This window comes from Meriones unguiculatus, chromosome 10, assembly GCF_030254825.1.
Source record: "Meriones unguiculatus strain TT.TT164.6M chromosome 10, Bangor_MerUng_6.1, whole genome shotgun sequence".
NCBI classification, from domain to species: domain Eukaryota; kingdom Metazoa; phylum Chordata; class Mammalia; order Rodentia; family Muridae; genus Meriones; species Meriones unguiculatus.
This window is the reverse complement of record NC_083358.1, coordinates 93,752,270-93,896,448: the sequence shown is the minus strand read 5'-3', so window position 1 is coordinate 93,896,448 and position 144,179 is coordinate 93,752,270.

Below are 144,179 nucleotides of genomic sequence, written 5' to 3'. Positions count from 1 at the left end.
GCCGTGTGTCTGTTACACTCTTGCCCAGCACATCTTGAAGGCAGCACTGATTTTAGGTGGAGGTTTTTTTGGCTGGGTTGGTGTCCAGGTTTCTCCTCCCATAACCCTCAGAGGTACCTTTCCATGCATAATGCCCATGTCTTTAAAAGTAGAGGAACACAGGTTTTTATATACAAGTATGTAAAAAGTATTTTTTCTAATTCGTAAAATAATGATACTTTTAACGATTAGAAAATGATTGTTTATAGTAATTATTTCAGGATTTTTGCTATGCATAAAATATGTAACATTCTACTCTTCCGATTAAAACCATGGCTTAAAAATTACTGTTGCCTTAATAATAAATTCATCTGTTCCTTATATCGGCAACTAAAACAATATCCTCAATAAATAATCTGTAATAGGCAACTTACTACATAGATTTTGGTAGATATATTTCGGACTCTAAAGTATTTCCTCAGCAATATTACATCGGAATATTAAGGTGAATGAGCCTACCTGTAGGTAAAATAATAATTATTAATGTGCTTCACATATATTTGCATAGTAAACTCATTTAGATAATAGATATGAACTGAATTCTGATAATAAATTTACATGTTTTATTGACAATTAATTTCTGCATACATGCTGTCACATTCACTAAAATTAGCAGATAGATGTAATTATCCACAATCACAAAAGCACATTGCCGAGAATTTTATGTATTGTTAATTATAGAAAAGAAAAGCTTAATTAGTCTCATCAGAATTATTGGTATGCATGTTATATTTAGGTTTTATACAAATCATAGGAAATAGGGATCTCCTAGGATCACTGGAATTATAATACAAAAATTGGATTAGTATTATTTATTTTTGAAAGTAATTTCATGACTCTTGATGGAGCCTGATTAGTAGAAGGAATTAATATTATGAAACTGCTTATTGAAGAAATCTTGATAATCTGAAATTAGACTAGTAATAGGAATTATTATTATGAAACTGCTTATTGCACAAATTTTGACAATCTGAAATTAGATATTGAGAATTGATATGGAACTACTGAAGAATGGGCAGTGCAGCCACTCACTCATATGCCAACTTCCATTTTTTTCCCTTAACAAAGCCCCTTTATGCCCCAGTAAAAGATATCTGAATGTGATTATTTGCATATGCCAACATAGTTTTCACAACTGACTTCATGTGCTACTTTTAAAGAACTTCACATTAAAAATAATATAAAATTGTTATTCATATTTTCTTTATAATATAAAATACTGCCATTGAGGAGCTAGATGTATCTTGTTGGTCGCTACACCCTTTTCTACCAAATTACAATTTGACTTCAGAATGCCTTTTAATAAATTCATTAAGTTCTTTACACAATCTGACAACAAAATACTTATTGACATTTATAGTACAAGCTGACATTTTAACATGTGTATGTCTATATTTTAGCAAGCTTGTAAATTACTAGATTTCCATATCACTTTTAAAATTCCTTTAGTGTAGCTTCTGAATTTTCTCATGTGGCTTCAACTCTATTAAAAAAGTACAGGCAACTCAGGAATGATGAGAGTAAAAGAGTATTATCTAGGAAAAAACCATCAGTTGTTTATTCAATGTCAAATGGTCAGTCCTGAAACCACTTATATACAAGTAACATTAATCGGACTGAGCAAGTTATAGTTATGTATTTAGAAATACATATATATATATGCATGTGTGTGTATCTACCGTATACATGCATATGTGTAATGTAATATATATTAAAAGTATTGAAGAAATGATATAATCTCAAAAATAAAAAATTATTTATTTAAAAATAATAAAATTTTTTATCTTAAAAATGTTTTTTTGTGTTAGTTATGACTACTATATTTCCAGATCTGCTCTACCCTGTGGATCCATTCCTATTTAGTCTTTTAATTGGTATGCTTTTCATCCATTTATAACACTATATTCTATTTCTACTTTCTTGGAAGATAGTCTCCTCCCTCTGGTATCCTCCTCACTCCAGTAACATTAACTGTGGATATTCTAAATAAAATAAACCTACCTAAAGGATTAAATGCTAATATCTACATATAAGATAAAACATGAAACATTTGTTAGTCTGTTGTTACTTTATTTACGATGATTGATTTTAGCTCCAACTATTTACCCTCAAATTTCCGAATTTCATTTTCTCTTAACACCTAATATTATTGTAACACATTTTTATTATTTATTTGTTTTTACCACTCTATTTGGTAGTCTGAACTTAAGGACGCAGGATCTAAAAATGAGGTGGACTGAAGTTTATGCAAAAGACAACTTTATTCAGGGCATTAGACTTTTTGCATTCTGAGGGTTAAGCAATCGTATGAGCAACGTTCAGTAGAGTTAAGTTGTATCCAGTCAGAAGGGCAAGGTCACATGAGTTCAGGCTGTGCATAATAAGTATGGTAACCTGTGCTTAGAAATATCATCTATATAATAATAGCAAAGTGAAGGATAATCTGAAGTAAACCCAATTCTAGTTATGCTGGAAAATGGCATGTCAGCACATTCTGAGAACAAATCTCTATGGTGGAGGAACTGAGGTTATAAGACACTTACCTTGCCTCCTAGGAATTTTCCCACCAGCTCTCAGAAATCTCCTCACACACCTTCATCCGTGGACTGTTATGACAATTCATTACTTAGAATTTTATTTTAATCACAACTCTCTCTCAAGGCTCAAGAATGTTATATGGAAAAAAAAAGGGTAGAAAAGATTCAAGGAGCCTGAGTTGGTAACCACGGAATGTAAACGTTTTCAGACTCAACAAGGCAGATACATTCACAAGGAATAGTTTGTAGGTCTAAGTGAATTAATATATTGAAGAATATCGGGAATATTTTACTGCATTTTGCTGTTTTTCAAATTGTGGAAAATTATGAGGAACAGGAGAGACACTCTCTTCCCAGTAATAAAAAATATTGACTGACAAAAACAAATTTCAACAATACCTACAAACAAATCCAGCATTACAGAAGACACTGGAAGGGAAAATACAACCCAAGAAAGCTAGCTACATTCAAGAAAACACAGGAAATAAATAACCTCACTTCAGTAAAACAAAAAGCAACCAAGCACACAACCTGATGACCACAGCCAACATCAAAATCAAGAGATCTAACAGCCACTGGTCATTAATCTCTCTCAACAGCAATGGACTCAACTCTCCAATAAAAAGACACAGATTAACAGAATGGATACGTAAACAAAACCCAGCAATCTGTTGCATACAAGAAACACACCTAAGACACAAAGATAGACATTACCTGAGGGTAAAGGGTTGGAAGACGACTTTCCAAGCAAACGGACCCAAGAAGCAAGCAGGAGTAGCCATTCTAATATCTGATAAAATAGACTTTCAACCAAAATTAATCAAAAGAGATGGGGAAGGACACTTCATACTCATCAAGGGAAAATTCCACCAGGAAGACATCACAATCCTGAACATCTATGCCCCAAATACAAGGGCACCCACATTTGTGAAAGAAACATTGATAAAATTTAAAGCACATATAGATCCACACACATTAATAGTGGGAGACTTCAACACCCCACTCTCAACAAAGGACAGGTCAACAAAACAGAAATTAAACAAAGAAACAATGTCTCTGACAGAGGTCATGAATCAAATGGACCTAACAGACATTTACAGAACTTTACACCCAAACTCAAAAGAATTTACCTTCTTCTCAGCACCTCATGGAACCTTCTCCAAAATAGACCACATAGTGGGTCACAAAGCAAGCCTCAACAGATACAAGAAGATTGAAATAATCCCATGTATCTTGCTTGATCACCATGGCATAAAGCTGGACCTCAACAATAACAGAAATAACAAAAAGCCTACACACACATGGAAACTGAACAACTTGTTACTAAATGACAGCTGGGTCAGGGAAGAAATAAAGAAAGAAATTAAAGTCTTTCTAGAAATCAATGAAAATGAAGACACAACATACCCGAACTTGTGGGACACAATGAAAACAGTGCTAAGAGGAAAGTTCATAGCACTAAGTGCCTTCAAGAAGAAATGCGAGACAGCCCATTCAAGCACCCTAATGGCTCACTTAAAAACCCTAGAAAAAGAAGAAGCAGACACACCAAGAAGGAGTAGATGGCTGGAAATAATCAAACTCAGGGCTGAAATCAATCAATTGGAAACAAATAAAACAATTCAAAGAATCAATGAAACCAAGAGCTGGTTCTTTGAGAAAATCAACAAGATCGACAAACCCTTAGCCAGGCTAACAAAAAGGCAGAGAGACACCACCCAAATCAACAAAATCAAAAATGAAAAGGGGGATATAACTACAGACACTGAGGAAATCCAAACAATCATTAGGACTTACTTCAAAAGTCTATATGCCACAAAATTTGAAAATCTAAATGAAATGGACAATTTTCTTGATCGATTTGACTTACCAAAGCTGAACCAGGACCAGGTAAATCAACTAAATAGACCTATATCCCCCAAAGAAATAGAAGCGGTCATCAAAAGTCTCCCATCCAAAAAAAGCCCAGGACCAGATAGCTTCAGCGCAGAATTCTACCAGATCTTCAAAGAAGAGCTAACACCAATTCTCTTCAAACTATTCCACAAAATCGAAACAGAAGCAACATTACCAAACTCATTCTATGAAGCCACAGTCACCTTGGTACCTAAACCTCACAAAGACTCAACAAAGAAAGAGAATTTCCGGCCAATCTCCCTTATGAACATTGATGCAAAAATACTTAATAAAATACTTGCAAACCGAATCCAAGAACACATCAAAGATATTATCCACTATGACCAAGTAGGCTTCATCCCAGGTATGCAGGGGTGGTTCAATATACGGAAATCCATCAATGTGATCCACCATATTAACAAACTAAAAGAAAAAAACCACATGATAATCTCCCTAGATGCTGAAAAAGCCTTTGACAAAATCCAACATCCATTCATGTTCAAAGTATTGGAGAGATCAGGGATACAAGGCACATATCTAAACATAGTAAAGGCGATATACAGCAAGCCTATAGTCAACATCAAACTGAATGGAGAGAAACTTAAAGCAATCCCACTGAAATCAGGGACAAGACAAGGCTGCCCACTCTCTCCATATCTCTTCAACATAGTGTTGGAAGTCCTTGCTAGAGCAATAAGACAGTTGAAGGAGATCAAGGGGATACAAATTGGAAAGGAAGAAGTCAAATTATCACTATTTGCAGATGATATGATAGTATACGTGAGTGACCCCAAAAACTCTACCAGGGAACTCCTACAGCTGATAAACACCTTCAGCAAAGTGGCAGGATACAAAATTAACTCAAAAAAATCAGTAGCCCTCCTGTATACAAAAGACAAAAGGGCTGAGAAAGAAATTAAGGAAACAACACCCTTCACAATAGCCACAAATGACATAAGGTACCTCGGAGTAACCCTAACCAAGGAAGTCAAAGACTTGTATGAAAAAAATTTCAAATCTCTGAAGAAAGAATTAGAAGAAGATATGAGAAGACAGAATGATCTCCCATGCTCATGGCTTGGTAGGATTAACATAGTAAAAATGGCCATCTTACCAAAAGCAATCTACAGATTCAATGCAATGCCCATCAAATTACCAACACAATTCTTTACAGACCTGGAAAGGAAAATTCTCAACTTCATATGGAATAACAAGAAACCCAGAATTGCTAAAACAATCCTCTACAATAAAAGATCTTCTGGAGGTATCTCCATCCCTGATCTTAAGTTGTACTATAGAGCAACAGTTTTAAAAACTGCATGGTACTGGCATAGAAACAGAATGGTGGATCAATGGAACCGAACAGAGGACCCAGAAATAAACCCACACACTTATGGACACCTGATCTTTGACAAAGACGCCAAAACCATACAATGGAAAAAAGATAGCATCTTCAACAAATGGTGCTGGTCTAACTGGATGTCTACATGTAGAAAAATGAAAATAGATCCATACTTGTCACCCTGCACAAAACTGAAGTCCAAGTGGATCAAAGACCTTAACATAAAACCAGACACATTAAATCGGCTTGAAAAAAAAGTGGGAAATACCCTAGAACTCATTGGTACAGGGGAAACCTTCCTGAACAGACCAACAGCACAGGCTCTAAGAGCAAAAACCAATAAATGGGACCTCATGAAACTGAAAAGCTTCTGTAAAGCAAAGGACACCATCATCAAAACAAAGCGACCACCTACAGATTGGGAAAGAATCTTCACCAACCCTTTATCTGACAGAGGACTCATATCCAGTATATATAAAGAACTAAAGAAGCTGAAAAGCAGCAAACCTAGCAATCCACTTAAAAAATGGGGAACAGAGCTAAACAGAGAATTCTCTGTAGAGGAATACCGAATGGCAGAGAAGCACTTAAAGAAATGCTCATCCTCACTAGCCATTAGGGAAATGCAAATTGCAAATCAAAACAACCCTGAGATTTCACCTTACATCCATGAGAATGGCCAAGATCAAAAACTCAAGTGACAACACATGCTGGAGAGGTTGTGGAGAAAGGGGAACCCTTCTCCACTGCTGGTGGGAATGTAAACTTGTACAACCACTCTGGAAATCAATCTGGCGCTTTCTCAGACAACTAGGAATAGCGCTTCCTCAAGATCCAGCCATACCACTACTGGGCATATATCCAAAAGAGGCTCAAGTACACAAAAAGGACATTTGCACAACCATGTTTGTAGCACCTTTATTTGTAATAGCCAGAAGCTGGAAACAACCCAGATGCCCCTCAACTGAAGAATGGATGCAGAAATTGTGGTACATCTACACAATGGAATATTACTCAGCAATGAAAAATAAGGAAATCATGAAATTTGCAGGTAAATGGTGGGATCTGGAAAGGATCATCCTGAGTGAGTTGTCCCAGAAGCAAAAAGACACACATGGTATATACTCACTCATATAGACATACAACATAGGACAAACCCAGTAAAACCTGTGCATCTAAAGAAACTAAGCAAGAGAGAGGACCCTAACTAAAATGTCCAATCCCCATCCAGAAAGGCAAAGAGGATGGACATCAGAAGAAGAAGAAAACAGGAAACAACCTAGGAACCTACCACAGAGGGCCTCTGAAAGCCTCTGCCCTTCAGACTATCAAAGCAGATGCTGAGCCGGATGGGCAACTGTTGGGCAGGTGAACGGAATTTTAGGTAAGAACTGGGAAATAGTAAGAGCTGGAGAGGACAGGGTCTCCACAAGGAGAGCAACAGAACAAGAAAATTTGAACATAGGGAACTTCCCAGAGACTCATATTCCAACCAAGGACTATTCATGGAGATAACCTAGAACCCCTGCACAGATGTAGCCCAGGGCAGTTCAGAGTCCAATTGGGTTACATAGTAATGTGAAGAGGGACTGCCTCTGACATAATCTGATTGGCCTGCTCTTTGATCACCTCCCTCTGGGGGGGGGGGGGAGCAGCCTTACCAGGCCACAGTAGAGGACAATACAGCCACTTTTGATGTGAACTGACAGACTAAGATCAGAAAGGAGAGGAGAACCTCCCCTATTAGTGGACTTGGGGAGTGGCATGCAAGCAGAGGGAGGAGGGAGGGTGGGATTGGGAGGAGAGGAGGGAGGGGCTTATGGGGGGATGCAGAATGAATAAAGTGTAATTGATGAAAAATTTAAGAAAAAAGGGAAAAAAATAATTTAAGAACCTTAAATGACTTTCAAAAGTGGAGGAAAACATGGAGTTAGTCAATTGGCATGGAGCACGTCTCGCCCCTGGGGGCAATGGTCTCCTGAACCTACTCAGACCTCGGACACCACCACTGCTAGTTCTAGAACTGACGCAGGATGTTCCAACGCGGGGTTAAGGCTTCTCATAATATTTCCTATAAGCCCACACCTGTTTGTCTATATCCCCCATTTATATTCATTATTAGCCAAATAGAGCCAAGTAATTGTGGTAATGATACTTGCTTTTTTGCCCAATACTGGAATGCTAGTAAATTTAGGTATGCCCTGGTTACTCGCATGCCTCACTGGGTGCCTGTGCCCATTGATGCCCCTCACGCTATGACTCTCTTCAGACAGAAAAGGGATCTTGGAACTACAGCCACCATTGTTACTACCATCTCATTGACGGCTGTTGGAGCTACCACCAGGGCATTAGCCATGAGTCATACTGGGCAGACTGCTCAGACCCTGAATAATCATTTAGCCAATGTAGCTCATGCCTTAGTTGTACATAAAGGAATTAATGCTCAACTAAAAGGAAGCTTGATGGTGTTCAATCAGAGGATTGACCTCTTGCAGGAGCAAATTGATACCCTATGGCAAATGGCTCAACCTGGCTGTCAATGAAAGTATGCTGGACTTTGTGTCACTAGCATACAACATGAGAATTTTTCCTGTGCTGCAAATCTGTCTAAACAATTGTCGAGCTATATTTTAGGTAATTGGACTGGAGAATTCGATACTACGATGGAGCAGCTGAGAGTGGCCATTGTCACAGTAAATTCTACCAGAGTGGACGCAGGACTAGCCACAGGATTATCAACATGGATTGCTGCAGCCATGAATCATCTGAAGGAATGGGCGGGCATGGGAGTGTTAGCAGGCCTCCTGGTGTTGGTCTCCTTGATTTGCCTATGGTATATATGCAAGATTAGAGTCTCACAACAGTGTGATACAGCCATGATCATTCAGGCCTTTACAGCCATTGAAGCAGGACATTCTCCCCAAGCATGGTTGGATACCATAAAAAGCTAAAATGATACGCTCAGGATGCGAGGCTAAGCACTGCACTCAGGGTCAGCCGCTTTGGACCCAGAGAAGAGCATGTCTGATTGCATGCGGGTTGATGCCCCAGGTCCCGCCTCTGAGAAAAAGGTATCAGACGGGTCTGATGCTCTTTGGGTGGATGACACCTAAATGAGCATCTGTACAAAGTCCCAATTTATTTCTAATATCAGAGATCAGACCTCTACTCTTGCCTGATGCATCTAAAACAAAAAGGGGGAACTGTAGAGAGCTGCGGAATGCTATGCCTTAAAGATGGAGCTGGTTTCCGCCTTCCACCTTCCCGATGGTGAGTGCTCTCTGTCACGAACAACTCCACATTTGGCTAAGGCCGAGGATCTGGCTTGCTTCCATGTATGTGGACCTATCTGCATTGCCCCCGTGGCACGCCTGGGTTGGCTACCCAGAGGCTATTTAAGCTGTGGGCTGGCTTTCCCCGGGGTCCGAGGATTGTTCAATGTTCCTGAATAAACTGCATTGAAAAAAAAAATTATTTTTTGACTATTGCTTTTTCCTCTAGTGCTTGTGGGAATACATTTAATTTAGTTGAATTAACCTAAAATAACCACAAAATAGAAAGCAGTCAAAATATTCTATGAAAAAAAGCTAGAAGTTAAGGATAAACTGTTTCACAGAGCTTATTAAATAGTATAATTAAGAATCCTGCTGAATAAGCATGATAATTTTAGTTTTCTGATGTGCAAAGTTACTATGATGCATAATATTCCGCCAAAGAGGCTTGGCAATCCTCAATAGCTATTGGGTCCAATATCATTCTACCTCTGTCTGTGAAGATGTCTGGGAAGGAGATACAAAATTAATACAGAATAATTTGAGTATAGCTAATTACCTTTCATTACGTGGATGGTCATGACCCAATCAGGCGGAACTTTCCTCAGAGCAGAGACAGAACACACTCAACCAAGCAGCGCTTCCTCTGGCAAACTGCACCTGCAGGTCTTCTCTGTCTCTCCAGTCTCTGCAATTATGAACATAAGTGACTTAAAATAACGAATGCTCTGCCTCTAGATCCGTGCTGAGGACTAAGCCCCGAAGACATTTTTTCTCCCCATAGGCAAGTAATCTACCAATAAGATAAATCCTCATTCCCCTGAAGAAATTTTTACTGACATAATGCTTGTTGCTTATGATTTATTTTCTTATCAAAAAGGAAATAAGTGGAATAGCAAGAACTCAACTGAAGCAGTATGTAAATATGAAATGAAAGTCAAATATGCATAGGGTAATGACAAATCACAAATAAATAAAAAGTAAATACCCTGGCCTTTGTATCTTTAAATACTTTTCAGGGTTAAAACTAAAAGTCAAGAAAGCAGTTTCCACTTCAAATTTTTTTCACTAGAGACTTTACTCCTCAGTTTTTTATGATATTATAGTATCTATTGGATGTAAGCATTACTACCAATAAGAAGAATGCCTTGTGGTAAATGTGTAGTTATGACATGGTAATAGATGAGGGTCTTTGTCCAAATGCATCTGTGAAATGAGCAGGGTCATGCAATTTGCCTGACTGGAACATGGATGATTAAACAAAATTCTTTCCACTTTTTTTTTTTTTTTTTGATCCTTCACCTGTACCTTGCTGAGCACTTCCAGAGTCTAAAATGTTAATGGAGCACAGATTGCAGTTACCAGGGTTTCTAGCTTCATCCAACTATTTCTAATTGGAGCCTTAGGCCTGGATGGCTCACACACATACACTCAGCCCAGCACTGCTCTGGTAGATAAATAAGTAGAAAAATGGAAACAAGAAAGATAGAGTAGCATTTATGGGGACAGGCTGAGTGAGTACATGACATAGCCTCGAGCTTCTTAGTGTGACGGTGGCTGTGAAAAGGTGATAGTGCACCTTGTTCTTTTAGACAGATTTAGACACTTCCTAAAGGCCAGAAGGTAGTTTTAAAATTAAATGACAAGCAGTTACTACCAGTAGGAAAGGAATGTTCGCTGTAGGTCTCTGCATAGAGCGTTGATAATGTGAGCACGAGTAATCCAGTGCTCTGAAGACCACTGATATGAAGAGAGAAAATTGACTGTCAACAGCCAGGCAAGTTCAAGGAAGAGGTGTTATTGACACCCGGAGAAGGAACAGGTAGGTTAAAAAGCTGATAAAGACTTCTACTAGGAAATCTAGGCCATACCAGAAGTAGGACTCAGAATCAGAGGGCCTCTGAAAACAGTTCGTGACATCATTGTTTGTAGTTTGTTTAACACTTGTATAAATATAGCCTGATTTGTTCTCAGCTGATTTTAAGGCTTCAACCCTTTTCCAAAATCTCTCTACCATCATTTTACTACAAGAAAATTTGAATTTCTGTGAAAAAAAAATCACAGAATTTGTCGCTCTTGCTCTCAGTTTTAGGTATTGGAGGGTATCAGGTATTATCATCATAATATAAAATTAACCCCTATAAAAATGTCAGCTCTCAAAATGCTGATGTCCAAAGTATGTGTACTAGAAACACATGAATAAATTTAAGAAAAAAAATATAACAACAAGCTGTTATTTGGTCATTTTCTGGTTATTAGTCTAAATGAAAGGATGAACATGGTATTGTTTTTCCATTTTTGAAGAGGCACAATACTCCATCCAGACTGGTAATAGAGTCCAAATAATCAAATGTTATCTCTATGTTCTATAAGAGAATCAGGGCATCTAGCCTCTGTGTTAGAAGAGGCCCACAAACCACTTATAACCAATACAAGACAGAAAGAAAATAACCAGGATGGGAATATTCAAACCCTAAAGCCAGACCCCCTTACAGTCAGCAGTTTTACCAGCTCCATGCTGAGTGGGGGAACTTCTGTTCTTTTTTCCTTATGGCATTTTTTAAAAAAACTTTTATTAATTACACTTTGTTCATTTTGTATACCCCCATAAACCTCTCCCTCCGCCCCTCCCCATCCCACCCTCCCTCTCCATTATTCACACATGCTCTTCCCCAAGTCCACTGATAGAGGAGGTCCTCCTCTCCTTTCTTCTGATCTTAGTCTATCAGATCTCATCAGGAGTGGCTGCATTGCCATCTTTTGTGGCCTGGTAAGGCTGCTCCCCCTCCCTCAGGGGGAGGTCCTCAAAGAGCAGGCCAATCAGTTTATGTCAGAGGCATTCCCTGTTCCCATTACTATGGAACCCACTTGGACACTGAACTGCCATGGGCTACATCTTACAGGGGTTCTAGGTTATCTCCATGCATGGTACTTGGTTGGAGTATAAGTCTCTGGAAAGACACCTGTGTTCAAATTTTCTGGTTCTGTTGCTCTCCTTGTGGAGTTCCTATCCTCTCCAGATCTTACTATTTCCCACTTCTTTCATGGGATTCCATGCACTCTGCCCAACAGTTGGCCATAAGTCTCAGCATCTGCTTTGATAGTCTGCAGGGCAGAGCCTTTCAGAGGCTCTCTGTGGTAGGCTTCTAACTTGTTTCTTGTTTTCTTCTTCTGATATCCATCCTCTTTCTTTCAGGATAGAGATTGAACATTTTCGTCAGGGTCCTTCCTCTTGATTAGTTTCTTTAGATGTACAGATTTTAGTAGGTTTATCTTATGTTATATGGCTATATGAGTGAGTACATACCCTGTATGCCTTTCTGCTTCTGGGACAGCTCACTCAGAATGATCTTTTCCAGTTCCCACCATTCACCTGCAATTTTCCTGATTTCCTAGATAAACACTTAAAGAAATGCTCAACTTCATTAGCCATCAGGGAAATGCAAATCAAAACGATCCTGATGAGACCTAATTGACTAGGATCAGAAGGAAGGAAAAGAAGTCCTCCCCTATCAGTGGACTTGGGGAGGGGCATGCAGGCAAAAGGTGGAGGAAGGGAGGGCTTGGGATGGTAGGAGGGAGGGAACCACGGGGGGATACAAAGTGCATAAAGTGTAATTGATAAAGAAACAATAACACAACAACAAAAAACAAAACAAAACAAAACAACAACAACAACAACAAAAAACATCCTGAGATTTCACCTTACACCCATCAAAATGGCCAAGATCAAAACCTAAAGTGACAACACATGCTGGAGATGTTGTGGAGAAAGGGGAACCCTCCTCCACTGCTGATGAGAATGTAAACTTGTACAACCACTCTGGAAATCAATCTGGCACTTCCTCAGACAACTAGGAATAGCGCTTCCTCAAAATCCAGCCATACTACTCCTGGGCATATATCCAAAACAGGCTCAAGTACACAATAAGGACATTTGCTCAACCATGTTGTAGCAGCTTTATTTGTAATAGCCAGAAGCTAGAAACAACCCAGATGCCCCTCAACTGAAGAGTAGATAGAGAAACTGTGGTACATCTACACAATGGAACTTCTATTCTTAAGAGGTTTGCAATACTTGCCAACACACATCTCACATCTTTTGAAACTGTTTTTAATTTTTTAATATTAATTATAATTAATTTACTTTGTAACCCAGCTTTAGTCCCCTCCCTCATCCCTCCTAATCCAACTCTCCCTCCCTCATGTCCCATGCCCCTCTTCAAGTCCACTGACAGAAGAGGTCCTCCTCCCCTTCCATCTGACCATAGCCTATCAGGTCTTATCAGGACTGGCTGCAATGTACCCCCTCAAGGGAAGGTGATCAAAGAACCAGCCATTGAGTTCATATCAGAGACAGTCCTTGCTTCCCTTACTAGGGAAACTTAGATACTGAGCTGCATGGGTTACATCTACACAGGGGTTCTAGGTTATATCAATGAATGGACCTTGGTTAGAATATTAGTTTCAGAAAACACATGTGGGCCATGTTTCTTGGTTTTGTGGCTTCCTTGTGAGGCTGCTGTCCCCTACAGGTCTTTTTATTTCTCCTTTCTTTCATAAAATTCCCTACACTCTGCTCAAAGTTTGGCTATGAGTCCTAATATATTGGCTTTGATTCCCTGCTGGGTGGAGTCTTTCAGAGGCCCTCTTTGGTAAGCTCCTGTCCTGTTCCTTGCTGTCTCCCTCTTCCAATGTCCATCCTGTTTGCCTTTCTGTGTGAGCACTGATCACCTTACCAAGGGTCCTCCTTCTTCCTTAGCTTCTTTAGGTGTACAGATTTTAGTATGTTTATCCTATATTATTTGTCTAATATCACATATAAGTGAGTATATTCCATGTGTGCCTTTCTGCTTCTGGAATACCTCATTCGGGATGATCTTTTCTAATTCCCACCACTTGACTGCAAATTTCATGATTTCCTTCTTTTTAATTGCTGAGTAATATTCCATTGTGTAAATGTACCACAATTTCTATATCCATTCTCCAACTGAGGGACAGCTGGGCTGTTTCCAGATTCTGACTATTACAAATAAAGCTGCTACATACATGGTTGAGCAAACGTCCTTATGGTATACTTGAGCATAATTTGGTTATATGCCTACTGGTATAGCTGGATCTTGAGGAAGAACTATTCCTAATTGTCTGAGAAAGCACCAAATTTATTTCCAAAGTGCTTGTACAAGTTTAAGTTCCCACCAGCAATGGAGGAGGGTTCCCTTTTCTCCACAACCTTTCCAGCATGTGCTGTCACTTGAGTTTTTGATCTTAGAGTTTCTGTGGTGTGTCAAAGGTGAAATCTCAGGGTCGTTTTGATTTGCATTTCACTGATAGCTAAGGATGTTGAGCATTTCTTTAAGTGTTTGTCTGACATTGGATGTTCCTCTGTTGAGAATTCTCTGTTAACTCTGTACCCCATTTTTTTTAATGGGATTACTTGATTTGTAGCTGTTTAACTTCTTGAGTTCTTTGTATATTCTAGATATTAGCCCTCTGTCAGATATAAGGTTGAGGAAGAACTTTTCCCAATCTGTAGGCTCTCATTTTGTTCTGACGACTGTGTCTTTTGCTTTACAGAAGCTTTTCAGTTTCATGAGATCCCATTTATTAATTGTTGTTCTTAAAGCCTGTGCTGTTGGTGTTCTGTTCAGAAAGTTGTCTCCTGTGCCAAATGAGTTCAAGGTTCTTTCCGAATTTTTCTTCTAACATCCTCTAGCTCCAGGTTTTTCTCTGTGTTTTCCTTGTTGATTCTAATTCTGTTTAATTCTGTTTTCATGCCTTGCACCATTCCCTTCATCTGTTTGAATGTGGATTCCTGTCTTTCCTTGATGTCTTCTTTTTTTTTGTTGTTGTTGTTTCTTTGTTTGTTTCCCCTACTTGGCCACTACCTATGCCTTTATTTGTTTGGCTGTAATTGCCTGTATTTCTTTCAGAGCTTTGTTCATTTCCTCTTTATATGCCTCTAAAAACTGTTTAAGCATAGCTTCAAAATCATTTTCCTGTGTTTCCGATGAATTAAAATATTCATTGATTTTGGAGGTTGTTGGTGAAGCCATCATGTCCTGATTTTTGTTTGAAGTGTTATTATGCCAACTTGTAGCCATCTGCTTATCTGTAACCTTTGCTGTTTGTTCCTGGAGTCTGTACTTCAGACTGGGTCTGTCTTTCTCTAGTGTTTGAAGTATTCTTCAGGAAGATAAGAAAAGTCCACAAGTTTGAGAGTGGATGTTGGTGTTTTAGCTGTAGCTAAGGGAGAAAGATTGCCGGCACATATGAGGAGACATTGGCAGGTGTGTGGTAGTGTGCCTTGAGGGAGAGGGTGCTAGAGCACATAGATGCCTGGAAGGGTGGAGCTTAAGTGCGGAATGGGTGTGGGAGCTAGTGCTATTCCTGTGTGCAATGCCCATGCGCAGGTTCTCTGAATGCCTCAGCGACCCACAGGCGTGTTGTCCTGTCCTCCCAGCCACATGTTCCTCTCTAGGATAGTCCATGACAAGTCTTCCTCCTCTCTCTTCTCTTGTACATGTCTCTCTACTTCCCTTGATCCTTCTGTCCTCCAAACCTGCAAACCTTGGCTGTGCCTGCCTCACTTCTGCCCTGCCCAGATGTAGGCATTTACTCCGCCAATCAGCAATAATTTGGAGGCAAGGTTACACAGTACTATTTCAGTTAAGTGATAGTCTGATGGTAAAAGACCACAAGCAGACCTCAGGGAGCAAAATAATTAACAATCAAATACAAAACACCAGACCATGCTGTAACAACAATTACTGAATTCTGAGAAAGAAAAAAGAGAATATTGACCAATCATCAGAAATCCAGGATCGTCTCATGTTACCCCCGCTGACATTCATAATAAACAAAAGCAATGCGTGGGCTTCTGAGATCAGTTAGATGTAAGAGGAGTCAGGAGCAGAATGAGAACCTTGTGACAATGGTAGGAAATATAAAATTGTAAAAGCCAACTTAGGAAACAGAGGGGTGAATTTGTAGTTATAAGTTAACCAGACCCTTAAAAGTATTCAGCTAGAACACAGGCTATGCTAAATGTTCGAAATATATTCCGTATTTATTAGTGTCTTACAGTGGTAAAGAGGATGGGAACTGCCATGAATGTACAAAGACCATTAAACTGTATGGTTTGTATAGAAATAGTTTTCTCTTTTTAAAAAATTACTTAAAATTAATTTTATTTATTTAAATTTATTCACTTTGTATCCTCACTGCAGGCCCCTTCCCATGTCTCCTCCCAATCCCACCCCCTCCTTTTTCACCCCCTATGCCCTTTCCCTAGTCCCCTGATAGGGGAGGACCTCCTCCCCTTCTATTTGACCCTAGCTTACCAGGTCTCATCTTCTCAAAATTATTTTTTATTACATTTCATTTGTGCTTTAAGTGGAGATGTGCTCTAACATAGGTGCATGTGTGTGCTTCAAGACAAACGTGTGAAGATCAAAGAAACAATTTCACAAATAGTTTTTCTCCTTCTATTGCATGTGTCCGTGGGGTTGATTTCGCTTAGTAAGGCAACAGGTGCCTTTACTCGATCAGCCATCTCAACAACATTATTTTATTTTTAGTATTGAATAACTGAGTTACACGTATTAATTTGTTATTTTAAAATCTAGCATATCTATAGCCTTTTCACACATTGTTGCAGAATTACTCATTACTTTTCTCATAAGTTATCTATTAAAATAACTCAATGGAAAATTGAATTTTAATAATTACAGACAAATCATCATTAAGCATTACTCATCCATATGTTTGATTATTTTTGGAAATATTTGTTTTGAACATTTAAATGATACTTCCAAAAATTTGGCAGTATTCTATTGTGTAAATTAATTTAGCAATTACTAAATTTTGTGCTTCTGTCTAGATTAATTTCCTGTAAATATCTGTTTCTAAGAGGGCTACACAGTGTTAACAGCGATTCTGATAAAATTGAGCACATAAGTAAAATCAGCTGTGACATATAAGTTGTTATTATAAGTATTGCATATTTAATAATTTCTTAGTTTGAGCAAATAGCCCTATATTCACGTGGGGGAAGCAGCATTATCAGGCCACAGAAGAAGACAATGCAGCCACTCCTGATGAGACCTAACTGACTAGGATCAGAAGGAAGGAAAAGAAGACCTCCCCTATCAGTGGACTTGGGGAGGGGCATGCATTCAGAGGGTAGAGGAAGGGAGGGATTGGGACAGGAGCTGGGAGAGAACCCAGGGGGGATACAAAGTGAATAAAGTGTAATTAATAAAGAATTTTTAAAATTTTATAAAATTAACAACAAATAAAAAATATTTATTGCTAATGTACATTGACTTTACACTATTTGCGGGTTTCAAAAATGCAAAATTAGTGACTCATTTTTATGAGGGTAAAGTCTTATTTTCCATGGACTATAATTTTTTTGATAGCAGGGAAATAATAGTGTGTAAAAATACATTTGCCTGCATTTTGACTGCTGCACATACATGTGTGGAGGTGTGTGTGGAGCCGTGTGGAAGTAAATATTCTTATGGTCAAGATAAGTGTGTTTTCAGTTTTCTTGTCCCCATGTAGGCAGGCCTTCCTTCTATTCTTTCTTTTATATTATTATTTTTAAAATATATTAAACAGTTTGATTTTTCTTTCTGGATTTTTCATTTCAGATTATCAATGAATATTGGGATGAAATGGTATTAACTGTGGAAGCACAATGAATACCCAACCTACACTTTCTTTATATAAATTGTTTTAGAAAAAAATTGTGAGAAAACTGAAGACACAGGAAGATTACACTCTGATCTTCTTCCTCACAAACTTAAGACTCTCTTTCTGAGAAGATTTATACCCAAATCCCAGAAAATCTGAATCTCTTGACTTCACAAAATTACACAGTTTATCTTTAGAGGATGCTGTGATTGTGTTTTGCTGATGAAAAACTAAAACAAACAAAGGAACAAACAACAAATGAAGGTTTCAATAGGTGGTTGGGTCTTTATGTCTGAAGGCTACCATGAAAAACAGAATTACTATTGGATAAATGTTGTATTTTTCTGTTATTAATATTTCTTTCTTGGAAGGTTATCACCTCTGAACTTCACAATATATGAGGAAAAGATTAAATTTTCTACTCTGCCGAGACCTCTCATTACTGCATAACCTTGGGTTTGTTAACAACTTTTTATGATCCTGAAATTTTTATATGTAAATGGTCATTAACACTATTCTTAAAAGGTGATTCATATATTATCTAATGTAATATGAAAATAGGTAACCTAATGAGAATATAGTATAATTTAATACTGTTGTTTGCTGAATAAAAGCTGTCACTAATTTACATTATTTTTTCACAATTCAATTTATTTTAAAATTTTATTTATTTATTTTTATTTTTTATTATTTTTATTTTTATTAAATACAGTTTATTCATCCTGTACCTCCCTCCCTCCTCCCTTCCCAATCATACCCTCCCTCTTCCCCAGCATTCCTCTCCCAATCCACTGAAATGGGAGGTCCTCCTCCCCTTCCCTCTGACCCTAGTCTATCAGGTCTCATCAGGAGTGGCTGCATTGTCTTCTTCTGTGGCATGGGAAGGCTGCTCCCCCATCAGGGGGAGGTGATCAAAGGGCAGGCCAATTAGTTCATGTCAGAGACAGTCCCTGTCCCCATTACTATGGAGGCCACTTGGATATTGAACTGCCATAGTCTACCTCTGTGCTCGGGTTCCAGGCCACCTTTGTGAGTGGTCCTTGGCTGGAGTATCAGTTTCAGAAAAAAACCCTGTGCCTAGACTTTTAGGATCTGTCCCTGTCCTTATGGAACTCCTGTCCTCTTCAGGTCTTACTATCTCCCACTTCTTTCATTATATTTCCTGTACTCTGCCCAAAGTTTGGCTATGAGTGTCAACATCTGCCTGGATACCCTGCAGGGTAGAGCCTTTCAGAGTCACTCTGTGGTAGGCTGCTGTCCTGTTCCCTGTTTTCTCCCTCCTTGGAGATCCATCCTCTTGGCCTTTCTGAATAGGGATTGAGCATTTTAGCCAGAGTTCTCCTTCCTGATTAGCTTTCTTAGATGTACAGATTTTAGTATGTTTATCCTATATTATATGTCTAGTATCCACTTATTTCTTTATTATTTGTATGTATGTTTGAGTACTTATAAGTGTCTATGTGTATTATACACATGTCCGGGGCCTGACTACTAGAGGGCTTCATCCCTGTTACTGGAGTCATTGGCTGATATGATCCCGGAAAAAGAATCTCTCTTCTCTGTGAGAGCAGCAAATTTAACTGCTGAGCAACTTCTGTAGCCCCACACGTTTTACTTTTGTCCTATACATTTTTCTGAAAATATAATTTGGGTTCCAAATAAGAAAGATTCTGTAATTCTGCCCATTTTATTGACTTGAAATCTGCATGAAAGTTTCTTTAAATAGAATGCATTTATATTCCATCTTTTCTGCTAGCTTTTCTTTCCCACAATACGTTATTATTTCACTCTTTCAGGGAAGTACATTTTCAAAACTTGTAATTTTAATATGCTAAACTTCTTCCTTAGAGAGAAGCCACATGTACAATGTTGATAAACATAAAATCTGTAAGTTTAATTTCCAAGATATAATATGAAATGAATAAATTCAATAAGTTTCCAAAGCAGAAATCCCTCACCAAGTTGCTACTACTGAAGGGTCGCATTGCTAGCATCATGCTTCTCTGTGGTGACAACCTGCTATAGGTTCCATTCTTTTCATAGTAATCTTCCTTCCCACACTAGCATCATTAATGCACACTAGCTCCAATTATATAGATTTCAAAGGGTGGTGTTCACTTTCTGAAGCTCCATCTCAATCCTAGAACTAGACATGTCATATGTAGGCACATTAAATAGTGCATTGTGTTTGATTTAAACAGGGAAACTTAGTTATAAGGAGGGGCAATGAATATAAAGCCATTTAATCTATTACTGTGAGTGCTTCCTTAGTTCATTTATTTTAAATTGGAAGCAAAGTTAGTACCAATGTATCATGCCATCACTACCATTTCTTTTCTGCCCTTCCTGTATTTATGTGCTGTCAAAATAGCTTGATGAAGGAGTGAGTGAACTTGATAACACTCCTGTAGCCAGGGTCTTTTGGTTACTTCTTGCTAGTGAGAGACCAAAAAGATTAAAAATTAGCAGATTAAGGCCTAAACTATTTGGGTGGAGAAGTCTAGTAATGCCCTGAGGGGAAGGATGGCCTTACTGCATTCTTTCCCCACCTACTAAAGATAACAGTTGCTAGGAAACTGGCCCATCCCCCTAGGGAGGGACACCAGGTCATTATGGTCTGGGGACCTTCCTATAGACAATCAATTCAAAATGTAGCATTTTGACCAATAGATGCTTGCCAGGCAGGAATCGCCCCTGCCTTGGGCATGCTGGGAGGAACTAAAATCTATATATCACCCAACTAACCTTGGTGCGGTGCGCTCAGCTCCCACCACTTCAGTGGTGGGGCTGTGTAGCCCAAGCTGCAGCTTGTAATTTTCAATAAAAAGACCCTCATGTGTTTTGCAATGGAGTCAATTCCTGGAGATCTTTTGGGGGCTCTCGAACTGGGTATAACACTAGTAGATTATCAACATGAAAGTAAGATAGTATGCCAACAAGCACAATTGCCTTTGATGATATAATGGTGATCAGAGTAATTACTCTACATCATTGCCAAGTTGGAATGAACCAAAAGGTAAGAACACCGAGTAGTAACAACAAATAAAAGTTGGAAACCCCACATATTGGCAAGGCAATGAGTTATATGTGTATTGCCTGGATTAGCAGACTACTGTCAAATGTGAGGAAAATTAGGTAACAATGGTAAATAATGAATCATCACTCTCAAACAAAGTAACGCAGTGACAAATGAATAAATCCCATCCTCAGTCTAGAATGCCAGCTAATTGTTTGATTTTGTTCTGTCTTCATTTTTGTATGGTTTTATTTTCTCTCATAGCTGTTTGTGATGTTATAGATACTGGAGCTGTGACTCAGCGGCCTGCTTTGATATTTAAATCTCGGCAGATGGCTTTTAGGAGGCCTTTACTAATGGCAGAGGAGAACTTGCAAGTCCATCTCCTTTTGTTTGTGACAACAGGTGGGATAGCTTGTGAGGGTTACACCTCTTCCTCAGGCTCCTTGTGAAAATTAACCTATTGTTCTGACATGTTTTACTGGCTAAAAGTAACTCCTCAACAAATAAAGTGGTCAAAAGGCTGGAGGCAGAGTTGGAGGCAGAGATGGGAGACTTGCTGCTGGCACTGCTTGCTGCAGCAGTTTGCCTTTTGCTGTGGCTGTCGAGTCTGGACCTTTAGAAAGTTTCCTGTGTGCTGTGTGTTTATTTTATTAATTTTAATCCTCACTCCCAACTCAAGAACTGTTCGACTCTGCCCGGCTGGCTCCGGCAACTGGTTGCGGTTTTTCTACAATGTGCAGTTTAAAAACACATGGAAATGAAACCATATAAGAGCACCATGTGTTTGCCAGGAATTGAATTCAGTCTCTCAGGAATTGAAGAACAGACAGTGCTCTTAATCTCTGAGCCATCTCCAGACACCCCCCACACACTCAGAGGAAGTCCCTAGTAAGAGGACCATGGGCTGTCTCTGACAAGAACTCAATGGCAGGCTCTTTGACTACTTCCCCCTGGGGGGGTGCAGCCTTGCCAGGCTAAAGAGGAAAATGATGCAGCCAGTCCTGATGAGACCTGATAGGCTAGAGTCAGATAGAAGGGGAGGAGGACCTCCCCTATCAGGGGACTAGAGAAAAGGCGTAGGAGGAGAAGAGGGAGGGTGGGTGGGACTAGGAGGAGATGAGGGAGGGACCACAGTGGTCATACAAAGTGAATAAATTGAGATAGATAGATAGATAGATAGATAGATAGATAGATAGATAGATAGATAGATAGATAGAAAGATAGATAGATGGAAAGAAAGTGCCATGTTAGTCAAATTTGATTCACTGTGCCAGTATAACTGAGATAATTTCCTTAGAAGGAACAATGATTGGGTTTAGCTCAGTGGTTCCGAATCTCAATTCTTGGTCTCTTGACTCATTCCCTGCCTTCCACACAATTAATTTTGGTCTTGTGGAACAGTCATAACAGTGTATGATAAAGGCATCTGCTTAACTTTATCTTCTCAAAAAAGTCAGATTTGAAATAGCTGTCTCATAGTAAAAAAATGACAGAGTGTACCACAATTTCTGTATCCATTCTTCAATTGAGGGACACCTAGGTTATTTCCAGATTCCTGCTATTATGAGTAAAGCTGCTATGAACATAGTTGAGCAAATGTCCTTGTTGTGTGGTTGAGCATCTTTCAGATACATGTCTGGGAGTGGTATAGCTGGATCTTGAGGAGGCACTGTTCCTAATTTTCAGAGGAACATTGAATGGCAGAGAAACACTTACAGAAATGTTCAACATCCTTAGTAATCTGTGCAATGCAAATCAAAACAACCCTGAGATTCCATCTTGCCCCCCATCAGAATGGCTAAGATCAGAAATTCCAGGGATAACACATACTGGTGAAGTTGTGGAGAATGAGGAACCCTCTTCCATTGCTGGCAGCAATGTAAACTTGTACAATCATTTTAGAAATCGAGCTCCACAAGGAGACCAACAGAGCCAAAATGTCTGGTCTCATGGGGTCCTGCAGAGACTGATGAATCAAGCAGCCATTGAGTTCCTGTCAGAAATAGTCCTTGTTCCCCTTACTATGGAAAATTAATTGGTTACTGAGCTACTACGGGCTACCTCCGAGCAGAGGTTCTAGGTTATATCCATACATGGTTCTTGGTTGAATGTCAGTCTCATAAAAGACCCTGTGCCCAGATATATTTGGTCCTAGTGGGGCTCCTATCCTTTCCCCATGTAGAGGACCTAGAACCCCCTCTCAGATGTAGCCCATGGGCAGTTCAGTCTCCATGTGGGTGCCCTAGTCAGGGGAGCAAGGGCAGTCTCTGACATGGACTTAGTGGCAGGCTCTTTGGGCACTTCCCCTTGGTGAGGTGATTTAACTAGGCCACAGAGAAAGAGGAACCAGACATTCCTGATGAAACCTGATTTACTAGGGTGCAATTCTAGGGGAGGAGGACACCCCCCATCAGTGAATTAGGGGAGAGACATAGAAGGGGAAGAAGGAGGGAGAGTAGCACTGGGTGGAAATGAGGGAGGGACTATAGCCTGGATACAAAGTGAATAAGGTGTAATAATTTTTTTAAATGACAGAATGCATGCAAAAACAGAAAGCATCAACAGTCAGAGAAGGAAGTTTCTTCAGGGTACAAGGTTTATATGAATCTGGGATATGAAAAAAACAAGGGATTTTGGAGAGCTAGAAAATTATGAAAGCTTAGTTAAGAGATTTGGATGGGTGAAAGAGAGGCTTTACTTTGCACTATGAGGATGTGAAAAATCTATAGGATATACACAGGTATCAAGAAAAGGAACCTTGGATGTATTCAGTGTGTAAGCACAAGATATGTATACCTTAATCTTTTGCTGTCTGATGTCTTTAAGTGTCTAGTTTCCTGTCATTCTCTCTGTATCCAGACACTTAAGAGTTTGCCAAAAAATTAGAAAGGCTGTTAACCCTTATTATAGCATCAGCAAGACCAAAATCAGCTATGAAAACTGCATTCCTGAGGTAGAGAAAAAGAGAGGAGTGGGGAGAATCCAGAGAGCATTAGAGATTTACAGACACATTTGGATGCAGTGCCTCCTAATAGCTGTAAAACTGAAGTGGAAAGTTATCTGTGTACCTAGCTCAAATCTAACACGACAGAGCGCAATTCTGGCAGTTTTGTCTATTTTATCTTAGCTTACTTTGCAGGTATAAAAATACACTGTAATATAAATTATCAATAAATGCTGATTTGAATAGATGGAAGAAGGGACTAAATACTCAGGGAGTTGGCGACGACACTTGCACTGCACTCCTGTTAGTGATGCACTTACTGTCTTGCTCCAGCTTGCTCTTCCTATTTCAAGAAAAGCTGGAGATGGGAACGTTTACAGGTTTATTCAGAGCATTTGCAAATGCTTCATGGTCCAAGAAAATAATTCCCTCGAGTTACATCCAGCACTGACTACCAATTCAACATAACTAAGTGGAATTACTGGCTCTCAAATCTCTTGTGCACACAGTGCTTTGAAGTGCATTTAAAAATATGTTAAAAGTTTGACTTTTAGTTTTCCACAGCAAACCTCTCAATTAAAATCTTGGGGAGTATGTTAAATTAATGTATGTATTTATTGGCTCTTTTGTTTTTTTTTTGGTGGTTCAAGACAGGGTTTCTCTGTGCAGCCCTACCTATCCTGGAACTCACTTTGTAGACCAGGCTGGCCTTGAATTCAGAGTTAAACCTGCCTCTGCCTTCCAGTGCTTGACTAAAGGTGTGCACCACCTAGCAATGTATACTTTGTAATGTGCTTATTCCCAGCTTAGACTTAATTGGTGGGAAGTACTGAGACTTTACTGAATTACATGAAAGTTTTTTTAATTGCTTTTTATACTATAAAATTCACTATACAATCAGACTAAATTACAATGCAATTTTAGAATCTCCAAATCAAAAGACCATTTTGTTGATTTTCTGATACTTTATCTTTCCTTTTATCAATCTGTTATATTACCTCAGTTCACCCTTGTTTGTTTGGATTTACCATATCCTTTTATTTGACAATAATCTGCATTTAGTATTGATTAGTCAGTCATCTGAGAATTAATGTCTACAGAAGCCATCCAATCACAGCCTGATGTATATAACAATTGACAACATTATGGGTGGTTCTTCCTGCCTTTATATTCATGCTTTATAATGTTATATCAGTTCACCGTGAATTTAATATTGGAAAGAGTATTTAACATCTGGTTATTTTTATATTCAGTAGTGAACTCTGCCTAAAACATATCAGTCATTAATGTAGATAATGGATATATAACAAAAACTTCCCTTCCTTATTCAAAAATTAAAATTCTATGAGAAGAAAGACACAATGAGCAAGTACGTGTGCATGAATTTGTGTGCTCTTGTGTGTGTGTGTGTGTTGAACATTGGAGTTAACTGAGCTAAGGAAAATAAGAGAAGCATGTGTGACTGACAGGACAAGCCAGTATTCTCTTGGATAGCATGACCAGGGATGTAACTTTTGAGTCCAAACCTCAAAGAGAAGCACAATATCTATAAATTATGAAAGGATAGAATACTTCAGAAAAAAAAAGTGAACACGAATTGTGCCAAGTTAGGGAGAACATATAAGTAGATTAAAGAAAAAGCAACGAGACAAACAATAGAGTCAGATATATCAAATGGTATGAAAGCAGACTGAAAACAGAAATGGAGGGCTAAACATAAGAGGACATACCATTTTAATGTTTTTTTTTTCTCTTGCTAATATTAGACATTAACCTTAGACATTAACGTGTAGAATGCTAGGTTAAAACTGGGAGATTAATTAATTAACTGGGAGTGACAGAACAATAGTTACAAAAAGAAAGACATAGGTTTGACTACCACAGTATCTTTGAAAGTAGTGAATCAACCTAAGATTCTGGTTGTGTTCCAAATAAGTTTGTTTGTTAAATTACCAATGTGTGATAACAGGACTATTTGGAGAAAAATCTCACTATTTTTTTTTTAAGATTTACTTCTGTGTTATATTAAAGAGCTGAAATGAAATGATTTAGCATTAAGTGTGTTCATAAATACAATGTTGTACATCATAGAATAGTTGCAAGATGGTCCTATAAAAGATGAACAATAGCACTGTTCAGTCTGCAAAGAAAGATGACACAACTCCATCATGTGGTTCATCAAATAAAGTGGTCACAAGAGTATTGTTGCTCTTCAAGATGAGAAGGAGAGCATTAGACAACAACAACGTATGAAAATCTGAACATTTCTTTTAAAAATTTTTTTTCATATTTTTCCTTTTCAAAATTTTATTTATTTTTTATCCACTTTACAACCTGCTCAAATCCCCCTCTTCTCCTCCCAGTCCCACGCTGATGCTTTCTCAAGCATTCCCCCATCACATTGACCTCAGTGAAATCAATCTAGTGAATTCTCAGAATATTCGGCATAGGTCTAACTCAAGACCCAGTTATACCACTTCTGAGCGTACACCCAAACGATGCTCCACCATACCACAAAAAACCTTGCCCAACTACATTCATAACACTTTATTTGTAAATGCCAGAAACTGGAAATGACCTAAATATCCTCAACTGAAGAATGGATTATTAAAATGTGTTACATTCACACAATGGACTATTACTCAGCTATTATAATCAAGGAAATTGTGATTTTTTTTTTTTCAGGGAAATGAATGGAACTAGAAACTATAATCCTGAGTGAGGTAACCCAGACCCAGAAAGCACATACATGGTATGTACTCACTTATAAGTAGATATTAGGCATAAAGTACAGGATAAACAGGCTACAATCCACAGACCCAAAGATGACAAGTAACAAAGAGGCCCAAGAAAGGATGTTTGACTCTCACTCAGAAGGGGAAATAAAACAGATATCTGAAGTAGATGGAGGAAGGGAACTGAATGAGCAAGGCATAAAGAGGAAGAGTAGGGCTAAGAATCAGGAATGGAGAAGGGAAGGATTGGAGAAAAACAAAAATCACTGGAGGAGGTATGTCCCAGAAACAGGGGATGCCTCTGGGAGTCTGTGGGGGTAACCATAGATAAGAGTTCTACCAGTGGGGAAAATGGAGCCTGAAGAGACCACCTCCTGTAGCCAGGCAGGACACCCACAAACCCTTCTACTTCAAATTTGCCTGTCTACAAATATTGCAGGGATAAAGATGGAGCAGAGATCAAGGGAATGTAGAACCAATAACTGGCTCAAATTGGCACCTACTCCATAAGAGAGACCCAACGCTTGACACTATTAATGTTACCCTGCTTTGTTTGGAGACAGGAGCCTAGCAAAATTGTCTTCTGAAAGGTTTCATCCAGCAGCTGTTGGAAACAGATGCAGAGACCCACAGCCAAGCAATAGGCTGGTCTCTGGGAGTATTGTGGAAGAATGGGGGAAGGATTGAGGTATCCAGAAGGATCAAGGACACTTCAAGAAGACCTATAGAGTAAACCAACCTGGGCCTGTGGTGGCTCACAAAGATGGCACCATGAACCAAAGAGAAAGCATAAGGCTGGACCTTATATAGCAAATGTGTAGTTTGCTCTTCATGTTGCCCTAAACAATTAGACTGGGAACTGCCTCTGACACTGTGGCCTGACTTTGGATTCCTTTCCCCAAGCTGGGATGCCTTGTCTGGCTTCAGTGGGAGAGTATTGATGGCTTGATGTACCAGGGTGGCTTGGTACCCATGAGGTCTTCTCTTCTTTGATGATAAGCTCATATATATATATTTTTAGGTATATTAGACACCATTTATTATACTGTTTTATTTTAATTAGTTTTATTTTTAATTACACTTTATTTACTTTGTATCCCCCCTCTAGTTCCCTCCCTGCTCCCATCCCAATCTCTCCTTTCCTCCCCTTTCTCCACGCATGCTCTTCCCCAAGTCCACTGGTAGGGGAGGGTTTCTTTTTTTTCCTTCTGATCCTTGTCTGTTAGGTCTCATCAGGATTGGCTGCATTGTCTTCCTCTGTGGCCTGGTAAGGGTGCTTCACCATCAGGGGGAGATGATCAAAGAGTAGGCCAATCAGTTCATATCAGAAGCAGTCCCTGTTCCCATTACTATGAAATCCACTTGGACACTGAACTGCCATGGTCTACATCTGTGCAGGGGTTCTAGGTTATCTCCATGCATGGTACTTGGTTGGAGTATAAGTCTCAAGAAAAACACCTGTGCTCAGATTTTTTGGTTCTGTTGCTCTCCTTGTGGACTTCCTGTCCTCTCCAGATCTTACTATTTCCCACTTCTTTCATAAGATTCCCTGCATTCTGCCCAAAGTTTGGCCATAAGTCTCAACATATGCTTTGATAGTCTGCAGGGCAACAAAAAACAAGGAAATCATGAAATATGCAGGTGAATGGTGGGAACTGGATAGGATCATCCTGAGTGAGCTATCCCAGAAGCAGAAAGACACACACGGTGTATACTCATTCATATAGACATATAATATAGGATAAGCCTACTAAAATCTGTACACCTAAAGAAACTAATCTAGAGGGAGGACTCTGGCTAAAATGCTCAATCCCCATCCCAAAAGGCAAAGAGGATGGACATCAGAAGAAGAAGAAAACAGGAAACAAGTTAGGAGCCTCCCACAGAGGGCCTCTGAAAGGCTCTACCCTGCAAGCTCATTTGTTTTAATTAAAGTTTTTATTTATATAAGTAAAAGTTAAGTTTTAATTCTGTATGTATGTATATAATTGTATTTATAGTATCATATGTACAAATATTAACTGTGGTCAAATCACCTAAAACAGGAAATAGATATTGTATGCACTTATCAATAATTAATAATATTATTCAACATTATTATTAGGAATAATTAATAATAAAAATAATGCTGATTATTATTAATACTGTTAATAACAATTGTGATGATAATAATATTCAATAATGTTCAATAATATTATTGAAACATTGCATCATTTAGTACAAAACTGGTTCATTATTAAGTATGTATATTGTAATTGATATTCATATTAAATTAGCTTAAACATTTTCAAATAATTATTTTATTACCATTTAGCTATGTTTGTAGACTTATAGTTTTTGGTCAGTAATTTTTTATCCAGAAACTTTGAAACTTTTAAGGCATTCTAAGATGTATTATTGGACCCTCCTAGAAAAAATAAAAATATATTTCATAAGTATGCAAGGTGTATACTTTGATCCTTTATACAGAAGATTTCTTCAGTAATACAGAATTTTTTTCTGTAAGTCATTAATTTCTTCTGAAATACAGACTAGAAAAGAATGAATTTTCTCCTACTATTTTATCTAGAACATCATGTCATCAAAATTCTAGCTGCATTTAGTCTTTAGATTAGTAGGTGTAACAGAAAAGATTTGTTTCTTTTTTTTTTTTGTACACACTTTGATTAACTTTACAATATATATATTTTAAATTATACTTTATTGACTTTGTATCCCCCTTCTAGTTCCCTCCCTCCTCCCCTCCCAATCCCTCCTTTTCTCCCCCTTCTCCACACACTCCCCTCCCCAAGTCCACTGGTAGGGGAGGGTTTCTTTTTCTTCCTTCTGATCTTAGTCTATCAAATCTCATCAGGAGTGGCTGCATTGTCTTCTTCTATGGCCTGGTAAGGGTGCTCCAATTCAGGGGTAGGTGATCAAAGAGCAGGCCAATCAGATTATGTCAGAAGCAGTCGCTGTTCCCATTACTATGGAACCCACTTGGACACTGAACTGCCCTGGGCTACATCTGTGCATGGGTTCTAGGTTATCTCCATGCATGGAACTTGGTTGGAGTATGAGTCTCAGGGAAGACCCCTGTGCTCAGATTTTTTGGTTCTGTTGCTCTCCTTGTGGCCCTCCTGTCCTCTCCAGATCTAACTATTATTTCCCACTTCTTTCATAAGATTCCCTGCATTCTGCCCAAAGTTTGTCCATAAGTCTCAACATCTGCTTTGATAGTGTGCAGGGTAGAACGTTTCAGAGGTCCTCTGTGGGAGGCTCCTAACTTGTTTCCTGTTTTCTTCTTCTGGTGTTCATCCTCTTTGCCTTTCATAGTGGGTATTGAGCATTTTAGCCAGAGTCCTCCCTCTTTATTAGTTTCTGTATGTGTACAGATTTTAGTAGCTTTATCCTATATTGTATGTCTATATGAGTGAGTATATACCTTGTTTGTCTTTCTGCTTCTGGGATAGCTCACTCAGGTTTATCCTTTCCAGATCCCATCATTTACCTGCAAATTTCATGATTTCTTTGTTTTTCATTGCTGAGTAATATTCCATTGTGAAGATGTACCACAATTTCTGTATCCATTATTCAGTTGAGTGGCATCTGGGTTGTTTCCATCTTCTGGCTATTACAAATAAGGCTGCTACAAACATGGTTATGCTAATGTCCTTATTGTTTACTTGAGCCTCTTTTGTATATATGCCTAGGAGTGGTACAGCTGGATGTTGAGGAAGTGTTATTCCTTGTTGTCTGAGAAAGCGCCAGATTGCTTTCGAGAGTGGTTGTACCAGTTTACATTCCCACCAGCAGTGGAGGAGGGTTCCCCTTTCTCCACAACCTCTCCAGCATGTTTACAATATATTTAATGCAAATTTAATCAATGAATGAAACCTCATATAATTTTCAGTTATATTTCAATATCTCAAATAATAAATAACATGTTCTACAAATAGTTTTCATATTCACTTACTATAAAACAAGTTTTACAATAGCAAAATTAAAACATAGGAAATTACCGTATTGAAAATATTTGCACTTAAGGTAACCATGGGACAAAAACAGCACAGATTATCAGATGTTATTTTTAAATTGTGTTGCCACTTTAAAATTTTTTATTAAACTTCCTTAAATAAAAATCATTTTTTCCTGTGTCTCACAATGAGGATAATCTAACAATATATTATATGCTTTAAAATTATTATTACAAGCAAGCTTGGTGATGCATACCCTTGTGAGTCAGAGGCACATAGATCTCTGTGAGTTGGAGGACAGCCTGGTGTACAAAGCAAGTCAAGGAGAGCCAAGGCTACACAGAGAAACACTGGCTTGAAAAACCAAATAAATAAATAGACAAAAGATAGGTAACTAGATAGATAGGTAGCTAGATAGATGATAAATAGAATTATTATTATTACATACTCAAAGAAATATAAAAATCTTAAATATGTTTGTTTTGTTACATTGATGTTCTGTTACTCCAGTTTACCTGGTCTGGTTATAAACAATTATCAGTATGAAACATTCATTTAATTTGTACATAGAGATAAATTTTGGTTTGTCACAATACAATTTCAAGAACACAAATACAAATAAGATTTAGGATTCATGCCCAATTTTATTATGAAACTCTAAAGGAAGAGAGTTATGAATCCAATAATTACACATAAAATGAATGAATTGTAATTATATTTATTATGAGGTAATATCCAGTGTTCCAAGTGTCTGTATGTTGCTTAATAATGATGTATAGTTTGAGAAAGCATAGAAGAGTTATGTGAAAGACTGCTGAGCATAAACCTGAATTATCTAGTTTGAAACAGTAGGAAAAGTAATTATATATTTAAGCATGTAAACAATGACATTAACCCTGATGTAATGATAGCAGAATTTTAATTCTTATTATTTCAATAAAATATATATATATATATCTAAGTCTTCTACCTTGATTTATAAAATTTTATTTGATTAGATTTTTGAAATTTATTCAATTTGTATATTAATTATAGCCCCCTTCCACATTTTCTCCCTGTCCTACCCTCTGTCCCTCTTCCTCTCCTATCCCCTTCCCCTAGTCCACTGAAAAAGAGGAAGGTCATCCTTCCCTACTATCCTACCCTAGCCTATCAGGTCCCATCAGGATGGCCTGGATCCTCTTTCTGTATGGTCTGGTGAGGCCATCCTACCAGGGGGAAGTGATCAAAGAGCAGATAAGTAAGTTCATATCAGAGACCGTTTCTGCTCCCTTTACAAGAGAACCCACTTGGAGACTGATCTGCCCATGGGCTATAACTGAACAGGGAGAGAAGGTCTAGGTCTTTCTATGCAAAAACTTTTTATTTTTTTAAGATCACTTTTTCATGACTATTAATTAGTAAGAAGAAAAAGTAGATGTTGAATGACAATTTGTTATAAAAAAGAACAATAGAAAATATCTAAGATAAAGTTAGATAGTTGATGAATGTAGAAATTGGTAATTAGGAACTGGGGCTTATCTCTATGGTAGAGAAGTGTATATTATGATAGGCCCAATTTTGTGCCTACTTACATCATCCTACCCCTACTCAGCAACAAAATATGAAGAAAAACAAAGAATATTTACAGATGGATTAGGATTTTTATGTAACATAAGACATTATCAGACTAATCTATTTTGATTCTCAGTAATTCAAATTGGGACATCTCCTTGGAGCAATTTTTAAAAACAGAGTTTATGCTTCCTAAATAAAAATGTACAAAATAGGCTCTGTGAGGTAGGTCAGAAAGCAGCTTGGCTCCAAACTGGATGAACTGAGTTCAATTTCAAGGACACTGTGGAAGATTAAAGCAGATTTTTCCTCTGACTACATGCTTACCTGTCTCTCAATCTCTCTCTCTCTCTCATACACACACACACACACACTGAGTCAATTAAAGTTAATGAAATCAGTACCTTTTTTGCTCTTATTGGTGATTTTTCAGATGTTATTCTTCATTAGCCCATGACTGAAATTTCATACTTTTTTGTTGTTGTTGTTGTTGTTACTGAGGTCACAATATATGCTGCTGAGTTTGGAAAAGGGTGGTGTAATTTTTTTTTTTTTTTTCAGATGAGGGGATGAGATCAGAGCCATTCCCAAGACTTTCTAGGTCTTTCTAAATTCTTGATAGCTGATTCAATTCAGCTGTTCTGGCTTAAACTTCTCTCCAAGTTGACTGATTTGAATTCACTTCTCTGGGCTTCTAACTGAACTGCTTTGCCTGGCTTCAGACTAATTCTGAAGATGTTTTAGTCTTCTGGCACCTTCTCATTCTCTGGTTCATTCTGTCTTCACCTATGTCTACCTTTTGTTTGTTTGTTTTGTTTTTCTCTGCAACATGTCTCTGTAAAACTGTATGGGTAATCAACTCTGTAAAAAACCTGTCTTTGAGATGAACTCATAGGCTGGCTCTTTGATCACCTACCCCTGAGTGAGGAGCAGCCTTACCAGGCCACAGAGCAAGGCAATGCAGCCAGTCCTGATGAGACCTGATAGAAGAGGTTCAGATGGAAGGGGAGGAAGATCTCCCTTATCACTGGACTCGGGAGGGACTTGGAGAGAAGTGGGAGGAAAGGAGGTTTGGGATGGGACTAAAGAGAGGGCTACATCTGGGATACAAAGTTAATAAACTGTAATTAAAAAAATAAAAATAAAACAACTCTCCCTGTCCTTTCTCTCCTGTCCTTATCTCCTGAGAGTTGGGCATATCCTACCTCTGACTCCTGTCAAATCTCTGATTCTTTACTTTGTCTGCCTCTCAATCCTTTGAAGAATACTTCAAAGATACTTCATTCTACAAACTAACCTTTCCTTCATTGTTTGGGATTAAAGGTGTTTGCTAAGGATGTGTTTGTATTCCAGCCAAACCACACTGTAATTCAGGGCCTGTCTACATTTCACATGGATCACATAGACCAAGATCTTTGGATGTGATCCCTTGCCAGAGCAGCATGTTTCAGGATTAAAATCCTTCTACAGAGCAGGCATTGTCAAACCTTTGATTTTTCTTTTATGTGATACAAGGTCTCACCTTGGCCCTGAATTGTCTGGATCTTACTACTTAGACTAAAGTGGCCTGTAATTTACAACAATTTGAATGACTCTTAATTAAGACTTCTGGAGGAAAGGAGTCTGCTACTATTGCTTGCAAGGTTCAAAAACTTAGAGTTCATTCATGGCGCTGGGGAAAAATCACCAGACTACATTCCTTCCTGGACCTATCACATTCCTTTCTGGACCTAGGAGATACCATTATTTAGCAACCGGACCAGAGGTCCAGCAATGGTCTCACACCCAGATAAACTTCAGAGTGTGACTATAGTCAGGTAGTATAGCCCCTAAGAAAACCCACAGGATGTGCTTGTGCTAAATCCCACTTCCCCCCAGCCCTGCTATAGCCTAATCTGCACTTAATGGGGAATTAGTCTAGTTCAGCTGTCCCCCAGGCAGCTACGACTGACCACTTGTGACCTTGGTGCCTAAACAGACCAGTCATTTTAAAGGTCAGCTTCCCTAGAGACCCTCTTACCTAATCCTGTAACACCAAGGCTTGTACTTCCCTTCTTGTGTTTTTTTCCCTTTAAAAACCTTGTTCTCCCAATGTGTGTGTGGGTGTTGCTACTTGCCTCTTTGTCTTTGTGACTGGTTTGCGAGCCAGGCTCAATCTTGTAGTAAAAATCCCTCTTGTGTTTTGCAATGGAGTTGATTCTTGGTGGTCTTTTGGGGGCTTGAAAACTGGGTATGCCACTGCTGTCTTTCAAAGCTTTTAGTTTTATGATAAGTTCTTTAGATTGGATTTGTAGCATGAAAAGGGAAGGAATGCATAATAAATAAACAAATAAATGTAAGGTGACAAAGTTTAAAAGAAATACATTGTTTCTGTTCTCAATGTGTTGTTGTTGAGAGCCCTGAGACAACCAAAATGGGCTTGGGTTGATATATTGTTGGGTATACTGTTCTCTGACTGGAAGTAGATATCTGGAAAGTGCATATTTAATATCTAGAGATATGTACATTGTAAGATGACTGGGAAGATTCTTTAAATAAATTCGGTATTTTCCTCCTTACTACCAAATTCAAGCATTGAAGCTTAGTACACAAAGTAAGAATATCTGAGTAAGTCTTTTGTGTGGTGCTTAATTTACAAGGGTAGAATTCTCATGAATTGGATTAGTCCTCTGTTTTAGAAAGCATCACTAAACTCTTTTCCTGTTCTGCAGTGTAAGGTCACTATGAAAAGATCATGTGTGATTCAATAACAAGGAATTCGACAGATGCTGCAGCCATTGTGTCCTAGTCTAGGATTCTTCAGGCACAGCAGTATGAAAAATGAAGGAAAAATGAAAATTTGCTATGACCATATAGTTGGCAGTAATGTAGTTAGAACAACACAAATAAAAGAAGATAAATGCATGTTATTAAAATATAAGAAAAGAAAAATAAATGATGAGAAAATAAAAGCCACTCTCAAAATCATGAAAAACTAAAATAGATAGTTTTAAAAGGAAAACAAGTATTGAATATCAATACCACACAGTCTGGTACAAAACCTAAAAATAAAAGTTAAAAATACTATGTTGCTTTAAAAATCCAGAGGACAGGCCTCTAACCCTAGCAATGTGAAAGGCAGAGGCAGTAGGATCTCTATGAGTTCAAGGACAGCCTGGTCTACAAAGTGAGTTGAGGACAGCCAAGGCTAAACAGAAAAACCTTGGCTCAAAGAAAACAAAAATGAAATAAACAATCAAAAAATTTAGAGGACTGTGGTTGATAAATGGAAAAGTTAGCTGGCTACAATTACAGAAATCAGTAAAAAATGGAAATGTTATAAATGCACGGACTTATCGTCTGAGATCACGGTGAATGAATTTTTACCTTCCACCCTTCACATTCCCCATAGATACACTGCATGTCAATGGAGGCCTCCTTCATTCATCCAGTCTTTAAGTTAAAGGCCAGACCATGCTACCACATTAAACAGAAGCATCAAAATGGACAGGCATTGCTCCTCTGCATGTTTCCTGGTCATTTCAGTAAATCAGCAGTTTAATGGTTTCACATTTTCTGCTTGTCCTCTCTTTTATAATTTTTAGTTGAAGCTCACAGTAACTTCATCATTAGAAAATTTCAAATTGATCATCTCGGTTCAATAGGTTAATGGAGAATACTTCCATACATTAAACTGAAGACAAGTGCATACAGCTCTGATATTAAATTAATGTAAAACTGTCCTAATTCTTATAAAATATATCTTCCTGTTCAATATGTTGGTGTCAAAACATTTCTTTTTTATTAATGAGACATTAAGAGTCATTCAAGGAGAGCAACAGAACCAAAAAATCTGAGCACAGGGGTCTTTCCTGAGACTGATACTCCAACCAAGGAGCATGCATGGAGATAACCTAAGACCCCTGTAAAGATGTAGCCCATGGCAGTTCAGTATACAAGTGGGTTCCATTGTAGTAGGAACAGGGACTGTCTCTGACATGAACTGATTGGCTTGCTCTTTAATTATCTCCCCCTGAAGGGGAAGCAACATTACCAGGCCACAGAAGAAGACAATGTAGCCACTCCTGATGAGACCTAATTGACTAGGATCAGAAGGAAGGAAAGAAGACCTCCCCTATCAGTGGACTTGGGGAGGGGCATGCATGCAGAGGGTGGAGGAAGGGAGAAATTGGGACAGGAAGAGAGAGGGAACCACAGGGGGATACAAAGGGAATAAAGTGTAACTAATAAAGAATTTTAAAAAAATATATGTTTGTACCACATCCACATGGATGCTGCCCGTTAGGCTGAGTTCCACTGGGGCCGGAGGGAAGAGTCATTTTATTCTGGCTAAATCTTAAAATCCTGTTAATCATCTCCCTATAATTCCTATTGCTGGAATCATTACTGAGTAAGTTATATAAACTGCTTTTGCCAAAAACAGATTCAGTCATACGTTTGAGGAAATGCATGTAATTTTTTTGTTTTTCTCCCACATTTACACATGAAAAGTAATATATCCTATCAATGACTAGTAATACCCTATAAAAAAAAAGAAATAGGTGAATAAGCTACCTTTTAATGTTCTGAAATTATTTGTTTTGTGTTTGCTTACATGAGCCTGCATAAGTTTCCATGTACCATATATGTGCAGGAATCCAGAGCGGGGAAAGGAGGGTCCTTGATCCCGGTTAGTGAGCCAAGAAGGGTGTGCTGAGAACTGACCCATTCTTTTGCAAGATCAGTACACTGATGAGCCATCTCTCCAGCCCCAATTTCACATTTTAATTGTTTTTAACTCTGACAATATTTTCATTATGTATCTTTTTCTATAAGTGAATATTAATTTATAAACTCTTGTTTAAGCTGTCCACTGTTTGCCTTGTTGATAAAATGAAAGTAGGACCTGTTCTCAGAGATCAGATGAAAACTTTTATAGATAAAATATACAATTTCTAGGTCAAAATTAAAAAAAATGTGCAAGGAAGCCATTTGGAAGACTGCTAAAAAGGCTTGTTTCCTTTGTGGCCATATGTTTTTACTTACTAAGGACTCATGAAATAGCAAGCAGCAATATATTAAGAAAATGTTTACTTCAGAATAACTGATTGCAATTTATTAAACTACAACTGACTATAATCATCTCCTCTTCATTCATTCAAAAACACACAGACCCACAGACAAACAGACAGAGAGACAGACAAAAAACAAAAACAAACAAGCAAATAACAGCAACAAAAACATTGGCCATTTCACCTCAAGGAATCAGCTCAGTTTGAATGGCATTGTATCCTATTACTTGTCCAAAAACACTTTTCCAGTTGTTGAAGTCTCCTACATAATAAAATATATAATTAGAAAATTGCTTATTTGGAAACAACCACATTGTCTTAAATATGAGAGTTTCAATAAGTTAGCATTTTAACTACAAATAGGAAGAACATTTCAATATTTAAAATGTTACTACTTTTTTTTTTAATTTTTATTTTTCTTATTCGTTACATTTTGTTAACTCTCTGTCCCAGCTGTATCCGACACCCTCATTCCCTCCCCAACCCCACACTATCTCCTTGGTCTCCTCCCTGCCCCTTTCCAAGTCCACTGATAGGGGAGGATCTCCTCCCCTTTCATTTGACCCTGTTTTATCAGGTATCTTCAGGGCTGGCTGCAAAGTCCTCCTCTGTGGCCTAACAGGACTACTCCTCCCCTGGGGGGTGGAGAGGTCAAAGAGCCTGCCCTTGAGATCCTGTTAGAAATAGTCCTTGTTCCCCTTACTTTGGAAAACTGCTTGGTTACTGAGCTACCACGGGCCACATCCAAGCAGTTCTAGGTTATATCCATAGATGGTCCTTGGTTGGGTGTCAGTCTCAGAAAAGACCCTGTGCCTGGATATATTTGGTCCTTGTAGAGCTCCTATCCTTTCCATATCATACTAACTCCCCTTCTTTCATAGGATCAAACACTCTGCAGAGTGCAGGGAATCATATGAAAACGTTACTACTTTAAAATTTCTTAATTTAATATATTAAAGAATCATATATATCAATATTTGCATGTTTATTATATTAAAATTAAAACTTACATACTGAAGAAAAATATTATTTGAAAAATTTTCTTGAGTGTATTTTTATCACTCATATTTCTAGAAGAGCAATAATTTTTCTATAGAGCAGACAGACTACAGTTGCAGGTTTATAAATATTGCATGTTTATATATATATATATATATATATACACACACACATATATCTAAACATTTATATTATTAAAAATAACTAAAATTTCTTTCCTAAGTTTTATATCACCAAACAATCTGTTTTTCTATGTATATTTTTCTGCTGACTGTAATTATCAGTTTGAACTGGAAATAGATGAATTAAGAATAATTTCCATTTCTTTTTGTTATCTATGCATACTTTAACAATGAATTAATTATGTCCTTCTTGAATTAACTTTGCAACTTAACTTCTCTCCCAGAAATACAATTTCAAGTTAAATGATGTCTTCCAGATCTCTCAACATTTTGAGGCAAAAATGTTTGAACTTTTTAAACTTTTTTTCTAAATCTTCTATTTAATTACCATCTTATCCAATTTTTAATATTTTTTTTCCAAACAAGAAACTTTGAATAATGTTCCTGATTGCTCAGTGTTGTGACTTTATACCTAGTCCATTTCCAACCCTGGAAACTTTGTATCATCTTTTCTTTATTGTGTTCCAGTCACCACATTCAATAGCCCTACTTTTTTTTTTCTATTCTATTGTAGTCTCTCAGCTACATAAATGAAAAACTTTTTGCCTTTTCAAACTTAACAATGTAATGGATATTCATGCTTATATATTTATTAATGAACTTGGGGTCCAATTTTTAATCTTTCATAATAGTTTCATGTTGTTCTTTTCTTTTCTGCTGTTCAACTTATTCTAAAGTACTTGCTCATTGGCACACTAATACTCAAAGTTTTACTAGCTGTAATAAAATATGTTCCTTCTTCTAGAAAGTTCTTCACTCTCAAATGCATTTTGTTGCTCTCCTTCTTTAGTCCACAACCCAGAAAAATGAATGACTTCTGAAAATCCATTATTTCTATCCATCCTCTGTTTTATGAAAACATGCAGAACCATACACACACCGGAACACCCACATGCACACCACATACAGTATTCCTCAAAATAGTCAGTTATTAAAATATTTTCTTATTTGTAACAATGCTTTCTCGAAGATAAATCCTGTCTATAATTAGGAATTATTTGTAGCTATTTAATTTGAGCAGTATCCAAGAAACTGTAGTGAAAGAGTTGGGTTTATTAGACTGGTATTGAGAAATATTTAGAAAAGTTAACACAGATAATTCATAAAATTAACACAAAAATTAAACCACAAAGTAGATTTTTGGGACTCGGAGTTAAAAATCCTCCCAGAAACTTCAGAACAGCTGTGGAGAACGTGCTCAGAAGTTTCAAGAGAAATGGAGACCTGCTGTTTGAGTAAATATCTATTCTTTTGAAAATGCCTCTCATCCACTAAAGGCTTGCTTCTGAAGATGTTGTAGGGAGGTGAGACTAGATGGAGGGACTATTTGGGAACGTTTACTCACAGTCGCTCCTCATTCGCTGGCCATGGTTTCTCGAAGGGCCATGTTCTGACCCTGTCTTCTAACCTGAGAGACTTGCAACACTGTAAATTTGTTTTTACAGTTTCATATGACCTCCTCCTTCAATGAATAATGGCCTCAACAACAAATTTCAGAGAGAAAATGTCATGAGTAATAGTGACTAATATTGCGACTTTCATGAGAACGGAATTGTAACATCAAGAAGTGAAACAAACCAGTTCTTAATTCAGTGTAGAAGAGACACTAGGAGGTGACATTACTTGGATAGATTTTTAACTCTCTCTCTCTCTCACATTCTCCGTGTGTATGTGTGCACATGCGTGTGTGTGTGTGTGTGTGTGTGTGTGTGTGTGTGTATTTTGTGTTCATATCTGTGAGTGTAGATGCATGCAGGTAATATGGGACAAGGCTAGAGAAAAACCTTTCTGGTCCACACTTGATACAAAATCTCTTTTTTTCTCCTTTGTGCAAGTTAACTAGCCAGCGAATTCTCAAGGATTTTTCTATCTCCAACTACCAAATCAATTTAGATGTGCTTGTATAATAAGTATGTGCTATTGTAACGAACAGCTTTCTAAATTCTACACTGTAGAAAATGGTTGGAAATATTTGTAGGATTTATAACTTGTCCTGTCAGTACTCTGAAAATGAAGAAAGTAAAACCAACCTGTAAAACTGAATGCTTGAAGAAAACAAAAAAATGAATTTTTCTCTTATTTTATTTTTGTAAGTGGCCAGAGTTTAGATTTCTAGATAGAAACTTTATATCCTGAAATTTTATCATGTGATATTCTTTCTATGGGCAGTTGATATTAGCTTCTGATCTAAGTCAAAACTTACATTAAGGGAGAAGAAACAATTACAGAATAATTTTTATTAATTACATTTTATTAACTCTATATCCCACCTGTATCCGGATCCCTCATTCCCTCCCAATCCCACCCTCCCTCCCTCATCTCTTCCCTGCCCCTTTCCAAGTCCACTGATAGGGGGGACCTCCTCCCCATTCATCTGATCCTGTTTTATGAAGTATCTTCATTACTGGCTGCAAAGTCCTCCTCTGTGGCCTAGCAGGACTGCTCCTCCCTTGGGGGGTGGGGAGGTCAAAGAGCCTGCCATTGAGTTCTTGTCAGAAATAGTCCCTCTTCCCCTTGCTATGGGAAACCAATTGGTTACTGAGTTACCATGGACTACCTCGGAGCAGAGGTTCTAGGATATATCCATACATAGTCCTTGGTGGAGTGTCAGTATCAGAAAAGACCCCTGTGCCAGATATATTTGGTCCTTATGGAGCTCCTATCCTTTCCACATCATACTAACTCCCCCTTCTTTCATATGATTTCCTGCACTCTGCTGAAGATTTGGTTATGAATCTTATTATCTGCTTTGATACACTGCTAGTTAGAGTCTTTCAGAGGCCCTCTGCGGTAGGCTCCTGTTCTGTTATTTGTTTTCTCCTAAGTCCAATGAACATCCCATTTGTCTTTCTAAACGAGGATTGGTCATCTTACCCCGGGTCCTCTTTTTTGTTTATCTTTTTTAGGTGTATATATTTCATTATGTTTATCTTATCTTATAGGACTATATGAGTGAGTATATACCATGTGTGTCTTTCTCTTTCTGGGATATCTGTATCCCACCTGTATCCCGCTCCCTTATTCCCTCCCAAGCTCGCCCTCCCTCCCTCATCTCCTCCCTGCCCCTTTCCAAGTCCACTGATTGGGGAGGACCTCTTCCCCTTTCAGAATGATCTTTTCTAGATCCCACCATTTGCCTGCAAATTTCATGATTTTCTCCTTTTTGATTGCTGAGTAGTGTTCCATTGTGTAAAAATACCACAATTTCTGTATCCATTCCTTCGATGAGGGATATCTGGGTTGTTTCCAGGTTCTGGCTACTACAAATAAAGCTGCTAAAAACATGTTTGAGCAAATGTCTTTGTTGTGTACTTGAGCAAATTTTGGGTATACACCTAAGAGTGGTATAGCTGGATCTTGAGGAAGCACTATTCCTAATTGTCTGAGAAAGCACCAGATTGACTTCCAAAGTGGTTGTACCAGTTTACATTCCCACCAATTGAGGAAGGTTCCCCGTTCTCCCCAATCTCTCCAGCATGTGTTGTCACTTGAGTTATTCATCTTAGTCATTCTGATAGGTGTAAGGTGAAATCTCAGGGTCATTTTGATTTGCATCTCCCTGATGGCTAAGGATGTTGAGCATCTCTTTGTTTCTATGCCATTCTATATTCCTCTACAGAGAATTTTCTGTTTAGTACCGTACCCCATTTTTAAATTAGATTACTTGATTTATTGCATTTTAACTTCTTCATTTCTTTATATATGCTGGATATCAGCCCTCTGTCAGATATAGGGTTGTGAAGATCCTTTCCTAGTCTTAGGCTATCATTTTGTTCTGTTGACAATGTCTTTTGCTTTACAGAATCTTTTCAGTTTCATGAAGTCCCATTTATTGATTGTTGGTCTTAGAGCCTGTGCTGTTGGTGTTCATTAAATAAGCGTTTTCTGGATGTTGCACCGTGAATTAGAAATAGAATCGGAGAAAGATAATGAATATAAGTATGGCCAAATTTACTTCTACTTTCTATTACAAATCCCTTCTTCAGTATTCCTGAATATCTATATAAAATAATAAGAAATCATTTCACAAAGAGAATATGTGTGTAGTCTTTTACTATTGTTATTTTGACAAACGTGTGTTTTTATTTCAATATTTCTATCTCTCCTGCTAAGGTACCATTGGTGAATGCCATTTGTTCATCATCTTGGCTATTCTGAAGCATTCACCAATCATAGACTAAGGTCTGAAATGTGATCCAACTATGCAAAATTACATATGCATATACCATGTATGTATTTATATGGGGTCAATCAGAAATTTTCCTTGGAAAAAGAGTGAAGTGAAAGTGAAATTGCCAATTGGTTCTACATCCTTTCCTATTTGCTTATGGTAAAACATTAATTATAATGCAACTATTTTATTTTCTATGGAATGGAAAATGAGCTTTCCTTTCCAAGTATAAAGTCATCGGTCCTGTTTTGTGTTTGTGATATAATTGTTCTTTGGAAATTCAGAGATGGGTATTCAGGAAAATTGTTTGGAAGAAATAAAACAGACCTTCAAGAATCATGCAGATGATCTAGGTGAGAACATCCAGAACATCTTTGTGGCTAATGTCTACTGTGAACATATTTTTAAAGTGATTATTGCTGATGGAAATTGTACATGATCTTGTCCTTTACACAGGCCCTTTACATAAAGTATCAGTCTATCAATTTTTTTTTCTTCTCATGGTGAGGACTGCAGAAAAAGGAAACTCTGAGGCGTACATCATAGAAACAAAAAGACAATAAAAATACTTTAAGGACGTTTGCTCAACCATGTTCATAGCAGCTTTATTCGTAATAGCTAGAACCTAGAAACAACCCAGATGTGCCTCAATGGAGGAATGGATACAGAAATTGTGGTACATTTACACAATAGAATACTACTCAGCAATTAAAAACGAGGAAATCATGAAATTTGCAGGTAAATCGTGGGATCTAGAAAAGATCATCCTGAGTGAGATATCCCTGAAGCAGAAAGACGCACACGGTATATACTCACTCATAAGAGGATATTAGAAACGTAATATAGGATAAACATACTAAAATCTGTACACCTAAGGAAGCTAAGCAAGAAGGAGGCCCCTTGGTAAGATGATCAATCCTTTCTCAGAAAGACAAAAGGGATGGATATTGGAAGAAGTAGAAAATTGGAAACAGGACAGGAGCCTACCACAGAGGGCCTCTGAAGGACTCTACCCAGCAGGGTATCAAAGCAGATGCTGAGACTCATAATGAAACTTTGCACAGAATGCAGGGAATGTTATGAAAGAAGGGGGAGATAGAAAGACCTGGAGAGGACAGGAGTTCTACATGAAGAGCAACAGAACCAAAAAATCTGTGTCAGTGGTCTTTTCTGAGACTGACATTCCAACCAGGGACAATTCATGGAGATAACCTAGAACCCCTGCCCACATGTTGCCCATGGCAACTCAGTATCCAAGTTAGTACTCTAGTAAGGGGAACAGGGACTATCTCTGACATGAATTGGCTCTTTGTTCACCTCCAGCTGAGGGGGGAGAAGCTTTGCCAGGCCACAGAGGAGGACAATGCAACAGGTCCTGATGAGACCTGATAGGCTAGAGTGAGGTGGAAAGGGAGGAGGACCTTGCCTATCAGTGAATGACTTGGCGAGGGGCATGGAAGAAGATGAGGAAGGGAGGGTGCCTTTGGGCAAGAATCAGGGAGGGGGCTACAGACATGCTACAAAATGAATAAACTGTAATTAACACAAAAATAAAATACCCTAATATTATCTTCCATGTCAGACCAAAAATACAAGATATTTCAATATAGTAGCATGTTACTTTTCCAACTATGTTATTATTCAAGCACCTGCCACAGAGAAGAAAAGACAGTTTGGGTGGATTAAGAAGAAATCAGCAAAAGTAACAGAAGTGCAATGAAAACACCACAGATTTCCAGGGCTGATCAAAAGTGACAACTCAAAAAAAAAAAAAAAAAATGTAATCCATTTAGGGAGGAAAGCTATTCAAAAGCAGTCTTCCATGATCTCTGTTTCAGTCCCTGACTTGAGTTACTGCCCTAACTTTCTGGGAAGATGAATTGCTGCATCAGCCTAATAACCTTTTTTTACCTTAAATTTATAATGGTTAATTTCTCATCACAGCGGAAGAAACTTTAATCAGAAGATACTTAAATAAACTATACATTAACACTATATTTCCAAATCTCCTACATTTTGATTCAAAGTTTCATTCCCGAAACCTTCTATAAGTACTAGAATTCTCTGACATTCCTAGAACATTGAATTTTGAGGTAATAGAGTTGCATAAAATGAAAAAGGGATCTGTGATCAGTGTGGTTATGCTGTTGCTGCTTCTAATTTCTAGATAATGCTGTTTAGTCTGGAGAGTGTTTATTTATTTATTTATTTATCTATCTATTTGTTTCATATACTGGTCATTTCCCCCTCCTTCCTCTCCTCCCGGTCCCACTCTCTCCCTCCAGGGATGATGCCTAAATCTCACTCAAAAAGAGAAATAGAATATATAGAGGTAGTGGTTGAAAAGAGGGAATAAATTAGGAAAGGGAGCACAGAGAGAAATATGGGTGGAAATCAGACTTGGGGAGTGCAGGGGCAGGAAGACAGAAGGCCTAAAGAAAAAAAGAGAAAGTGTGGGTAAGGCTGTCTCTAAAATAAGCTGGAGACCTAAGTCATAACAGGACTCTGGAGGACAGAGTTGGACTCCTGCTGAGACTCTTACTATCAGCAGTCATGAAAACTGAAGAGGACACCCTCTAAGTAGACAAGATGCCTAGTGGAGGGGTGACAAGACCAAGCCAACCACAGAAGCTCACCCTGCCTACAAGACCCCAAGTGGACAAAGACAGAATAGATTGAACAGTGATTCAGAGAATGTCCAACCAACACCTAGCCCAACTCAAGACCAACCCCATGGAAGAGACCCAACCCCTCACATTATTATTGATACTCTGCTATGCTTGCAAATAGGAATCTATCAGAGCTGTCCTCTGAGAGGCTCCACACAGTAAGATCCAAACAGATGCTGAGACTTATAGTCTTGACTTTTATCTAAAACCTTTTCATTATAGTGATTTTCTTGTGCTAATATTTATTTCCTCTTTTATCTTCCAGCTAACTTTCTTTCTGTATCATGACTTAATTCCTCAGTTGGTGAAACCATCATATTTTTGATCCTATCTTAACTAAAGATAGGATCTAAAAAAGTTGGTTAATTGCAAAACTAACTTCCTTTTTTTTTTTTTTTTGTCTGAAATAGACTAATTCTCAAATAGTGTTTTCTTTAGGTATGACTTGTAGACCTTTGGAAATGACCTGTGGTACTTTTTATGCTTAGGCATGGATGCTATCAATAAGATTCTCAGTTTGGGGAAAGCTTGCCCTATTAGAATGTTTGCAAGAATAAGGAGAGGTTAAAATTTCTAAACAAGGAAGCACATATTCATGCCCCATATATGCAAAATCCTGCCTAATAATCACAAAGGCCATTGAGACTTGGTGGGTTGACTTGTCATTCTTCTACTCTAAACAGAAATCCTTTGTCATTTTCTGATTTAAATATTTTCTTACCTACTAAGTCACAGTTTTTCTGAACATTTGATCATAATGTTCAGGTACAGTTAATATTACCTGAGAATTTGCATAAATATGATGAACAGAAGATTGATTTGTTTCCACAAGGGGGCAGACACAGTAGCTTGATCCCATTAAACAGGTGAAGTGCAGCTTGAAATGCAACATGCAGGCTCCTCTTTAGCTATCTGAAATCACCTACGTCTGCCATGGATATGTAATAGGATAATATAATTCTTAATTAAATGTGTTATTTGAAACTTAAGAGAAAAGGACATTCAACTATTTGGATAACTCAGGACAGAATTTACATGACTCTCATCTCACAGATGTACAAAAATCATGGTGCGCATGTGTAAGACATGAAGGAAACTGTAGGTATTTAAATCTGTTTTAAAGATTTATAAATATCAACATGAAATATTTGATACTATATACATTTTCATGGTCAAAGACTGGAGAATAAGAGGCACTGCTATGGGTTCTGTAGCCTAGTTTAACTATACCTTCAAAATACAATGTTTTTATGTCAAATTGAATTATGTATTCATACATGTAAATATATTAAAGTGTCAGAGCTTCTAAAGATTTATTTATTTAATCAATATTTTCTAGAATGCTCTCATTAGAGTTAAAATTTGTAAAATATTATGGTTTGAAATTATATATGTCTAGAGGTTGTCAGAGTTTTAGGACAACACACCATTTCCCAGAGTCCAATGACCTAATCTGCCTTTTGTGGGGCCTGAATGCCAGTGGTGTATTGACATTTCTGTGGACAAAACACTTATACACATGAAAATAAAATTAATTAAGTCTCAAAAACAAATATTTACAGCTTAATTTTAAAGGTTTGAAAGAGCAGCTAGTGGTATTTATAACAAAAATCCACATAATTGAGGATTTTATATATTCTTTTATTAAAGATCTCATTATAAGGCAGAATTGCAAGCAAACATAAACACAAAAGTAGTGAAAACACCATAATATACTTTCGCTTGATTTTATACTTTCTCCTTCACAAAGCATATTTTAACAAATATTTACAACTCACTCTCTTGTCATGCATTGTACACTACAGTACAATAAAGACTGAGTAAAAACTTGTAAAGAACAGCTGTGATTTAACCTGGAAGTATTAGACACATCACAGACATTCTGAACAAGTGTAGCTATAAAAAAATAGAAAATCCCAGAGAGAGTGACATCAGGAAGTCTCCTGAGCCTTGTGTTATTTGTGTACTTCCTAGAATGATACCTGACCAATAGGACGACCTGAGTGAAACCATACTCCATTAATAAAGGGTCAAGATATTTCCCTACTTTTTTAGTTTTGTCCATATTGTTTAATCCTATAGAGTTTTGCATCATTCATTATTGTGGTCTACTTTACACATGTGATAATTTCTTGCAGAGTTAATATCAATAAAATAATTATCTTCTGGAGGAATAAAGATGAATTTGACTACTAAAAGAGCAGTTCACTCTCACTTTCTTTTGTGAAGATATCAATTCCCATGTATAAAATTCTTGTCAACAATGTGCCTATATTCTCATTTGTCTTTTCTTTTGACTGAGTCCATGATATTTTTCTTATTCTCACATTCTTGAGATTGCCAAATAAAACATTGGGTAAGTATTCAGTTTGAATTTATCCAAGAATATTTTTTACATCTTATGGTATAGAGCAAAACATTGTCAAAATTTGCAATAAGGTTCATTAATTTGGAAAGAATCGATTAAAATAATAATTGTTAGAAGTTCAAATTTCAAGTTAGATTACTTATCAGTGTTTTTCAGCATTCCTAATGCTTAAAACCTTTAATGCAGTTACTTATATTGTGGTGTCCCACAACCACAAAATCATTTTCATTGCTCCTTCATAACTGTAATTTTGCTACTGTTATGAATCATAATGTAAATAATTTTGGATATAAGTTTGCCAAAGATGTCACAATCCACAGGTTGAGAACGATTGCTCCACAGGCTCTTTTGCTGTGGTGATTAAACTGTGTGTGATTCTGATGTCCCTTCATGACTGGCTCCACAGAACAAATCATGAATAATGTTATCTTGACTGCCATAGGAAAGGTCCACTTACCTAGGTTAACGATTTTCCCCTCTATGCATAGTTTAGTATGTTTCCTAGAAAAATTAGAATCTCCATCAGTAAACTGAATGAAGGTCAGCGTTCATCTATGTGGCTGGAATAAATCCACTCAGACCTAAAGACACACTTTTTCAAAAAAAAGTGTTTTTTAAAAATATGATTATCTCCTCTTTGAGTGTGTGATGTGTGTGTGTCTATTTGTGTGTGTGTGTGTGTGCCTTTGTCTTTCCTGCCATCTGAGCTAAAATAGTCCATTTCTAAAGCTCATGGGACTTACTAGACTTCAGAGTATTGTACTTGAGCTTGAGGCTGAAATATTCCACTGAACTCTATGATTCTGAAATCTGTAAGATTTCAACAGTGGGAATTATTAGCCTCCTTCACCGGTCTCATAATTCAACTCCTACTTATGTATAAAATGAATACTGGCTTATCTGGAAAATTATGAATAAATTCAATGGAAAGTGAAAGACATTATTAAAAGCTATTTAATGAAAGGCAGAAGAAAAAATAAAAGGCAAAAAACATGTAAGGCTTGTTTTATTTATAAATTTATTTTAAAGCTGAAATGATGACAAAATGTTATTAATATAAAATATGTAAATGTAAAACAGTGAGATAACACTCTTGAAGTTATGTGAAAAATACACTAGTTTTTCAAAATTATGCTTTATTTGACATAATTTACAAATATTTCAGAAGGATTAAGTTATTTTAGTAAATGGTACTTATACTAACATGTATTTGTAATCTATTAAACAGATATTTAAACATCATATTTTGTTTCAATTTGAAATAACCTGTTTCAGGTAATTGTTCAATAATGAAATAATTTATTATCAATAATATTAATATATTAAGACATTCTCTTTTTACACAAGTGAAATTTTAAATGATGAAAAGTAAATTAGTTCATACATTAGTTATCTTAAGCCTTCTAGACAGGCAGTACAGTAGCTGAGCAGGTGGATACTTTCTACCATTTCAAATACTATAGAATTTAATTTCACCTGCCCATTAATGTTTAATCGAATATTGTACTTTTATGTTTGTTCTTGTAATCCATAGTCTCAGAAGTGTGGTTGACAAAGATGGGCCCTAAAAGTTTTCATTATTTGAAAGATAAAGCATTGTCAGAGTAGACTACTCTATTTATTCAGTTTTTTTCATATTCCACTAAAGTTTTAATGAATTTCACTCTTTACATCAGTCCTTATGCTTAAATTGGACTTCATCCCAACCTTTCTATTTTACAATATCATAACCTTGAACAGAAATTTAATAGAGCTTGTAACATATCAGGGAATTTCTCTTCATATTGATCTTCGACTCTGCTATGAGAATTTATTAAGTGCTGAACTGAAGCAATTTGCTACATATCACCAGTGTTTTCACCTACTTTTATATAGAGCACAACTTCTGAAACTGCTGGTCATGACCTAATACAGAACGGCATAACTGAATGCGTAGTTGATAAAAAATTGGCACAGAGGAAGCCCCTGAGTGCACGAGGACCGCCCAAATGAATTCAAGAACAAATATAGGGAGTCTGAAGAGTTTCTTGGAGCAATCTCACTGTTGCCTGGGCTCTAAGGACAAAGCAAGAGCCCTGTACTACAGATGCTCACCTATCATGTGATGCCTTATGATGACATTCAGTAGTGCTGCATGCTATGAATTAACGTGCTCTGATTGTACATTAAGATACTTACTGAAATTGGAAACTCATACTATCTTACCATTAGAAGGCAAAGGTATTTAATATTTTCCTACTGTGTTGTGTGACTAAAATCTGGCTCCCATAGACGTGTAGGGAGTGGCAATCTTTGCAAATAAGGCCTTGCTGGAACAGTATGTGGCTTTCTTGGAGAAAATGTGTCACTGGGCATGGGCTTTCAGGTTTAAGATACAAAGAACTTTTTGACATCAACATGAAGATGCAGATTTTAGAGTTTTCCCAGTTAATTTTGGTATGGTCCTGTATATTTTCATTATCCTGTCTTATGGAATTGTAATGTATATCCTGTGTCATTATATTTTAAGACTTTGAAATCCCCCTTTTCTATTTTGATTTCACAGGAGATTGCTGTTAGATGATTTCATGAGTCTCAGAAGAGTATTTTACCTTGGGTCTTTTAAAGAAGTTTGATTCTGTTACAGACAATGGAGACTTTTGAAGTTAAACTAAACACAGTTTTCATTATGACATGGCTACAGGCTTATGAAGTCTAGAGAGTAGAATAGGGTGGTTTTAATAACAATGGCACTATGAGGAGTGGCACTATTAGCAAGCATGGCCTTGTTGGAGTAGATGTGGATTGAAGGGGGGGGGGATTGTGTCACTAGGGTTTGGCTTTGAGGTTTTAGAGGCTTAAGCCAGGCCCAGTTGTTTTACTGTTTCTTCCTGCTGCCTACAGATCAAGTGGTAGAACTCTCATATCCTTCTGCAGCACAGTGTCTGCTTGCACACCACCACTCTTCCTGCCATGGCAATAAGGGCATAATCTCTGAACTCTAAGCCTGTCCAAATAAATGTTTTACTTTATAAACATTTCCCTGATCATGGTGTCTCTTCACAGCAGTAAAATCCTGAGACACCAGCTGGACTCTTTCAATGAGTTGTCTTCAGCAATGGGGTCTTGCTCATATCTTGGAGAGCAACCTATTGCCTTGGCAGAAGCCTGGGTTGTTTGGAGATTTTGATGCTATACCTTTGTCCAACACTTCAATTGTTCATAACCCAGTCACAGCACACTAAGCTCTATTTGGTGACAAAATAAGGCCTTTTGAGGCTTCATCTCCCTCATTATTTGCAGACTTCATTAGGATCATCTTTATATACTTTATTTTGCTTGTATTTCTATTATAACAAGTCAGAAGTTTATTCAGTGAACAACATCATCGCAGAAACCAATAGTTAGTAGTGATGTAATTGAAATAATGTAAACAAATTATATAATGAGAGAAATTGGAAGCATTATAATAAATACATATTTTAAATTGAAGCCTTAAAAATATGAAACATACAAGTTTCTGGAACAAGACAATGACTATTAAAGGAATCCATATATAGACCTGTGTCTGGTCATTTTAATACAAATATTTATATTTTGAAGTACTAAGATATAGATAGATAGATAGATAGATAGATAGATAGATAGATATAGATATAGATATATAGTAGGTTATACTATAACTACAATTTATGGGACAGTTAATAGCTTTGATTAATGATGTCTAGAATATAGACTTCCTAATTTCTTGATTAGTAACATCTGAAGGGAACACTAGCTTATTGGATGCATTTGCTTTGTATATATAAGATAGAAAAACAAGGGTTAAAGGGATTAACAATGGACTATCAGATATCCAATAGCTATTCTTTCTTAATTTTGAGCTAGAAAAAAATATCATTGAGGAGACAGGGAGTTCCATCATTCAAAACAGCATATTTTTCAGTGTATTTGTTACTGATTCTGCTTGGAAGATTGTTTTCAGTCTTACCAAGTAAAAAATAGTATTAGTTTAGTATCTTGATAACATGCAAGTCTGAAGCCTAGCATTTTCCTCACCAAGACATTCTCGTGGTGAGCAGAGTATTGAATTAAGCCACATCCTCTCCAGCACCCATATAATTCTCAGGGTCGCTTGACTTCTTTTGTCCAGTTCCAACATTACTAAAACACATTGATTCCTTCTCACTTCATCTTTCTCTGGTTGGCCTCTCACTGTCAGTTCTAGCTTTCTGAACAATCTAGGTAGAGTTTTAATTTTTCTCTTTTTTTCATTATTTTAAATTCATTTCTTTTTATTAATTATAATTTATTCATTTTGTATCCCAGCTGTAGCCCCCTCTTCATCCCCTCACAGTCCCATTCTCCCTTCCTCTTGTCCTCTCATGCCCCTCCCCCAGTACATTGATAGGAAAGGTCCTATTCCCTGTTCTCTCTGACCCTAGCCTATTAGGTCTCATCAGAACTGGCTGCATTGTCTTCTTCTCTGGCCTGTTAAAGCTGCTGCCCCCTCAGGGGAAGGTGATCAAAGGGCCAGCCACTGAGTTCACGTCAGAGACAGCTCCTGTTTCCCTTATTAAGGTATCCTGTCCCCTCCAGGTCTTTCAATCTCTCCCTTCTTTCATTAGATTCCCTGCACTCTGCTCAAAGTTTGGCTATGAGTCTCAGCATCTGCTTTGATACCCTGTTGGATAAGGTCTTTCAGAGACCATCTGTAGTATGCTCCTATCCTGTTCCCTGTTTTCTCCCTCTTCCAATGTCCATCCCATTTAATTTCCACTGATTTTTTTTTTTTTAATTAGGTTGGAGTCACCTGTGGTATCCAAGTAAAATTTCTCATCTCAAGGACTTTAACTTTAATCACACTGGCTAAGAATCATTTCCCATATAAGGGATAGGGTAAGAAACTTACAGGTTATTTGTTGTTGTTGTTGTTATTATTATTATTATTAATTTATTAACTTTTATAACAGTTGTAGCCCCCTCCCTAAAATCCTCCTGTTCCCACGCTCCTTCCCTTTTCCTCCCTTATCCCTCTTTCCTAGTCCACTGATAGGGGAAGTCTTCCTTCCCTACTATCTCATGCTAGCCTATTAGATCCCACCAAGACTGCCTGCATCCTCTTTCTCTGTAAGCTGGCTAGTTCTCTCTACCAGGTAGAAGTGACCAAGGAATAAAGGAAACCAAGTTCATGTCAGAGATTGTCTCTCCTCTTAGTAGGGAATCCACATGGAGACTGAGTTGCCTATGGACTACATCTGAGCAGGGGTTCTAGATCCTCTCAGCGTATCATCTTTGGTTGATGCATCAGTCTCCACAGTCCCTCATAAGCTCTGCATGTCTTGGCTTTGTTGGAATAGTACTCATCTATTAAAAACAAGGAAGTCCTAAAATTTGCCAGCAAATGGATGGAACTAGAAAAGATCATCTTGAGTGAGATATCCCAGCAGTAGAGAGACATGCATGGTATATACTCACTTATAAGTGTACATTAGCAGTATTATATTGGATAAACATACTAAAATCTATGGACCTAAAAAAGCTAAATGACAAGGAAGACCCTAGGGAGATACTTAATTCTCATTCATAAGGGAAAACAGGATAGACATAGTAAGTGGTAGAGGAGAGGGAACAGAACTGGACCTGACCACAGATGTCCTCTAAAAGATTCCAACCAGCAGGGGGTCAGACAGATGCACAGACTCACAGCCAAATGTTGGAGAAAGCACAAAAAGTCTTATGCAAGAAGGGGGATATCAAAGGACCCAGACGAAACATGAGTCACAGGTTCTAGCAAAAAACAGAAAATGTATCTGTGGATCTATTATTTTGCCTCCTAAACAAAGTGTTTTTTACATATATGTACATGTATGTATGTAACTTACATATATATATGTGTATGTATACACGTGTGTATACATATATATGTATGTGACATACATATGTACACATATGTACATACATATACATATGTATATATGTATACATATATACATATATGTACATATGTATGTTACATACATATATATATAAATATGGATATACATATATATGTATGTATGTTATATATCTTAAGTTTTTAAAATGAGAAAAGCTAAATTTTCTTGGATACTTTCTTTTTTATGGACTATCCATCTTTCTAAAATGCAAACCTCTCTGGGACATTAAACAAGAGTGATGAGGATAAAGTTTATCATTCCAGTGCAGTCTGGAGACCTCAGAAGTTCTATGTAAAAGAAAATATAATATATGACATATGGATAGTATTAGATCTTATTAAATTTATTTTAGTAGATTTTGGATCATTTCTCACTAAGAATTCTCACTGAAGCAAAGCCGAGTTGGTCATTAAAACTGAGAAAAGTCTATGCTGACTATAGCATGGACATCTATTTAAGACATGAAAATGGTTCTCTATTCACCAATCTATTATCTATTCAGCAATCACATTTTCTGATAGCAGACAACATTTTCAACCTTTGCATTGATAAACAACACAGAACTAGACAGGATAAGTTATTGGGAAAGGAAATGCAGAGTTGATGTTATGTTAAAAACTTAGCTATGATTATGCCAATAGCTAACCATCAAATAAATGTCAGCATTATTAAAAATAAAGAAGATTTCACTGCTAAAATAGTACGGTAATAATTTAATTAGTATTTTCATTGCATTTTGAAACAGAAAAATTTACATGTGAAGTAGAAATATTAACATTTTAAATTTATAAACATTCATATAATATAACTTTTCAATTTAAAATTCAATATTTTCACAAAAATATTAGAAAGGTACAATATGTATGAGGCAATTAATTATTAAAGGACAGATGTAGTTCTTTTAGGTTAAAGGTATCATTAAATTTCCTCATACTATTATTCATGATATTTTATAAATTAAAAAAGCCTAAATTCTAAATGTATCTATTATGGTAGCTTGCATCATATTTAAATAAAGAATCAGAGTCATGTATTCAAAGATAAAAACAAATTATTTCCTAATATTTTATAGGAATTAAGCAATTAAATGAATGGGATAACAGAATTGAGCTTATTTTTGTATTTTTGAGAATAATTTCTTTCTGATTCAGATACATTGTCAATCCTTAGAAGTATGTATTCCATGAACTATTTCTGATAAGTGCAAAATTATTTGAGTTTCATACCTCACATTATGCTTTATTGCATTGTATTGAATATCATATGTCCTGAGATGCTTGCTTGAGTAACTCTTATTTTGGAATGCATTAGTGAATATTTAATTCATATGTCTGACTTCGTTTCTTCATTCATCCATATTCACTTGTTTAACAACTGAATTTTGTAAATATAGGACAAAATTACATATGCTAATTTCATATAACCAACTAATCACATTTTTTAAAAGTACGCACTTTTTATTTTCAATAAAAATACAATTTTAAAAAATACCTACGTTACTGTAAAACAATGATTTTGTAAGCAATCAAATGATGATGATGCATGGATTTGTTCAAATTGCTGGAACTACTGATGTTACTTCATTTGGAAAATAGATTGGAAATAGAGAAGGGAGAAATATAAAACATAAGAGAAGGCACTGGGAGTATGGAGCAGAAACTACAGTATAACTGTCGACCAAGAATTCTATGTTTTTCTATTCCTCCCATTTCAGAAACTCGGAGAGATACATAGGACATTTTTCCCCTTAGAAAGTGGACAGGATGGGGATTGGACGTTTTAGTTAGGGTCCTCTCTCTTGCTTAGTTTCTTTAGAAGCACAGGTTTTAGTGGGTTTGTCCTATGTTGTATGTCTATATGAGTGAGTATATACCATGTGTGTCTTTTTGCTTCTGGGACAACTCACTCAGGATGATCCTTTCCAGATCCCACCATTTACCTGTAAATTTCATGATTTCCTTATTTTTCATCGCTGAGTAATATTCCATTGTGTAGATGTACCACAATTTCTGCATCCATTCTTCAGTTGAGGGGCATCTGAGTTGTTTCCAGCTACTGGCTATTACAAATAAAGCTGCTACAAACATGGTTGAGCAAATGTCCTTTTTGTGTACTTGAGCCTCTTTTGGATATATGCCCAGTAGTGGTATGGCTGGATCTTGAGGAAGTGCTATTCCTAGTTGTCTGAGAAAGCGCCAGATTGATTTCCAGAGTGGTTGTACAAGTTTACATTCCCACCAGCAGTGGAGAAGGGTTCCCCTTTCTCCACAACCTCTCCAGCATGTGTTGTCACTTGAGTTTTTGATCTTGGCCATTCTCATGGGTGTAAGGTGAAATCTCAGGGTTGTTTTGATTTGCAATTTGCATTTCCCTAATGGCTAGTGAGGTTGAGCATTTCTTTAAGTGCTTCTCTGCCATTCGGTATTCCTCTACAGAGAATTCTCTGTTTAGCTCTGTTCCCCATTTTTTAAGTGGATTACTTGGTTTGCTGCTTTTCAGCTTCTTTAGTTCTTTATATATACTGGATATGAGTCCTCTGTCAGATAAAGGGTTGGTGAAGATTCTTTCCCAATCTGTAGGTGGTCGCTTTGTTTTGATGACGGTGTCCTTTGCTTTACAGAAGCTTTTCAGTTTCATGAGGTCCCATTTATTGGTTGTTGCTCTTAGAGCCTGTGCTGTTGGTGTTCTGTTCAGGAAGTTTTCCCCTGTACCAATGAGTTCTAGGGTATTTCCCACTTTTTTTCAAGCTGATTTAATGTGTCTGGTTTTATGTTGAGGTCTTTGATCCACTTGGACTTCAGTTTTGTGCAGGGTGACAAGTATGGATCTATTTTCATTTTTCTACATGTAGACATCCAGTTAGACCAGCACCATTTGTTGAAGATGCTATCTTTTTTCCATTGTATGGTTTTGGAGTCTTTGTCAAAGATCAGGTGTCCATAAGTGTGTGGGTTTATTTCTGGGTCCTCTGTTCGGTCCAATCCCCATCCAGAAAGGCAAAGAGGATGGACATCAGAAGAAGAAGAAAACAGGAAACAACCTAGGAACCTACCACAGAGGGTCTCTGAAAGCCTCTGCCCTTCAGACTATCAAAGCAGATGCTGAGCCGGATGGGCAACTGTTGGGCAGGTGAACGGAATTTTAGGTAAGAACTGGGAAATAGTAAGAGCTGGAGAGGACAGGGTCTCCACAAGGAGAGCAACAGAACAAGAAAATTTGAACATAGGGAACTTCCCAGAGACTCATACTCCAACCAAGGACTATTCATGGAGATAACCTAGAACCCCTGCACAGATGTAGCCCAGGGCAGTTCAGAGTCCAACTGGGTTACATAGTAATGTGAAGAGGGACTGCCTCTGACATAATCTGATTGGCCTGCTCTTTAATCACCTCCCTCTGGGGGGGGGGGGGGAGCAGCCTTACCAGGCCACAGTAGAGGACAATACAGCCACTTTTGATGTGAACTGACAGACTAAGGTCAGAAAGGAGAGGAGAACCTCCCCTATTAGTGGACTTGGGGAGTGGCATGCAAGCAGAGGGAGGAGGGAGGGTGGGATTGGGAGGAGAGGAGGGAGGGGCTTATGGGGGGATGCAGAATGAATAAAGTGTAATTGATGAAAAATTTAAGAAAAAAGGGAAAAAAATAATTTAAGAACCTTAAATGTCTTTCAAAATTGGAGGAAAACATGGAGTTAGTCAATTGGCATGGAGCACGTCTCGCCCCTGGGGGCAATGGTCTCCTGAACCTACTCAGACCTCGGACACCACCACTGCTAGTTCTAGAACTGACGCAGGATGTTCCAACGAGGGGTTAAGGCTTCTCATAATATTTCCTATAAGCCCACACCTGTTTGTCTATATCCCCCATTTTTATTCATTATTAGCCAGATAGAGCCAAGTAATTGTGGTAATGATACTTGCTTTTTTTGCCCAATGCTGGAATGCTAGTAAATTTAGGTATGCCCTGGTTACTCGCATGCCTCACTGGGTGCCTGTGCCCATTGATGCCCCTCACGCTATGACTCTCTTCAGACAGAAAAGGGATCTTGGATCTACAGCCACCATTGTTACTACCATCTCATTGATGGCTGTTGGAGCTACCACCAGGGCATTAGCCATGAGTCATACTGGGCAGACTGCTCAGACCCTGAATAATCATTTAGCCAATGTAGCTCATGCCTTAGTTGTACATAAAGGAATTAATGCTCAACTAAAAGGAAGCTTGATGGTGTTCAATCAGAGGATTGACCTCTTGCAGGAGCAAATTGATACCCTATGGCAAATCGCTCAACCTGGCTGTCAATGAAAGTATGCTGGACTTTGTGTCACTAGCATACAACATGAGAATTTTTCCTGTGCTGCAAATCTGTCTAAACAATTGTCGAGCTATATTTTAGGTAATTGGACTGGAGAATTCGATACTACAATGGAGCAGCTGAGAGTGGCCATTGTCACAGTAAATTCTACCAGAGTGGACGCAGGACTAGCCACAGGATTATCAACATGGATTGCTGCAGCCATGAATCAGCTGAAGGAATGGGCGGGCATGGGAGTGTTAGCAGGCCTTCTGGTGTTGGTCTCCTTGGTTTGCCAGTGGTATATATGCAAGATTAGAGTCTCACAACAGTGTGATGCAGCCATGATCATTCAGGCCTTTACAGCCATTGAAGCAGGACATTCTCCCCAAGCATGGTTGGATACCATAAAAAGCTAAAATGATACGCTCAGGATGCGAGGCTAAGCACTGCACTCAGGGTCAGCCGCTTTGGACCCAGAGAAGAGCATGTCTGATTGCATGCGGGTTGATGCCCCAGGTCCCGCCTCTGAGAAAAAGGTATCGACGGGTCTGATGCTCTTTGGGTGGATGACACCTAAATGAACATCGGTACAAAGTCCCAATTTATTTCTAATATCAGAGATCAGACCTCTACTCTTGCCTGATGCATCTAAAACAAAAAGGGGGAACTGTAGAGAGCTGCGGAATGCTATGCCTTAAAGATGGAGCTGTTTCCCCCCTTCCACCTTCCCGATGGTGAGTGCTCTCTGTCACGAACAACTCCACATTTGGCTAAGGCCGAGGATCTGGCTTGCTTCCATGTATGTGGACCTATCTGCGTTGCCCCCGTGGCACGCCTGGGTTGGCTACCCTGAGGCTATTTAAGCTGTGGGCTGGCTTTCCCCGGGGTCCGAGGATTGTTCAATGTTCCTGAATAAACTGCATTGAAAAAGAAAAAAAAAAAAAAAAGAAAGTGGACAGGATGGATTCTTATGACAGCATGTTGATCTTGAGATACGTTATCCTCAATAAAATATCTATTTTTTTGTACTACTTTAAGTCACTTTTTAGAAAATAATTTGTTTTTGTAACAAGTAGATACTAATAAAGTTATCATTTGCTCTAATTTTGTGCTGTGCTTATAGCTTTCAGTCAGTCATTTGTTTTCTCAAATCAATAATATAAAACTCACATTTGCTCCATTTGTCTGGTAGAAAGTTTTCATATAAATAGGATTGCTTTTAAACACATACACTCACACACACATATAATATGTGTATATATTTTTGTGTATATATATATATTCTCTTTTGGCCCCTTTGAACTTTCAACGATGTAAATATTTTCTGTCTACAGACAAGGATGAAAACCAGAAAAAAATAAAAAGAGCACCACTGATGTAGAAGGCTAAGAATTTAATGTAATTGGTGGGGAATGCTGAAAAACAACGTAACTGCAACTGCAACAGAAGAAAGAGCCAATAATCAGAAAATTGGGTGAAAATCCCAATCACATACCTGGTGTAATGATTCTCCTATGATCAGGATTCTCTAGAGACTTTTTTTTTCCCTTCAAATACAGGTGTGTTCCTTAATGGCGGACCTAGAATGATTCTCTGTAGGAAAATTAAAGTTATCTTTAATAGAGATTGGATGATCTTGTAGATTAGGAAGAATGAGCATTGTACTAGGGTCAGATAGAGGAGGAGGACTTCCCCTATCAGTGGACTAAGGGAAGGACATAGTGGCCAAGGAAAGAAAGAGAGTGTGGGACCAGGAGAAAATGAGGGATGGGGCTACAGGAGGGATACAAAGTGAATAAATTGTAATAATAATAATAATAAGAAGAAGAAGAAAAATAAAAATGTAGGTAAATATATAGTTGTAAAACGTTAATGTCTCAGCATGGCCTCATGGTGCATGCCTTTAATCACACTATCTGGAAGGAAGAAGCAGGCTGATCTCTGAGAGTTTGAGTCTAACCGGGTCTAATAAGCTCAGTTTCAGAATACCTCACTCAGGATGATATTTTCTAGTTTCCACGATTTGCCTGCAAATTTCAAGATTTCCTTGTTTTCAATTGCTGAGTAGTATTCCATTGTGTAAATTTACCACAATTTCTGTATCCATTCCTCCACTGAGAGACATTGAGGTTGTTTCCAGATTCTGGCTATTACAAATAAGCTTCTATGAACATGGTTGAACAAATGTCCTTATGAATGGTGGGGCATCCTTTGGGTATATGCCTAGGAGTGGTATAGCTGGATCTTGGGGTAGCACTGTTCTTAATTTTCTGAAAAAACTCTAGAATGATTTTCGAAGTGATTGTAAAAGTTTACATTCCCAAAAAGAATGGAAGAGGATTGCCCTTTCATCAGAATCTCTCCAGTATGCATCATTCCTGGAGTTTTTGATCTTAACCATTCTGATAAGTGTGAGAGGTGAAATCCCAGGGATGTTTTGTGGTGCATTTCCCAAATGACTAAGGATGTTGAGCATTTCTTTAAGTGTTTCTCTGCCATTCAATATTCTTCTGTTGAGAATTCTCTGTTAAGTTCTGCACCACATTTTTATTTGGATTACTTGGTTTGTTGGTGTTTAACTTCTTTAGTTCTTTACATATTCTGGATATTAGTCCTCTGTCAGATGTAGGGTTGGTGAAGATCCTTTCCCAGTCTGTAGGCTGTTGTTTTGTTCTAATGACAGTGTCCTTTGCCTTATAGAAGCTTTTCATTTTCATGAGTTTCCATTTATTGATTGTTGATCTTAGAGCCTATAGTGTTGATGCTCTGTTCACACACACACACACACACACACACACACACACACACAGGCTCATCTCCATCTGAAACTTCAACTTCAGAAGATTTAACAGCCTGTTCCCATGACATCAACACAAAGTTGCACATGACCTCATGCTGACACACACATACAAATAGGTAAGTAATAAAATATCTTTAAAAACAAGTTTTCAGACCTAACTGAAGAACTATGATTTTGTTTAGATCTGTAATTTTTAAGATTTTTGTACCATTTTATCTCACATAGTTTCACTGGTTATATACTTACAGAAAAAAAAAAATTAAAGTCCAGTGGACTGTAGTCAGTAAAATAAAAGATTTTGTATATTTGAAGTATATTTAAATTATAAAATTATAATTTCATAATTATGTTGAAGTTTTGTAAAGGAACACAGATTAGCACTGATTTTTTAGGGGAGGATCACTCTTTGTCTCTTTAAATTGGAAAATGACTGCTAAATTTGTCACATTATAAACAAAAAGAAAAGAAGATTGATAATAGTTGGCTATTCCCAGTGTCTTTCCTTTCCCACACAGTCAGCCCTGAAAGGTCAACTAAAGAAAATAGCAGATATATACTATTTTAATTCATATACTCAAATTATTAAATATTCATCTTATTTTTCACCTTCCCCCTCTTCCTCTTTCTCCTACTCCTAGTCTTCATGTTCTCTTTGTTCTTATTTTATTCTTACTTTCATTCTTTTATTCTTATTCTTGTTTTTATTCGCATTCATAGTGGAATTTCTCAAGAAATAGACATGACATTGCTATATATCTTCAGTTCAGAATAATACAGAACTAAGAGATTTGTTATTTAAGAAAATAATTGTTAAAAACAAAGTAAGTTATAATTCCCATGAGAATCACTTACTGCATGACTTGCTTCTTAATAGCAATAACACTTGTACTTTCTATTTTTGTTGTTGTTTGAAACAAGATCCCTACATTTCCCATGTAATTTTATTTGACCATAACTCACTATCCATCATATACTGTGCTTTCTTGATGCAGGATATCCGATTAAAATGAGGTCTGTTTATTCTCAAATGCATGGTATTGAGAACATTATGTGACTGTTTTCTGGTAAAAAAAGGCACTACTATGGAAAACTTGCTTTTTTCATGACTCTTGAAATTATATGCCTCATATCTATGAGTAAGATTATCACATAGGAATAATCCTTTTGGTGTCTAGAGCAAATATGGCATGGATTGCTAACATTTTTAAGAGTTTGCTTTGTGATGGTATTAAAGAAGAAAAACATAAAATACGTGGGATATTTAAGTGGGGATGAGATGAGAGTCGGGGAATAAAAAGGGGAAAAGACAACTAGCACTGTGGATATTTTGAAAAGCCAACCTAGACTGTACAGTGTACAGGCTTTTGTACGCGTGCACACATGTTCACACAGAAGCATGGATTTCATTAAAGCTACAATATAGAGGCATTGTGCTTTCTGAAAACCCATTGTTTGTCAAATGAAAATGTTGCTTACAGATATGGGACACCTTCCAGCAGGCTTTTCTTCACACTTGTCTTAGAGACACTCAAAACAATACATTTATGCCACTGATCTTGATCCAGAATTGGATGGTAAGACACTTGCTTAATACATCATATGCTTTAGGAAGAGTCCATGGAGAAACCAAGCCAATACTGACCTGGAAGCATTGGTATCATAAAAAAGCATATCTTTCTTGTGTTTTCAAAATTATCTCTCAACACTCCCTCACTATATTGTCCTCTATATTCTCTTATCACCCAGGTTTTTCTTCAGCATTATAAACTTTTGTAAAAACTCATATTCTCAGTATTTCTAACTCAGAGTCGGTTTATACAACTCTACCTGGGAAAACCTCTAATATTGATAGAGCATTGTGATAATTGGGACTTGCATTTTTAGTAAAAAGAAGCGTGTGTTGTCAATAAAATTTAACCTTATGAATATAATATTTAAATAGTAATTCATTCGTTGATTAAAATAAGTTGTTTTGAGAAAGTGAATCTTTGATTAAAATGATCAATCAACAAATGGGGTGCAAATATACCTTAAACTAATTGACATAAATGTTCTTCTAAAACAACTGAAAGATGAAGAATTAAGAAGAAATCAAGTACCAGAAAATATAGCAGCCACGTTTAAAGGGACACTCCTAATTTATAAACAAATATCATATTTACCATACCCATTTGCAACTGGGCTCTTAACTAAATCTCTTCACAGAGATCTTCTTTTCTCTTTTTTTTTCTTTCTTTCTTTCTTTCTTTCTTTCTTTCTTTCTTTCTTTCCTTTTTTGTCTCATAGGATGTAAAATTGAAACTTCATTTGAGAAATCAAAAGCACTAGAATACTCTGGTTACCAATGGCCATGCAAGTAAGTGTTACAGCCAATAAAATTCCACTGGAGAGCTGGAAACATTTACCTGTTTTGTCAAGGGCCTCCTGAGAGAATAGCGCATGGATCTGTGAGGGTATTAGCATCTTGTGATTTCAGTGTAGTGGCTTTAAACAAGTAAAGACTAAATCAAATGGCCATGAAAGAGCACAACATCATCTTCTGTTCTTTATCACTTACTTAAATGTGATTCAGGAATTCAAGAGTGTACAGCTTTAATAATTCCATTTCTGCTACTAAAAATATTATTTTCAGAGAGAAGAAAGGAAGCAACTGAGAGTAATAGAGGGAGGAAGAAGAGTAATCAGGATATTTTATGTGAAAAATTTGTATTTTCAATTAACTGAATATAGATCATCATTCTAGCAGATATTTATTCTAAAACATCAATTACTGGTGCTATTGCTATGACATCAGAAATGTCCCTGTACTTTAGATAAGGGATCAGGTCAGGAGATGCTTGTCTAAATAGGTATATTAGTCCTTTGCCTTAGTTAGTATTTGATATTTACCCTTAATTTGCTGCCATTAGATTACAAATAGATAAAGGGTGCCAAATGCATGTCCTTGGACTTTATGGTGTTAAATAATCTTTATTATTTTCCTTTGAAAATCAAAGAGAAGTCTGTAAATGCTAATCAGTCTCATTAAAGTTTTAGTAATGGTGTAATATATGGTTAACTTAATATTTAATATTTTAGCATTTAAGAACTATCTTCCAGCAGGTAAATGGTGGGATTTGGAAAAGATCATCCTGAGTGAGCTATCCCAGAAGCAGAAAGATGCACACAGTATATACTTATTCATATAGACATATAATATAGGATAAACCTACTAAAACCTGTACACCTAAAGAAACTAATCAAGAGGGAAGACTCTTGCTAAAATGCTCAATTCCTATCCAGAAAGGCAAAGAGGATGGACATCAGAAGAAGGAGAAAAGAGGGAACAAGACAGGAGCCTGACACAGAGGACCTATGAAAATCTCTGCCCTGCAGACTATCAATGTAGATAATGAGACTTATGGGCAACCTTTGGGCAGAGAGCAGGGAATCTTAGGAAAGAAGTGGGAAACAGTAAGATCTGGAGAGGACAGGAACTCCATAAGGAGAGCGACAGAACAAAAAAAATCTGAGCACAGGGGTCTTTCCTGAGACTGCTATTGCAACCAAGGACTATGCATGGAGATAACCTAAGACCCCTGCAAAGATGTAGTCCATGGCAGTTCAGTATCCAAGTGGGTTCCATTGTAATAGGAACAGGGACTTTCTCTGACATGAACTGATTGGCCTGCTCTTTAATTACCTCCCCCTGAGGGGGAAGCAGCATTACCAGGCCACAGAAGACAAAGCAGCCACTCCTGATGAGACCTAATTGACTAGGATCAGAAGGAAGGAAAAGAAGTCCTCCCCTATCAGTGGACTTGGGGAGGGGCATGCAGGCAGAGGGTGGAGGAATGGAGGGATTGGGAAAGGAGGCGGGAGGGAACCACTGGGGGGTGGATACAAAGTAGTAAAGTGTAATTAATAAAGAAAAATAAAATAAAAAAAGAACTATCTTCCTCACTCTTGTTGCTTTATTGCCTATTTGTCTTTGAATTCTTATATTTGCTCACAGAATTATAGGCTAAAATGAACACAAGGGTGAGTTTTTAAAGCATGACTTTTTGGTTTCTAGCAGAAAAGTATGCTGTGACCTGTTGTTCTAGAAGCCCTTTTTAAGACAGAAAGAGTTAAAATTAGCTTATAGCTGGAAGAAATATAGCCCAACATGGTGAGAAGTCAACCATAAGCATTAGGCTGCTGATTACATTTCATCCAAATGAGATGCAGAGATCAATGACTGCTTATGCTCAGATAGCTTTTACTCTCTCTCTCTCTCTCTCTCTCTCTCTCTCTTTATGGCGGTTCTTATCAACAGAACAGTACCATTTACAATAAGAGAAGTCTTTTTATCTCATTTAACTTAATAATCTCATTGCATGAGATCCTGTCTCAAAAACAAAAACAAAGACAGCAATAGCAGAACATTAGAGAATCAAGCACACTGACCCACACTTTCAGTCTCTACAGTTTTCTGGATCCAGGGAATAATATTGTGATCCATAGCAACTAAGTAGGGAGCCGAGTGTTCACATCTTTAACCACAAGGATGAAGAAACAGCAAGTAGAAATAGCTTAAGTCTTAAAATCTCAAAATCTGACATACTTCCTCTAGCAAGGCTATACTTGTAAAGCTATTCAAACATGACCAACCTCTGGAATTCAAATCCCAAGACTATGGGAAACATTTATGATTTAAACCACCAAATAAATACCTTGGGGCATCTCTTAGCATCCTCATTGCTGAAAATGTTTATTAGGTTTCATGTAGCCATGACTGATGTTCTCCTTGGCCATTGGTTAAATTATATTCTATTATTCCTCTTTTCTCTACAGATCTAAGAAATACACTATAGGATGTAGTCCTGTAATCACAGAATAATATATATTATTTTAATTTTGGTGATTAGTCCTGACCTGAAGCTACTTAAGAATCTCAACTGGAGTCAACTGGTCTGGAATAAGAAAGATAGTTTTATCCCTCAAGAAATTAAAGGTTTTGACAACTTTGTGTTAAGAACTGGAAACTGAGATTGAATATCCTATCATTCAAGGAATCAAGGATTGTATGTGTTTAATCTTGAAATGTTTGCAATAAAATAAAAATCTTTGAGGACACATATACTTTAATATAAGTCAGAAATGTATTATTGAATTTACTCTACTCTCTTGCCATTTTTTTTTTCTGTAAGTTGTGTGCTAAGTAACTAAGTGAAAACAATGATTAAATTTATTCCTTTGAATAAGAAATTCAACCATGTTTTTAAACATTAAGTGATTTGTAGAATCTGACTCCTGGATTCTTCAAAGCAAGCTTCTGAAGGCAGGAAATTGAGAGTTAACACTTAAAATTAACATCTGATAAATATTAATTTATCAGATTAATTTCTGATATTGTCACACACTTCCTGTTAGATCCCTAACACAAACCACAGTGGAATTATAAATGAGATTATTTTAAAGAAAGTGCATAACAATTATCATTGAACTATTTTTATATGCATGTGTAGTGTGTGTGTTTTATGTTGATAGTTTTCATTGAATACATACACACTGTGTGGGTACCCATGCTTCTTTACGAATATATCTGAAAACCACTGGTCAATATCGCTATTGATTGATCTGCAAGTGCCCATTTTCTTTGCTTTTTGACATAGAGTCTCTCACTGGGACCTGAAGCTTAAATTAAACTGGCTGGAAAATGTGCTTCAAAATTTGCCTATCTCTACTTTCCCAACCCTGGATATAATACATTTTGTCACAACACTGAGCTCTTAAAAAGTAGATTAGGTTTATATCCTTCCCTTGATTCCTCCCAGTTTCTCCCTTTCTCCACTCCCATCTAGATCCATTCTGTTTCTATCCTTTGTGAAAGAGGAGAGGAAAGATTGTAGTAGTCAGAAGGGACAAAGGACACCAGGAGAACATGATCAATCAAATCAACTAAGCTGGGGTCACATGGTCTCACAGAAACTGAAATAGCAATGTTGGGGCCTGCACGTGTCTGCAACATGCCCTTTTCATGTATGTTTTGGCTGTTAGCTTGATGCTTTGGTGCGACTCTAACAGTGAGAATGGGTTTATGACCCTTTTCCTTGCTCCTGGGACTCTTTCCTGCCTATTGTGTTTCCCTATTTGGACTCAATATGAGAACTTTTTTCTGGTCTTACTCTGTCTGTTTTATTTTTTGTTTTGTTTTGTTTTGTTTTTTTGTTTGTTTTTGTTTTGTTTTGCTTGTTTGGCTGTTATTTCTTGGAGGCCTGCTTTTTTTCTGAAGTTGGAAATAGATGGTGAGTGGTTCTGAGGGAAAGGGTAGGTGTGGGAAAGCTAGGAGGGATGGCAGGAGGGAAAACTCTCATAGTGGTATATTGTATGAGAGAATAATCTGTTTTCAATAAAAACAAAAATGAAATGAAAAGCACAGTATTCTAAGGGACAAAATCCAAGATAAAATGAATAAAATGTAATAAGATAAAACAAAACCCACCACATCAAAGTTTGACAAGGCAAACCAATAGAAGGATAAGAGCCTAAGAGTACGTACAAGAATCAGAGATGCCCTTGCTCATACACTCAGGTATCCCACTACACTGAACGCTGTAACAGAGGAACTGGTGCAGATCTGGGTTGTCTCTATGCTTGCTGCTTCCATCTCTCTGAGTTCATTAGAGATTTGCTCAGTTGATTCAAAGGGTCTTGTTCTCCTGGTGTCCACTATCACTATGGCTTTAACACTTTTTCTGTTTCCTTTTCTGAGGTAGTCTCTTGGGGAGGGATTTGATGGAGAAAGCACATTTAAGACTGAATCTTTCAAGCTTTCTGTCTTTCTGTTTCTCTGTCTCTCTCTTTCTGTGTGTGTGTGTGTGGCTATGGATCTCTGTATTTGTTCCCATCTCCTGCAGGAAGAACCTTCTCTAATGGTGGCTGAACACAACACTTACATTTGCTTTTATGGTCATAGTTGCCACACTAAGGATGATTTTTCTTTTCTAGTTCCATACACAGGCCTATAAACTTTAAGATGTATTCTTTTTAATATATTCATTAAAGAAATACTCCACTCTGTAGTACCATATTTTCTTACCCATGCTACTATTGAGAGACTTCTGGGATGTTTCCAATTTTGGAGGTATTGTGAGTAGAGCAGCAATGAACAAGCCTGAACAAGTGTCCCTTGTGGTAGAGTAAAGCATTATTTGGGCAAATGCCCAAGAGTAGTATAACTGGATCTTGAAATAATTCAGTTCCCATCTTTCTGAGATACCGCACTGATTTCCACAGTGGCTCTTCAAATTGATACTTCTACCAGCAGTGGATGAGTAAACTTTTTTCCATATCCTCAACTCTTTCTAAAGTTGTTCCATTCTTCTTTATGTAGCATTGCAAAATCTCTTTCTCCTGGTACAAATATTTTCCCGCAACATTTTTTAAACTGAACTGACTCATATCATTCTCACATTCCCCCCTCTCTCTCTTTCTCTCTCTTTTAGTAGTGCAATGACTGGTTCATGAACCTTGCCAAGAGTGGTTGATTTTGCCAGGTCTTTAAAAACTCAGAAAGTAGAATGGCTTTATAAGTCATTTAGTCGACAAACACCTCCCCCAGAAATTTGCTAAATCATGGATATAAAATACAATATGTGAGTAAATAGCTCAGTATAGGAAGCTTTGCTTTTTAGATTCAAGTAACCACACAGAAAAGACGACAACATCGTTTTGTCTTTTTAAAATTTTGAGATATCTCAGTAATTATGATCTCTTGCTACTTTTACAAAAATAACAGGTTTGTAGCTCAAAACTGCTTATAGCTATAGATGCAGGGCATCTGGCACCATTTTAAGAAACACACACACACAGACAGACACAGAGAGAGAGAGAGAGTCAGAGACAGAGAGAAAGAGAGAGAGAGAAAGAAAGGAGACAGAGAGAACTAAAAATTAAAAATAAAAGAAATAAATAAAAATAAAATAAGTGAGACTCATTTTATAGTCCTGTGTCAATGCTTTCCTTTGAACACTGCCTTTTTTATGACCTTATGCTCATTAATACTGACAAGAGAACCTACAATATTCTCAGTCTCTTATTTTACTACTTGATTCTGGATGAGGAATCACAGGAGAAAGCATGTTTTGAATACTTATTTGATTTTAGAGCTCTTCAGCTATATTTGCTTGCCTGAGATACACTTTACATGACTCTTTGTTGCTGCTAAACCATGACAAGAAAACGGAGGCATCCTGTGAACTCAAACAAACTATTTAAACTTCTGTTTGAGGAATCAGTGCGTTAATAATGTGTAAATCTAGAACCTGTTTTAGATTTATTTACTAAACACTTGTAAGAGTTAAATAATACCATTAAAATAAAAAAATGTGGTAATATTATTTTTAGAAATCATTATTAATATACACACATACTATTTTATGGTTCTTAAACATAAAGGCATAAAGATATATAAAGCATACTTCAGAATATATTATATGTTAATTTTTATATAACCAAGTCTTTAGAAACACTTATTAGGAATATTAGACTCAAAATTGTTATGAATTTAATTAAATATGGGTAATAACTTTAAAGATATCTCACTCTAGAATGGCAACAAGTTACATATACTATGGAGCATCTCCAGAAGTTCATATTTTGCAACATAAAGTTGATAGAACCATTGCAACAATGTCTCAACCTCTCAAATGGCAGTAAATATTAAATCAACATAGAAAATCCTTATAAAGTTACAGAGGGCAAAGTGGGAAGAACTGGAATTGTAATTAATGAAATCTGTTTCCTGTGTGAATCCATTATGTTTCTTGTGACTTCCATCCCAGATTTGGTATTAAATTCACCAGCTGTTACACACACTCAAATTTATAACACATTGTGCAGGAGGCATAAGAATAAAGCTATATTTGGAAACCTAAATTTCTGATTCGTCAGTGTCCTATTTGCAGTTTTTTTTTTTTTCAATGCAGTTTATTCAGGAACCTTGAACAATCATCTAACCCTGGGGAAAGCCAGCCCACAGCTTAAATAGCCTCTGGGTAGCCAACCCTAGCGTGCCACATGGGCAATGCAGATAGGTCCACATACATGGAAGCAAGCCAGATCCTCAGCCTTAGCCAAATGTGGAATTGTTTGTGACAGGGAGCCCTCACCATCGGGAAGGTGGAAGGCGGAAACCAGCTCCATCTTTAAGGCAAGGCATTCCGCAGCTCTCTACAGTTCTCCCTTTTTGTTTTAGACGCATCAGGCAAGAGTAGAGGTCTGATCTCTGTTATTAGAAATAAATTGGGACTTTGTACCGATGTTCATTTAGGTGTCATCCACCCAAAGAGCATCAGACCTGACCGATACCTTTTTCTCAGAGGCGGGACCTGGGGCATCAACCTGCATGCAATCAGACATGCTCTTCTCTGGGTTCAAAGCGGCTGACCCTGAGTGCAGTGCTTAGCCTCGCATCCTGAGCATAACATTTTAGCTTTTTATGGTAGCCAACCATGCTTGGGGAGACTGTCCTGCTTCAATGGCTGTAAAGGCCTGAATGGTCATGGCTGCATTACGCTGTTGTGAGACTCTAATCTTGCATATATACCACAGGCAAACCAAGGAGACCAACACCAGAAGGCCTGCTAACGCTCCCATGCCCGCCCATTCCTTCAGATGATTCATGGCTGCAGCAATCCATGATGATAATCCTGTGGCTAGTCCTGCGTCCACTCTGGTAGAATTTACTGTGACAATGGCCACTCTCAGCTGCTCCATCGTAGTATCGAACTCTCCAGTCCAATTACCTAAAATATAGCTCGACAATTGTTTAGACAGATTTGCAGCACAGGAAAAATTCTCATGTTATATGCTAGTGACTCAAAGTCCAGCATATTTTCATTGACAGCCAAGTTGAGCGATTTGCCATAGGGTATCAATTTCCTCCTGCACGAGGTCAATCCTCTGACTGAACACCATTAAGCTTCCTTTTAGTTGAGCATTAATTCCTTTTTGTACAACTAAGGCATGAGCTACATTGGCTAAATGATTATTCAGGGTCTGAGCAGTCTGCCCAGTATGACTCATGGCTAATGCCCCGGTGGTAGCTCCAACAGTCGCCAATGAGATGGCAGTAACAATGGTGGCTCTAGTTCCAAGATCCCTTTTCTGTCTGAAGAGAGTCATAGCGTGAGGGGCATCAAAGGGCACAGGCACCCAGCGAGGCATGGGAGTAACCAGGGCATACCTAAATTTACTAGCATTCCAGCATTGGGCAAAAAAGCAAGTATCATTACCACAATTACTTGGCTCTATCTGGCTAATAATGAATAAAAAATAGTAAGAGCTGGAGAGGACAGGGTCTCCACAAGGAGAGCAACAGAACAAGAAAATTTGAACACAGGGAACTTCCCAGAGACTCATACTCCAACCAAGGACTATTCATGGAGATAACCCAGAAACCCTGCACAGATGTAGCCCAGGGCAGTTCAGAGTCCAATGGGGTTACATAGTAATGTGAAGAGGGACTGCCTCTGACATAATCTGATTGGCCTGCTCTTTGATCACCTCCCCCTGGGGGGGAGCAGCCTTACCAGGCCATAGTAGAGGACAATGCAGCCACTTTTGATGTGAACTGATAGACTAAGATCAGAAAGGAGAGGAGAACCTCCCCTATCAGTGGACTTGGGGAGTGGCATGCAAGCAGAGGGAGGAGGGAGGGTGGGATTAGGAGGGGAGGAGGGAGGAGCTTATGGGGAGATGCAGAATGAATAAAGTGTAATTGATGAAAAATTTAAAAAAAAGGGAAAAAATAATTTAAGAACCTTAAATGACTTTCAAAAGTGTAGGAAAACATGGAGTTAGTCAATTGGCATGGAGCACGTCTTGCCCCTGGGGGCAATGGTCTCCTGAACCTACTCAGACCTCGGACACCACCACTGCTAGTTCTAGAACTGATGCAGGATGTTCCAACGAGGGGGTTAAGGCTTCTCATAATATTTCCTATTTGCAGTTTTGTTTAGAATTTGTCATTCTAGTGACTCAATACGTTATACACCTTCAAACTTTAAAAAATTTTAAATCTTTTTCAAATTTGTCTTTATTTTTTTATATGTGAGTGTTTTGCCTCCATGTAAAAATGTGCATCAATTGTGTACAGTGGTCACAGATGCTGAAAGAGGGTCTGAAACCTGAAAGTGGAATTACAGGAAGTCGAGAGCCACACAGAGGTGCTTAGAACTGAACCTGGGTCTGTTGTAAGAACAACATGTTTTCTTAACTACTGAGGTATCCTTGTAGCTTCCCCTTTATTATTTTTCATATAATTTAGCTCTCTAATTAAGTTGGTGTTAGTTACTAATAAAAACTGAATGATTAAACATTCATAGCAGCAGTGTTTATTCCCAATCTCATAAGTGGTTCTAAACTTAGGCAACATATTTAATATCACATTTCAATTTCTCTTTACTATAGATATACCATTTTACAGACATAATAGACTATTATAAAACACTTTAAAGTATGGTAATTCTGGACAAGAAGCTATTTTAGTGTATTTTATGTCTCATATTTTTATAAAATATTGACAGTCAAAAATAATATTTATGATCAAGATGATTTTGCTGAAGACAATACTAATTTTGGAAGTAGGATATATATAAGTGAACTTCAATGAACAAGGACAAACTGTTCTTGCTGGCTAGTTTACACAGTGCCAAAAGGTACTACATATTCTGTTGCCGAAGAAGGAGGAGGAGGTGGAAGAGGAGAAAGAAGAAGAGAATAAGAAAGAGGAAAAAAAATATATCAGTGTTGGAGCCTAGTGCTGAACTTTGCACTCTACAATGCAAAGTAACATCTGTGAGGAATCATTGATAAATCATCATCAAACAGCAAAACATCGAGAAAAAAAGAGACCAGAAGACTGGTGTACCCAAAATCCTCCTGAGATCCCTCTGACCTAGGAGACTCTTACTGGGCCTCATCTCCCAAAACTGAGCTGCTTCCTAGCTGTTTTAGAATGGAAAAAAAAAGTCTTGAATTATAGACATTGACAGGATACCAAAAATGGTGAAGCAGCGATATTTCAGAACACAGACAGCTGAAAATTAGAGAAACATAATTTGAAAGGTCCTGGTTTCAAAGCAATAAAGGAAAGATCCTGATACTAAGAAAGAAACAAATAACCGTTCCAAAGGAGGGCACATTGAAGATTAAGTGAGGCTCTGAGTATCTCTGGGGCCTCCCTGACCAATAACTCCTAAGGATGTATCACATGTCTAGAGGAGGTACTTCCTCTTATTAATCTGTATCCTCTAGGGAACAACATTGTTCTCCAATGCAGGCCAATTTTGTTCAAATTCTCTCTCACTATTTTAAAGTTTTATTCTTAAATTTGCTATGTAGTGGGTTTCATAAGGTTTTCTCCTACATCGTTAGTTTTGGTTAAACTATTCTGTTCTCTCCCCTTTCCTCCTACCCCCATCTCATGATTATTCTTTAATCTTCAATAACCTTAGATCTGCTTTCTTTTCACATGCATTACAATACCCTTTAACTTATTTTTTTCTATGTTAGACTGTGATATAAGGGTAAGCTTCCTTATGGCTCTACATACTTTTTCTCTTGTTTTAACCCTTGCATTTACTCCTTGATTTCCTCTATATTTTTACATCCTTCTCTTATTTAGACTTATGCTGTGAGTATTTCACTTCATTACTTTTGACTTTCTTATAATCTACGGCCCTATCCTACTATAAAATGGTCTCATTAAAAGAGAACTTTCTACTTTCCTGGCTTTCAGTTATGCTCCAAATAAAAAGCAAAGAATAAGATTTGACTCTAAGATTCATATATAACAGGGCATAAGCCATTTGTCTTTCTGGTCTTGAGGGTTTTTTTTTCCCTCAATATAATTTTTCAGATTTCACAACTTCATTTTATTCTTGAAAGTTGAGTAATATTCCATTGTGTACATGTGCCACATGTTTCTTATTCATTAGTCTGTTAATGGACTAATGAATAAGAATCAATTTGGTTGATTTTGTTTCAGAGCTACTCTTGATATAACACCAAGGAATATGCTTTGGAACATTTTCTATAATAGTATAGAGGCTGTTGGATCATACCCAGGAGTAGTAGAGCTAGTTCTTCTGTCAATTCTGTTTTTAGTGGATTGAGAAACCACTAGCCTTACTTCCAAAGTGTGAGCATTCATTTTCACTTCCATCAACAGTGTATAATTGTTCACATTTCTGCCCCCACACACCAGCATTTTTTGTCATTTGTATTCCTGATTATGATCATTTGGACTGGAGTGACACTGAATATTTAATTAGTTTTAATTTTCATTCATTAATTGTGTGTTGAGTACATTTTAAACTGTTTCAGAACCATTTGAATGGCTTTTTATTTTTTAGTTAATGCTTTTATTTTTATTATGATTATTATTATTAATTATTATTATTATTTTCAATTTAGTAACTTTTTTATCCCAGTTGTAACCCCTTCCCTTTTCTCTCCTCCCAGTCCACCTTCCCTTCCTCTTCTTCCCCTATCCCTCTACTCTAGTCCAAGGATAGAGGAGGTCCTTCTCTCCTACTGTCTGACCCTAGCCTATTAGGTTCCATCAGGACTGTCTGGATCCTCTTCCTCTGTGGGCTGGCTATGTTTCACCATAAGAGAGAAGTGATCAAGGGGCAGTCAACAGAATTCATGACAGAGATTGCCTCTTCTACTTTTACTAGAGGACCCACATGCAAACTGAGCTGTCTATGGACTACATTTGGGCTGGGAGTCTATGTCCTCTCTATGCATGGTCTTTGGTTGATGTATCAGTCTTTGTAGTTCCCTTTTGGCCCAGATCTTTTGGCTTTGTTGATCTCCTTGTGTGGCTCCTGTCGCCTCTGGGTCTTTCTATCTCCATCTCTTTCCATAAGACTCCTTATTTACTGCAGACCTCAAGAGGCTAAACAAGAAGTCCCTAGGGAAGCTGCTTAATTCTCATTAAGAAGGGAAAAGAGGATAGATTCCAGAAGCAGTGGAAGAAAGAGAACAGGACAGGAGCTTACCACAGATCTCTAAAAGACGACACCCAGCAGGGGATCAAAGCAGATGCAGATACAGCCAAATTTTGAATTTCTTTTGAGAATTTTATTTTTTTAAAAATATATTCTTTGTTTTCTTAATGTTTTGGGTTTGTGTGTATGTGTGTGTTTGTGTGTGTTTTGTTTTGTTTTGTTTTGGTACATCCTAATACCAAATTTCTGCCAGACGAATAGCTGACAATAATTTTGCCCTTTTCTGTGGACTGCTTATTCATTTGCTTCACAATATTCATTGCTATACAGGTATATTTTTTCTCTTTCATGAGATTACATTTGTCAATTGTTGGTCTTATTTCTTTTCTTATATTTTTTTCACTTTTTACAATTTTTTCATTTTATATCCTGACTGTAGCACTCTGCCTCATCTCCTACTACTCCCACCCTACCTCCTTCATAACCCTATCTCCTTCCCCTACTCCACAGAAAGACCTTGCCAGGCTACAAAGGAAGAGGAACCAGGCAGTCCTCATGAAATTTGATAAGATAGAGTCAGAAGGTCTTAGTTCTTGTGTTGCTGGAGTCTTACAGATTGTCCTTGTCTGTATCTACGAATGTAAATGTTTTCTCTGCTTCTTCCTCTAGCAATTTAATGATATAATGCCATACATTGAAGTTTTTCATTCATTTAGAGCTTAGTTTGTGCACACTGAGGAATAGTACTCTAGTTTAATTATTTTGCATCCTGAGTTTCAGTTCCCAGTGCAGTTTGTTGAAGATATTATTCCCTTTCCAGTGAACGTTTTTGATATATTTGTCAAAAATCAGGTGGCTGTATTTTATTAGGTTATATGTGTGCCCTCGCCTGTGCTCTATGTGTCCGAGTCTGTAAAAGCATCAAACCTTTCATATCCTTTAAAAATTGTTATTGCCATTGTTTGCACACAGCGATGCATGGTGATACCTTATTACTGGAAAAACCATGCACTTCGTTTATAGGACACAGAGAAATCAATCTCCTATTGACCAGAAAAATTCTTCCCTGTTGGACAACATTTATAGTACCACAAGTGAGTTACAGGGGATAAAAGGAATAAAAGCTTTTGACCAGTGCTGGGACCTGCACTCTGTGATAGTGACCCACCAGGCAAGACATGCCTACTCGATCATTAATGGCACAATTCTTTTAGGGTGACTAAACTTTTGATAATTAGACTTTAGGATTGAATCACAGGAGGCAATTTTATGCCAGGGACTGCTACCCTAGTAAAAAGCCATGGGCTTGAGGTCACAGTCCCTAGAACTAGCATTCGTTATTTTTCTGAAAGGTTATGTTGTCAAATAGCCCACTAAATATTTGTATTTACCAATGGACCTGGCCTACCATCAACTTTAGTCAAAGAAACGTCTTTTTGCAATGGCATCTGTAAGTGTAGAAATGTACAAGCTGTCAAAACTCTGAAAAAGGATCCTGGTTTTAGTGGGAATGCTCTAAGTTTCTCTCCATTTAACTTGACGTTGGCTGTTGACTTGCCATATATTGCCTTCAATGTGTTTAGGTATGTGTCTTATATTCCCCGTCTCTTCAAGACTTTCATGATGAAAGCGTGTTGAATTTTGTCAAAGGCCTTTTCAGCATTTAATGAAAAGATCATGTGCTACTCTTTCTTTCAGTTTGTTTATATGGTGGATTACATTTATGCATTTTCATTGCATGTTGAGCCATCCCTGCATTACTAGGAAGAACCCTTTGATCATGATGTTTGTTATTTTTGATGTGTTTCTGGGTTCAGTTTCTAAGTACTTTAGCATCAGTGTTCATAAGGGAGAATAGGCTTTTCACAGCCATTCATATTTTATCTTTAGAAAATTCTCTGCTTACATTTAAACTCATTTTTAGTTGTTTTTTTCCTTGGCATTCAGTTTTGTACAACTTTGTATAACCTAGAAAATAACTCTCTATCATATATATAACTGATCAGATTTTCCAATCCATACACTGCTGTGTCGTTCAAATCATTGTGTGCTATGCTGTACAGATTTTTTGAACTATGTGGTATTACTTATTCATTGTTGGTGTCTTATCAATGTGGATCTCTAATCAAGATTGGTTCAACTATAGCACTAATAGTCATCCAATACATTCTTTAATCTTTAATTTATAACCTGGTTTGAGAAATCCTTCTACTCACTAATTTCACCATTCATCAATTAGACATGTCACTCTGTAGTAAGAGGTGATGTTTACCCTGGATTTTTCCGTTCAGATGTTCTACTATCGTATAGCTCAGTCTTTATAGTATATCCTGCCATATAAGTCAGTACAGTAAGGCTACACATTACCTCATAGCATGTGGGAAAATGTAGTACTTGGGATTTACTTGACAGATATTCCATTCTCACATAGAGTACACTCTGTTCGTATATCCCAAACTCCTTGTGGTGCCTATCCAACCACTTCTCCCAACTCGTCATTTATTCTGTCCATTACTGTCCAGGTACAAACTGTTACATGACTTTTCCTGGTAAGTCATGAATAAACTGCTCACCACGGACCAAATAATATATTCTAATAAAGTCCAACTTTGTAAACTGAGAAGTTCACTGGAGTTATTCTCAGGACTGTTGATTAGGGGTTACTTATAAGAACATGGACATCTCAAAGGTGGTTGCATGACAAAATACCCACCCTAAATAAATAATGTCTCCTGGATGCTGCATCCTTTGAACCCTATGAATCACTTGGAGAAAGGATGAGAGGTTGGAGCATTCCCTCATCTGTGTAGCTATGACTGTTATGTAACTCCACAAGTGACACCTTGTAAATATAGTATGTTTCAAGGACTACATGTAATTTAAGTTATTTATTTTATAATTTTATACATTTTATTTTATAAAATAAACCTTTATAAGTATCCAGAAAGGAAATATTCAGTTCAGAGGCTATTGTTTGCAACATGAGGTTCTAGGGTTTTGTTATGACTAAATAGAAAGTTATTTTTTCTTGAATTAAGAAACAAAAGAAATCATCAGATTTTACAATGGATACATATTGGACATTTTTTTTAATTTTTATTTATTTATTTTTCTAACCTTTAATTTTTTTCTTTTTTTAATTTTTTATTTAACTTTTATTAACTACACTTTATTCATTTTGTATCCCCCCATAAGCCCCTCCCTCCTCCCCTCCCGGTCCCACCCTCTCCCCCTTTCTGCATGCATGCCCCTCCCCAAGTCCTCTAATAGGGGAGGTCCTCCTCTCCTTCTTTCTGATCTTAGTCTATTAGTTCTCATCAGAAGTGGCTGCATTATCAGGGTTCTAGGTTATCTTCATGAATAGTCCTTGGTTGGAGTATGAGTCTCTGGGAAGTTCCCTGTGTTCAAATTTTCTTGTTCTGTAAATGTGACATGCCTTTTTCCTATCTCATAATGATGTCAATATTCAATATAAATAGCCCAATTCTAAAAAAAAATAAAAACTTTAATACAAAGTGGGAATTTACATTATGATGCTGTAGTTTAAAACTCAGGGTCTTGACATGAATTGGGAAAGGTAAATGCCAACAAGCCGGGTGACTTGAGTTTAATTTACATACCATCATGGTCAAAGAGAAGGACTGACTTGTCCAAGTTGTCTTCTGATATTCATATTTATGCTGTGGCATGTTTATGGCAACACCCACGCAAACACATATATACACACACACACAGTTTTTTAAGTCATACAATCTGTATGTTTATCTAAATTTGTGTAATGGAGTATAGATCAAATACTAAAAATCATGAACCACTTATTTCTAAGAATAACCAAATTGTCTCTGAATAAAGGAAAAAGAAAATTGTACGTCTTATACTTATATGTGCAAATATGAGTTTGTGTTACATTTGAATGTGTAGGTGGGCATAAGCACAGGTGTGCGTCTGTGGCCTGGGCATCCCTCTATGTATCTGCATGTGAACCTGAGGGCAATAATTTACTACATAGTAACACAGTATCATTTTCTCTCTGAATCTCAGTCTACTCAGAAAATATTTCTGCTTATTTTTGTTGTTGAATGTCACCTCTTTTGATTGCTATCCTGAGTATTTCCTGCCACTAGCCCTCAGATGCTGTCTCACTCCTATAAACAAGACACTGCTCACTTTGCCTGAATCCGCTATGCCCTGCCATCACTGCACACAGCCATGCTGTGCTGAGGATGCCTTAGTGGTATCCTGGCCCTCACCTTATCCCAGTGTCTTCACACAGCGGTTTCATCCTGAGCAAGTGGCAGTCCTTCCAAAGATGTACTGAATTGGAGTTTGAAGTGTCTCATATCTTAAAGTTACTATCAGTCAGATTTTTTTTATTTTGACATGTATTTAATAAATTAAAATATCTGTAGAGTGATTCTTGCACTCCCTGCGAAGAAGTACCTGAGAATGAAAATAAACCATTTTCTGATTTATGATAAAACATCTTTATTTATTATTCCTGAACATATCTGCCCTTTGCTACAGTTACTACTTCAGGACAAAGAAATATTAACTTGGGTTGACCTTCACAACAGCTTATAAAAGTGTACAGTTTACTTAAATTCCCTCTTATCTGACCTTTACTAGATTTGGTTAAGATGGATTATTCTGCTCTCACTTGAAGTTTTTTACTTCTAAAATGTCCTTGTCTTCACATATATTTTTTCCTCAAGAGTAACATTATCAATAATGTTCTGAATACATATTTTGAATGTATTTATTTTCATTGATTAGTATAATTTCACTATAACTTACCAAGACTTTGCAGAGAATGATTTATGCTCCGAGATGCAGAAGGTGTTACATTTCTTTATAATTACTCCATGCCTCTGACTTGAGGCTGTGTGAAACTTTGAGCTAAAGTTCATCCTCTGTCCCTACAAATGTCAAATTTTGCAAAAATCTGACTACAGAGTATCTTTCTTATATTGGGCAAAAAAGATAAACAAGAAAAAGCTGTGCACTTTATCAAACCTGAAAAATAATTTGACCATACAGCTGTCAGAATTCAACTTTATATTTTTATTCCATAATTTAATAAACATTAAATAGCATGTTGATTCAGTTACATTTTAGAGAAACGAAATACATAACCTATTTCTATAAGAGTTATATGCTTTTGTACAGGCTTTTAAATCTGCTTATCTTATTAATCTGAAAAAGGAACACAGACAATTTTCTTTAACCTGTAATCTGAGTATTTTCACATAATTTGTTGTGGTACAGTAAACATTTGTTTTTCTTTTATGATGTTTACATATAAATGACTGTGTGTATCTTCTTTGAGTGTGATTAACTGGTAAAAAAATTTCATCAAGCATCCTGATACCTTCAGAGCTTATTTAAAAATTATGTATAAAGTTTTGAAGAATAAAAATGGTCTGACAAGTAGGCAGCCCACAAAGAAACTGGCACATCAAGGGAAGAAGATCAAACGGGAATATAGCCAGCATATTCACACTGTAGGCTGCAGTGCCTGGCTTTACTCCAAGGGGGTTGAAAGAACAGGCAGACATGAAATACAGAAAAAGAATAGAGACATGAATCTCAACACAGAGAAACGAAAGACTACTTGACATTCAAAAATGACTTTTATTTTTGTTAACATTTTGACATACAATCAATAAGTTCACATCAGTTTATCTTCACTAACTCAGAGCAATTGTTTTTCCAAGCCCGAGGAAAGCATCACAAAGGAGAGTATCAACAATGCTTGCATAAAATAAGCTGATCCTCTTATTTGAAAGTTTATAGGCTTTCAGAAACACAAATAATGTCAGTAAATGATATACTAAGGCTTAAATTTAGCATGGCATTTTCCAAGTCTTTAATGTTTTATATTTTAGTTTGCTTTATTTAAGCCTATATTTTATTTATTCTTTCAGAATCATATATGGACTTTTTATATCTACCCCAATGCTTTCAATTCTGTCCATATATTTTCTGTCCATCAGTTTTCTCTCCCAATTTTATATACTTTTTGTATTTATATAAATTTTTCTATAACCTACTGAGTGCATTCCTATTTCTTATATTCAGCACATAGACAGCCTTCACGGGTACATAGAAAATCTACTAGATGCCACATACATAAAGAAAATTGACTTTTATCTCCCCACCCCAAAGCAGGAAGTTTATGTAATGCTTCAACATCATGTTGGGCAATAGCAGCCATTCCACTTTCCATGCTGGACTTTTTGTTCACTTGGTTTCATGGAGTTATCATAGGGAAAAAAACATAACTGTTTTACATTTTTTAATTAATTTTTTATTTTTTTAAATTAATTACAGTTTATTCACTTTGTAGCTTCTTCCCTCATTCCCTCCCAGTTTCACCCTTTCTCCCTCATCTTCTCCCAGGCACCCCTCCATGTCCACTGATAGAGAAGGAGTACCTCCCCTCCATCTGACCCTAGTCTCATGAGGACTGGCTGCAATGTCCTCCTCTGTGGATCAGCAAGGTTGCTTCCCCCCCTCAGCGGGAGATGACCAAAGAGCCAGCCACTGAGTTCATGTCAGAAACAGTCCCTATTCACCTTACTAGGAAACCCACTTGGATACTGACCTGCTATGAGCTACATCTGAGCAGGGGTTCTAGCTTATATTCATGAATAGTCCTTGGTTGGAGTATCAGTCTCAGAAAAGACCCCTGTGCCTATATTTTTTTGGTTTTGTTGCTCTTCTTGTGGAGCTCCTGTCCTGTCCAGGTCTTTCTATCTCCCCCTTCTTTCATAAGATTCCTTGCACTCTGCCCAAAGTTTGGTTGTGTGTCTTAGCATCTGCTTTGATACACTGCTGGGTAGAGTCTTTTAGAGGCCTTCTGAGGTAGGCTCTTGTCCTGTTTCCTGTTTTCGCCTTCTTCCACTGTCCATCCCTTTTTTCTTTCTGAGTGAGGATTGATCATCTCACCAAGGGTCCTACTTCTGGCTTAGCTTCTTTAGGTGTACAGATTTTATTATGTTTATCATATATTATATATCTAATATCCACTTATAAGTGAGTATATACAGTGTGTGTCTTTCTGCTTCTGGGATACCTCACTCAGGAAAATTAAAATAAAAATGACCCTGAGATTTCACCTTATACCCATCAGAATGGCTAAGATCAAAAACTCATGTGACAATACATGCTAGAGAGGAAGTGGAGAAAGGGGAACCCTCCTCTATTGCTGGTGGTAATGTAAACTTGTACAACCACTTTGGAAATCAATCTGGCACTTTCTAAGACAATTAGGAATAGTGCTTCCTCAAGATCCAGTTATAACACTTCTAAGCATATATACAAAATGTATTCAAGTATAAAACAAAGACATTTGTTCAACCATGTTTGTAGCAACTTTATTTGTAAGAGCCAGAACCTGGAAACAACCCAGATGTCCCTCAATGGATGAATGGACTCGGAAATTATTGGTACATTTACATAATGGAATACTACTCAGCAATTAAAAACAAGGAAATCATGAAATTTGCAGGTAAATGGTGGGATCTAGAAAAAATCATCCTGTTGTGCATTTTTGAGTATAAGAGACAATCATGTCCAGAAAGCACTGTCCTCCAGAAGTTTCCTAAATTATTTGTCTTTTATAGTCTTTGAGTCTCTTCCACTCCTTACTTCCTCAATGTTCTCTGAGCCTCGAGGAAAAGTGTGTAATGTAGATATCCAATTTGGACATGAGCAATCCACAGACAATTATTCTCTGAACTTTAGTTATGACCATTTAATTTATTATTGTTATCATCATCATATTCATTATTATTTGGTTATTTGAGACATGGTTTCTTTGTGTAACAAAGCCCTGGCTGACCTGGACTTGATTTGAAGATCAAGTTGGCCTTTAGCTCACAGAGATCCACGTGCTTCTGCCTCTGAGTGATGGGATTAAAGGTGTGTGTCAAGACCCCCGGCCTGAACATTTAATATTTTAATGTTATTTGAGTTTTTATTCCAATCATATCTATTTATTTTAAAACTAGTATTATTTTTATTGTATAGGTACTTTGCTTATATGTATGACTGTGTACCACATGCAAGCCTCATGTCTCAGTGGCCAGAAGAGGATGTCGGATCTTCTGGAAATGGAATAACAGAACATTGTTAGCTGCCATGTTGGTGCTGGTAATTAAGATCTTCTGGAAGCGCTGAGCCATTTCTGCAGACCCTTTAATGTTGTTTTAAATATACATTAGAAATATACATAGTGGTTAGAGTAAAAATAGTGCACATAAGGTCTTAGGAAGTGGCACTATTAGGATGTTGAAGGAAGTGTGGGTTTTCAAGTACCCAAGTAAGGCCAAGGTTTCTTTTATCCTGTTGTCTGATGGTCCTAATGTAGAAACCCAGCTACCTCTATAGCACCATGTCTCTTTGTCCACTGCCTTGCTTGCTGTAATGACAGTAATGATCTAAATCTCTGAGAGACAGAACCAACTAAGTGTTTTCCTTTATAAGAGTTTCTGTAGTCATGGTATCTCTTCACTGCATTGAAATTGTATTAGAAAGTTGGAGAACTGCTTGTTTTCATCTTGGCCTTCACCTGGAATCAGAGAGAGGCAGGATGTTTTGCCAAGTTCACTTCCTTTTGTTTGTGTGAGGATCACACAGACAAGTGGTCAAGGTAAACAAGTTTGACTTCTCGATGAACCCCTTCATTGTATTGAGGTGCTTTGCTCTGAGTATAAAAAGGAATTGTGGACTAAATGTGGTGAGAAGATTTCTACTGGCAGCCCTCTCAAACTGATCTCCTGTGAAGTGTTTTTTTTTTTTTTTTTTTTTTTTCTTTATTCTTTCAATCCTCACTCCCCACTCAGGAACTGTTCAACTCTGCCAGCAGACTCCAGCAAGAAAGATATACTAACTAAGAGAATCTAACTTTTCAGTTTCATTACAAAACCCAATGGTAATTGATATCACTACATGTAACACATTTGTCTTAGGTATTTCCTCATCATTTATGAATTTGATGTCACCGTTGTAATTAATGTTGCCTTTGTTTTAAAAATTCAAGACCATCAAATATATACATGGCCTCAATGTTTTTTTAACCTTAGTCATTTATAATGTTCTTCAGATAAAGTATGCAAAGAAGACATTAGGTTATGTTAAGCCAAATAGAGTGACAACTAAGAGTAAATTAAAATCAATGTTAATTTCTCTTTTTCATAAAACATGACTATTAAAAAACAGTATGGTTGTGGAGTTTTTCTTCTTGTTTATTAATCCTGTGTAATTTATTTAGATTGGTAATTACCAATAATGCTTATACTATAATTTGCTATTAAATAACTGTTGGTATTAAGACAAGGGGTAATTTCCTCTTCCAAACCTCTGTATACCAGGATTGTGTTCTCTAGATTCTGATAAACATAGACAAGTGTCTTTCCCGAAGGTTCTTATGAGTTAGAATTCCTCCACTACTTGCCTTCATGTTCCTAATCCAAATGTGAATACCATGTAGATTTATAGCTCATAAGCATAATGTCACATATTTACATGGTAAATAGTTCGTATTATTAACTCATGGAACTATACCCTTCATTCATATTTTAGCAGAGCCTTTGATCATTTTAATAGGTAATATTTATTAATGTTTTAAAACTTTAAAAGTTACATTTATATTAATATTTATTAATATTTGGAATTTAGGTCGTGAACAATAAGAAAAGTAATATGTTGTAACACTTAGTTTTCACATTAATGTATAAATAAGTGTATGGTATAATCCATTTGCCCTGATGTCAGTCTGTACTCTTAATTCTTTTGTATTTATTTATTTTTATTTTTAATTATTTTTATTAATTACAGTTTATTCACTTTGTATACCCCCTGTACTTCCCTTCGTCCTCCCCTCCCAACCCCACCCTCCATCTTTCCCACCCTTGTCCCTCTCCCAGTAAAAGGGAGGACCTTCTCCCCTTCCCTCTGACATTAGTCTATCAGGTCTCATCAAGAGTGGCTGCATTGTCTTCTGTGGCCTGATAAGGCTGCTCCCCATCAGGGGGAGGTGATCAAAGAGCAGGACAATCAGTTCATGTCAGAGACAGTCCCTGTCCCCATTACTATAGAACCCACTTGGATACTGAACTGCCATTGGCTACCTCTGTGCAGGGGTTCCAGACCATCTCCATGAGTGGTCCTTGGCTGGAGTATCAGTGTCAGAAAAGACCGCTGTGCTCAAACTTTTTGGATCTGTTGCTGTCCTTGTGGTTTCCTTCACTGTCCAAAATATGATTACAAATTCTTTTGTTCATATGGTTGCGGTAAATATTTTCTGTGAAGTGTACATTGAAGCCCCATGAGAATTGAAGGAGCTCTCTCTTCCTTTCTCTCTTATTTTTCTCTATAATTACTCCTGCACTTGAGTTCTTGAAGTGCGGAAAGAAAAGCAATAAGGCTGATCTGTTTCAGGTACACATACAAACAAGCAAAACCACTGCTTGATATAAGCCCAGTTTACAATTAAATACAAACATCATGGAATTGAGAGGAAGTTGTGCTGTTTAACTTAGTGTTGCCTTTACAAAAAAATATGATTATTAGTTGTCGTTCTTCAAATAGCAAAGCATGACATACACATGTGAAAGTGCTGCACAGTCCTAGTTTTTAAAAACATTACTTGCTATCAATGTCAATGTGTGTATGTGTACATGTATATATCCATGTGCTTATGAGTGCTAACCAATGCCATACCAGGTGAGGAGGTGATGAAACAGTTTTGCAAAGTCAGTTTTTTTCTTACCACTTTTATTTGGGTCTTGGGGATTGAAAGTATGTTTCAGTCTTGCATGGAAAATACTTTTACCTGTTCAACCCCATTGCTAGGCTTGTCATTTAATCTTAACATAATTTTGGGAGAAGATAATAGCCTGTATAATAATAATAGAATATAATTACATTATTTCAAAAAGTGAATATGAATTTAAAGAAACATTTACAATGAAATATTTCATTTTGTATTTGCATATTTTCAACCAATCAGAACATGTCTATTTATTCTGCTTTTTCTTATACCAATCCTACCTCCTCAGTTTCTTTCTTATTTATGTTCTTTTCAAAGGAGTTATGGCTTGCCTCAAGGGACCATTGGATCAAGAAAAGGTCAAGTTTTTGCATTATAGTGAAAAGAATGTATTAGATGCTTAGAGTTCAATGGGCCTATATTTTATATACTTAAAGTAAAAAAAAAAAAAAGGCGCAAAAATATATAACAATGGCCTATAATAACTATATATGTTATTATGTGAGCACAGTTTGACAACTGTAACCAAATTTATGAAAATCTGAGCTATTTGTGAATATTTGAAGAAACTGATAATTTTTAAACATTGGAAAATAAAGTTCATTCCTAGCAAATGAAATCATTTGTCATATATGAAATGAGAATAATTGTCAGAATGAGATTTGACATTAAATTATGATTCATGTCACTTTTCCTTTATTCACACAAGGGTTTACTAAATTGGCCATCATCATATTGCAGAAGAAAAGGGAAGCTGTGGCTATTTATATGGCCATAGTGTTGCAGAACACCATCTACTGTTTGTTGGCTGGTTGGTTGGTTGTTTTGCATGATCACGAATTTTACAGTATTTTTTTCTATTTTTTATTATTATCATTTATTACAATGTATTCAATTTGTATCTAGGCTGCAGCATCCTACCCCATCTCCTCCTGATCCCATCCTTCCTCCTTCTTCACCCCCCATGCCCCTCCCATAGTCCACTAATAGGGGAGAGTTCCTCCTCCCCTTCTATTTGACCCTAGCCTATCAGTTCTCATCAGAGCTGGTTGCATTGTTTTTCTCTGTGGCCTGGCAAGGCTTCACCCCACAGGGGGAGGTGATCAGAGAGCCTGCCACTGAGTTCATGCCAGAGGAAGTCCCTCCTCCAGGAGTTTTATTTGCTTTGAGTTACACAGTGTCTTTCACTTAACAGCAGAGTGCCTGTCACTGACTTCTGGCTTTGTATGTCAATATTTTCATCTTAGTAGATTCTCACTGTTAGGTTAACCACAGACTATGTTCCATGAAGATTCATGTTCAAAGACTTGCTTCAAAACATTTTCTCTTCTGTATCTTGTTTTGATTTGCCCAGTGTTGTTTCCATTTTTAACAAGTTTTACCAATAGAGAGCTCCAGCAATACTGGTGATTATCCTTGCTCTGCAGCAGTGTTTTCAGTAAATATAAACATATTTTTTACCTAAAAAATTAAACTCAAGATAATAATTTGTTTTGACTACTTTTGGCCTCCTTTTTTTTTCTTCACGAATGATATCACTCTTTTATAATGTTTGACCTTTTTATCAAACGTAATTACAGATGTAATTGAATCTAACTTATGCTTCCCTCATTCATTATAAATTTGTGAGCTGCCTTTGATTCAGTGTTCAAAGTTACCTTTACTCTTTTAAACAAAGTTATAGCTGTGCAGTGCTTACTTCTGTTTGCTGGGATATGTACCTACTATCCTGTACGAACAGGAGAGAAAACTTCTAGCGTTATATTTTATGATTTTCAAGGTAAATGTTGGCTGAAGCATGAAATCTAAAGTGATGATAAAATAAAGTCGTTTACTGAGTATTTTTTTACACTTTGTAAGATGCTTTATTCTCTAACATGTTTTGTATTTATTTGTATTCAGTAATCGTATTTATCAGTTCAGAAATATCATTTCATTCATCCAGCTCCCATCCAATTTTAATTTTCATGATAATGTTTTAAGGTGCCCTTATATATCTTAGAATTTGTGTTTTCTTTACTCACACTAAAACTTTTTATACACATCAGCTTTTTTATAATTTTAACTTTTTATATTAATTACAGGTTATTTGCTTTGTATCCCAGCTGTAGCCCCCTCCTTCATTCCCTCCCAATCCCACCCTCTCTCCCACATCTTCTCCCTGCCCCTATCAAAGTCTACTGATAGGGGAGGACTTCCCTTTTCATCTGAACCTAGATTATCAGGTCTCATCAGGACTGGCTGCAACGTCCTCCTCTGTGGCCTGGCAAAGTGGAAGGAGAGGTCAAAGAGCCCACCACTGGGTTCATGTCAGAGACAGTCCCTGTTCCCCTTACTAAGGAAAGCCACTTGAATGCTGAGCTGCCATGGGCTACATCTGAGCAGGGGTTGTAGGTTATATCCATGCATGGTCCTTGGTTGGAGTATCAGTCTCAGAAAAGACCACTGTGCCCAGATATATTTGGTCCTTGTGGCTCTCCCGTCTTCTCCAGCTCTTACTAACTTTCCCTTCTTTCGTATGATTTCCTGCACTCTGCCCTTGGTTTGATTTTGAGTCTCAACATCTGCTCTGATACACTGCTAGGTAGTGTATTTTTCACTACAGAGGCCCTCTATGATAGGCTTCTGTCCTGTTTCTTGTTTTCTCCTATTTCTAATGTCCATCCCATTTGTTTTTCTAACTTAGGATTGATCATCTTACCTGGGAACCTCCTCCCTGATATCCCTCAACTGAAGAATGTATGCAGAAACTGTGATACATTTACACAATGGAATACTACTCAGCAATTAAAAACAAGGAAATTATGAAATTTGCAGGCAAATGATGGGGTCTAGAAAAGATCACCTTGAGTGAGGTATCCCAGAAGTAGAAAGACGCATACAGTATATACTCACTTATAAGTGGATACTAGAACCATAAGATAGGATAAACATACTAAAATGTGTACACTTAAAGAAGATAAACACATCAGCTTTCATCAACGGATTATTTCTTGATGGAGGTGTCTTTCTCCCTCACTGGTAAAGATCAAGCCACTGGTAAAGATCATTCCAAAGTTCTACATGTTTTATTATCGTGGCCATGGAATGTTTAGTTGAACATTAGTGCCAAAACACCCTAGTTTAAGTCCCTATCACACAATTATACTGGCTTTATTGCTTATGGGGACAGATTTGTCAGGGGATTTGAAATAACAGTCCATGGTAGCAAATAAAATTCCATGGTAGCAAATAATATTCCACGGTAGCAAATAAAATTCCATGGTAGAAGTTCTGGATTTTTAAGCTTTCCTGTTTCCATCTGGCTTTCTATGACAAGCTGGTTTCCATGCAGGCAGATTCAGTGTTGTTTTTGTCGCTTAGATTATCTTTCTACAAAAGACTATCTTTCTATGGAAGATTTTTCTTTAAAGAAACTGAAAAAGTATTATTATACTCTCAACTTTTATCTACATGAACAGAATTCCATTAAACATTTTTAAAACCCTATTTGTGTCCACGTATATGCAACTAAATATTTAGTTTTGTTTTCCTGTGCATACGGTACACATGTATGGTTTATCTTTGCTGAAAATATGATAATATATGCAAATAATCTTCTAGAATTTATTAGCTCGTGTCATTATTAAGAAGAACCCTATCAATGTTTTGCCAAATAGCAAAGTTGATGAAATGTGCTCTCAACACCGAAGGAATATAGTACATTTACAATCTATATGGTACTCTTTTACTACTAAAATCTATTTATTATGCAGTAGATTGTACTGATTTTGGCCTTATTGATTATATGTTTTCTCCCTTTCACTTTCCCCCTCCCTGCTCTCTCCCTCTCTCTTTTTTTTGTTTGTTTGTTTTTCAAGACAGGTTTCTCTGTGTAGCCTTTGATGTCTTAGACTCACTTTGTAGACCAGGCTGGCCAAGAACTCACAGATATCTGCCTGCCACTGCCTCCCTGAGTGTTGGGATCACAGGCATTCGCCACCATGCCCTCTCTGATTTCTCTTTCTTTCTTTTTTCCTCTGGCTATATTTCTTTCTGTCTCTATTTAACTCTCTGACTATTCACACACGCAAACACACACACACACACACACACACACACACTGTTTCTCTCTCTCATTGAGGTAGGGTCTCACTATGTAAACCAAGCTGTCCTTGAACTCACAAAGAACTGATAGCCTCTGCTTATAACTCTGACATTACAGGGGAAGTGTTGGGTTAAAGGCATGAAGTATCACATTAAGTCAATTGTATGTTATACAATTGTATGTCTATATGAGTGAGTACATAATGTGTGTGTCTTTCTGCTTCTGGGAAAGTTCACTCAGGATGATCTTTTCCAGATCCCACCATTTACCTGCAAATTTCATGATTTCCTTCTTTTTTATTGCTGAGTAATATTCCATTGTGTAGTTATGCCATAATTTCTTTATCCATTCCTCCACTGAGGGGCATCTCAGCTGTTTCCAGCTTCTGGCTATTACAAATAAGGCTACTACAAACATGGTTGAGAAAATGTCCTTATTGTGAACTTGAGCCTCTTTTGGATATATGCCTAGGAGTGGTATGGCTGGATCTTGAGGAAGCACTATTCCTAGTTGTCTGAGGAAGCGCCAGATTGCTTTCCATAGACATATAATATAGGATAAACCTACTAAAATCTGTACACCTAAAGAAACTAATAAAGAGGGAGGACTCTTGCTAAAATGCTTAATTCCTATCCAGAAAGGCAAAGAGGATGGACATCAGAAAAAGGAGAAAAGAGGGAACAAGTCAGGAGCCTGACACAGAGGACCTCTGAAAAGCTCTGCACTGCAGACTATCGATGCAGACGCTGAGACTTATGGGCAACCTTTGGGAAGAGTTCAGGGAAACTTAGGAAAGAAGTGGGAAACAGTAAGATCTGGAGAGGACAGGAACTTCACAAGGAGAGCAACAGAACCAAAATATCTGAGAACAGGGGTCTTTCCTGAGAATGATACTCCAACCAAGGACTATGCATGGAGATAACCTAAGACTCCCTGCACAGACGTAACCCATGGAAGTTCAGTATCCAAGTGGGTTCCATTGTAATAGGAACAGGGACTATCTCTGACATGAACTGATTGGCCTGCTCTTTAATTACTTCCCCCTGAGGGGAAAGCAGCATTACCAGGCTACAGAAGAAGACAATGCAGCCAATCCTGATGAACCTAATTGACTAAGATCAGAAGGAAGGAAAAAAAAAGACCTCTCCTATCAGTGGGCTATGGTAGGGGCATGCATGCAGAAGGTGGAAGAAGGTTAGAATTGGGAAGGGAGGAGGGAGGGAACCACAGGGGGGATATAAAGTGAATAAAGTAATTAATAAAGAATTAAAAATTTTAATTTTATGACATTTTATAAATGTCTTAATGTCAGTAAAGCCAGTAGTAAACATTAAAAGCTCTTAGGCCTTAAATTGATAAAGTCAGTCATACCAATAATTTTAATTTATGGGACTAACAAAAGAGCAATTTTCAGAATAACCATAAGATATAGAATAAAGAGGCCTTCTTTTTATAAAACAAAACAAAACATGCAAGACATAAAAGATGAACAAAATTAGTATTAAGTGTTAAAACTCCTCCTTAAACGTGAAAAGCAGTAATCTACCTTAAAAAAAAAAAAAGAAACAAGAAAGAAAAACAAAATTTATGTTTTCTGGCAACTTTTTTTGGCATTGCTAGTGGGGTAGGTTGTGTCTCCTTATTCAACTTCAGTTTCCCCATCTGAACATGTTTCTCATGTGGCAAATTTCTCCCTGGGATGTTGGCAATTTACCCAAATATCAGCTACTGTAAATATTATTAATAAAAGCAAAAAAGAGAATAAGTTCATTTCATTAATTTATATATAATAAAACATTCAAGTCCAGTAAATATTAAGTAAAAACTGGATAGTATTATTTTGATATAATAGTATAATTATTTTTTGAATAATGAGGGCTATCTTTTTTACATTTAAATCTGTTACCTAGAAACTTTTTCTGAGGAGAATTTAAGTTACTTTTAATGGAAACAGATATTTATCTTTTGCAAGGTCACCCTTACTTTGTTCATTTGGACACATCGACCTCTTAAATTCTGAATGCCCTGATTTATTATTTCAATAACTGCCAAAATGATCATAAAATGATTTACTTCATCAATTGTCCAGAAACTAAATCTGTTATCTATCCTATTTTCCTTGTTTAAGAGGATCAAGAAATTATAAAGCTTGTATAAAATAATCAAGAAAACTCAATCCCATTTCATATACAATTATGGCTACCAAAAAACGGCTGAATTCCAAAATACTGAAAAAAAAAATTAAAGTAAAAGAGTGAATTCTACTGTGGTGCTACCACCATATAACAGTTTTGATTATTTTAAAGAATTGTAGTTTCAACAATGGCATCAAGCCACCATCAGAGGGTGTTAATAGGTAAAGAAATCATATTTATTATAAATTATCTATGCATAGTTAATACCCACTCTCAAGTCTTTTAAACTCACTACTTTCCCTGCCACTTCTTTAATCTTCTCTCTAAGATCCTTAAGTTTTGTTTTATTCACTATGAAACAGAATAAAACGATGCTGACATTACATAAACAGTAAAATAAAGACAGTGAGGGCCTGGTAACCCAAGGAGCCATCAGCTATGTTGACGTTCCAGAACCAGTATGTTCAAATGGAGGAATTCGGTGTTCCACAGACATGGTTAGCTCCTGGTACCGATTGTAGCTTTGTCATTGACAATAAAACATCTTAGACTGTACCCAATCCTTTGTCATTGGCTCAGGGTCTCCCTAAAGAGAATATGACCTTGGTTTGAATGTGGGCATGGATTTGGAAATGAACAGCTGCAGGATCTCAGGATCCAACCCCCTTGCAGCTGAAACATTTTTGAATACTAACCTGAATGTGTATTACTCAAATTAATTTGTGACAAAATTCACAAATTGATGGTGTTGCAATTACCAATCACAAGGGTTTGTTCTCTTGCAGTGGTGTTTTATGATGACATAAAGGTCTATTGGTTATCTTCAGAGGACAACTGTGTGATACCTAAATTCTTGGAAGCATATTAATTATGTCGGCATCACATAAGTCTATACCTAGGATCAAGTACAGCTTAGGGTTCACTGAAAAACTATTACATTCTCTCTAGAACTTTCTACCTCACGCACCAAGGTGGACTGTTTCAAAATAGATCTCACAGATCTAGTGCCTGAGACTGTATATTTTGTGTACTAAATTTGAAATGGAATGCTTCTGGTAAATTATGTAATATTGTTATATAAATATAAGGATCCCTTGTGTTTTGTATTGTTCTGATTTGTTCAGCTCAGCATTGAGTAACTTTGGAACATCAATGGCCACAAAAACATTTCTTCCATTCCTACCTCCTATAGGTAGCCATGACCTTGTTTCCTTGAACGCTTTATTTTTCTTTCTTTATGTTGTTCTTTATTCCCTTTCATGTAGTTAAATTGAACTTTTAAAATTTTCATCTATTCACTTATAAGTAGATTTTAGCTACATATTACAGGATAACATACTATGAGGCACAAAACCAAGAAGATAAGTAACAAGGAAAATCCAAGGGAGAGTGCATAAATCTTACTCAGAAGCAGAGATAGAATAGAGAAGGAGGTAGTGGCTGAAGAGAAGTAATATGGTAGAAGAGGGGATGCAGGGAGTTAAGAGAGTGGAGAGCAGACCTGGGAAGAGCAAGGGTGAGAGGACAGAAGGCCTGTAGGGAAAAGAGAAACTGAGGGTGGAGTTATCTCTGTGACAATCTGAAAACCTAAGTCAGGGTAGGCTCCTGGAAGGATATGAGGGGTAGGTAAGCAGATACTCTTAGTAGCAGAGGCCGTAGAGACTGAAGAGGACACCCTATAACTGTACTAGTCTCCTGGTAGAGTAAGGGGACCATCAATCTACCCACAAAAACATCGACCCAAAATTTACCCTGCCTACAAGGGTGTAGGGATAAAGATAGTGCAGATAGAGCAGAGAATGAGGGAATGCCAAATCAATGCCTGAACCCCTGACAGTATAACAGACACTCTGCTAAGCTTGAAGACAGGGGCCTGTCAGAGTTGTCCTTTGAGAGGCTCTACCCAGCAGAACCTCAAAATAGAGTCTGAGACTCCCAGCCAAACGTTGGAAATACATAGAGAGTCTTGAGGAAAAGTGGGAGGAAATTGAGAAAGACTTGAAGGTGACAGGAGCTCCACAAGAAGAGCCAACTAACCAGGGCCCAGAGGAGCTTGCTGAGACTGAAGCATCAGTCAAGGACAATGCATGAACTGGAAGTAGGCCCCCTACAGAATGCAGCAGATGGACAGCTTAGGATTTATGTATGTCCTCTAGTAAGGGAAGTAGGGAACGCGTTGGACACAAACTCACTTGTCACTTCCCTCTGGCCAGTCTGCCTTGCCAGGCCACAGTGAAATGGACAAGCTCAGTCCAGATGCAACTTCAGAAGCTGGGGTAAATAGGAAAGCTACCTCCCATTTTCTGAGGAAAAGGGAAGGGGGAAGAAAGGAAATGTGGGACTGGGATGGAAGAAGGGATGGGTCTAAAACAAGGATTTAAAGTGAGTAACAAAATACTTTCATATATTTCTCTCTACTTTTACATGTAGGGTTAAATCAGTCTGTTACATTTTTACTGTAAGATTAAAAATGAGAGTGTAAATTGATTTCGTATTCTCCAGTTATCTGACGTAGTCTTTTCTTACTTCAAGTCCATGTGTATTTACATGTGGGTTTTAATGCGTGCATGTATATGCGTGTGTCTGCATTTGTGCATGTATATGTATATGTCTTAGGTGCACCTGTGTTTTATCTGCACATATTTGTGCATGTGTTTATGTGTATTCATGTAGATATGTTTGTTTATATATATATATATGTGATTGTGTGATTGTACGTATGTTAGCATATCGCTTCCTATCCCACTGTCAACATTGTTCTATCAGTTACTCAGAAGTCAAACTTTTTTTTTTTGGGGGGGGGTATTTTTTTTTATTTATTTATTTTTTATCAGTTACATTTTATTAACTCTGTATCCCAGCCGTGTCCCGATCCCTCATTCCCTCCCAGTCCCTCCCTCCCTCCCTCCCTCATCTCCACCGTGCCCCTTTCCAAGTCCACTGATGGGGGGGACCTCCTCCCCATTCATCTGATCCTGTTTTATCAGGTATCTTCAGGACTGGCTGCAAAGCCCTCCTCTGTGGCCTAACAGGACTGCTCCTCCCTTGTGGGGTGGGGAGGTCAAAGAGCCAGTCATTGAGTTCCTGTTAGAAATAGTCCCTGTTCCCCTCACTTTGGGAAACCAATTGGTTACTGAGCTACCACAGGCTACATCTGAGTGGAGGTTCTAGGTTATATCCATACATGGTCCTTGGTTGAATGTCAGTCTCAGAAAAGACCCTGTGCCCAGATATATTTGGTCCTTGTGGAGCTCCTATCCTTTCCCCATCAGACTAACTCCCCTTCTTTCTTATGATTCCCTGTACTCTGCCAAAGGTTTGGTCATGAGTCTTTGCTTTGAAAACACTGCTAGTTAAAGTCTTTCAGATGCGCTCAGTAGACTCCTGTCATACGTTCAATGCACATCCCATCTGTCTTTCTAAACGAGGATTGATCATCTTACCCATCTTCACTTACCCTTTATCTGACAGAGGACTAATATCCAGTATATACAAAGAACTAAAGAAGCTGAAAAGCAGCAATCCAAGTAATCCAATTAAAAAATGGGGAACAGAGCTAAACAGAGAATTCTCGACAGAGGAATATCGAATGGCAGAAAAACACTTAAAGAAATGCTCATCCTCATTAGCCATCAGGGAAATGCAAATCAAAACGACTCTGAGATATCACCTTACACCCATCAGAATGGCCAAGATGAAAAACTCAAGCGATAACACATGCTGGAGAGGTTGTGGAGAAAGGGGAACCCTGCTCCACTGCTGGAAGTCAAACTTAATAGCCACGTTCAACATTTTAGTAGTCTCTACATTTCTCGTAACTGAGTCTGTGAAATTACACTCAGACATTTCTCAATATGTATCTTCCAGTGCTGTATATTTTCTATGTAATACTTTTACCCTTTTACTATTTGTTTATTAATAAATTTAAGCAGATTGCCATCCATAAGAAAAAAAACAGATTATTATCCGTACAAAAGAGGGAGAGAAGGTCCATTTAGATATTTTTGGTTTATTCTTCATTATCTTCATTATTTATTCTTCATTACCTGAATATTTATGAAAATAATTTAAGTTTTTTTATTGAAAATATACAAAATGAAGGCTTCTTTTCAGACAAAGTATGTTTACTTTTCATGAGGAAAGCTTGTTAATTTTTTCTTTGAAACTTTCTACATGTTTGTTTCTCTTTTGTCTCATAAATAATAATAGTCTAATTAATAACAATGTGTGTAACGAGCTTTTCTTCAGCACTGCTGTATTTTGTACCTTCATCTACAATGAGACTGGTACTGCTACCAAAGTAACCTTATAGGCTTAGAACAAGGCCTAAGAGACAAAGAGAAATGCATCATCCGTTCTTTTGAATCCATAATAGTCTAGGTTCACTTGTAATGTGATTCTGTACTCAGTGCTCTCATACAATTTGTATTCTCTGAGTCCTTCATTCATAACTGAGCTTTGATCAGGTCTGGGTAGGGTACTGTATTAAATATATTTTGGATCTTAGAGTATTAATAACTCCAAAATCACTTTGGCAAAATTCTTTCCTCTCTTTACACTATATTTACCAAGTTTGTGTAACATGAAGAATATTTTTTCCTTTAAAATTTGAAATAGCCTATAAATCTCAGTTATGTTTGCCTATAACAATCATAACTTAAAATCATTAGGTTTCATATATGAGCTGTTATCCTTTAAATGAGATTTTTCCTCACAAAATATTAATAACATTTTATTAAGTTTTAATACCCATACTGCTGTTATAAAATATTTATTATTTTGGGTTCTTCTAAAATGGAACATTTTAAGTGGCTTAAAGGAGAGTTTCACATAATAGGGTATTAAGAGACACTTCAGCTCTGTAGCAGTTTGAATGAAAATGGCCCCCAGAGGCTCACAGGAAGTGGCACTAAGTTTTATTTCATTTATTTATTTATTTATTTATTTATTTACAGTTTATTCACTTTTATTCCCAATTATAAGCCCCTCCCAAGTTTCCTCCCAGCCTCATTCTCCATCCCTCTTTCTACCCTATCCTTTTTCCCTATTCCACTGATAAGGAAGTCCTCCTCCTCTGCTAACTGACCCTAGCCTTTCAGGCCTGGATCCTCTTCCTTTGTGGGCTGACTAGGTCACCCCACCAGGGAGAAGTGATCACGGAGCAGGAAACAGAGTTCCATGTTAGAGACTGTCTTTTCTCCTCTTACTAGGGAATACATGGAGACTGAGCTGTCTATGGGCTACAGTATCTGAGCAGAGGTTCTAGGTTCTTTCTAATATGGTCTTTGATTGATACATCAGTCTAAAGGAAGTGGCACTATTAGAAGGTACGGCCATTTTGGAGTAGGTTGGCTATGATGCAAGAGATTAGTCACTGGAGGTGGGCTTTGAAGTCTTAGATGCTCAAACCTGATCCAGAGTCACTCTCTTTTCTGCTGACTGTGTATTCAGGGGTAAAACTCTTAGTTACCTCTCTGGTACCATGTTTGCCTCCATGCCCCCATGCTTCCCACCGTGACCACATGAATTAAACCTCTGAACTTCAAGCTAGCCCCACTTAAATATACTTTTTTTATAAGAGTTGTCAGATGTGGTGGTCTATGCCTGTAATCCCAGTACTCGGGGAGGCAGAGGCATGCAGATCTTTGTGAGTTCATGGCCAGCCTGGTCTACCTGCTCTACAATGTGACTCTAGGACAGCCCAGGCTGGACAGAAAAACACTGTCTCAAAAATCCGCCCCCCATAAAAAAATAAATAAACAAGAAAGATGTCATGGCCACGATGTTGCTTCAGATCAGTAAAATCCCTGACTAAGACAAGCTCCATGGGCAATTGTAGCTAGCTGATATCACCGATGAGATTAATTTCTTCCCACTGTCTATGTGCTTGAAAACAGCTGTGAGATAGTGAGTTGTGTTTTGGTGGTCTCTGTTTCTCCTTTGAAAAGATGGCACTCAGTACAAATCAGAGTTAAAGTCTCATCCAGGTGAGAACGCCTTATATTTTCTGATCCAATAAGAGTCAATGAATAAATTAATAAAATGAAGATCAATTTAAACTCTTCAAAGACTTTTGTTTCGATATAGCTATATGTGAAGTTATTTCATGGGACAAAGGTGACTTCATATTTTGTAAGCAACCCAATAGTTTCTAAATCATTACCCTGAAATATTTAAAATATTTAAAAGAACATTTTACATCGTATAGTAAAGCTCTGTTGTCGATAGTTTATGTATTTAAATATATTGAGCATCTAAAATTGGTTTCAAGTAATATTCTGGGTATTTTATGATGCAATTTTCTTTCTTAAGACATAGTATTAATTAACTTCTCAATCTGGTTGAGGTTAGCCTCATTTTTTACAAAGATAATATTTTTCCAGGTCATTTGATTCAGAAGAATGGCTTTCTGTGGCTTTCAAGTAAAATAATAAATGGTAAAATTAATTAAATGCCAACTGTGTAATAAGCACTATGCTGAAAACATTTTCTCTATTAATCCTCTCAACAACCTCATGAGGTGTTATTATAATACCTACTTACAGATAAGGGAACAGTGTAATGAGTCTTTGTTACTACCCCGCAGCTATCTGACCCATAAACATTAGGTCTGGCATTTAAATCCATGTTTGTTCTGACTTCAAACCCATGTGTAAATGAAAAAGTACTTGCTACTACCCTCTTCAGTAACAGTGTCCAGGGCTCACAAATAAAACTGATAAATAAATTTTCCTGGCTCATAAATCAAACTGACAACTGGTTGATAAATAAGAGACAGGAAGTAGGTTTGGTTTTTTTGTTTTGTTTTGTTTTTGTATTCAAATGTGTACACACTCAACAAAAAGTTGAATAAGTCATTAGAATTGGAGTTATATGTACTATATTAACAAAGATAAATATATTTATGGAGAATGATAAGAGAAATGCTGAGAAGTTTAGGCTTCTTGAGTAAATGTCATTGACTGCTTTTAACTGATATAACAAATTACTTGAGATATTTCAAATTGTACGAAAAGAAAGTTTTGCTAATGTGGTCACTTGTCAGGGACTCATGCTGCCTGTCGTCAAGGCAGAAGGGCAGTGGGAAAGCAGGCATATTTAGAAGAGTATGCACTTTAGAAAAAGGGTAAGTTGTTATGGTTTTTCACCACTAACATTTACGGCTACTGAGTATGTCCTTGGAGATCTGAGTCAGGCTTGATCAGGCTTGATCAGGTCAACAGAATATTAGTCAAGTTTCTCAGAATCATGTCTATCTTTTGCTAAACAATCTACTTTACAAAATCACTTTTTCCCAAGTCAGTGTCATAACTGTGGACACCAAGATTCCAGTACATGATTTCTGATATTCAACTTGTAGTCAGACCATAGCTGATGTAGATAAGTATACAAGGTAAACTAATAAAATACAAAGATTATTTTAGGAAAACTTAGTTTTTGAAGCCAACCTACTATATGATTCCTGTATATGGAGATAAATGCTGCTTTCCTGTTCTTGCTATGGCAGTGGGTAAGAGAATCATCCTACAAAGGGATGTTTATACGATGTCTTTGGATGGAAAGGGAGGAGGGATAGAAGGATTCTGGGTTTTAATTTGTTCTCATCTTAAGCTAATACTGAGGTTAAAAAAAATACTTTATTGAGGGATCAGTGCTTAGACAGGACTCTCCCACATATAAAACTCTTATATATAAGCAGTCATTTCATGAAATCATTTTTAAATTATGCTCCATTTCTAATATTCTATTATTACTTCCTTTTAATTCAGTGCTATGGAGAAATGATTCTTCTCTCCTTTACAGGATTATTCTAGAGATGTTATTTCTATGTATAACAAAATTTCAGTAGGATTTATCTAAACAAGAGTTTTATTTTAGATGTTGCCAACAATATGATCTAAACACCCTCATTTTATAAACAACCTACATTTATTATTGTTCCACATATTTCAAAGAACAGCATCAAATTACCAAATTACCACTCAGATATACTCATTGTAACCATGTATGGCATTTCATTTTCTATTTCTCTTTCCAAATCCGAGAAAATAGCCTAATATTTTAAATTATTTAAAAGTCCTTTCTTCATCTTATACCTAAATGGAGAAGTAAATTCATTTTTCACAGTAACTCCAAAAACTTCAGCGTCATGAAGCTTTCTGTGCTTCCCAGATCTGTGTAACTAAATTGTTGTATTTACTGTTTTTAAAAACTTTGATACTGTTTCCTGTTTTTTCCTTCTTCCAGTGTCCACCCCTTTTGCCTTTCTGAGTGAGGACTGATCATCTTACCCAGGATCCTTCTTTGAGCTCAGCTTCTTTAGGTGTAAAGATTTTAGTATGTTTATCCTATATAATATGTCTAATATCCACTTATAAGAGATTATATACCATGTGTGTCTTTCTGCTTCTGGGATACCTCACCCAGGATGATCTTTTCTAGATCCCACCATTTGCCTGAAAATTTCATGATTTCCTTGTTTTTAATTACTGAGTAGTATTCCATTGTGTAAGTGTATCACAATTTCTGTATCCATTCCTCCATTGAGGGACATCTGGGTTGTTTCCAGGTTCTGGTTATTCCAAATAAAGCTGAGCTGCTAAGAAAATGGTTGAACAAATGTCCTTGTTGTATACTTGTGCAATTTTGTATATATGCCTAGGAATGCCGCCTTCCCCTGATTGGGGAGCAGCCTTGTCAGGCCACAGAGGAGAACAATACAGACAGTTCTGATGAGACCAGATAAGCTAAGGTCAGATGGAAGGGGAAGAGGGACTCCCTTATCCATGGATTTGGAGAGGTTTATAGGAGGAGATGACAGAGGAATGGTGGGATTGAGAGGGGAAGAGGAAAGGGGCCACAGCTGGAATATAAAGTGAATAAACTGTAATTAATATAAAAAATTTTAATTAGAAAAAGTTGTCTTGATTGTTCTGTCTCTTCAAAGCAGTGAAAACCCAATCAAAACAATTATGGTAAGAAAATAAAATCTCAAAGCAGTTTTAATTTACATTTATCTGATAGCTAAAAATATTTACTTAATGTTTTCTATGAAGCCAGTCCTAATGAGACCTTATAGACTAGGGTCACACTGAAAGGGAGGAGGACCTCCCCTATCATTGGACTGAAGGGAGTGGCAGAGAAGAAAAAGAGGGAGGGAGGGTGGGATTGAGAGGCAATGGGAGAGGGATTGACAGCTGAGATAAAAAGTGAATAAACTATAATTAATAAAAATAAAATTAAATTAAAAATGTGTCACTATATACAAAAATAATAAAATTCAGTTTCCTATTGAATAATTAAATAATTATTCATTGATATTTATGATCCTGTGTTTGTGTGTGTGTGTGTGCCTGTGAGAGACAATGTGTCACTAAATAGTCATTTCTGGTTTGGAACTCTGTGTGTATTCTAACCTGGGTTCAGGAACATAGAGGTCTCTATGGCTCTGCCTCCTAAGTGCTATGATTGTAGGCATGTGCCAACATGTCCAGCCACAGTGCCTCTTAGTAACATTAACAGTTTTATTTTTCTGTCATGTTACATTTTTATTTGATGAAAATATCAGTTAGAAAACAATGTTTGAAATGTTTAAAAATATGACTGTAAACACTTTCAATAAGGAACTTGACTGACAACAGGTGTCTCTGAGATACTATTTAGATTTTGTAATCTGAATTGGAAGGTCCACTCCAAATTTATTATGTGATTGAAGGATGGTTCTGTACTCAACACAAAGAAAATGGACAGGAACTCGTTCATTCATTTTGTTCAAAGGCAATTTTGTAACACCTGTTTTCTTCATGGCTCAATATGCCTGAAATAGTTTCCATATTAGGTGGGACTTTTCCTTTTTTAAACTTTTAAAAAATATAGATTTTATTTTTTTATTTTTTCAATTTATTCACTTTGTATCCTGTTTGTAGCCCCCTCCCTCTTCTCCTCCCAGCCACACCTTCACTCCCTTCTCCCTCCTCCCTCCTTATCACTCCCTCTTCCCTGCTAATCAGCTAAAAAGAGGAAGTCCACCTCTCTTGTTATCTAACCTTAACCTTTCAGGTCTCCTCAGTTCTGCCTGGATTCTCTTCCTCCTTGGCCTGTTAAGGGGGAAATGATCAAAGAGAGTTTATGTCAGAGAGTGCTCCTGATTCCCCTACTAGGTGACCCACACAGAGACTGAATTGCCTATGGACTACATGTGAGCAGGGGATCTAGGATAAGCATACCAAAATCTATAGACCTAAAGAGGCTAAACAACAAGGAAGAACCTAGAGAGGATGCATAATTCTTATTCAAAAGGGTAAACAAGATGGACACTGTAAGCAGTGGGAGAAAGGGAACAGGACAGGAGCCTATTACAAATGTCCTCTGAGAGAATCCACCCAGCAGGGGATTGAAAAGATGCAGAGACTCAGCAGCAAACTTTTGGTGAGGTCAAGGAGTCTTAAAGAAAGGGGGCCAGGGAAGGAGAACAAAAGGACACAGAGAACAGCAAAGTCAAAAACTCTGTGCTGGGGGATTGCTGAGACTGTTGCATCAATTAAGGACCATGCAAGGTAAGGATCTAGATCCCCTTGCTCAAAATGAACTTCTTATATTTAACAAAAGATCAATTTTGTTTCTCAAACCATTCAACAAACCATTGCCTTGGTTTTGAACATTTTGATTTATTATTGAAAGTTTTGTAAGTTTTTTTCATCATTTTTCTTTGCTTTTGCTGTTTGTATTTTAATTCTTATTTGCATTTTAGTAATTATTACTCAATTTGTTTATTTACTGTTGTTTTTTGGCTGTGCTTATTTCTGGCTTCAGCCTGAATAATTACATCTAGTTTTCTCTGTAGGGATCGTTTGTAGTAAATAGATTTGAGTTTGTTTCTGTAATGGAATTTTTTTTTCTTCTTGAACTTGGCAGATAATTTTGCTAAGCAAAATATTCTAGGTTGGCAAAAAGCAGTATTTTAGAACTTTAGGTAGATTTTTTTTTTCTTGGCTTTAAAGATTCCACTGAGAAATCACCTGTTATTTTGATTGGTATTCAGAAAAAGAAGGAAAGAGAGTAAGTCTTTTTCAGATTTGGATGGAACAAAGTATTACCCAGAGCAACTGACAACAAACTCTGATATGAGTTCCCACTGACTCCAAGGTAAGGAATCAGTTTAAATTCTACCTAGTCATGAACTCAGTGTCAGGCTCTCAGATCAACTCTCCTTGGGGTTGCAGCCTTGCCAAACCACAAAGGTCGATAATACAGCCAGTCCTGCTGAGACCTGCTGGGCTAGTGTCAGAGATAAGGAGACGAGGACCTCCCTTATCAGTGGACTAGGGGAGAGACATAGGAGGAGAAGAGGAAGAAGGGTGGGATTGGGAGGAGTCAAGGAAGAGGGCTACAACTGGGATACAAAGTGAATAAATTGTAATAAATAATAATTTTTTAAAAGGTTACCTAGTCAGTTTGGGAAACAGTACAGACAACTTTTGTTACCGTTTCTAACTTAACATTTTTATTTAAAATTATATCTTAACCTACCATATATATTTAAAGTAAAGTAAAATAGTCCTTTAGAATATAAAGGACATTTTAGAATAAGCAGAATGATAGATTACGTAGATACGAGTAAAATTACTTTTCAGTATCAAAAGTTAAGGATATTGATACTTACACTAAAGTTGGAGCCAGATTTTAACCATATTTTATGCTTTTTTATGGTTTCAGATTTTGGCTCTCTATCGAATCTTAAAATACAAGGCTAGAGTAAGGCAAAAACTCAGAAAGAGCTAAAGTTTAAATCAGATTTTTTTAGAGTATCTCCAAATTTATTATGCCATTTTTCTTTTAGAGTCATAATGTCTTATAAAAATTAATGTTCTCCTTTCCCTTAACTAATAAACTTATATTTAGTTGTGTTTTTAAATGACAGAAAGTGGAACATGAAGACAAGAATATGAAAAGTTGCTTTACATTGTCATGCTGTAATATAGTGTACATGCTTTAAAAATAAAATATGAGTAATATTTCCATTTGAGTTATTGCCTTGTTGTTATATATTGATTTTATTTTTAGTAACTCCAAATGCAAGTATATTATAAAAACTAGGTAAAAAATGTTTTTGATAATTGATATTAGTAATAAAAGTATTGTAGCTTTTGAAGGATGATTAAGAGCCAATAAATAAAATATATAGTTACATAAAAATTTATTGAAGATAAAATTGTATGAAACTTAAAAGCACAGTACATACAGATATTGCATTTTTTGAGGATTATTTTTTATATTGATTTTTAAAGACTCAAAACTTGCTTAAAACTTTTTTCAGTTTGGTAACAGCTATTCTGTTTTTTTATAGTTTCAAGAATGACTTGCCTGCCCTTATGATCCTACCATATCATTGAGATATTTTCCCTATGATCTTGGCTGTACTCAAAGCGACTGCAACCATATGATGCCTCTTGTAATGGCTCAAGTAGTAGGTTTTGCAAAAAGGTTAAAGTGGTCACTTCTAAAGACCTCCTTGGTTAGTTTCTAGAAAGGGCTCAAAATGTAACAGTTGGGTGCCAAGAACATTTGAGAAAAGTTATATACTAAGAGGGAATAAGTTAAATATATTAAGACCAATAAGGGTAATGCTTAGGATCTGAGAAGAAAGAAAGAACTTAAGATTCAGATATACCGGTCACCAAAGATCATGGAAAATTTTGTTTACTCAAAATGACAGCAAGTCCTCATCCTTGAAACAAAATTTAATGTTTATCCACATAAAGTTCTTGTGACTTTGCTCACTTAGGTGAAGACTAAAGAATGACTAATCTATGCAATACTTTCATTAAAAAAAACAAGGAGAAAATGAAGAGAACCATACCTCCATTAACTATTTTAACAGTCAATGTGCTGTGATTACTATAAAATCTCTTAATAAAAATACTGAAAGTATAACAAAACTGTGCTTGTTTTGATGTACATTTAAGATGTATTTCAGAATTGTGTAAATATGAAGTTGGAATAATGATGTATAAAAATAATTCATTACTGTTGAAAATTTAACAATATAGACATATAAAGACAAAACATAAACTGGAAAAATTATACAGAAGGTAAAACATGCTTTAAAATAACAGAGGAGGATTGGATCTCTAAGTATTTTCCATGAATATTAGCCAGTACTCATGGTTCAGCACAAGAGAAATATGAATTTAAGAAACATGTACCTGTGTAGAAACAGAGAAAATGTGAAAGTCAGCACTGATAGTGAAACAGACAAAGTTGAAAAAAACTTTCAGTCGATTCTAAAATTATGCTCAAGGTCTTCCCAGCAAGAGCAGAACACCAAGGCCAAGGTATTTTAAAACAGGGAACTAACTCTACTTGCTACCTGCCAGGTTTTACTGTCATTGCTGCCTCTGCCATTTTGAGAAAAGGGTATTACCCTCAGGATGCTCTGACTTGACAAGGATTATTCTGTGATCTCTGTTGTTACCACTGCTTGTTTCCATAACAAAGAGCTTGAATACTTCTAGTTCTAAGCAGCAATGAGCACTTTGCACCAAGCCCATTTGATATTGATATATCACTGGAGAAAAAAAAAAAATCAAATATAACAGCACCTATACATGCTCATTTATTTTCATTTTCTGAAAACACATTTAACTACTTTGCAGATTTAATAAACCACCTCAATAAATTAGTTATGAAGAAAGATAAGTTTGCCAATCAAAATGGATATATGAATTTCGGTAAGATAGATGCTTAGGTTACCTTGGTTGAATATTTCTAAATACATTGTAACTTTGATGATTTTTTTCAATCTTAGAAGCTAAAATTAAAATGAAATCCAGAAACAACAGTAAGTTTGTGACATAGAAATACAGATACCAAATTCCATCAAATATAGCTGTCAAAAGAAATGAGCACATAGAAGTTTATTTAAATCTGAATTTTATTAAGACACATATTCCATGTCTAAAAACAAAGCCTGTATACAAATACAAATTATCTGTCAAGCGAGTTTGTTTTTAAATTCAGAACAAAGCATAAAAATTAATAGTCTAAACAAAAATTTTAATTCATTTTATCATATTGCTTTCCTATAGTGAATACTGTGTTATTCACTATAAAAAATGTTAGAATAAATACCTTTGCAGTAGGATACAGCATCTTCGAGTATCTGTAAGGAAAATGGAAAATGAAAATACAGAAATATGGAATTATGAAATTATGGGAAATTATGGAATTTTTAGTTCTTAAGGAAGAATTATATTATGCAATATGAATGAAACTGTTAGAACTAGAGATTTTTACATTAAATGAGATTACAAAGACTAAAAAGGACAACTACAGTATTTCACCATCATGTACTCATGTTAATCCTAATGTTTATATATAAGCAAAAAATTATTGTTGGGTGGGTTAAACATATAAAATTAGGTATATCAGAATTGGTTGACTAGCGGTAAAGCAAGACAAACATCATAGATTAAAAAAAAAACGAAAAGGTGACTACAGAGGGTAGCAGGAAACCAAGGGACAGATGAGACACGTGGAGGATGGTGGGGGTAGGAAAAAAAAAAAGAAAATGAAAAAGATGTATTGTTTGGAAAATGCCATAATAAAAATCATATTATTTATAAATTACTAAAATTAAAATAGAATACAAAATGATTAAAAATAAGTTGTGTATGTGGGAAAAAGTTCAAATGAAAAAAAAACACAAATCAAAATATTTTTGAAATCATAAAATCTGTCAGTAAATGAACACATTGGACCTGAAATTCATCATCAAGTAACATTATAATAACAAATATCAAATTAGGAAGATTATTCGTGAATGCAAATGAACAGCGATGTGACAATGTAAATAAATGAGCACTTTGCAAAGTGCTTTACTGAAGTCTTGACTGAGAAATTTGAGAGGTTAGATTGGTCAATGGACATATCTGGGGGGGGGGGGGAATTCTTTGATTATTGATGTAAAAAGACAAAGAGAGAGTGGATTGCTCTATTCTCTATGCGGTGTCCTTACATAGTAAAAGAAAGGAAGGTAAGCATGCTGAATGACAAAACTAGAGTGTGAGCTACCAAATAACACTCAGGAATGTCCCAGGCTGCAGTTTTTGCTTCCAGGCTTCTGCCTTGAGTTTCTGTACCAACCTATCCATAAACTGTGACCTAAGTGTGTAAACTGAAACAAGCTCTTTCCTCTTCTAAGTTATTGTGCTTTTGTTAGTTTGGTTTTGGTAAGAGTATTTATCACAGCAAACACGGAAAGAGAGAAAAGAAAAGAAAGAAGAAGAAAGAGAAAGAAAGAAAGAAAGAAAGAAAGAAACTACAACGACTGTATAGTCCACTAATAATTTGTTATCACAGAAGGATTGCCTTCCTTCTTAAACGTTTGATTCTTTTTTTATAATTTTTATTTTTTGTATTAATCACAGGTTATTTACTTTATATCCCAGCCATAGCCCCCTCCTTCATTCCCTCCCAATCCCACCTTCCCTCCCTCATCTCCTCCCTGTCCCTTTCCAAGTACACTGTTAGGGGAAATTCTCTTCCCCTTCCATCTGACCTTAGCTTATCAGGTATCTTCAGGACTGGCTGCTATGTCCTCCTCTGCAGCCTAGCAAGGCTGCTCCTCCCTCAGGGGGATGTTAAAGAGCCAACCATTAGTTCATGTCAGAATAGTGCCTGTTCCCTTACTAGGGTACCCACTTGGAGACTGAGCTACCATGGGCTACATCTGAGCAGGAGTTCTAGGTTGTATCCATACATGGTCCTTGGTAAGAGAAACAGTATCATAAAAGACTGCTGTGCCCAGATATATTTGGTCCTTGTGGAGCTCCTGTCCTCTCCAGGTCTTATTAACTCCCCCTTGTTTCATATGATTCCCTGCACTCTGCCCGAGGTTTGCTTATGAGTCCATAAGCTGCAGAAGAGAGATCAAGTTTTTGGTGGATTTAGTCTTTAGAGAGGTTCACTTGTCTTAATCATATGCACTCTTTTGCATAGCAGTAATATGTCATCTTTCTTCTGTTATTTCATTCCATCTGCACTGAATCCTAGAGGATAAATTTTAGAGATTTTCTCTAAGTACATATGTCCAAGGAAGAGAGGACATATATTTTCCTTTTTTTAGATCTAAAAAGTCACACAGTGGAAACTATTTTCATTTTCCACGTAACATTCTATATTGAATATAGAGTGGCCTTTTATATGTAATTTGATTTGGCTATGATTTTCTTTCCTTTTTTCTTTTTAAATTCCCTGTCCAAAGCAAACATACAGTAAAAGGTTATAGAACAGATCAATTTATATCTTAAGAATGTAATTTATTACTTTTAATAACATTCTAGTATTGAGTTAAAATAACACCAAGAGTTCCATTGTATAATTTGGGAAACAGTATATTTATGAAAAAGTATTTTTCTCTTATCACAATTTCACAACATTCTCTCCACTGATATTCCGATTAGATTTTCCAATCTTAGCGTGAAATAATCAAGTAAAGTCGTGCAGGATAGTTTGCTGCAGTTAGATTTTACTGCAATAATCTAGAAGTACCTTGGAGATGGAGCAGGAAAGCAAATGGTTAAACAGCCTTTGGAGGGATTATCTGGCATGTGTTTGTTTTTATAGAAGCTGAGTTTTACTTAGTCTTGACTCACTGAGCCTGAAATTCTTAGAGACACTTCAGGGAACTTAACTCCCTGCTGTTCAAATGGCAAGACCCTGTAAATGAGTTCCTTAGGTAGATACCATTGCCTGCTGCTTCAGACTACATGATTACATTTTAAAACCTTATAAATGAGAGAGAGGGAGAGAGAGAGAGTGAGAGAGGGAGGGAGAAAGAGAGAGGGAGTGAGGAAGATAAAAGATCACAAAAACTAGTTTTTAAAATGACAGTGAATATTTGTAACCAATTAAGGCATCTAGCATGTTTTAGCCATTTGTCAAATACAAATAGGATTTGTACCAATTCAAGTCTGAATTGATTATTTTGCTAATATCATTAGATTTATTTAAATGAACCTGTATCAATTTTTTTAGAATTAAGTAAAATAATCTGACTTCATAAAATAATTATAGTTTAATATTGGACATTAAAATGGGTTTGTTGAGGATCTGAATCAAGAGGTTGAGAGTGGGCTCCTACCCATATTGCCCACCATTCTGAGGAAGCCGTGGCTGAAAGAACATGAAGCTTAGTGCCCTCTCTGCTGCTGTCTCATGATTTGCCTGACCCTCCTGGGACACAGCCAGCAGAAGAGCTAGCAAAGGTGAGCAGTACACAGGCTCTGACACACATTGCCTGCCATCCAGAGGAGGCAAAGGAAGGGCCAAGCCATATTCAACCTATAGTCCTCTCCAATGCTGACTCCTGATCTTCCTGGCGATCTTGGGACAGAGCCAGCAGAGCGACCAACATGCCTGCTAACACCATATATAGCCATATGGCTAGAGGTCTGCAATAGAACACAATCAAAACCCAGGGCCCTAAAAAACTATCTGAAACCTACCTATTGTACCACAGCAAGCCCTGGAGATACTGTTATACCTGAAGGGCAAGAAAACAATCTTAGATCTGAGGTTATAAAAATGATAGAGGCCTTAAAGGAGGAAAATGAGTCCCTCAAAGAAATGTAGTAAAATACAACCATACAGGTGAAGGAATTGAATACATCTCTTAAAGAAATACAAGACGCATCATGCGTCTAAAACAAAAAGGGGGAACTGTAGAGAGCTGCGGAATGCTGCGTCTTAAAGATGGAGCTGGTTTCTGCCTTCCACCTTCCCGATGGTGAGTGCTCTCTGTCAGGAACAATTCCACATTTGGCTAAGGCTGAAGATCTGGCTTGCTTCCATGTATGTGGACCTATCTGCATTGCCCACGTGGCACGCTGGGGTTGGCTACCCAGAGGCTATTTAAGCTGTGGGCTGACTTTCCCCAGGGTCAGATGATTGTTCAAGGTTCCTGAATAAACTGCATTGAAAAAAAAAAAAAAAGAAATACAAGAAAGTAAAATCAAAATGAAGAAGGAAATGAATGACACTGTTCAAGGCCTAAAAAAATAGAAGGAATAAGGAAAACACAGTCTGAGGCAATCTTCTAGATGGAAAACCTAAGGAAGAGAACAGGAACTATAGACACAAGCATTGCAAACAGACTACAAGACATGGAAGAGAGACTCTCAGGTGTATAAGATACATTGAGGAAATTGATACATCATTCAAAGAAATGTTAAATTTAAAATATTCCTGTCACAAAACATACAAAAAATCTGGGATGCTAGTAAAAGACCAAACCTAAGAATAATAGGAATAAAAGATGGAAAAGAGTCCCAGCTCCAAAGAACAGAAAATATTTTCAACAAAACCATAGAGGAAAAACAAAAACAAAAACAAAAACACAAACAAAAACACAAACAAAACACTTCCACAACCTAAAGAAAGATGTCTATAAACATTTGAGAGATTTACATAGACCAAATAGATTGGACCAGAAAAGAAAATCCTCCTACCACATAATAATCAAAACATTAAATCTACAGAACAAAGAAAGAAAACCTCAGGGGCAAACTTCCAAGTCAGTTTAAATTACATGAGAATTACACCTGACTTCTCACCAGAAACTCAAAAAGCCAGAAGGGCTTGAGCAGATATCTTACAGACATTAAGTGACCATAGACTTCAGTCCCAACTACTATACCCAGAAAAACTTTTAATCAACATAGTTGGAGAAAACAATATATTCCACAACAAAACCAAATTTAAATGGTACCTATCCACAAATTCTTCTGTATGGCTGAATTTTCATACTAGCAATTTAAAAGCACGCCTATAAGCTCTAGAACAACAAGAAGCAAACACACCCAAGAGGAGTAGATAGCAGGAAATAATTAAACATAGGGCTGAATTTAATAACTTAAAGAAAATAACAATGAGAACAATACAAATATTCAATGAAATTAAGAGCTGGCTCTTTGAGAAAATACATAATAGACAAAACCCTAGCCAAACATACTAAAAAGAGAGAGAGAGTATCCAAATTAACAAAATCAGAAATGAAAAGGGGGACATAACAACAGACTCTGTGGAAATCCAAAAATTGTTAGGTCTTACTTCAAAAGCATGTATTGCATAAAATTAGAAAATCAAAGGAAATGGATTTTTATGGATAGATTTCATTTCACTTATCAAAGCTAAATCAAATTCAGGTTAGTGCCTGGCTACACCTATCCTTCATGTGAAAACCTGCCTAGTACATTATTCCTGATTGGTTGATTAAATGGCCTAAAACCTGGGCAGAAAAGAGTGGGATAGGAGTGAATACAATTCCTAGGCTTTGGTTTCAGGAGAATGACGACAGCAGGACGGCTCAACATGGCAACAGAAACACATGGGTCAGGAGGAAGGACTCCAAGGATGGCGTGGGTGGAGAAAACCCCAAGATGAAAAATATAAGTAAGTATTTATAAGATTATGTATGGAAGGTAGCCCAGACAAGGATGATTAAGGTAGATGGCATTGGATAGGGGCTGCAAGACGGATGGTGAGGTTATTGAGACAGCATAGGTGAACTATCTACCCAGTTCAAGGTAAATAAAAAAATTATAAAATCTAACAGTTGTCCATGTCTTCTTAATAATTATGACAGAAAGTTAAATGATACCATTGTGATAATTATGGGGCTAATCCTAAATGTTATAGAACCCAACACTCCCTTTTATTTACAGCAACAGCTGGTAAACACCTTCAGCAAAGTAGCTGGATACAAAGTTAAGAACAACAAAATTGGTAGCCCTCCAGTATACAAATGACAAATAGGCTGAGAAAGAAATTAGGGAAACAGTACCCTGCTCAATACCCGTTAAGTAATATAAAGTATCTTGGTATAACTGTAACCAAGGAAGTGAAATATCTGTATGACAAGAACTTCAAGTCTCTGAAGAAAGAAATTGAAGAGAATATCAGAAGATGGAAATATCTCCCATGCTCATGGATCAGTAAGACTAACATAGTAAATATGGCCATCTTACCAAAAGCAATCTACATATTCAACACAATTTGTATCAAAATACCAACACAATTCTTTATAGGCCTTGAAAGAATCATTCTCAACTTCATATGGAAAAACAAAAACCCAGAATAGCTAAAATAATCCTATACAATAAAAAATCTTCTGAGGTATAACCACCCCTGATTTCAAGATGTACTACAGAACAATAGTAATAAAAAACTGCATGGTACTGGCATAGAAACAGACTAGTTGATAAACGGAATTGAATTGAAAGTCCAGAAATAAACCCACACATTGACACTTTATATTTGACAAGACACCAAAACCATACAACGGAAAAAAAATAAAGCATCTTCAACACATGCTGCTGGTCAAACTGGATGTTTATTTACATGTAGAAAAATGCAAATAGATCGATCAATATCTATCACCCTGTACAAAACTCATATATAACTGAATCAGAGACCTCAAAATAAAATCTTAAACACTAAATCTATTAGAAGAAAAGTGGGAAACATCCTTGAACTCACTGGCACAGGAGACAACTTCCTGAACAAAACACCAACAGCCCAGACTCTAATATCAACAATTAATAAATGGGACCTTATGAAACTGAAAAGTTTCTGTATGGCAATCACATGTATTATATATAATCATAAATGAAAGCAAACCTTGGTGGAGACTATGAACACTGAAAGCCTACACATTTGTAAAACAGGAAATGATATATCAATTGAACCTACTCCTAAAAATATGGTCTCTTTCAACAGAGCACCATGGAACATGAAGTCTCTCCTAGAGTATTATTGTAGCCCTCAGTCCTCTAGGAGTCACCAAGGTAACAATACATAGATTGCTTAAGTCTAACAAAAACCACCCGCAAAATCTAAAATGGTTAAACAAGCAACAAATTGGCACACTGTGCCTGTGTCACTTATAACAGATTTTGTGAATGAGATTCAAGGAACATTAGCTTTCCTTAATACTCATGTGGAGATTAATCACTTTGCAGACTTGATGAGTTCTCAAGAGGGCCATTGTGGTTGGTGTCTGATTGCTTATGAGGTCAAATAATTCTCTTTATATTTACTATTTTTTTTTCTCATGGGTTCATTATACAAAAATTTTATGCAGTTTTCCTGTTTTTATAGTATTGTTGAAAATACCACACAATTCAGCTTGAGTCCCAAATGCTCAGAAGAGTAAATCTAAGCTATTACACATGGCTTTCTTTATTCAGCTTCCAAAATCAAGTGATCAGTTGCAAAATAGTTCAAAATGTTCATGTTGTTGCTTTTGCTTATCTTCTAATACCTATGACTGTATCTCTGTGATCACAAATGAATGACTTTACTGAAATTATGAATGTATGTCAAGTAAAAATATCAGAACTATTAAAAGCAAAATAGAAATGCTTATTATTTTTATCTAACACATATAATATCACATATTAAGCCAATGATAACTATTTCATTATGTATTCTTAACATATTTATATGTACATGGGTCTGATATAAGTGTGACAACTATTGCATTTTTAGGTAGTTGAAATATTAGTCTCACTCTATTGTACACTTCAGAATAACATATAAAACAATTAAATTGTATATATAATCCATATATACACATATGTGTGTATGTATATACATATATGTATATATATATTGTATATATATATATATATATGTTTTATCAAGTTTTGGGAAGCTTTACACGCTGTAGTAGACTGTCTTTAATATTGTTTTATCCACCTAATCATATCCTGGATATGTAAAACTGAAATAATGTTTTCCAGAAAAATAGAGAATATACAACAATGACATTTGCTCAACTATATTCATACCAGCTTTATTCATAATAGCCAGAATCTGGATTCAACCTAGATGTCCCTCAACCAAAGAATGGGTGAAGACACCATGGTACATTTACACAATCGAATACTACTCAGCTGTTAAAAACAAGAAAATCATGAAATTTGCAGATAAATGGATGGAACTAGAGAAGATCATCCTGAGTGAGTTTACCCAGAAGCAGAAAGACACGTATGGTATATATTTTCTTATAAGCAATATTAGCCATATAATACAGAATAACCATACTAAAATTCACAGCACTAAAGAAGCTAAATAACAAAGAGGACCCTAGGGAGGATGCTTAGTTCTCATTCAGAAGGGCAAATTGAATAGACACTGGAAGAGAGGGAACTAGATGGAAACCTACCATAGATGTCTTCTGAAAGACTCCACCCAGCAGGCAATCAAGGTAGACAGAAAGATTCACATCCAAACTTTAGGCATGTCTCAGGGATTCATAGAAAGAGTGGGGAAATAGAAGTACCCGGAGGGGACTTTACAAGGAGACCAACAAAGCCAGCAAATCTGGGTTCAGTGGTTCCAGCAGAGACTTATGCACCAACCAAGGACCATGCGTGGAGAGGACCTAGTCCCCCTGCTCATATGCAATCCATAAGCAGTTTGGTCTCTATGTGAGGATTAAGGGGAGCAGGGGCTGTCTCTAACTTGGACTCTGTTGTCCATTCTTTGATCAATTTCTCCTGGTTGCATGGGTGGGGGGCTTGCCAGGCCACAGAGAAAGAGAATGTAGGCAGTCCTAATCTGCCTTTATAGGATGAGATCAGATGGTAGAGAGGAGGGCCACCCTTTATGAGGATTGGGGAAGGGGGATACAGGATAAGAGAGAGGGAAGGTGGGATCAGGAGGAGACAAGGCAGAGGGCTACAATCAGGATGTAAAGTGAATGATTAAAAAATTAATTTTTAAAAGAAAACAGTATATAGAGGCAATTATGAACAAAAGATCAGCAGCACTGAAAAAAAACCAAGCAGTATAACTACAGAGGCCAGCCTGATTAATACTTAAAATTATGCAATGTTTGGTAGTATGGGGGAAAACAAATGAAGTATGTTTTAGATTTAGATTTTGTGATATTATTTAACTTATCTTTCACAAAAAATAATAAAGCTATGACTTTAAAATATCTAAAGTTTACTATTAAAAGCAAGAACAAGGGAAAATATTAGCTAAGTAAATCATCCCATGTAGTTTATATTCATGGTTATTTCTTAGAAGTTAAACAAAAAGTAATATATATATATATGTATATATATATATATATATATATATTTCAAAGTGAATAAGTAAGATACTTTACGAACAAAGCATTTAATATTTTTTGAGTGTGTATTCAACAGTTTTGAAAGTCAAAGGTTGCTATTTTACTGTACAGCATTGCTCTGCCAACACTACTTCCAATTACCCATTTAAATTTCTCAGTCAATTAAATGTCAGTGTTTTATGAAGAAGTTATAAGTAACTTGTAAAACTCACTAAGCAAAGGAGAGGACTTTGGCTCCCAGGCAACCTCCCTGATGTTAGCTTTACAGGAATCGCTTGATCTATGAATTTTCCCTTCATCAGATGTTATGAATGTGAACCAAAATTCAAAAGAGAATTCATATGATTCCAAGAAAGTCAGTGATTGCATAGATACGTAGGCCATAGGTCCTGGGGATCCAGACTGAGATATACTGCTTGCACAGAAAGCACTTTGTCTACAGACTGAACTTCCTAAGCTCTGTGGCCTACTTTTTAATATGTTGTTGAAAATGAATTGTATAATATGCATTCTGTTATAAATACTTCTGTTTAATTATAATATTCCATTTTTATAAGTATAGAATTACACTAGTGTTAATTGCATCAGGTTACCTATTTTTGTATATAGAACATTGCATTTTAATGATGAATTCAATCATATCAGTATGCAGCGTGCTCATATTATATTCAACAACTATTAACACTGACATGCTGGTGATAATTATAAAGCAATAAATCATGCTTTCTGGGGCTCGATTAATGTAAAGCTTTGATTTCAATTCACTATAAAGCAAAATAAAGTATGACACAGATTAATTAAAATGTTAAAAACTATGGCAATTAGTTAAGTCTATTATCACAAAAAAAACCAATGGGATGGATGTCAATATTTATTTACAATATATGCTAGCTCTCTTCAGAAAAACAATGGTAGGTAATACCTTCCTCTTATATTAGATGACTGAGAAATTACTTTACATAAACAACGATTATATTTCCTTCTACATAAAAAGATAGGAAGATATTTGATTTGGAAACATAAAAATTAAAAACTGAGATAGAAGTATAACATATTTGAGTTATCAGTATAAACTTAAATACTGGGACAAGTAGTATTTTTATCAGACTTGTCATTGTTAGTGTCTATAAGTTTGAATAATGGCAGAACCATGCTATTGTCAACAGGCAAAAAATGTTTGTGACCACCTATCAAAGTAAGAGGATGAATACTCTCAAAGCACATGAACTGGATTAGAAAAGTGTCCAGATATGGTGTTGGAAGGAATGAAAAATATCAGGACGGTCTGCAGGTTGACTACTGGCCTAGGAAATAAGCTGATCACAGAGTTAGTGGGAAAGCAGTTATCCCGTTCTTCTATAAGTATAGCAACTGAATTGGAGAATGACATAGGGTATTTTTCTTTGCTATTAGGAGCTTATCTGCCTTCCTGGAGAGAGGAGACAAGACGAAGAAATGGTGACAGCTATTTTGCTTAGCCTATAAAATTTGAACAAAACCGAAGCGTTTTCAGAGAAAACTAACATGGTAAATTTTGATCTTCACCAACTGGTCATATTTTTATTAACAAGTGCTGGAATGAGGAAGGGTGTTATCATTCCCATGGTACTCAGTAAATCTAGATGTAAGAAGTAATTTTAGGGAGGAAATGTTACAAAGCATATAAACAACGTTTAGGTAAACTGATATAGTACTGTGTGATTTTTTTTGGACACCATGCAGATATGCTGGAGATGTATGACATTAGCCTTTCCGTTTGTTTCTTCTGAAAATCTACACAAATATAATAATGACATATACAAGTAAGTTGAATATCTGTAACGGCCAATATGCCATGATAGCAATTAAAATTTTTAGCATGTCCTGAAACACATTTATCATAGAGTTGATTAATCTTATAAATAATGTAGACTATTTGTGCCAAGTACCTCAGGCCTAAACGAAGCTAAAAACTGGAATTGCATACACTAGTTTAACCCTGTATCGGCCCCATCCTTCAATGAGTTCCTTATGTTCTAGGATATAAGAAAACTCACAGGGATTATGCACATGTGCTTTTTACTTTTCCTTTTGTTGCTCTAAAATAAACTGACGAAAAAGGAACATTAGCAATGACATAATAGTTTGTTTTGGCTCACAGATCAAGGGTAAAGTTCATAACACTGGAGAAGTAAACATGGCAGATGCCTGAGGTACATTGGTATTTTGGAGTTAGGAAGATGCACATCTTATTAATCCCCCATTTATTAAGAATTGGAATATAGACTGCAATGACACTGTCAATTTAATGTTATGATGACTATTATTTATTGTCAACTTGACTATACCTAGAATTAATTAATACCCAAGTGACTAGGTATGCATGTGAGGATTTTATTTTATTTTTTAAGTTAAATCACTTGAATTGGGAAAACCCGGGCAGGCCTCAGACTGCAGGCTTATGTATGTCCTGATCTGTAAGCAGACAGGTAGAAAAAGAGGAGAGAGATGAGGAAAGATACACACAGAGAGAGAAAGACAGAGATAAGGAGAGAGAGAAAGAGACAAAGGGAGACAGAGAGAGACACAGAGAGGAAGACAGAAAGAGACCATGCTCGAATACCTCAAAGGCCATCCCAGCCTATGGGTGGCATGGGCTTTAATGCCGCAAGGCCATCCCAGTGACCGCCTCCTTCAACAAGGCTGTGCTAACTCCAAAAAGCCCACTCCTACTCCTTCTTAAACAGTTCTTCTCACTGAGATGCATCAAGTCCCCCTGCTTCAATTCTTCCCCCATACTCCCATCACTGTTCCCTTTCACCTTCCTGTATTTTTGCTTCTTTGTTTGTTTGTTTGTTTTCTTGTATTACTCATTTATTACACTGAGTGCTGTCAATGTGTACATGTGTAGGGTCATCTGCTGGAACAGTGATAGCCTCACAGGGCCACATCCTTGAAGAAAACTCTTCCTGTCTCGTTTCCTTATTCTCACCTTCCCTCCTGAACAGCTATGAATTTCCAAAAGCTCCTCGGCTACATGTGGAATGTTTATCATCATCCATGTCCACCTCCAACTTCCACGGTAGGATTTTTGTCTTTGATTTTACACAAGTATTGCACACACTGAAATAACCAATGTTGTGTTCCTATGTGCAACTGCCTCACTGTGAAAAACAATGTTTCATTGAAGTGATCCACTGCCTCTTTAATACATATGTATACATACATACATACATACATACATACATACATAACACTCCATTTTCTATGTTGATCCCTGAGACTTGAGAGATGGTGTGTGATATAGATATACCATTTATATGATATGTGGTATTTATTGTCTGCATGTTTATTAGTTCTGAGTCTCTGTTTACTTACAAACTACTAGTAAAACAACCTTTTCTTCTCAGATCTGAAAGGTACACTCACCTATGGGTATAATGTAGGTGACCTTAAGACTATGTACATTTAGTTGAATGATAGATGTACTGTTCTGTAGTCAAGTTTATCACTTATTGTGTCAACCTATCTTGACTCTTAATAGCATTACACTACAAAGCACGAGTTTTAGCTTGTGAAATGTGTCTTGAATCAAATCAGATAATTATTGTATATGCCCATGACATATCATGCCATTACTGCAGCAGTGGGCATATCCATCAGTGGACATACAACAGCAATTCCTCACAGTTTCTTTCCACAGCTGGGTTAAGAATGTTGATTATGTTTCCCCTACTATAATGACAGATTTCATCTCCTTGAAAGCTCTCCAGTAATGACAAAGCTTCATAATGAGCGTGAGCTTGCTTTCTCCAAGTTTTATGAGTGTGCTGTCTTCATCAGTAGTCGCAACATCAAGGTCTGTAGGGTAGCCACAGGCAGTGCAAAAGATTGTAAAGTCTTGAGGTTTATGGGTAAATCCCCCCTCCAATCAAAAACTGCCAGTTGGGTAGCACATTGCTGGTAGTACGCTTTTGTTTGTTAGAGTTTGTTACTTGGAGGAATACCATTTTCCAATTAGAAGTTAACTCATTAAATTATATATATATATATAATGTAGATACATGTATGAACATATGTGCATATATTAGAAGGCTTCTACATAATTAATCCTACACTCATTTCTTTCTTTGCCTTGCCGAACCACCATGAACTTCCCCCAGTCCTTATTGATACTTTCTCTCTTTCAAACTGCCCTTCATTTCATGTGATCTTTCTTTTTACTGTTGAAAGTCTGTGCAAAAATAACTCTGCATCATAATTTGTGACTTTGGTGGAAGTCAAATATTTAATCCCGGCTATGAATTCAAAGAATTTTGGAGGTTTTTGTATTGTTGCATAAGTATATCTGTATGTATTTATATGTGAAATAATTTGTATATTTATGTACCACAAGAAACCTTTATTCAAATTTGTTAGGCAGGTAGCTCTAAATTATATAACTAAATACATTCTTTAAAAACAATTAATTAAAATGTTCATACATGCAAATCTGTCACACAGATATGTATGTGTGTAAGAAAGAGTGACTGAGAAAGATAGAGTATGCTAGAGAGATGATCTATTCATCACTGTCTATAATCATCTATCTATACCTTCTTATTAGCAATGAAATGCCAGTCCCAGAGATGAACTTTTGTTCATTCCACATTTACAGCTGCAGAGTAGTAGGTATGTTTTATTTGTCTGCTTTCAAACTTGTAAATGTGTCTTAACACTTTTATGATCTTGATTTTAAATTAACACCCTAGCTGATTTTTGCTATAATTATTTAAATTTTCAAAGCTCACCTCATAGTTAGATTCACAATTTAGTTTATCAAACTTCTTTTATTAGAAATTATTAAATATTTCTCATTCTCAGAGTGAGCTTTTTCATTGTATTTATGAATAAATTTAAGGAAGGGTTGGTATTTTCTATTCTTATTATTTTTAAGATTTACTTTATATAATTTTGTGTGTAAATATACTTTAACGGCTAAAACTTCATTTTCTCATCATGCAAATGAAGTTATGAGAATTTTAGTTAATGTAAATTTAATTCTATAATATAATTTCTGTTTTTATGATATTTTCTCAAACTGAAATATTTCTTAATAAAAAATATTGATTCTTTGTCTCATTATTTAAAAATTACTTGATAAAATTTATGTAAGTATTCAGTTAATATTTTTTTAAAATGAAGAAATTATTGAGTTTAATATGTTCCCCCACTGTTACTAATGTTGTTCTGGTTTTATTTTTTTTTGCCTGTTAATGTTGATCTGTTTTTAATTTTCAAATTAAAGTAATCTATTGGGTGATATTTACATAATCAGTTCAAGGCTGATTTTGTTTACATTATTTCTTTTTATGTATGTTACTTGAACATTTTTCATTGTACATACCTTTTCAGAACCTAAGGATTTACATTTTTTCTATTAAGTTTTTGACAGTTATTTTATATCAAAAGTTGATCAAGGTCATTAAAAATAAGATGAGACTCACCTTGCTAATATAATAACTATTTCTTCTGAATTGTTTTGGCATGTTCAAATTCAATAGGAAAGTTTTCCTAAGTCATTATTTTAGATGATGATGCTATTATAGTACAATTTAGAATGAGTAGATCAGGACCAGGTTATGGGTGTTCATTCAAATAATCTAAATTTCAAAATTCATTCATCATTTTCAGTGATCAGATTGGCAAACCATCACCTGCCTGCACTTTTACTAGACTTGTCGGAAGCTCTGATAAGCATAACACATCTGGAGCCATGTTTTTTTTTTTGTGTGTGTGTGTGTTGTTGTTGTTGTTGTTGAAACATATATTGCAATAAGAATCATGGGTAATCAGACACATAATTTGCCTTCTAAGAGAGCCAGACTCAAAAAAAATAATCTGTGCTCTGAATTCCATACTTCTACATTACAACAAGTAAAGCTGAGATGAGACGTGAATTGAGACTTCTGCATCTTCTCTGATAATACAGATCATTCCCCTCTTATGTCTGAATACAATGTGAGTGTCTGGAGCACTCAGAGGTCAGATGAGGGTGTCTATCTACTTGAATTGAAGTTACAGACAATTGTGAGCCTGACATGATTGTTAGGAGTCAAATATGGATCCTTTACAAGAACAGCAAGTGCCCTTACATGCTGAGCCACCTTTCTAGCACCCTGCCTCTTTGCCAAGTTAGACTCCTTTCCAAGATGACCTATATCATCATTCATGGAACATCAACAGAACAGTTTCCCTTGTCAAGGTCTGTATTATAAAGAAAGGTAAAACCTTGTGAAATGTTGTATAAACATTAAATGAAGCTACTGTTTCTGGCCTTTTCTATTAATGCTCATTCTCTCTCTCTCTCTCTCTCTCTCTCTCTTTAAAGATCAGTCACCTTTATTTCTTATTTTCTGTGCTTTCTTTCTTATGAAGGCATCTATTTTTACATTTCATTCAGTGTACTTTAAAAACATTTGTATAGAAATACCATTTTATTTTTTATTCTTTCTCTTAGCATTCTCACTTCTTATTATCTTTTTAGCTTTATCTTCACACTTTATCTATTTATCTATTTATTTATTTTGATTTTCTTCAAAGCAAGATTTCTCTGTGTAGCCTTGGCTGTCCTAGACTCACTTTGTAGACCAGGCTGGTCTTTAACTCCTAGCTATCTGCCTGCCTCTGCCCACCTGAATGCTGGGATTAAAGGTGTGTGCCACCATACCCAGCTACCTTCACATATTTTAAAAATATAATATGAATTCCTACCCTGATGGTCAACTGTTGGGCAGAGTGAATGGAATTTTATGTAAGAAGTGGGAAATAGTAAGAGCTGGAGAGGACAGGGTCTCCATAAGGAGAGCAACAGAACAAGAAAATTTGAACACAAAGAACTTCCCAGAGACTCATACTCCAACCAAGGACTATCCATGGAGATAACCTAGAACCCCTGCACAGATGTAGCCAATGGCAGTTCAGTGTCCAAGTGGGTTCCATAGTAATGGGAAGAGGGACTGCCTCTGACATAATCTGATTGGCCTGCTCTTTGATCACCACCCCCTGAGGGGGGAGCAGCCATACCAGGCCACAGTAGAGGACAATGCAGCCACTTTTTATGTGAACTGATAGACTAAGATCAGAAAGGAGAAGAGAACCTCCCCTCTCAGTGGACTTGGGGAGTGGCATGCATGCAGAAAGGGAAGGGAGGGTGGGATCGGGAGGGGAGGAGGGAGGGGCTTATGGGGGGATACAAAATGAATAAAGTGTGATTAATAAAATAAAAAAAAAAACTAAAAAAAGAAAAATAAACTATAAAAACGTTAAAAAAGATAAACAAATTTCCATGACAAAATTATAAATGATTTTGCTAGGTTATTAATATTATATCTCATTTAATTTAACCTTTTATCTGCTTCAGTTAAAAATCATATCTAAGCATTTATTACAAAAAACTGCAGAAAATCATACGTATTTTTTATGGAGAAAGTATGCTTATTTACTCTTTAAAATATGCTTTTTTGTATGTGGTAGTGTTATCTCTGCTTTTATATATGTATACCACATGAGTGCATGATGCCATCGGAAGTCAGAAGAGGGTATTGGATCTCCCCAAACAGAAGATACAGATTCATCTTACACCTAACACAGCTTTTGGAATCAAACCTGGGTCCCCTACAAGAACAAGACCACTTTGCTGGCCACCTCTCTAGTAGCCTGCTAATTTCCTTTTACTTGTGAAGGTAAAGCAACCCCATTGGGAGAGAACAAAATAGATCATTACATAAGTGTAGAATAATAAAAAAGAAAGTTTAGTGGGACCTCGGTCTTATTCTTTCAAAAATATTATTAACAATTAAGGAATTTTTCACAATTAAAAAAATATCAATATTCAGGTTCTCAGGAACTGTTCTGAGGTAGGCTACCACCTGTCTTTTTTGTGGTTGAAAGGTTATGTTCCCTCATTTATACACTTAGGTAAGAAGATTATGTGGGATATGGGCTATTATCAGTATGATTGTTATTATTACTATTACTATTAATACTGTGAGTTTACGTTAGGAGGGTAAATTTATTGTGGGGCGCGTGGCCTGGGCATACGCCACACTGCACTTGCGGAAGTCAGAGGACAACGTGTTAGTGTTGCTTCTATACTTTCCACTTTTGGTTCCAGAGAATTCAAGTAGCACAGCCGTGCTTAGAAGCAATCTCCTTTTCTTGCTAAGTCACCTTACCAGCCTCTGTCTCTGGTGTTTCCCTTCTTTTCATCTGACCTTCTCAGTGTTACCATTGTGTACCTATTATCTCCATACTCAAGCTAGATCCCTTTCATGCCTTCTTCCTTTCTGTGATGACCTAGTTACCTCTCTTTGGTCTGAAAATGCAGAACCCTGACTCAGTGTTAGAATGCTTACCTAACACCTCTAAATCTTTAGGTTCAATTCCAATCACAAAAATAAACAAATTAATGAAAAGCAAAACTGTAGTAAAAAAAAGAAAGCCAACAGATAATTCGTATAGCACTATATGAGTTACTGTTTTTACTGTAAACTATTTCACTGTAAATTTCCTTTTAATTCTCTAAGTGGTTTTAATTTTAAACATATATATTTAGACAGTTCATAATTACTACTTTTACTTCCTAGTTTATTTTTATTTTTTATTTTTTTACAAATTGAGGAGGGGGCGGGTAGAAAGACCTGGAGGGGACAGGAGCTACAAAAGGAGACCAATAGAACCAAAAGAACTGGGCCCTGGGGCCCCTGCAGAGACTGATACCCCAACCAAGCACCATGCACGGAGAGGACCTAAACCCCCTGTTCAGATGTAGCCCATGGACTCAGTCTCCAAGTTCATTCCCTGGCAAGGGAACTAGGGACTGTCTCTGTTATGAACTCAGTGGCAGTCTCTCTGATCACCTCCCCCTGAGGGATGCAGCCTTTCCAGTCCACAGAGGAAGACAATTCAACTAGTCCTGATGAGACCAGACAGGCTAGAGTCAGATAGAAGGGGAGGAGGATTTCCCCTATCAGTGGACTAGGGGAAGGGAACAAGAGAAAGATGAGGGAAGGAGGGTAGAATTGAAAGGAGATAAGGGAGGGGGCCACAGTCAGGATACAAAGTGAAAAAACTTGTAATAAATAATAATAATAATAATAAAAATAATAATAATGAAATAATAGATTTTTCATACAATTATAAAAAAAGATTACCTTTCTATCTAATAAAATTTACACACTTTAATATGAACTACAAAAAAAGAAAAAGAAAAAAAAAACACCCTGGTGCCCTATACTCATTATTTGTCATTATTGTTCTTCATTCACACAGAAGATGAATAAATAACATCACATTTTATGAATGCACATAAATTTTACACTTCCATCTATGTTACTTTATCACTTATATAAGAACCAATTCTGTTGTGTACTTGAGCAAATTTTGGGCATATGCCTAGGAGTGGTACAGCTGGGTCTTGAGAAAGCACTATTCCTAATTGTCTGAGAAAGCACCAGATTCATTTCCAAAGTGGTTGTATAAGTTTACATTCACATCAGCAGTGGAGGAGGGTTCCCCTTTCTCCACAACCTCTCCAGCATGTGTTGTCACTTGAGTTTTTTATTTTAACCATTTTGATGAGTGTCAGGTGAAATCTCAGGGTCCTTTTGATTTGCATCTCTCTGATGGCTAAGGATGTTGGGTATCTCTTTAAGTGTTTCTCTGCCATTCTATATTCCTCTACAGAGAATTTTGTTTAGCTCCTTACCCCATTTTTTTTAATTGGATTACTTGATTTATTGCTATTTAACTTCTTTAGTTCTTTATATATTCTGGATATCAGCCCTCTGTCAGATAGAGGGTTGGTGAAGATCCTTTCCCAGTCTATAGGCTGTCGTTTTGTTCTGATGACAGTGTCTTTTGCTTTACAGAAGCTTTTCAGTTTCATGAGGTCCCATTTATTGATTGTTGCTCTTAGAGCCTGTGCTGTTGGTGATTCTGTTCAGGAAGTTGTCTCCTGTGCCAATGAGTTCTAGGATTTTCCCCACTTTTTCTTCTAACCGATTTAGAATATCTAGTTTTATGTTGAGGTCTTTGATCCACTTGGACTTCAGTTTTGTGCAATAGATAAATATGGATCTATTTTCATTTTTCTGCATGTAGACAGCCACTTTGACCAGCACCATTTGTTGAAGATTCTGTCTTTTTTTCTTTTGAATGGTTTTAGCTTCTTTGTAAAAAATCAAGTATTCATAATTTGCAGGAAATGGTGGGATCTAGCAAAGATCATTCTGAGTGAGGTATCCCAGAAGGAGAATGACACACATGGTATATACTCACTTATATAGGCCTATAAGATATGATAAACATAATGAAATCTATACACCTAGAGAAGATAAACAAGAAAGAAGACCCGTGGTAAGATGATCAATCCTCACTTAGAAAGACAAATGGGATGGGCATTGGAAGTAAGAGAAAACAAGTAACAAGACAGGAGCCTACTGCAGAGGGCCCCTGAAAGACTCTACCTAGCAGTGTATCAAAGCAGATATTAAGACTCATAACCAAACCTTCGTCAGAATGCAGGGAATGATATGAAAGAAGGGGGAGTTAGTATGACGTGGAAAGGATAGGAGCTCCACAAGGACCAAATGTATCTGGGCACAGAGGTCTTTTCTGAGACGGATACTCGACCAAGGACCATGTATGGATGTAACCTAGAACCTCTGCTCAGATGTAGCCCATGGTAGCTCAGTAACCAATTGTTTTCCTATAGTAAGGAGAACAAGGACTATTTCTGACAGGAACTCAGTGGCAGGCTCTTTGACCTCCCCCCCCCCAAGGGAGGAGATGTCCTGCTAGGCCACATAGGAGGGTTTTGCAGCCAGTCCTGAAGATACCTGATAAAACAGTGTCAGATGAAAGGGCGGAGGTCCCCCCCATCAGTGGACTTGGAAAGGGGCTGGTAGGAGATGAGGGAGGGAGAGTGAGATTGGCAGGTAATGAGGGAGTAGGATACAGCTGGGATACAGAGTTAATAAAATGTAACTAATAATAAAAATAAAAAAAGAACCAATTCTGGATCTGTGTGTGATCATCCACTTTTGTTTGTTCTGTAACATTGATATTGATCAGCACTCAGGTTCAAACTCACAATGAGCAGATGAAAATGTACTTGTTCATGTTAAACATAGTGACCCCTTCATTTTAAGCTCTCAAACCAGCTTCACTTGGTAATGTTTAATTAAATATCATTGCTGCAATTGCTGTTGTCTTATAATTTCAGCTGTATTGATAAAATATAGTTACTTCTTATCCAGGTCAATTTATGATAATGTGGTAATTACACACTGAGTTCTGTTTTCAGAATTATATATTTTATACATTGCTCTATTATTCTAATTCTATGATCATGAACAATTCAGTCAAGGAAACATAGGAAGATAATAGACTGTAATTTAGAGTTTCTGTCAGTCTTATTCGCAAGACGTAGGAATATTAGTTTATACACAGCTATCACTCAGAACAGGCAGAGCCTGGGTCAGATTTTAAGTGTTTACAAATGACTTTTTTGTCACCAAAAACAATTTCCTCATTTTATTTCATAAAAGAAGATTGTTGGAGTTTATTTAGTTTCAAGTAGTAATTTTACTGATAAATATGACACAGAGATTTACTATAATAAATAAGAAAAAAATGAAGGTAAAAATCTGTCAATTCTCTGCAATCAAGGATTACCCTGGGTTAATATTAGGTAATTATTGTTCACTGTTAATCAATTTCACAGGTATTTACATTTTAGGGGATGGTTTAGTTGATTAAGATTGCTTTTCATGTATACATAACTCATTTCCAAAGAGCCTGGACATGATATTTCCAGCAGTCACTTTTTTTTTCCAGATAGAAAAAATTAGGTCATGTGAACGGGCAAAAAAAGCTTTGTGTAATTATCTGTTTATAACTTTTCAATCACATGAGGGAAATGAGGAATCCTTAATAACCTCTGTTATTTATGCTGTAAGGTTTGAAGAATCCACATCTCTTTGTACTCTCACTTGCTTTACAATTCTCTTTCCTTGATACCAGCTGTTTTCTTCTCAGTCCTGTCTTCTCCCAGGAGAGAATTCATCCACGAAACACAGATAATTTAAGCGAAAATTTACTAGGTAAAGCAGAGTGATAACACACTTCCACAGACAACAGATTAAGATGAACAAGGAGAAAACAACCCATTGGAGTTATAAAGTTGTGAGATATTTTTAGGAATCCTTATGATATGGCTAGTCATTGGTACATGACCACTATCCTTTTAAAATCAGATTTATTACATTATAAAACACACAGGATTCAAAATAAAATTGAACTGATTTCATAGTTTATGCATATATAGAGATACTGTCAATATTTTAAGTTTATTAAGCCTAAGATGGAAGCATTCAATTATTTTTGTTTAGAAATCTCAGAAATATGCTGTAATCATTTATAAGATTTCCAATGCTCAAATCTAATTTTAGTATTTTACAGAATTAATTTTCCAGGATTGGCTTCACTGCACAGTGATTTACACTCATTGGTTTATTAATTTCCAATAACTTCACATCAGGCTACATAATAACTATTCTCATTTATATTCCTAAGGGCAATATATTCAGAAAGAGCAATTCAATGACATTAATGGCCATTACTCTAATCACTGGAATTTTTTGTTATTTCTTATATTTTATACTTTTCTCCATGTTTTCTTTATCATTGTATTCTGTACCTTGCATGTCTGTAGAAATACACATTTTCTAATATTCTTAAATGAATCCTGATAAGGTCACATGTATATAATTGGAACAGGCAACAACCAATAATGCATTTTCTAGAATTATATAGCTAAGGTATTTACTATAAAAGTACATTGTGTTCAATTGCCCCAGAATTTTGTGGCTATATTGGAGAGGTTACTCACTGTCCCAAGTAATTTGTGAGACTGGATAGATCACTGGGGGATGCTGTAAAATGAATACTTGTAAATGTTTGTTTATAATACAAATAATTTTCTGTTATAAGAAGTCTTTGAATATTTCTTTTTCTAAAAATATTTTCATAGAAATTTAAGAAATTTTATATTTCCTTATTTTATACAAACTTTCATTTTGCTGCCTTCCTCCCCCCTCAGTCTCTTGTTTTATATGTAGCAGTATCACTTTTATTAGGCACAAAATATTTTGGAAATAAAAATAAAAATGTTTTATGAAAGCTGTAATTTTCATATATTGTTTATTTTTTGAATTGCAGTTCCTGAAATACCTCTTAATTCTCTAACTCTTTATATTTTGAACATCCTAAAATTACTTTCTTCATATATCTTTTAAAAAATCATTGTAAAATATTTAAGAATATGTAGAGTTTCATTGCTAGGCTATGAGTGTATCATGTGAATTCTCTTTCATTTCTTTGGTTTAGGGATGTTTGTGTACGAAGTTGAATATTGCTTATTGCTTTTATCATTAAATCAGTAGTGTGCAAAAAATTCTCTTTATTTGCTTGTACCTGTAGGTTACTGAGTCATGATTTTCTTTTTCCTAGAATTGCCCATAAATTAAATTTTGCTTTTATAGGAAAACAAGAGACATTATTTTCCAAAACAAAAGGTTGGTTAAGTTATATTTATATATTGGCTGTTATTTCTTGTGGCTTCCAAAAGATATGAACATTTTTTGAGACATATAAAAACATTACATACATACATACATACATAGGATGGAATAACAATTGCCCCGCATTGTGATCTAGGTTAATTAAGTAATTAAAAATCTCAGTCTCTCCAACTTTTCCTGTCAGTTGAGTTTTTGATCTTAACCATTCTGACTAGTGTAAGATGTAATCTTACAATCATTTTATTTGCATTTCTCTATTGTCTAAGGACTTTGAGCAGTTCTTTAAGTTTTTTTTAGCCAATAGAGATTTCTCTGATGTGAATTTTTGGAAGAGCTTTAGATTCCATTTATAATTTGATTATTGTATTTGTTGGTGTTTAATTTTTAACTTCTTGGTATGTTTGAAATATTTGCCTATTGTCTGATGTAGGTTGCTGTTTTGTTCTATTGACTATGTGCTTTGAATTACAGAAGGATTTCAGTTTCATGATGTCCTATTTATTAATTATTGACCTCAGAGCCTGTGCTGTTTGTGTTCTATGCAGAAAGTTGTCTCATATGCCAATGAGTTCCAGGCTTTTCCCCACTTCGTCTTTTAATAGATTTAGAGTATCTGTTATTATGGTTAGGTCTTTGACACACTTGAACTTTAATTTTGTACAGGGTGATAAATATGGATCTATTTGCATATTTTATTGCAGAAACCATTTAGATCAGCACAATTTATTGAAGATGCTTTCTTTTATTGTTTTTTCCATTGTATGATTTTGGTTCTTTGTCAAAATCTAGTTCCTATAGGAATGTGGGTTTATTTCTGGGTCTTCAATTCAGTTCCATGATCAAACTGTCTGTTCCTATGCCAAAACCATGCAGTTTTAATTACTATTGCTCTGTAGTATAGCTTGAAATCAGGGATATTGATATTGCCAGAAGTTCTTTTAATGCACAGAATTATTATTTATCCTGGGTCTTTTAGTTTTCATATGAGGTTGGTGGTTGCTCTTTCAGGGTCTTTAAAGAAATTGTGTTGTTATGTTGATGGGAATTGCATGGAATATGTAGATGGACTTTGGTAGGATGGTCATTTTTACTATGTTAATCCTACAGATCTATGAGCATGAGAGATCTCTTCGTCTTCTAAAATCTTCAGTTTCTTTCTTCAGAGACTTGAAGGTTTTGTTTGTTTGTTTGTTTGTTTTTGCATACATGTCCTTCATTTGCTTGGCTATGTTTACACCAAGGTTATTTATATTATTTGTGGCTATTTTGAAGGGTGTTGTTTCCCTAATTTCTTTCTCAGACCTTTTGTTCCTAATGGATTTTTTGAGTTAATTTTGTATCCAGCAACTTAGCTGAAGGTTTTATCAGCCAGAGAAATTATCTGGTAGAATCTTGGATGTCACTTATGCACACTATCATATTGTCTGTGAATAATGATACTTTGAATTCTTCCCTTCTAATTTGTAACCCCTGACGTCCTTTATTTGTCTTACTGCTCTAGTTACATCTTCAAATACTATATTGAAGAGATATGGCAAGATTGGGCAGCCTTGCTTTCTCCCTGATTTTAATGGGATCACTTTAATTTTCTCTCCATTTTTAACTTGATGTTGGCTATTAGCTTGCTATATATTGCCTTTATTGTGTTTAGGTATGTGCCTTGTATCCCTGGTGGTTTTTTTTTTTTTTTTTTTTTGTCAGAGGCCTTTTCAGCACCCAGTGAGATAATCATGTAGATTTTTTGTTTGTTTGTTTTGTTTATTTTTTGTGTTTTGTATTTTTTGTTTTTCAGTTTGCTTATATGGTGGATTACTTTGATGGATTCTCATATGTTGAAACATCCCTGTATTTCTGGGATGAAGCCTACTTGATCATGGTGGATGATCTTTTTGATGTGTTCCTGAATTCAGTTTCTAAGTATTTTATTGAGTGTTTTTGCATCACTGTTCTTTAGAGTCTGCAGTTCTCTCTTTGTTGGGTCTTTGTGTGGTTTAGAGTGACTCTGGCTACATAGAATCAGTTTGACAATGTTCCTTATGTTTCTATTCTGTGGAATAGTTTTAGGAATATTGGTACTAGCTCTTCTTTGAAAGTTTGGTAGAATGCTGTATTAAAACCATCTGGCTCAGTGCTCTTTTTGGTTTGGAAGATTTGATGACCGTTTCCATTTTGTTTGGGCTAATAGGTCTGTTTAAATTGTATACCTAATAATGAGTTAACATTGGTAAGTGGTATCTTTCAAGACCATCATCCATTCTATTTATATTTTCCAATTTTGTGGTATAAAGGTTTTTGAAGTAAGATCTAGTGATTGTTTGGATTTCCTTACTGTTGTTATATCCCCCTTTTTTATTTTTGCTTTTTAAATTTGGATACTCTACCTCTGTCTTTTATATAGTTAGGCTAAGGCTAAGGGTTTCTCTATCTTGTTGATTTTCTCAAAGAAACAGTTCTTTTTTTCTTTTTTTTTTATTCTTTGTATTGTTCTCTTTGTTTCTACAGTATCGATTTTAGTCTTGAATTTATTTCCTGCCTCTACTCCTCTTGGGTGTGTTTGTTTCCTTTTTTGTGTGTGTGATTTTGGGTGAGTTGTTAAATTGCTGGTATGAACTCTCTCCACTTTGTTTATCAAGGCTCTTAGCTCTATGAACTTTCCTCTTACAACTGTCTTTATTGTCTCCCATAAGTTTGGATATGTTGTTCTTTCATTTTTATTGAATTCTAGAAAGTCTTTAAGTTTTTATTTTCTCCCTGACCCAGTGGTCATTGATTAAAGAGTTGTTCAGTTTCCATTAGTTTGTAGGTATTCTGTTATTTCTGTTGTTAAAGTCTTCCTCTAATCCATGGTGGCCTGATAGAATACAAGGTGTTATTTCAAATTTCTTGTATTTGTTGATATATATATTCTGTTTGGATAGAAGGTTCTGTAAGTATCTGTTCGATCCAATTGTTTCATACAGGGTAGTTTCAGTCTTTCTCTGTTTAGTTTCTGTCGATGATCTATTCATTGATGACAGGGTTGTTGAAGTCTCCTACTATTAATGTTTGTTTAATTTAAGCTTTAGTAATGTTTCTTTTATGAATGTGGACACTCTTGCATTTAAGCTATATCTGTTCAGAACTGAGATGTCATCTTGGTCAATTTTTCCTTTCATGAATATAAAGTGCCCTTCGCCATCTCTTTTGATTAATTTTAGCTGAAAGTCTATTTTATTAAATATTTAATTGTCTACTCCAGTTTGCTTCTTGTCCCGTTTTTTGGATATCCTTTTTCCAGTCTTTTTTTTTAATTAATTACACTTTATGCATTTTGTATCCTCCCATAAACCTCTCCCTCCTCTCCTCCAGATTCCACCCTCCCTCCCCCTTCTTCATGCATGCCCCTCCCCAAGTCCACTGATGGGAAGGTCCTCTTCTCCTTACTTCTGATCTTAGTCTATCAGTTCTCATCAGAAGTGGCTGCAATGTCATCATCTGTGGCCTGGTAAGGTTAGTCCCCCCTTAGGGGGAGGTCATCAAAGAGCAGGCCAATCAGATTATGTCAGAGGCAGTCCCTCTTCCCATTACTATGTAACCCACTTGGACACTAAACTGCCATGGGCTATATCTGCGCAGGGGTTCTAGGTTATCTTCATGCATGGTACTTCGTTGGAGTATGAGTCTCTGGGAAGTTCCCTGTGTTCAAATTTTCTTGTTCTGTTGCTCTCCTGTGGGGTTCCTGTCCTCTCCAGCTCTTACTATTTCCCATTTCTTACATAAAATTCCATGCACTCTGCCCAGCAGTTGGCAATCAGGCTCAGCATATGTTTTGATAGTCTGCAGGGCAGAGCCTTTCAGAGGCCCTCTGTGGCAGTTTCCTAGGTTATTTCCTGTTTTCTTCTTCTTTTGTTGTCCATCCTCTTTGCTTTTCAGGATCTAGGTTGAGCGTTTTGGTCAGGGTCCTCTCTCTTGCTTAATTTCTTTAGATGTACAGGTTTTAGTAGATTTATCCTATGTTGTATGTCTATATGAGTTAGTATATACCCTGTGTGTCTTTTTGATCCTTGCCAGCTCACTCAGGATGATCCTTTCCAGGTCCCACCATTTATTCTGAGGTAATGACTATATTTGTTGTGATGTGTGTTTCTTGTATAAAACAGAATGATGGGTCTTGTTTATGCAACCATTCTGTTAGCATGTGTCTTTCATTAGGGAGTTGAGGCCATTGATGTTGAGAGACTTTAATGAGCAGTTGTTGCTAACTCCTTTTATTTTGATGTGGGTGTTGGTAGAGTGTGTGTGTGCTTGTGTGTGTGTGTGTGTGTGTATGTATTTTGTGTGCCTCCCTTCTTTTGGTTTTGCTGTTGTGGGGTTACTTATTTCCCTAGGAGTGATTAGCCTCCTTAGGTTGGAATTTTTTCTCTAGTATATTCAGTAGAGCTGATTAGTGGATAGATATTGTTTTTGCTTTTATCACGGACTATCTTGTTTTCTCCAGGTATGGTGATTAAAAGTTTTGCTGGGCATACTAGTCTGGGCTGACATCTGTGGTCTCTTAATTTCAGTAAGACATCTGCCCAAGCCTTTGTTACTTTTAGATTTTCTGGTGAGAAGTCAGGTGTACAGCTGAGAGATCTAACTTTTATGGGACTTGGTAATTTTCCCTTGCAGCTTTTAATCTTCTTTCTTTTTTCTGCATATGCAGTGTTTTATTTATTTATTTATTAAATTAAAAAATTAATGAAATAATTAAAAATACATGGAACAAAAATAAGTGTGTGATCATGTGGCAACAGAATTTCTGTACAACAGGGGTTACAATCACATGTCTGGTTGTAATCACATCATTAGCAAAACTGTTTTCTACTATCAGGTGGTACAAATGGATTTTTCCTAACTCAGCTAATGCTTCAGCCAGAATAAACTTGAATTTTTCCCATGCTGCAAATCTGTCTAAACAATTGTCTAGCTATACTTTAGGTTATTGGACTGGAGAATTCGATACTACGATGGAGCAGCTGAGAGTGGCCATTATTACGGCAAATCTTACCAGAGTGGACGCAGGACTAGCCACAGGATTATCATCATGGATTGCTGCAGCCATGAATCATCTGAAGGAATGTGCGGGCATGGGAGCTTTAGCAGGCCTTCTGGTGTTGGTCTCCTTGGTTTGCCTGTGGTGTATATGCAAGATTAGAGTCTCACAACAGCGTAATGCAGCCATGATCATTCAGGCCTTTACAGCCATTGAAGCAGGACAGTCTCCCCAAGCATGGTTGGATACCATAAAAAGCTAAAATGTTATGCTCAGGATGAGAGGCTAAGCACTGCACTCAGGGTCAGCCTCTTTGGACCCAGAGAAGAGCATGTCTGATTGCATGTGGGTTGATGCCCCAGGTCCCGCCTCTGAGAAAAAGGTATGGGACGGGTCTGATGCTCTTTGGGTGGATGACACCTAAATGAACATCGGTACAAAGTCCCAATTTATTTCTAATATCAGAGATCAGACCTCTACTCTTGCCTGATGCGTCTAAAACAAAAAGGGGGAACTGTAGAGAGCTGCATAATGCTGCGCCTTAAAGATGGAGCTGGTTTCTGCCTTCCGCCTTCCCGATGGTGAGTGCTCTCTGTCACAAACAACTCCATATTTGGCTAAGGCTGAGGATCTGGCTTGCTTCCATGTATGTGGACCTATCTGCATTGCCCACGTGGCACACTGGGGTTGGCTACCCAGAGGCTATTTAAGCTGTGGGCTGGCTTTCCCCAGGGTCAGAAGATTGTTCAAGGTTCCTGAATAAACTGCATTGAGAAAAAAAAAAAAAAAAAGTAGTGACCAATCTGCAATTTTGTATATAAAAAATTGAAGATTGTATATTTCCTGGGTGATATTTGAACATGTGTTAAAAAGAATATGTGATTTTTGTTGTTGTTTCGGCATGCTAGTGAGTTATATGCACATAATTTCTTATACTGAATTAGAAAAAAAGACAAATAAACTTAAAATATCTATTGAAAGTTTATTCTGGCTGACTCATGCAGTGTTTTGATTTTATGTGATGGGAGGATTTTCTTTCTGGTCCAATCTATTTAGGCTTCATGTATGTTATTGGTATCTTTTTATTTAGGTTGGGACCATTTACTTTCATGATTATTTTCAAAATATTTTCTGGGCCTTGGATTTGGAAGTCTTCTAATTCTTTTTTTCCTATTATTCTTAAGTTTGATCTTTTCATATTGTCCCACATTTCTTGGATGTTTTGTGTCAGGGGCTTTTTTATATTTAACATTTTCTTTGACTGATGTGTTGATTTCTTCAATCATATCTTCTACACTTGAGATTCTCCCTTCCCTCTCTTGTATTTTGTTGGTGATGCTTATGTTTCTATTTCCTGTTTTCTTCCTTAGGTTTTCAGTCTCAAGGATTGTCTCAGATTGCTTTTTCCTTATTGCTTCTATTTCTACTTTTAGTTCTTGAACAGTTTTATTCATTTTTTTGTCCCATTTATTTGTATTTACCTGTATTTTTTTAAGGAATTTATTCAATTACTTCAATTTTTTGATTGTATTATCATGCATTTCTTTGAAAGATATATTTTCCTTTTTTATGGCCCCTATCATTTTTTTATCCCTTATCATTTTTATAACCTCTAATTTAAAACCGTTTTCTTGTGCTTCAGGTGTGATAGTATCCCCAAGGCTTGCTGTGGTAGGAGAGCTCCTTTCTGGTCCTGTCATGTGACTGTGTTTGGTTGCTTGTGTTCTTACACTGACCTCTAGCCATCTGCTTATCTCCAGTATTAGCAGGCCTTTGCAGTCTTTGAAGGTAGTAGATCTATGGGGTTGTAGGTAGAACTTGTGGTCCCAGACAGCTGCAGTTCTCTTGTTTTCCTGTTGCTCCCTAATCCATACTGGTCTCTGGGGCTGCAGATTGGGCTGAATACTGGGAAATTGCTTGAATCCAGGAAACTGGAGTGTGGGACTCACTGATGAAGTTGAACTCACAGGGCCCTGAGCAGACCTTGCTACTCTTAGTGCTTTTCTGTGGCCTTGTTTTATTCTTTTAATTTTTCTTTCCTTTCTTTAACCTTAGATAGAATTACAGAACAGTTAATTGCTCATGTTTTTGAAATTAACAATAATTTATTTTGTATCCTGCTTAAGTGCAGAAAATTTATTTTATAATGCTGTACTGTTCAATGATATAAATTATATTATTTTAGTTATGTTTTAGCTGAAGTCAACTCTATTATATTAATTTAATTCTATGAATATCACATAGGTGAGGCTAAACAGATTTACTCACATATATGGTACATATATTTTACACTCTTTTTAAAATTTATTTATTTTTTATTAATTACACTTACTAATTGTTTTTATTAATTACAATTATTAATTACTTTGTATCCTAATTGTAGCCCCCTCCTTTGTGCCCTTTCAATCCTACCCTCCACGCCCTCTTCTGCACCAAAGCCCCTCCCCGACCTAAGGGAGATCCTCCTCTCTTTCTATTTGATCCTAGTCTATCAGGTCTCATGAGGAGTGGCTATCTTTCTCTGTGGCCTGTTAAAGCTGCAACCCCCTTAAGGGGAGGTGATCAAAGAGTCAGCCACTGAGTTCATGCTAGAGACAATCCTTTTCCCCATTACTAGGGAACCCACTTAGACACTGAGCTACCATGGGTTGCATCTGTGCCGGGGTCCTAGGTTATCTCTATGCATGGTCTTTGTTGGAATATCAGTCTCAGAAAAGATCTTTGTGCTCAGATTTTATTTTTCTCTCTCTCCTTATGGAGCTCCTGTCCCTTTCAGGTATTCCTATCTCCCTCTTCTTTCATAAGATTCCTGGCACTCTACCCAAAGTTTGGCTATAAGTCTCGGCTTTTGCTTTGATACTCTGCAGTGTAGAGTCTTTCTGAGTCCATCTGTGGTAGCCTCCTGTCCTGTCCCCTGTTTTCTCCCTCTTCTGATGTCTATTCTGTTTGCTTTTCTGAGGGAGGATTGGTTATCTTACCCAGGGTCCTCCCTCTTGGTTAGCTTCTTTAGGTGTACAGATTTGAGTATGTTTATCCTATATAATATGTCTAATATCTACTTATAAGTAAGTATATACCACGTGTGTCTTTCTGGCTTCTGGGATACCTCACTCAGGATGATCTTTTCTAGTTCTCACCATTTGCCTTCAAATTTCATGATTTCCTTGTTTTAATTGCTGAGTAGTATTCCATTGTGTAAATGTACCACAATTTCTGTATTTATTCTTTAGTTGATGGACATCTGGTTTTTTTTTTTTTTTCCAGATTCTGGCTATTACAAATAAAGCTGCTACGAACAGGGTTGAGCAAATGTCCTTGTTGTATACTTGAGCAGCTTTAAGATATATGCCTAGGAGTGGAATAGCTAGATCTCGAGGAAACACTATTCCTAATTGTCTGAGAAAGTGCCAGATTGATTTCCAAAGTGGTTGTACCCAAGTTTACATTCCCACCAGCAATGGAGGAGAGTTTCTCTTTCTCCACATCTTCTTCAGCATGCATTGTCACCTAAGTTATTGATCTTAGCCATTATGATGGGTGTAAGGTGAAATCTCAGTGTCATTTTGATTTTCATTTCCCTAATGAATAAGGATGATGATCATATCTTTAAGTGTTTTTTTTTTGTTGTTGTTGTTGTTTTGTTTTTGTTTTTTTGCCATTAGCTGTTCCTCTATTGAGAATTCTCTGTTTAGCTCTGTACACATTTTTTTTAATTGGGTTACTTGAATTGTTGCTGTTTACTTCTTAAGTTTTTTATGTATTCTGGATATTAGTCCTCTGTCAGATATAGGGTTGGTGAAGATCCTTTCCCAGGTTTTAGGCTGTCGTTTCGTTTTTTTTTTTTGTTTGTTTGTTTTTGTTTTTGTTTTTTTTTCTGATGAGTATTCTTTGCTTTACAGAAGCTTTTCAGTTTCATGAGGTCCCATTTATTGATTGTTGATCTTAGAGCCTGTACTGTTGGTATTTACACTCTCAATACAATTTCAGTTCTTTAAGCCATAGAACATTTTTTTCAACTTACCTTTTAAACTTAGACATAAAAGCCATAAAATGGTACACACATTTAATCCCAGCACTGGGGGCGAAGGTGGAGTGGAGAGGGCAGAGGCAGGCAGATCTCTATCATTTCAAGGCCAGCCCCATATAAAAAGTAAGCCCAGGACAGCAAAATTACTTAACTAATTAGTTAATTTAAAAATAACAGATGTAAGAAACATGTAACACCATCACTTATTATGTATATGTTTTTACCAATATGTTTACTTACTTATTTATCTATCCATCCATCCATCTATCTATCTATCTATCTATCTATCTATCTATCTATCTTCTGCCTTTCTATCCATCTGTCCATGTATCCACCCATCCATCTATTTTTAAATTTATTCATTTATTTATTTCACATCCAAACAGCAGCCTCTTTCCTCCTTTCATCCTCTCCTTTCAGTTCTATCTTCCCATACACTTCCCCATTTTTCTCTCCCCTTCTCTCCCAAAAGGCAGCTCTCCTCCCTTACAAACCCACCCTATCATATTCTTATTCTTTCCCCCTTTCTAAGAAAGTAGAAGCTCAGTTAGGTGGATCTAGCTTAGACTTTCTTCTCATATTATAACCAAATACTTCCTGGGATTTTAGGCTTATAATCATGCCAAGTAACTCTAAAGGAATTCGCATATATTTTGGAATAAAGGATAGGACAGTGGGTGCTGCCATATGATGATGGATGGCAAATTGTGGGTGGCTTGTTAGGTGTGGTACTCAATTGCTCTATAACTTTCCTGTGTGTCCTTAGGAATGTCATATTAAAGCGTGTCTTCAGATGGAGCAATCAGGACTCAAGCTGGAACGTATGCTATCTACAACATTATCCACAGAAATTTTGCATCATTTTCATTCTGTTGGTAATTCTAGACAGCTTAAATCAATCGGAGTGTATTGCACAGGAACATTTTACAAAGAAAAGAAGGTTTACCTGGGGTCATCTAGAGTCCACCACTACATTATATATTTTTCCAGCTTACTATGCTAGACTTTAAATCTCCTTCTGTCCTTTTATCTTGGACTTTTATGATTATATCAAATTAAACAGTTATCATGATTTTTATTTTATTTTATATATATGTAATAAACCACAAGTAGAATACACAAACACGTGCAAATATTTTGATACACATATAGTAGTGATCTCAAGTAGAAGATATATAAAACCAATAAAAGTTAGACTATATATAGCATATAATCTATATTAATCACAAGTAGAATTAATAAATTATGACATATGTTATAAATTATGTTATATTCTACTTGTGATTAATTATATATATTCTAATAATATATGTATTCAACCTGTGCATGAGTATATATTTTGTTCTAATTTGTTGTGCAGTGTCTAGGTTTATAACACCTGGAGAGGCTTTTAAACTGTTATGATTTTACAGACCAATAATTGGTTACAGCATGGACTCAAAAATAATTTATAGTTATAGAGAAAAATGTATTTTTAGAGCTGCATGTCAGGTATATCTGGCAGATAATGTCAAATTTGTTCATATCGATGAATGAGTTAAAATTACACTGAATTCAGACTACCTTTAGAGTACATGCTTGAAATGTCAAGAATAAAATAAAACTGGAACAACAAGACCTATAATAAATAGATTAAAAAACAAAAAAAAAGAAATAGCCTACAAAACAGTAAGACACACTAAGGAATTTGAGAACAGAATCCAATTATCTTACCTATTTCAACTCTATATGCCATAACTCTTTCATCTAAGAAAATTATTCTTATTGACTCACAAAGCTTATTATTTTCACCTTCTATACTTATAAACCTCAATTTTCTTCACTCCTAACACTAAAACTAGATGTCATTCTGATATTTTGGAGGAGAATGGTGGACAACAATGTATTTCTAAGGTTCCTTCCAGGAATTATTTAAATCATGTCTCTGATTCTATAGAAAAATCATGGAAATACTCAGAGGATTCAATAATCCATGGTAATTATAATGTCAAATATTAGCACAGAAATTTCCATGTATCACAGAGATAGAGATATACATACTTACATCCATCCATAATACAAATTTGTGATGAAGATGGTAATGAGGATACTTGCATATATATATATATATATATATATATATATATATGTGTGTGTGTGTGTGTGTGTGTGTGTGTGTGTATACACATATACATATACTAAATACATAAATAAGAGATAAACTCGGAACAGGGATACCATGATTTTGCAACTCACACTAACTTTTTAACATGCCTAAATTTCAATCCCTAGACATTTTCTCTACTGAAGGAAAGGCTTTGGATTATTATTCACAGAAATATACATATATCTCAATATACATATATATATACATATATATATATATATATTGGTGAGTATTGGTGAAAGACAGAAGAGGGTTTCATTCTCAATTAGTTTCTTGTAATTTGGCAAACAATCTTTATCAGAGCCAGGCATGTGACTGAAGCTTCTTCATCAAAGTGTTTAAAAGAAAGGGTTCTCAAGAGGAGCATCAGGCTTTTGAAAATGTCCTAGGGACCAATCATTACTTAGGGAATAATAAAAAGCCTGAAATTACATGACTCATCAGAAGACATATCAAAACTTCGGGTATCCAGAGAAATCTAGATCAGAGTGCTGAATATTTGTGTTTATCTTTATATTAGCCTGTGAGCAACATTTATCAGAGCAATGTGTTTCTCTGTAATTTTTTTATTCCAACATTTGCTACAGTGTATCCCAACAAACTGAATCTCTATTGCCCCTATCATAATCCCTCTGCAATATTGAAGCTATATTAAAGTAGAACCACTTTTAGAACTAGGATGGCTATTGTAATGTGCATAATTCAGGAAATACCCTGATTAATGTAGCATTACTTTTTTTGCATTTATCATTTTGATAATACAGACCTAGAAAAAAGCTTTGATTTGAATACCATTGTGGAATCACATGAGCAAAACAAAATTCTATTATTTCTACAAATTCCAAAATACAATTTACAGTTATACAATGGAAAATAATAAATATAGACATTTGCTTTAGAGTCTATAGTAAAGTTAATAAAAATTGAAACTATATGATTCATAAAAATAACTCTGAATGGTTACTTCATGTGAAGTAGTTTTTTCATTGAGAGTTTAGTTTCCCTTTAGTTTGAATTATTCTTCAAATTTTGTGTTTCTTTCCTTTCTGCCTTCCTTCTTGTTTCCTTCCTTCCTTTCCTTCTCTTTCTTTCTTTCTCTCTCTCTCTCTCTCTCTCTTTCTTTCTTTCTTTTTTGTATATTTGTCTTTGATTAATGATATCAAAATTAATACAATTACACTAAATTTTTCAAGAGAAGCTTGTTCAAGCATGTGTCCTTTTCTTCAATTATAAAATTTTACAGATAATCATGACCCCAAAATAATTAAAGACATTTTCTCAAGAGAATTATAGACTTTTTTTCAGGGGATGTAGTCAAGTACTTCACAACATATCTCAATTGTGAGCAACTGACTGTAATTTATATAAAAGAGTTATCAAACTCTTACATTTATCTTACATTTATGAAAAACTTACATTTTTTTTGTAAGAAGTGGGAAATAGTAAGAGCTGGAGAGGACAGGGTCTCCACAAGGAGAGCAACAGAACAAGGAAATTTGAACACAGGGAACTTCCCAGAGACTCATACTCCAACCAAGGACTATTCATGGAGATAACCTAGAACCCCTGCACAGATGTAGCCCATGGCAGTTCAGTGTCCAAATGGGTTACATAGTGATGGGAAGAGGGACTGCCTCTGACATAATCTGATTGACCTGCTCTTTGATCACCTCCCCCCTGAGGGGGAAGCAGCCTTACCAGGCCAAAGTAGAGGACAATGCAGCCACTTTTGATGTGAACTGATAGACTAAGATCAGAAAGGAGAGGAGAACCTCCCCTATCAGTGGACTTGGGGAGTGGCATGCATGCAGAAAGGGGAGGGAGGGTGGGATCGGCAGGGGAGGAGGAAGGGGCTTATGGGGGGATACAAAATGAATAAAGTGTAATTAATAAAAAATTTAAAAAAACTTACATTTTTTATATTTAATGTGTCCATAAACTAAATAAGTAATCTGATAACTGTATTTTGTAATCTAAAAATGAAATGCATTTGTCTACAATTTCAATGGTATGTATCATCATTTTTTAAGTTTCTTTATATCATGCTGTATCATTGAGTCAATCTATTTGAAAAATATAATAGTGATACTTTTTTCTTAAACATATTGTTCAGTATAAGTTTGCAAAGTTAGTAATAATATACATGTATTTGGGTGACAATTATTCATGGTAGTTTAAATGTGAAGTTTTTGGAATGATACAGAATTATACAACTCTGAAATATGAGATGGGTATCCCTGAAGTGAAACCAAGGTCAATTCAAAGTCTGTGTTACTTGTTTGGGAAGAAAAAATATTCCTTGGCTATCATAATGCTTATTGCTTAAATGTGTCCTATGTCATCTGACCTTAGCCATATACCTTTGAAATCTCAATTTATTTTACTAGGAATACATTCACCCTCTTGTATCAGTCATTTTCACTGCAGACCTTTGATTATTTCAGCCCCACATGAATAAAGACAGAGAATTGTCTTGGAGTTCATTTCATGAGTACTTTATTTTAATCTAATTTTAAGCACCTTTACCATGGAGCTTAACCAAGTCATTTTCCAGGGATTAGGGGATGGGCATTATTTTAAGGATTATTATTAGCTTGTCACTAAATAAGTCAATGATTGTCCAGGCAAAAACCGCAGGTAAGTAATATTTTCAGATGAATATGTCATGAATAATAACAATTTCCTTTTCTGATAGTATTAAACAAATACGAAGAAAAAAAACTATTGAAAATTTACAGTGATAGAATAGGCTTTCCAAGGAAAAATACTAAATTGTCACTACATTTTTATGTCAATAACAAAACATAATTAGTGGGGCTTTCTTACAATATACATAGGATATACAATATACATACATTGTTGAATATCTTTTATGGCTATTTTATTAATCACTTAAAGCTATGACCTATGTAATCAAAATTCTAATATTTAAATTATTCCAGTATGAATCAGAGGTATTCCTTATTCTCTGTAATATTCTTTGAAATTGTGGTACACAGTCTTATTATAATATCATCCACCTTAGGTTTCCTTTAGTCATCATAGGGCACAAGCAATAATCCTTTTAAGACATATTTAAATTATTCTGGTCATACCTCAATTATAGGCATTAATCCAATGAATCCTATTTTATCCCCTATATTTCTCCTATTAATGAGCTTTCTGATCTCTGGACTGCTGACTCATCTTTTCTTTCTGAGGCCTAATATCATAGCTCAAAATTAGTATACTAAAATTTGTGAAAGGCATGCATTAATCATATGAATATTTGATATCTTAAAAAAGTTTGTCCAATCAAGAAAATTACTTAATATGTATTGTCAATAAATGAATATATATGGAGATATGCTTGTTTTTGTATAAGGATTCTTTGGTAACTATGTGAAATACCTTAAGATATAATTGAGAGCAAAAAGGAGTTCCTAAGACAGCATATTCTGCGATTTCCATATTGATGGCTGAATGTTTCTGCAACACCTGCCATTTATACCTCACTCAGGATGGCAAAAGTTTCAGCTTTAAGAGTTTTTGTCTTTGAAACTTTTTTGTTTGTTTGGTTGTTGTTGTTATACAATTTATTCACTTTGTATCCCAGTTGTAGCCCCTCTCTCATGTCCTCCAGGTCACACCTTTCCTCCCTCTTGATACCCTATACTTCTCCCCTAGTCCACTGATAGGGGGAGACCTGCTCCCCTAAAATCTGATGCTAGCCTATCAGGTCCCGTCAGGACTGCTTGGATCCTCTTCCTCTGTGGGCCTGCCTATGTCATTTCACCAAGGATAAGTGATCAAGGAGCAGGTAACTGAGTTCATGTCACAGACTGTCTCTTCTCCACTTACTAGGGAAACTATATGAAGACTCTGCTGTCCAAGGGCTACATCTGAGCAGGGGGTCTAGGTCCTATGTATGCAAGGTCCTTGCTTGATACATCAGTCTCTGCAGTCACTCCTAGGCCCAGCTTTTTTGGCCTTGTTGGTCTCCTTGTGGGGCTCCTGTCCCCTCCAGGTTCTTCTATAAGATTTCCTGCACTCTGTCTAGTTTGGCTGTGAGTATCTACATCTGCTTTGATCCCCTGCTGGATGGAATCTTTGTGCACGATGGTGCAGGCCTGTATTCCCAGCACTCTGTGAGTCTGAAGCAGGCAGATCTCTGTGTGTTCAAGGCCAGCCTGTTCTACAAAGTGAACAGGAAAACCAAGGCTACATAGAGAAATCCTGCCTCAAACAAAACAAACAAACAAACAAACAAACAAATAACAACATTTGAAACTTTTTGAACCAATTGTTCTTTGAACACTTTGAGCTAATTATCATGACTCTGCTATTGCATATAACCAAAGTCTCATTTTAAAACTGAGAGCTCTACTCACTAAAAGGAGAAAACTTTTAATATTAAAATAATGTCTTAGTAAAATTTATACTGGTGTTTCTAAATAGTATTGGTTACAATTTGGGTAGAATAGAAATTTCTCAGATTATTTAAGAATGATCTGATATGTATTATAAAACTGTTATTATTATTAGATTTTTTTTTCAAAATTCATATCTGCAATCAATTCTTTCCTTTAAAGACCAGAATTTTATTCATTTAAGTACTCAAATTGTTGTTGATTAAATAAATGGCAATAAGAATATTCCATCAGGAAGAAAAACAAACAATGAAAAGTATTTTATAAAATAGTTTTGGAAACCCCTAAACAACATTACTTCAAATGCTACACATAATATGCAATATTACATTGAGCACACATTTGAACAAGATAAGCAATAAATGACTTAAAATTAACATTAATCATCTGATAGCTTGTCCAGAACTT